Below are 144,179 nucleotides of genomic sequence, written 5' to 3'. Positions count from 1 at the left end.
CCTCATTCCTCCATGTTGTCTGAAAATCTCGAATTATTGATAATAATTTCTTGAACTTCAGTTTAATTTTCAAATTCCTGCTTCAAATTGCTTTTTAAATAAACGTTAAAGTTTCTAACTCAGCCACAGTTTCCCTGGACTGGCCCTTAGAAATTAGGACTTATAATTGTTTGCTGCTGCTTCTGTTGAGTCTGTCATCCTGATGGCTGTGTCTTGGGTTTCCAACAATGCATTCTCTGTCCATCAGTTTTCTCCAATTTTTAAAAAAAAATTTGTCTTGCTACCCTTGATCAACATAGCCTGGAGTTTCCATCTCTTTTCAAATAAGTTGTTACTTTAAAATTCTCCCCCATAGTATTTTACATCCAGTAATCCAAAACTCACCAGCGAGCAGCTTACTCTCCAAGGCCTATGCCATTTTAAAGCTTAGTTTAACCAACCCAAACAGATTAATAAAGCCTGCTTGCCCCCTTTGGTTACATCTGCGGACTTCTCAGATCTATCTTGTTTAACTAATTTTCTGAGAGACTCACAATAAAATGAGGGCAGAAAGGTCATATCAGGTATTACTAAATGTTGACTTTTATGCATAGTTCTTTCCAATATTAAATGCAGAATGTGGCAAAAAATAACATTTTTAGGCAACTGCAGTGGTGGCACAGAAGTTTATTCCTAACATGTGTTGTATACAGGAGGGTAGAAGGGGAGGGGAAAATGAAGGCACCATTGCATATTTCTACAAAAATTAACCTTGCATCCCTCAAGTTTCAACACAGACAGCAGCAGCAGCGGCGGCAGTGGAAGTCATTAGCTCTTTTCATCTTGATTCCGATATAAGCTTGGAAATTCACTGCTGCTGGATTAGCCATCATGAAGGTCTTGGCATTAAAATTTTATCATTTTCATCTATGGGTAGATAGTCTGAAAATAGTTGCAATGAAATAAAATACAGGACATCCATATCAAAAATTATCAGAATTGCCTGTCGTGTGTAGCTGTAACAGAATACTACAGGCTAAGTAACTTATACAGGAGGGACATTTATTTTTTACAGCTTGCTGGGAAGCCCAAGGTGGAGGGCCCCTGCCTGTTCAGAGCCTTCCTGCTGCATTGCTTGACAGCAGAGGGCGGAAGAGCAGGACAGCATGCCTGTGAGAGGGGACATCGATCCATTCGTGAGGGCAGATCCCACAAGACTCAATCACCTCCCATGAGGCCCCACTGTCTAACTCTTTGCTCTGTGGATTAACTTTCCAATACGTGAACTTTGGGAGACACATTCAAATCACAGCAATGGCTGAAAAGTGGACTCTCTTTCTGGATCTTATCCTATGGGTCTTCTCTTTCTATTGTAATAGTGATCATGGAGTATACTAGTTTGACTAAATCCTAAAAGGTAAAATAGGTATCCTGCTACTATCCACGGGGTCTAAATATTTCGGGAAATTGATCTTAAAGACTCCACTTAGGAGTCTGTTCTACCTTTGGCCAACTGATAAAATGGATAAAATTCTATTTGATATATTTTACATAATTTATGGTCCTAATAATAATTGATAGTTTCTAAAAGATAAAAATTAATTTTATACAAGCTTATACACTGTATGAGTTTTACGTAGCTATTTGTAATTTGCCTATATAAGAATGTCATTTTTTTGGTGATTACAGTCTAATAGTTTATTATTTACAGATTTCTTTGTTCACTTTTGAGCAAATTTTGATTTCAGATAGACAATACCTAGACAAAAACAATTGTTTTCAAAAGAGAGTTATAGGAAATTTTTCTCAATTTGCAAAATTTAAAGAGAGATTACATTTTCTATAAAAAAGGCTTTGCTTCATAGTCATGGCATTAAAATAGAAAATAAAACTTTAGAACATTTTAGGGTGTATTAGCTTTTCAGGTTGAGCTAGCTCCAATTCAAGAAGTTTTAAACAGTTTGAATCAGATGAATTTACTTTGTACAATATCAAAAATCAAGTGGGAATTGATAGTTGGTATTGCTAAACCCATTTCAAAGTGGTTCAAATGAATCCAATTTTCGTAAGAAAAGAAAATATAAAGTTCTTTCTCTTTGAAGGCAATGTCTTTATGACCATAGACTTGAGGTCATTTAAACACTAACTGCAGCTAAAAGAGAAAGATAAGAATGTTCAGTCTTTTAAGATAATAGGACAATCTGTGGTTTTACATTGGACTTTATATTAGAAATAGTTTAGTCAAAGTTCACTTTGAAGGCAATGGAGGATAAACTAATCTCCCATCAAGGATTGACCAAGTGAAATCATAACATATGAATTCAGCAATTTTAAATCTACTGAAGCATAATCAGAGAGTGTAATTTTAAATCTAAACCTTGGCAGAAATCAGAAGAGAGAGAGAGAGCAATATTAGAATAATAGAAAATTCTACAAATAGGAAGGGAGGTGAGTGAAATCTGCCTACTTGACATTGGATTGGTACTATTTTATATTGATTTTCAGCGCTATGATTTTAGACAATGTTCTCAAACTCTATTAAGAAGGAAGATCACAAGACAAGCGTAACTGTTGCTCTACCTCCGCGTAAATGTTCTTGTACTTTATTGGGTATTTTTATCACTAAAACAAGAGCTCTTCAATGGTGGTATAATTCTTTTTTATTTTTTAATTTGTTACCATTCCTATGAAAGTGTTTTACAAAACAAAAAAAGTCCTCGTAATTTGAATTTCTCACTTAGATTAAATTAATTAAATTTGATGTTTCAGATCAATGAAACATAACCATCTCTACATTTACTACTTAAGTTCTAAGAGGAAATTAAGAGGTTTTTTAAAATGGGTTTTTCTATTAATACTGAATAGTACTATTTAGCAGATTGGGAAAGTTACCACAAATCTATCACCAGCATAAGTGAAAAATGATATTCATATTCCCTTACTTACGTATTGAAGCAAGTGACAAACTCGACCTGTTTTGCAATTGTTTACTCCTCACTCACTCCCAAGCAAACACACCTATATATCCGAGATTTAAGAATACTTGTAAGTAGACAGGACTTCTGATGGCTCTGAGCCTTGCAGAGGCCCCTTGTAAAGAGTGATGTCTCCCAGGACAATGAAGAACAGATCTTTTCTTTTTTTGTAGAGACAGAGTCTCACTTTATTGCCCTCGGTAGAGTGCCGTGGCCTCACACAGCTCACAGCAACCTCCAACTCATGGGCTTAAGCGATTCTCTTGCCTCAGCCTCCCGAGTAGCTGGGACTACAGGCGCCTGCCATAACGCCCGGCTAAGAACAGATCTTTTTAACAGCCCGAAAGGCACCTTCATGCTCAAGGGCCCCCAACTCTTACCAGAGTTTCTTTCCTCTTTAAACTAATGGGTGGTGCCTGTGGCTCAAGAGGTGGGGCACCAGCCCTGTATACCATAGGTGGTGGGTTCAAACCTGGCCCTGGCCAAAAACTGAAAAAAAAAAAAAAAAAATATATATATATATATATATATATATATAATAAACTAATGGGCATATTTCTGAAATTATTTTTGACTTTTGCCAAGTGTTATTAGATAGACTTCTCTGTTGCATGGAGAAATTAACTAGTATATTTTGAGATACGCAAACTTCAAAAACCTCAGAGTTGTTATAATTTTATATCCTTCATCCTTGCAAAATAATTCAAACAAGATCATTATCAACACAAATAATATTATGGTATATATGAGAGTTATGTTTGACAGAGCTGTAAATCTAAATGAGTGTACAGATACCAACATGTGGAATGAAGAACTTGGTAGATGCTTACAGGTGATTTTACTTGCGCGGTAGAAGGGATGGCTTAAAATAATTCAGTGAGTTTGTTGTATATAAAATACCAAAGCAGATATCAGGTTGTTCCCTTTAGAAAACAGTCTAGTTTATTTAAGCAAAATACAAGTTCCCGTAGATAATGAGACCAATCACAAACTAAACAGCTGACACATTGGATTTGATGGTCATTATTAACTGAGATGCAAAGGCGGGTTTATGTCTGTCTAGCAACATTCCAGACACATTGGTCAGTGCCTGTTATTTTCTACTTGATAAACTTAGGATGAAATATAAAAGTATCTGATGATTAGGCTTAAAATTCTACTTCTAGTACTTAGTTGTTTCAAAATAGTGTTCAAAATTCAGGTCGGGGAGGGTGCTTCTCTGATAGCTTTGGCAGGAAAAATCCTCTTTCCTTCTTCAAATGTTGCTACAGAAAAATGTATTTTCTTCTCAAATTTACATAGTCTTCATACTACATAAAATCGGGATGAAAGCAGTGGAGAATCAATATAGGTAGGAAAAAACTTAAAAGGGCATCTACCACAGACTTAATTCTTCTGAGACTGTATATTAGGTCTCTTTTCTGGTAATAAAATTGTGGCTATTCATCTCTTATCTTATATAAATATGTGTAAGCTTATTTCTCTCCTATTTACATTATGGGCAGTGGGAGGGTGGGTATGGGTAAGAGAATGTGTCCCTTGCATCATGTTTTGGCCTAAGAGATGTTTATCTTTGTCAAATGGAAGAGAACCTCAATTTTATCAACCTCAATACACATATAAAATGGGTGTACATTAGCTATAGTCATCCATGCTAAACAAAAACTCGGGTGTTTCTTGATGAGTCTCCGAGCTAGCATCTTGCACCTGCCCACACTTTATCCCTGATGTGGGCAAGGTGGGAGAAGTTTGAACACAGCTAAAACCAATTTGGAAAGAGTTTCAAGACTAACGTGTTTTGATGCAAGATTTGTGGCTACAGGTGAGATCTACCTCATTATTTCTGAGCAATAAAACTACAGAAAAGAGATACCTCATTAGGACACAAGGTCATGGACATAGATTTTCTCTTTAGAGCAAGAGGTCAGGAAAAGGAAACCATCATAAAGTGACATTTGAACAGAATTCCTGAAGAAAGGGAGGAAGAAAACTATTGCACTAACTGATAGGTGAGGGGGAGTGAGAGTTAAATTAATAAAATAATTGTCAGTAATTGCAACACTTCCTGCTTTTACCATAACACATTCACTTAACAGACAATATTGTAATACATATTGAAACCTAGTAAGTGGAGGGTTTCACAAAAAAAGTCTGTCTTTATTTGAAATGAATAAAAAACTTGACAGTATTTGCAAATGGAATGTTGAGGAGGAATCACACTGAGTTGACTTATGTAACATTTTTAAAATGTATTTCAAAATACGATTGGAGGGACAAATGTTTTTAGCTACATGGATTGCTTTTCCTGAGTCAGGGCTATAAGTGCGTCCATCACCAAGATAATGTTGATTGTACCTGTTAGAAGGATTTGCACCCGTCTCCCCACCCTTTTGCTTGATTTCCACTTTGTTTTAACCTCCCTGTGTGCTCGAGTGCTCATCAGTTAGTTCCAATTTAATAGCAAGTACATTTTATGTTTGTTCTTTCATTCTTGAGATACTTCACTTTGGATAATAGTCTCCAGTTCTATCCAGGCTGTTATAAAGGCATTTTTATCCTCTCTATGGATGAGTAGTATTCCTCGGTACGCACTTGCACTATACCATATTTTGTTAATCCATTCGAGAATTGCTGATCACTTGGCTTGATTCCACATCTCTGCAATTGTGAATTGTGCTATAACAAATATTTGAATATAGGTGTCATTTTGATAAAAGGACTTCCTTTCCTTTGGGTAAATACCCAGGAGTGAGACTGCTGGATTGTCTACTTTTAGCTTCTTGAGGAATCTCCATACTCTTTTCATAAAGGGTGTGATAAGTTGCAGTCTCAGCAAAAGGGTAGCAACATTCCTGTTCTCTTTATTCATGACAAGATCTAATATTTTTGGATTTTAAATAAAAGCCATTCTAACTGGGGTGAGGTGGTATCTCACTGGGTTTTAATTCGCATTTCTCTGATGATAAGTAATGTGGAGAATTTTTTTCATATGTTTATTATTTATTTGTGTATCTTCTTGTGAAAAGCTTCTGTTAAGGACTCTGGTCCACTTTTTAATAAGGTTGTTTCTTTTTATCCTGTAGATACTTTGCGTTTCTTGTAGATTGCGGTTATTAACTCCTTATCAGACATTTAGCTTGTGAATATTTTCTTCCATTCTGAAGGTTCTCTATTTGCTCTGCTATTTATTTCTTTAGTTGTTCAGAAGCTCTTTGATTCAATCAAGTCCCATTTATTCATTTTTGTTGTTGCTATAATTGCTATTGGGGTATTCTTCATAAATTCTTTGCCTACGCCAATATCCAGAATATTTTTTCTAACATTGTCTTCTATAATTCTTACGGTTTGGTGCCTTACATTTAAGTTTTTATACGTCTTGAATTAATTTTTTTGAATGATGAATGATATGGATCCTTTTCAAGTCTTCTGCATGTGGCTTTTATTGAATAATGTGTACACTTTTCTTTGCCAAAAATCAGTTGACCAGATGTGGATAGTTTTATATCTGGGTTCTTTGTTCTATTCCATAGGTTAATTTTCTATTTTTGTGCCAATACCATGCGGTTTTGGTTACTATAGCCTTGTAGTATAGTTTAAATTCTGGTTATCTGATGCCTCCAAATTCATTCTTTTTCTCTGAGATTGTTTTGGCAACCAAAGCTCTTTTCTGGTTCCAAATGAAGCATAGAATTATTTTGTATAGATCTGAGAAATAGATGTTGGTATCTTATGGGATTATTTTGACTCTGTAAATCAGTGTGGGTTGTATGCACATTTTAACAGTGCTGATTCCACTGATCAATGACTATAATTTTTTTCATTTGTTTGAGTAATGTGCTATTTCTTTTCTCAGAACTTTGTGGTTCTTTTTGTATAAAATTTTCACCTCCTTGGTTAAGTATATTCCTAAGTGTTTCATTTTCTTTGTAGCTATTGTGAATGGTATTTAATCTTTGATTTGACTCTCAACTTGACTGTTAATGGTGTATAAGCACAATGGTAATTTTGTAACCTGAGACTTTGCTGAATTCCAGGAGTCTCTTGGTGGAGTTTTGGTAGTTTTCTAGATGTATGATCACATTATTAGCAAAAAGCAATAGTTTGACCTCCTCTATCCTGACTTGGATACCTTTTATTTCTTTCTCTTGACTAATTGCTCCTTTAAGTTCTGCTCAAGTAGGTTTTCTTGCCTTCTGAGATTAATGCCACCCTTACCTCCCCTGAGCAACATGTTCAAGTGCTGGGGATATGGGATCTGGCCTGTGGGATCAATTCTTGCCTGTGACAGGGAGAAGTGTGCTGGTTCCTAGTTGCCTATGGAGTACTCAAGCTAGTGCAATGTCCCTCTACCTCTACTTGTGGGTGTTTCCTGCTCTGATACAGCAGCCAGGCAAACAGCTCCAGGAAGGGCCAGTGAGCAGAGAGCTCATAGTCCAAGCACCCCTTAGTCTGCTGCAGGTCTTTTAGGGGAATTGTTAGTGCTTCCACTCTCTGTGGAAGCTTTGGCATGTTGGATGCACTTTCAGAAGGCCGACAGCCCCTTCTGTGAGCCTCAGCTCCATCAGCAGGTGTGGGCTGGGGGGAGGGGAAGGGAAGAAAAATAGCTTGAATGGAAAAAAGCTAGCACTTTTGTTATCTCTGTTCCTCTCTCTGGAAGGTAGCTCACTCTAAATGTTCAAGCTCTGGCCTCATGCAGATGCCCCAGGACACACCTGTTCCCTATGGCTCCCACAATATGGGCCAGAGTTGGCAAATGTTTGTGTGAGAATGAGCAAGTTGAAGTGTAGGAGTTGAAGCCTCCTGGGGAGGTCAAAGGCTGACAGTGAATGTAGAAGCTTGGGTCTGTGGTGACGGGAAGTGGCTCCAAGTCCTCAAAGTGATCCTAGTTCTTGCAGACATTAGTTTTTGAGCTTGTGAGGGTAGAAAGGCTCTCCAGCAGCTTGGGAGCCTTCTGACTGCCAGAGATCTGAAGGAGGGAGAAATGAACCACCCCTCTTACCCTTTTGCTTGATCTCTGCTGATAGCTTGCTCTTTCTTGTTCCTGTGGAATCTCTGGTAGATTCTGGCACTTTCCCCTTGGAATTGCACCCAATCTAAGTTTGTTTGTTTGTTTATATTTCTCATCGAAATTTTTCCCTTCTTTCTGCAATAATCTGGCAGCTAGTTTCTCTGGTCAGCCATCTTCAGTTTGCCTGTATCTCTTTAAGGCAACAAATATGCCACTCCTTCGGTGGAGAATTAGCAGATACCTTTCTTTTTAAAAGCAACTAAATCACAATTGAAATGAGTAATCAATTTGAAGGAACCTTTTACAGAGTCATCATTGATCATTTTCTTAAATTTTTCCTTGTGTACCTGCATTTGCTTGATAAGTTGCCCACTTAAGACATTAAACAATAGTCCACTGAACTCAAAATAAAGTATTTAAGAATCAGAATGAGTACACATGTAAAAACAAACATCAGAGGTTTAGAAAGGTAGTGTTCACAAAGATTCAAGAAAGAATAAGTATATAAAACAACATTCAAAATTATTTTATAATAAAGCCTTTTTATAATAAATCCTGCTCCCTTTTTATTGCAGAAAATATTTTGAAATTTTCACTTAATGTTTTATTCCTTTATGGGAGTCTGATGTAGTTTTTAAATTTGTCCTCTAGAATCTCTTTGAAGGTGACAAATTTTCTTAATTTGTTTATATTACATCATTATTTTATTTTCAGAGAATATATCTATTAAGGTCCTCTGAGTTTATATGCATACTTATCTTTCCTCCTTGAAATATCAATCATTTGTTGTATATTGAATTCAATAAAGCCTTTATGCATGCCCTGGAGAAAGATCCTTATATAAACTAATTCCTTTAGTAGTGTGCAGATTGTTCTGTAAGCCATTTAGATCACATCCTTGGAGAAATGCTTCAGGACCTTGGACTGGGCTATGACTTCTGGAGCAATACCCCCAAAGCACAGGCAATCAAAGCAACAAATGAGATCACATCAAGCTAAAAACCTTCTGCACAACAAACAATTAACAAAGGGAAGAAACACTCCACAAAATGGGAGAAAATATTTGCAAACTGCTTATCTGACAAGGGACCTATAACTAGAATGTACAAAGAGCTCCAACAACTCAATAGGAAAAAATCATGTAATGAGGAATGGGCAAAGGATTTAAAAGGCAATTTTCAAAAGAATATATGTAAATCGTCACTGCAAACCATTGAAATGCAAATCAAAACAACAATGAGATATCATCTCACCTCAGTTAAAATGTCTTTTATCAAAAGCACAGGTAATAGCAAATGCTGGCAAGGCCATGGAGAAAGGGGAACACTTGTACAGTGTTGGTGGGAATGTAAGTTAGTGAAACCAATGTAGAGAACAATATGGAGGTTCCTCACACAACTAAAAATAGAACTACCATATGACCCAGCAATCCCACTGTTAGGAATATATTGAAAGGAAGGACATTCAGGATATTCAAAAATATCCAGAATATTGCACTTCCATATTTATTGAAGCATTATTTACAATAGCTGAGATTTGAAATCAACCTAAGTGTCCATCAGAGAATAAGTATATAAAGAAACTGTGGTATAGATACACAATGGAATATTATCTAGCTACAAAAAATAATGAAATCCTGCCATTTGCAACAATACGGATGGACCTGGAGAACATTATGTTAGATAAATTAAACCAAATACAGAAAGATGTGTCTTGCCTGTTCTCACTCACATGTCAGAGCTGAATATCAAAACAATTGATCTCATGGAGACAGACAGTATAATGGGAATTATCAGAGACGGGGAATGGCAGTGGGGTGGGTGGATAAAGTGGGGATGGTTAATAGATGCAAAACTATAACTAAATAGAGTAATATTTGATAGTACAACAAAGTGACTATAATCAACAATAAGCTAGAGTATACTCTAACTAAAAGATTGGAATGGTAATGTTCCTAACACAAAGAAATGATAGATACTTGAGGTATTGTTACCCCAATTCAGTGATTTGATTAATTCACATTGTATGCCTGTATCAAAACATGACTGTATAGTATAAAATGCTCCTTTACAACTGTAATAATTAATAATGGTTTCTTCTAGTGGTGAGTTACTCAGCTGCCTTTTTAATTCTTCTTTCCAGCTTATATATTTCTAGGAAAATGTCTGCTTTGAAAATTCCATATTCACTTTAGGCAGAAAAAAAGGCCTGTAAATTGTTTGAATTGGCTCCTTGCAATTCCAGAATGTTCTTAGATCTCAGGATGTGGTGTTTCCAAAGGAGATGTCCTCATCACCCAGTATCGCCATGTGTCTGCAGCGGGAAGACCTCAGCAAAGCCATTGTTTACTTTGCTCCATGACTCTGTGTTCTCAAGTTTGATTTCCTTTCAGACATTTTCTCTACACTTACAGTGTATGTCTGAGAATTCAAGTCTGTCATTACTTGATAAATACAGTAAAAATAGTCTTTTATTGCCCTCTCCACATTTAAATCTTTTTCTGCCACTATATAGGTCCAGCTGCTACTTGGCCCTCCCTAGACATATTTTGCATGAATAATGCATTTGCATTTTAAGATTCGTCTGTTATTTTGATTCTCCCTTCCATAGCAGTTTGTTTGATTTCTTGTCTAGTAAAATCATTCTTGTCAGAGTTCCTTTTATTCTACTTTCTGCATTATTTTATTAGCAAGAAAAGTTTGCTATGGAGACATCTTGTCACCCTCAGGACAAAAAAGGCTGTAGATTTTGAGGCAGCAGCAAATCAATCATTCTTCCATTTACCAGCATGGAAACCGATTTGGCAGGGATACGATGTGAGAATATGCCTTGGCTTTTTGAGTTATTACCACGTAATGCCATGTGTAACGGATGCTATTTTCTATATAAAAAATATTTTTACACATATTTACAATTCATGTAAGTTAAGAAATCATGAAAATAACCTAGACAAAGTAAATTTAAATATTTCATCAATTAAAAAAATAGAGGAAAGAGAAATTACAAGAATGAAATAAAGGGAGAGAGTAAATGAAAATAGAAAAAATATATATATATATATAAAGGAAGAATCAACTTGTTGCTGCCCTAAATTTGTACTTGGCATTTCCCTCATTCTTTGAGGTAAGATGGTATGTTGATGAGCTCATTTATGCAACCAGTTATTGCATGTAGATATATGCATAAATTTGTAAATTCGATTTATATAAAATATATTAGAGTTTAAAGGTTCATGAAGAACTTAACACATATTTAAATTTTAGAGTTTCCCTGTTGAAGCCAGAATGTGCTATCCACTTTAGATTGTGTTATATATAGCTTTAATACTTGGTACTTTGACAAAACATATTTAAATAGGCTATTTTCAATAATTTCCTATTCATAAATGTGTATACATGTATTAAGAAATCTGAAAACATTAGTTTTCCTAACTAACCATTTTTGCTGTAGCTTAATAAAATAATCTGAAAAATAAAGAGCTGGTTTCTGTCACCTCTGCTTTAGTGATGACATATCTAGATGATATTTAGCCACTATTTTTCTCAGTATGAGACTCAGCTTCCACCTGGTAATAAGTAAATTATTAGCATAAATGCAAATTAAGATATTGTACTCAGAACACTTACAGTTATGGAGTATTACTGTCCTGAGTGTACACAGCAAAATTTATAAAAGTATATATAGTGGTAAATAAATCCTTACCATAGGAATAAACTTACGCACTTTACATAAACTGTCTCACTTAATTCATCTTTAAATCCCATTAGTTTGATGTAGTTATTTTTTAATTCTACCTGTGAAAATACTGAAACATAAATTTTAAATAAAATGATTGCAAGAGGGACTTTACCTAACAATTGCAATCAGAGTAACCTGGTTTATTGTACCTTCAATGAATCCCCAACAATAAAAAAATAAATAAATAAAAACAAATTCTTAAATAATTATTGAAAGTATTAATATTCAATTGATTGCAAAAAATTTAAACTGTTCAATTATGAGACAGATTATGAGACTGGGTATGAAAATGTGAGATCAAGTTCATTGTTGCCTAAGAGAAACATCTTTTTAATGTAAAGGGACTTAAAGATTAAAATAAAAGTTGGTAAATGATGTCGTCTACGCAAGTAAGTATGAAAAAAAGGATGTGGGTTATAAATATATAAGAAAAATATAATTTATGGCGGCATAACTAGCAAAAAAGAGCAATAATGACAGTTTATTTAAAGATAGGCCATAAAACACTAGGTGTGGATGTGACTCAGAATGGAGCTTCAAAATACAGGAAATAAAAACATTCAGAAGTACATGGAGAAACAAAAGATTCCATAAAGGGTTGGTGAGTCTATTGTCCCACTCTTAGTAGTTGATAGAAAAAGGGAGAGAGAGAGAAAAAAAAAGAAAGGATGTAGAATATTAGCAAACCACTATCAAAAAAACCTGGCATAATTGGCATTACTATACTCAGCTATAGAATGCATATTCCTTTCATGTAAATATGGAGCATTCACTATCATAGACTATATGGTTGCCTATATATTAACATGTCTTAATAAATTTTAATTCATTCAAATAACACATATGTTCTCTGGTAAAAATGTAATTAAATTATAAATCAATAGTAATGACAAAAATAATAATATTTCAGCTAAATTTCTAAATTATTAAAAATAACAAAGAGAATTCTAAATAGCCAGTGGATTACTAAAAGATCATAGAAGAAATGAAATGGAAGAAAAAGCGGTTTTTTGAAATAAAACAAAAGCAGTGAAGGGAAATCCTTAGCTTTACAGGTAGTATTAGAATTTTCCAGAGAAACAGAATGAATAGGCTATATAGAGACAGATACCTAAGAGGAAATTTATTATAGAAATCGGATCACACAAGTATAGAGGCCACTCACAGCCAAGAGAAATGTAAACACATAACAGTGCCTTATGAAGTGAAAACTTCGTAGTATTAACTGCAGTACATACAACTGTAATTATTCTGTAGCTGCCTCCTGTTGTTATTGCAATGAACTCAAGTATTGCAAATATGCCCTTAAAATACCCTGTGATGCTAATCATCTCCCCATGAACAACAGTTTGTCTTTCCAGTAAATTGGCTATTCTAGTAAAAACTGATCACTTGTGGTTCTCACGTATTTTTCATCAAGTTTAGTGCCGTGCTATACACCTTGAATAACACCATGGCACTCAGAAAAAGTGCCTCTTGTAATGCTGGGAGTGCTCGTAGGAGCAGAGAAAAGTCATGACAATACAAGAAAAAGTCAAATTGCTTGATAGGTACCCGAGATGGAGGAGTACAGCTATGACCGCTATTGTTTTAAGATAAAGGAATCTAGAGTAAGCTTCACTGTGAAAAAGCAAAGGAAACGTGTAAAGGGGTCACTGGAGCTATGGCAGGAGGCTCAAAATCTTGCATGTTTTGAAAAATACCCTTGGATTTTTTTTTTTTTTTTTTACAAAATGTAACTTTTATGTGGATGGAAAATTGCTGTAAGAAAAGCATATCTGCATATTCTAATACAATTTGAGGAGAAGCAATGTTGATTTATAGCAAAGGTCAGTGAATGCTTAAAGCTGGAGAATTTAATGCCAGCTAAGGATGGTTTGATAATTTGGAAAGAAGTTCGGCTTAAAAGTGTTACAAAATTTCAGAACAAGCAGTGGCTGCCTACAAAGAGCCAGCAGATGAGTTCCCAGACACGATGAAGGAAGAAAGGATATTTATCTAAAGAGGTTTTTAATCCAGACAAGGTCCCCGTACTAGAAAAAAAAAATGTCACAAGGGACAATTTTTTAGTAAGTAAGAGAAGCCAGAGTCGGGATTTACAGCAGAAGGGATGGGTTAACTCTACTGTTTTGTGGAAATGCAGTTGGGTATATGCTCAAGACTGTCCTTATCCATAAAACTCCTGAGCCTCGAAGGGAAAAGATTTGTAAAATGAAGGCCTAGGCAACAAGGATCCTTTTCCTGGATTTGTTTCACTGATGCTTTGTCCTACGTACTTCCTTATTACTGGAAGTACCTTGCCAATAAGGGACTATATTTTAATTTTTTTTAATATTGGGCAATGCCCCTGGCTACCCCAAACCCTTAAGTTTAATTCTGAAGGTGTAAAAGTGGTCTATTTGACCCCAAACACAATTTCTCTAGTTGGGCCTCTAGGTCAGGGGCTCATAAAGTAAAGGTAATTCCACGTGGTTCTCTATGGAGAGAATTGTCAGCACCACGGAATAGAACCCCACAGGGAGACATCATGACATTCAGGAGACACGGAGGGTCCAACCCTTTTCCTTTTCTGCTATACGTTGGATGCATTAGAGACATCTCGTGCCACATATTAAATACACAAATACTGAAAAATGCCGATTAGAAAAAAGAAAAGGTCTGTGCATACTTTTTACTGTATCCTGCACCACAGATATGCAAAACAGTCCTCAGGATGGACGCCCCTGTGTGAGCCATCGTGGTTACAGGAAATGTATAAGCCATCAGTCTGAAACAATAGATTCCTGCTGCAGAAAACTGTGTGCAGATGTTGTACTTGACTTCACAAGATTTACTGCAGAGCCAGTGAAGGCAGCCATAAAAGGAACTGTGGACATGGCGAGAAAGTTGAGGGTGAAGGGTTTCAAGGCGCAGATCTTGAAAAAAATATCTCCTTGATTTTAATTGTCATTCTACTATAATTATATTCTCTAAGTGCCAGAAATATGGTGACAGTACCTTTTACCATAGAAAAGATGCTTGAATGCATTGCACAAATAAAATATATTTTTATTAACCATATTGTATTCTTGAAAAATGATGAGAATGGATCTTAAGTGTTTTTGCTACAAAAAATGTTAGCCATGTGATGTAATGCATGTAGAAATTAGCTATATTAAACCATTCCACAATGTAATACTTCAAAGCCTCATGATAGAGCTTTATCTGCCAATCCAACAAATTAAATGATAAATAAAATTTCAGGTCTTTTATATGGTTTGTTAAAAGAATTAAGCTATTGTTCAATTATGCATAATAAATATATTGGGTACACATGTCTTTACAAAAGAAAATATATTTCAGTTGTCTAAATCTTGTATTCTGCACTCTATTGATTTTTTTCCTCATATTTGTACAATGATTTATCTTCTTTTGAAGAATGCAGAGTACGTGTGGCCAGCAGGCTGGCTGTGTACCTGGCGCCACACATCTAGGCCATTTAGGTGCTCAGGAGCAGGTGGTGAGCTTTAGTGTTCTGGGACTGGCGCTTAGCCAGCTAATTTGAGGTGGACATACCCACAATGATTAAAAAGAAATAAAAAAATTAAAAAAAGTGATGTCACAACCAAATTTAAATATATTTATGGATAAAATCGATGCTAACGTATTTATGAACCAAAGGAGATGTTAACTTTTAATGCATCAAATAATGGTTATTTTTACAGGGCAGCCATTTTATGTGAGCAAGATTACTTAGCACATAAACCACAGACTAGAAAGGTGCTCGGAATCCAAAATTAGGAACAGAACGTAGTTCTGATGTATTAAGAAAAATTTCTCCAGTCTAAAGATGTTCTTTTGTTGAAAGACTATGGCTCACGAGAATCAGGATTGCAAAGAGTTAGAATACAGATTCAATACCAACTTGCCTTCTGCAATTTATGCAACACCTCTGTTATCTTGCAACATTACTATTGTGATTAAAATATATTTATAATTTTATCATGTATCACCAAATTAATATATTTATGTTAATCTAATATGTAAAAATTGTGAATAACAAATTTGAAAGCTGTCGTAGAAAGTAATATAAAACTGTATATTTATATGAAAGGTATACCTAAGTATGCAGAAGCAAAACCTGGTTGTTGATAAAAATCAACCCTTTTATCTTATATTTTCTTCTAAGTGCTCCCTTGAGTACTTTTTTCTCCTTTTATTTAAGCCAAATAGTACAAATTCTAATTTTTAAACAAATTTTTTAAAGAAGCTGCTCTGGGTAAACATTGCTCTTATTTGTGATCTAAAACTAAATAAGCCTCTAATTTCCAAGTAACTGTGGTCATTTTAGCCAGAGCTAGTATAATTACACGTTACTGTGGAGATTCCATTTAGAAATTTCTAATGACTAGCTTAAAAATATTCACCATGGGATTTGATTTTTATTAATGGGCTGTTTTAAGTTTGATTATATGAAGGGATTTAAAAATATATATATTTGGTACAAGATACTAAAAACTATGTTAGCTGGGATTCTGTGTCTAATTTGCGAACAATCTTAGGGCTAACATGAAAATGGAAAGGAAATTAATCCCTCCCACCTGAATTAGGAAACTGCATTTGTGTAAATATTGCTATGAAAGTGTGGTGCAAATCAAAAGCAAAAGAATGTCTTTCTTCTTTTTTTCCATTAAAAATCTCCTTTAATGCCAGTTTACTATTAAGTTATATTACTTTATCCTCTTGTTCTAGCGGGCAAGATTGTTCATTTGTGAAAAGAGTATTTCAGCTATTGCTTACTTTCTAATCTTGATATATTAAAATGGAACAAAATGTTTCTTCCAGAGCATCCTAAATGCTCTCTCCATTTTCCCTTTCTTGTCCCTAATGGCACTTAATGTGAGAGTCCTTTTTATTCCTACTGAATTTAATAAATTAGATACTGCATTTTAGAATTCCGGGTATTATTATTACTATTAACCACACTAGAAACATTTCCTACATGGTTAATGGTGTTTTAGCTTATGGAGACTGATGTCATAAGAGAAAAACACACAACAGCAGCAGCAGAGATGATGTAGAGGTGGGAGTGTCCAACCTGGGGGCAGGGGTCTGCCTGAGAGTTTTCTGAGGTCTGCTTTGCTTCTTTGTGATGCTGGATAGTGCAGAAAATATACATGGCCCTTCCTCCCTCCCTCTCTCCCTTCCCTCCCTCACTCCCTTCCTCTCATAAGCTTTCATGAGTGTTTTTGTATTTAACTTGTGGCCCAAGACAACTCTTATTCTTTTGATATGTAGCAGAAAAGAGAAAAAGGTTGGACACCTCTGGGAGGAAATTTAACATTATACAGCGTAGGACCTGCGTAGAGAGCTCAGATAATTTAAAACTGAATAATATAAACATATGGAAAGAAATAAAGTGAAATCATCCAAAATAAATACTGACTTCTAACATTTCATTGGTTTTCGTGATCCAGAGGGGAAAACAGCTTAGGTGCCCAGTCTTCTTTGAGAATTGAAGAGATCCCTCCACTGGCTTAAGGAGAGGTGAAATATGCACACTGGCAAGATTGTAGGAGCGGCTTCACACATCGTCCCATTTCTAGGGAGGCACAGGCAATGCTGGCCACTGTTTAAAAGTGGGAGCTTTGAAGCCCAGCACACCAGGACCTGTATCGTACTTGTACCACCTATCAGCTATCTTGACAAAATTACCCAACTCTCATAAAATAAATTTTCTTTATATAAAAAAGTATTCTATTAATCTCTACCTCATAGGGTTGTTAAAATGTTTAAACAGGACATTTATTATCTATTAATTTTGTTATTCTCATACAATAAGTATATAGTAAATGTTGACTATAATTATTATTCTGACATTTGGTATTGACATTATGTAGGAACTACCTTGCTTCAAACAAATCTCACTTCTCATTTTATTAGAATGATCATACATATCTGTGACCTAAACGGAAAGCAATGGTTCTATTTTGTTATTATCACACATGTCTTTCTGATTGATTGGAACTGGCTACTTTCACTCTTTCCATGTATTAGCTTTCTATTTATTTAATTATTTTTGAGACAGTCTTGCTGCACATGTCACTTTTGAGGCCTCAGGGTAGAGGTGTGGGCTCTGGGAAGGACAATGTGTACATTTGTACTTGTGCATACTGTGTGTGTGCACCTGTGCATGCGTACCTGTACATACTGTGTGTGTGCACCTGTGCATAATGGGTGTGTGCACCTGTGCATGTGCACCTGTGCATACTGGGTGTGTGCACCTGTGCATGTGTACCTGTGCATACTGGGTGTGTGAACCTGTGCATACTGGGTGTGTGCACCTGTGCATGTGTACCTGTGCATACTGGGTGTGTGCACCTGTGCATGTGTACCTGTGCATACTGTGTGTGTGCACCTGTGCATACTGGGTGTGTGCCCCTGTGCATGTGTACCTGTGTGTGCACCCGTGCATGCATACTTGTGCATACTGTGTGTCTGCACCCATGCACGTGTACCTGTGTATACTGTGTGTGTGCACCCGTGCACATGTTCTTGTGCATACTGTGTGTGCACCTGTGCATGGGTGCCTGCATGTGCCTATGTATATTTTAGGCTCCGATATAGTTAGAGATGTTCAATTCTTAGAGGATAATTGTTTGGAGCCTCAGATCCCTTGATCCCTGTCCAGACAACCATCGCCATACATGTACCACATTCATCCACACTTACTGATCTCATCCTAGCTTCTTCCCTGGTCACTTCTTCTTAGTTTTTTTTTTGTTGTTGTTATTAAATATTCTGCCATGTTTTCACTAGTGAATATTGGGTAGAAAAGAAGTAGACCTTTTACTTCTCAATTAATATTGCCTCCTTCATTGATAGATGCCGTCTTTGAGGTTTCGATTGCTACTGACATTTAAAGTACTGTGTGTCTCTACTACAACTCTCTGTAAATATCTTCCAATATACATATTTACATATTCATTTGACAGTTATACTTCTCTGACTCATAAGCATATCAAAAGGCCAAATTACACCCATAATTTTTCTCCTAAGCATGTTCCTGGCACAGTGCTTATATAAGTATCATATATTTGACATAATTCCATAGTTTTACATAGCTTATTGGACTCAGCCTATGGCTTTTCAATAAATGTATTAGTTTTAAATATAAATCACATAAAAATCTTTGATTTTAATAATTGATCTATGGTAACATAAGAATAAATTATTTTAATAATAATTACCTATGACTTCTTGAAATTTGCATAATTAATTTTCATATTTTGAATTCACTTAGTGAAGCATATTGTTCATTGCATATCATTCAGGCAAAGAAGAGATATATCACAATAGCAAATGTGTTAATTGGTGTCTATCTAATTCATTACCCACTAAGACAATGTCTGTATATGCAGATCAGATGAAGTGGAAAGCTAGTTTGGTTTTCTAAATTATCAGAGAAAAAGCATATGTTTGAATTGCATGGATAGCATGTCATTGTCCACTGTAATCTCTTTAAAAAGTGGTGTTGACCCAAAAAGTACTTTATGATACATTGAGTGTCTACTTTGCAAGCACATTATACTGAGATTCATATGTTACAGACCACAGCACCCATACTGTGCCTAACTTCATGGTACAATGAGTTCATACTCTGAGATTATAAGCATTCAGACTTTGGGTGGGAATGTAAATGTATCATGCAGTACGATAATTTAATTATGAAGTCAGTTTTTAAATAAGGCACCCCTTTTGCGTGGCCCTAATGAATTTTGGCATTAACTTGTGTTCTGATTGGCAATCCTTAACCCATAATATATATAAACCTGGGTTTGAGAATATTCATTGAGTAGCCTCCCAGATCAACTCTCCTTAAGTAGATTCTTCTCTTTCAGTTTCTGTGCTGACGAGTCCTTAAACTGGAAAGGGCACGTGTTGGAGACCCTGTTACAAAGATTGGATTCTTTACCCCAGGTTCCTAAATACATTTAGTGTAATGTGAAGATTATGGCTCCCAGCACTGCGCAGAAATATATCTGCAGCCTCTTTTTCTCATTCTGCAAGTTTCCCTTCTCAACTTTAACATTTTCTTCCAAAGCATTTGTGCTAACAGATGTGCATTCCCAAAATGTATTTCTTCAGGGTCTTCAAATGGTTGTGACAGATACTACCATGGTAAAAATTATTTATCCCCTTTTTGCATCATTTTTACCTTCTGTTAAATGGGATAATAGTCACACCCATACCATAGTGTTGTTTTGGATAAAGATGAACTGGTTTAAGAATATAGTATATAGAACATTAGATGTCATGTAGTAGGTACTAAATAATTAGTTCAATATTGCATTATTTTTTCATCATTATATTCATCAGCAGTAATAATAACACTAGTGTTAGGATTAATGACCTTAAATTTAATCTGAGAACATTTACTTTACATAACTTGGAATTTGCTTCTATGTAAAGTTTAGGTGTATGCTGTTATTCTAAATTGCATATAAAATATCTATGCGACGTGGTCCAAATATCATTACCAAAATGAAGGTAGGAACAGCTTTAAATACTCTTGGGGGAGAAACATGACCCCTTGAAGCATTAGAAACTTTTTTACCCAAGTTCCTAAATAAATTTAGTGTAATGTGAAGATACCAGCTTTCCAAGAGCAAACAGGTATCTTGGTTACAGTTTAGATACTGGTGATGCTGAGATCCTTTCCCAACTGTCATGAGCAGAAGTTCCTAGTGGAATTTCTTTAGGGTCCACACCACCAGGAACATTAAAGTTACCTGTAATAGGTTTTTATTATTAATAGGTTGTTGAAAAGGTCAGTTAATATGTGAGATGTTAATTTTTCTTTCATAATTGAGCCTCAGATAAATTGAGGATAACAGATTGAAATTATCAAATATGGAATGGGAATCTGATAATCTGACAGCTAGTTATTATCAAAAAAAAGGGGTGGGTGATGCAAGGAGCTATACCTTATTGGAAGGACAGTTGTAAAAGTTCTCGCCCAAAGAGAAAGAGATCTTAATGGCAAAGCACCTACTGTGCACTGTTTCTTTTCTGAGTGGAGATGTTGTGTGAGACAATGCCTTTCTGTTTAATATTACTATACCTTTTTATCATTTTTACAGTAACATGCATCAATTTCATAATAAATATATTACCAGTATTAACTTTTAAATGAATACATTTGATGAAGTAAAATATTTCAAGTTTTTAAAATGTTGAAAACTAATATGAAATTCACTCTCCTACTTTGATTTGCTTTTACACATCACTGTTCAAAACCATGTTCTCAGTTTGCAATTATAAATCCCTGGCTTTCTCTCTTTCTCTGTCTTTAGATAGATAGATAGATAGATAGATAGATAGATAGATAGATAGACAGACAGACAGACAGATAGAGAGACAGACACAGAGAGGATTCTTAATTGCATTAACATCATACCAATAGCCTGCACTGTTTGCAGAAAATATATCCTGCATCCCAGTTTTTAATCTTATATACTAAGTCTTTTAGTTCAACGTTGCCTTTACATAAACATTTCTCAATAATAAATAAAATAATCTATCTTCCACACTTTCCATCATATTTGATTACGGAAACCATAACATGGTTTGGGTTGCTTAGTTCAAGCACATCCTATGTTGATTTCCAGTCAATTCACTTGCATTCAGAGTGGTGCGTTTACCACTCTGATGGTACAAATCAGAGCGTGTTAATTAGGATGAGGCTGAACTGATGTAACAAACAAGCTTCAATGAGCTTCACTTCAAAAATAATCTAGGGCAATTTCTTTATAGGGCAATAATCTAGAGTGGTTGAGTGTCTATTCCAGGAAGTATTCCAGGAAATTGGGCCAGTGGGCATCTCTGCCCTCTTCAACACGTAGCTTCTGAGATGAGTGCAGTGATTGCTGTTCACTACCATTGGAGACAATAGAGACATCACCAAAGGAGGCTGAGAAGTGTGGCATCTTCTGGGACATCCAGGTGTTTGAAAGGGAGGCAAGAATGCGTTGGGGCAGCTGGCAGTCTCCCAAACACATCCTGACCTAACCTTTTGAATGTGTTGGTCTATAAGTAATGCAAATATACCTGTGTTTATTGCAGGTACCCAGAGCATCATGGACTCCTTCAGGACAATGGGTTAGAGAGAAACTGGAGAGTGTACAAAATAAAAGTGGCATAGTATCGGAGATGCCACTGTAAAAACAAAACAAAAACAACAAAAAAATAGGGAGATAAAACCTATTCTTGTATTTTCTCAATAAGGTTATTACTTTTATGGTATTTGCAATAAAAATATGGAACTCAAAACAGAAGATGGAAACAAAAGCAAAAGTCAGAGTCCCCCTGTGACCTGACTCTGGTGTTAAGGAGTAAATGACCTGCCATTCCATCCTACAATTCCTCTACTAGGAATTTTTGGTCTACCAAAAATCACTTTATAACAAAGATATTTGCACCAGATTGTTCATTGCAGCTCAATTCATAATAGACAAGTCACGGAAGAAGCCCAAATGCCCATCAACCCATAAATGGATTAATAAATTGTGGTATATGTATACCATGGAATATTATGCAGCCTTAAAAAACGATGGACACTTTACCTCTTTTATGTTTTTATGGATGGACCTGGAACATATCCTACTTTGTAAAGTATCTCAAGAATAGAGGAAAAAGTATCTGATGTACTCAAAATTATTATGAAACCAATTTACAATCACTCACACTTTAATATGAAGAATAGATCACAACTATGGCCCAGGATGGAGGAGGGAGGAGGGGGGGATGGGAGGGGAGACGGGAGACCAGATGGAGGGAGGGTGAATGGTGGGATCACACCTGTGGTGCATATTGCAAGCGTACATGTCGGATCTATTAAGTATAGAGTATAAATGTCTTAACACAATAATTAAGTAAACGAGGTAAGGGATATGTTAACCAGTATGATGTAAGCATTCCAAATTGTATGTGAAATCTGCACATTGTACCCCATAAATGCATTAATGTATACATGATTTACCTCTTTATGATTTAATTAAAAAATTAAAAATTAAAAAAGGAGTAAAAGTGTCATGTTAAGGGTGCTCTGAAGATACTCGTTCACCTACTCAGGGATTCAAAAGACAGGGACCGAATGTTTTTCTAAAGCTACCAGTGTTTCTTAGACATCATCTGCATTCTTGTGGCCTTGGAGGAGAGAGGTAAGATGTCATGTACCCATAAATGTCTAAGTATTGGGATGAAGGAAATAGCATGCAAGATCACTCTGGAAAATGATTGAAATTCTAGGAAAGATCACTCTGGAAAATGATTGCAATTCTAGGCATTAGATTCTTTCAAAAGTAAGATAAACTCTGGAGAACTTTTTTATCACAGATAGAAAACTCCACTTTAATCTGATGAACTAAACACTCCCTGTAAAAGGATAGATATGAGGGACTCCGAGAACAAACTCGATTTTTAATACAACATTCTCAGATCCCTCTGGATTGTGTACTAGTGGACAGAAGCACCAGATGAGAAAGTTACAATTAATCAGCACAGGTTGATTGGTGCTGTGGGAATGAACTATATTTACCAATGGTGGATCAGAAGAGCATCTCCACACTTAATGGGCAACATGCTCTTTCTTTGTTTTCTGAACCCAGTGCTTTCCTTATTGGTTTAGCTAATTTTTACTTTTTCCAGTTCTATAGCTCTTGGCGTTTACCTCTGGTATTGAGAAGTTGACAGATACTTTGCAATTTACCTTTGCTAATGGTATTAACATTGAAATATTACCCCAGTTCTTTTTCTGGAAAGACAAAAACATCCTGTGAAATGTAGGTCCACTGACATCTTCCCCCGTGTAGTCAGTCATAGAAAAAGTGCTTGATGCTAAATATATTTAGCCTCAACTGAAAAAAACAAGAGCCATAAGCACTTTCACCTCTAGGCAGCTGCTGTTCCAGCCTTTGGGCTTTGTTTTCCTTGGTGGCTGGGAGCCCAAAGATGTGCAATCTTTCTAAAATATCTTAAACATAAACTACTGATGACAAGATTTTTTTTTTAATGTATCAAAGGCACAGCTGCATCAGATTTTTTTAAAAAGCATTCTGGGACATTTCAGTTTTCAGTCTTGAATTTCAAGCAACAGAGACATGACCAAACTCCTCAAGGACTAAGCAATGTGACCTCTTCATTCCAGCATATTAACACATGGAAATGATTTGAAAATTAAAATGATATTTGAGCAAAAACACTGAAATACAAAAAAAACACGGGATTTTGTGTGATTATGTTGAATGACAGATTTATTAAAAAGCCCTGGATTCTCCCCTTTGAGCCTAGAATTCTTTTTTTTTTTTTTGTAGAGACAGAGTCTCACTTTATGGCCCTCGGTAGAGTGCCGTGGCCTCACACAGCTCACAGCAACCTTCAACTCCTGGGCATAAGCAATTCTCTTGCCTCAGCCTCCGGAGTAGCTGGGACTACAGGCGCCCGCCACAACGCCTGGCTATTTTTTGGTTGCAGTTTGGCCGGGGCCAGGTTTGAACTCATCACCCTCGGTATATGGGGCCAGCGCCTTACCGACTGAGCCACAGGTGCCACCCTGAGCCTAGAATTCTATTTGTGTATCACTTTTGGAATTAAAGGGGAAAATCTTTGTGTTTTGATATTATCCACATTAACTAGTACTTACTAAGTAATAATAGTAATGATGATAATAATAACTAAAAGTCCATGTCCCGCTCTACTAGAAGTTGGACTTTACTTCAGTTCCCTTCAATGCCAAGAAGAGTTCGTGGCTCACACTTGTAGCACAATCCTTCCTTGTTCAATGGATACTAGAACAGAGGGACTCAAGGAACAGTTATAGGTATTATACGGAGGTGCATGAAAATGAAGAACAACCCTGCTCTCAAAGGTCTCCTATTCTATATGAGAAAGGTATTTGGGTGATAATTTGAACAATGACAAAAGCAACAATCAAATATGAATTGCTAAAGGGAGTGTGGGAGCAAACATCTGGTGGGGTGAGGAGACGGGCTGCAGTTTCACAGAGGAAGTAACATCGGAGTTAGACCCAAAGGATGGAGATTTCTACAAAGAAGATGGAAAAGGTGCAGAAAAAGTTGAAGAAGGAAGAGCCGTAGCAGCATATTAAAAAATCCATTTGGAGGATACTGCTGTTGAGGTTGTAGAGGTCTTTGTCCAACAGTTCATGACTTTCTGTCTGTTTTGTAAAAATTGGGGGCCCAGTAAGGAACAAAACCACAAGGCCTTGTGGAATCTTGCAACATTGCTCATTCACGACAATGCAACTTCTTTCTTCTGGGTTAAACACCCACTCGTCTGTGGGACAGGCAAGGTGGAGATGTCTGAGCAGCAGTCTTGTTGAACTAGAGGTGGCTGGTAGATCCTGCCGGTCTGGTGAGGTGTAAGGTTCCCGCTTGCATGCCAGTGAAGATTCGCGAGTCTACCTTAAGACCAAATACTCGGGTGCCATCACAGAGTCATGCGTAAGGGAGGTTTCCTACAGTTCTAAGCAGTAAGGGGGTTGAAGTCTAAGGTAGTGCTGTACTTGCCGCCTGGTAAATCCCTGGAGAATCATTTCATTGCGTTGTTCTCGCTGACGTTATGTATTAAATATGTACACACCGTGTGTTTTACCTGCTTAGACAGGTAATTTGTTTTATCTCTCAGTTATTTAAAAATACATGATATTTTATTAAGGTTATTTAATCTCTATTGCTTTCATCAAATCTCAAATCTTTATTGTCTTTAATCACTCAAAGTTTACGAATAGGGAGCACTGAGTGCGTTACTATGGAATTTTTAATTGACAGGTTGAAAGAATTCAAGCAAAGCCTGGAGTCAGATTCTAGAATGACTTTGATTTGTGCATCAGATCAAGGTCAGCATTTAGCTAGACATGAGGTCAATTAGGACTTAAGTGGTCAAAAGGAATGCAAGAGAAAGTTGTGGGGTATTCCCTGATTATGTCCTTTTGAGATGCTTTAATGTACACTTTTTGTATATTGAAAACTGGTGTGCAATATTTGATGATTATTGAAGCAATGCCAATAAGTTATTCGTATTAATTAAAGATCATTTTACTCATAATCCAGCTGCTAATAGTTTAAATTATGCAATAAGAACTTCCTAGTATCAATGTCAATATAAAATTAATTCACGTGACACTTCTGATACACTATGTTTTTAACTTAGCTGATCTTAAACATGTAACTCAAGAGAATTATTCTTCATTCCACTTTAACTAGATTTCACAAATAATCAATATGAATTGAGATTGTGATTAACCACTGAAAAAAATAACCAAAATAGAAAATAGGATAATATAACACATAAGCATTACCAAAATTGTTTGATTGACTTATGTTCTGTTTTTATTTTTTTAATTACTTAATTTTTTTACATCTCAGAATTTTATGAGGGTTCAAAAGTTTTGGTTATTTACTTTGCTTTTGTACCATTTGGGTGAAAGTTCTAAAGTGTTCCCTTCAAAAATCTACCAGATAGTGTGCGTTGTACCCGATAGGTGTGTGTTCACCCACTCTCTCCTCCCGCCACTTTTTGATGAGTCTTATTTCTATATGTGCACATAAGTGTTGATTGATCAGTTCCAGTTTCATAGTGAATACATGTGGTATTTATTGTTTTTTGATTCTTGTGATATTTCTCTTAGAACAATGGTCTCCGGTTCCACGCAATTAATACAAGAAATAATATCAGTTCCCCATTATTTTTATGGCTGAGTAGTACTCCATGGTAGACATATACCACATTTTCTAATCCACTCATATATAGATTGACTAATATCTTAACATTTGTGTTTTATTTTATCTTGTAACTTTATTGAATATATGGCAACAAACATCTCACTTTAATGTATTCTTCATATGTCTGAATAAAGTATACATTATTCCTTTCAAAAAGATACATTTTTATTTAGGAATATCTATTATCAATGAGAAGAGTTTAATTTATGTGTTTTTTTTGATAGTTTTAACTTTCGTGAATTTAATTAAATATTAATGTTGGTAAAGAAGTAAATATCAATATTCTTTTACATTGAAGAGTCAGTTGATACTTGCCTATTACTATAACAACTCACGTAATAAAAAGTAGCTGTTTTAATTAAAATTATGACAAGAGTAAGTCTGCACATGCCACATTTTTCTTTTTTTATTAAATCATAACTGTATACATTGATATGATCATGGGGCATCATATCAATGTATACAGTTATGATTTAATAAAAAATAAAAAAATAATAAAAAAATAAAAAAATAAAAAATAATAATTTATGTGTTCTTGAGCGCAGAGTCCAGGACGGCTTACTTCCTGGGACTGGATGGAATCTAACATTGAACCTGTACTTAGTGTGGATTGTGCAGTCATTACCATGTTTTAATTATAACAAAATTTACGTAACATATATGCAACCATTGTAAGGTATAAATTCAGTGGCATTTAAAACATAAGAATGTTGTATAATGATCACCTCTATCTAGTTGCAAGGCATTTTTATCACCTAAAAGAAAATCCTTTACCCATCGAGCAGTCCCTCTCATTTCCCTCTCCTCTACCCCGGGCAACCACTGGTCAATTTTTTTGTGTCTATGGATGTACCAATTCTGGATGAATGGACTCACACAATACATAACGTTTTGTGGGTCATCCGCCTTGCAGCATGTAGCACAAGGTCATTTCTTTATGGCTAGACGGTATTCCATCATATGGGTCTACGTATCCCACTCTGTATCATTTAACAGTCATCTGCTGATGGACATTTGCGTTGCTTTCATTTTGACTAATGGGAATAAGTTTGTTATGTACATTCAAACGTTTGTTTGAATACCTATTGTAATTATTTTGGGTATATTCCTGAAGTGGGATTATTGGGTTATGTGGTGAGTCCATGCTTAGCTCCTCTAGGAAACTGCAAAGCTGCTTTCCACGGTGGCTGCAGCATTTCACATTTTCAAGAACAGTGTGTGAGGGCTCTTAGTTTGCCACAGCCTTACCAATCCTTGGGGCTTTGGGATTTTGTTTGTTTGCTTTTATTATGATCATCTTAGTGGATTTGAGCACCTTCATTTGGTCTCTGATTTGCATTTTCCTGTTGACTGGTGATGTTTGTCACCGTCCCATGTTGGTTGGCCACTTGTACCTCTTCAGAGTAACATCTATAGAAGGCCTTTGAGCATTCCTGATTTGTGTTGTTTGATTTTTGTTATTGATATGGAAGAGTTTTTTATATATTCAAGATACTGGACTCTTATCAGATATATGGTTTATAGTTGTTGTTTTGTTTTTTCACTATTTTGAGTTTCCTTTCTAGCAAAAAAAGTTTTCATTTTTTAAATTTTGCTGAGTCCGATTAGTTAAGATTTTATTATTTTTTTTATTTCCAAGGATTCATTACCAATTCCAAGATTATAAATATCTCCCCTTTGATTTCTTTTAAGTTGTTATATATTTTCAGCTCTTACATGTAGGTCTTTGATCTATTTGGAATTAATTTCTGTATGTTGAGTCCAGTAGGGTTCCAACTCTATTTTCCAGTGTGTGGACATCCAATTGTTCCAGCACTAGATGCTGAAGATATTATTCTTTCCCACTGAATGTTCCAAGTATCTTTATCCAGTATTGATTGGCCATAGATATATGGGTTTCCTTATGAACTTTCTGACATTTGATTTTCAGAAACACTTAAGAAATTTCATGCAAAGCCTGAAAATATTAAGGAATATAATTTTGGAAATACAAATTTTTGTAACTTACAGTAATTATACAGAGCCTTCTCCAAGTTAATTCATTGCCTATAATAACATTCTTGATCCAGTCATAGAGCTTCACCATGAATACATCTGATAAATGGCAGCCCTTCCATTAGAAGACATCTAATTACACTAATTAGCATCACTCATATTTAGAAAGATATATGTATATCTTTCAGATATTTAATATGTATTATAACAAATAATATAATATATTCATACACATACATATATCCCTTTCTCCTAAAATAAGGAACTTGAAGTGTCTGTAATTCTCCATCATTTGCTGTCAGTTCTCGTTCAAAGAATAAAACAGATGTCAAGTAGGATAAATTAAAGAAAAAAGAAAAGAATGAAGAGGGATAAGAGAACATAAAAAAAGAGAAGGAAATAGAAATGGAAAGAAAGTGGCTTATGCTATCAAGATCCCAGCAGAAAACAGGTGGTATACACAAATTGAGAAATGTGAGGCTATTTTGATAAAGTAGTTGTTCAATTAAGTATGGCCAGGACTTGGGGAAACTTAAAGGGTTGAGCAGCATCTTGGCATTGCTGCAGTAAATCCCCTCAACACAGTGAGACTGAAGGGGCAAGGAGGAGGCACCTCGCACAGATTGAATAAAATTCACATAAATGACAGCGTCTGAAGTGACTATTGATTGAATGATGCAGCCAGCATGTGGGGATACCTTTGATGTCCTTGGGGTATTCATTAGCCAAAGAAACCAGAAACAGAGGTTCAGATCTCAATGGATTGGTCCATATTGGTCAGGCTCTTAGGCATAGGCCAAGATGCTGAAGAGAAGCAGTTTCCCCTTCCCCAGATTGTTTAATATTTGGTGGCTATGAGTTGCTTTCAAATTTATCATTTCCCCTGACCCTTCAAAACTTGCCTAGAATCTAGGCAGAAAAAGCAGACCAAATGAGTGAGCTACAGAAATTAGTAAGTAAGTAGCTGTGAGGGGCTGGGTAGAGAAGAGGCCAGAGTAACCTTGGGTCAGATGGGAACTGGCAATCCAGAATCAGGGGCTGTTAGTAGTTCTGAATGCAGCCCCTTTGGTGAATAAAGAACAGACAAAATAGCCATCCCAGTGACAAACTGAAAACTCACGTTTATGGATAGTGGTCATAAAAGCCTTAGAAAGAGGAGATGATCTATTTAGAGATATAATTACAGACATCATTAGAAGGGCAGTAACTGAAAAACATGTTTTCTTCTTTAATAGTGTACAGGCATGCCTCAGAGACATTTGGGCTCAATTTCAGACCCCGTAACAATAAAACAAATATAGTAGTAAAGCAAGTAAGCAAGTCATGCAAATTTCTGAGTTTCCTAGTGTACAAAAGTTATTTTTAAGCTGTACTATTGTCTATAAAGTGTGAAGCAGCATTGGTCTAAAAAAATGTATATATCCTAATTTAAAAATACTTTATGGGGCTGGGTGCAATAACTTACACTTGTTATCCTAGCACTCAAGGGCAGGAGGTTTCAGGAGTTTGAAACCAGTCTGAGTAAAAACAAGACCCTATCTCTACTAAAAATAGAAAAACTAGCCAGGCATGGTCACACTGATAATCTCAGCTACTTGAGAGGCTGGGGCAGGAGGATCAGTCGAGCCCAAGAGTTTCATGTTGCTGTAAACTATGATGATGCCATGGCACTCTACCCCAAGGTGACTAGTGAGATCTGTCTCAAAAAAGAAAAAAAAGTACTGTATGGGTAAAAAAGGCTAGCAATCATCTGAGTTATCAATGGTTATCAATGAGTTATCCATTAATCGCTTGGCCTCAATATTGATGGTGGATGACTGATCAGGGTGTTGGCTGCTGATGATTAGGGTGGCTATGGTAATTCCTTAAAATAAAACAACAAATTTGCCTTATCAATTAATGCTTTCTTTCATGTCAGATTTCTCTGTACCATGCAGTGCTGTTTGGCGACATTTTTACCCACAGTAGAATTTCTTTAAAAATTCAAGTTCGTCTTCTCAAACTCTACCACTGTTTTATCAAATATATTTAATATTCTGAATCTTTAACAGTCATTTCAAAAATGTTCACAGTGTCCTCACCAGGAACCCACAAATCACACATCTCAAGAAACCCCCTTTTTGTTCTTCCATAAGAAGCAATATCCCATTCATTAAAATATTATCATGAAACAGCAGCAACTAAGCCATATCTTCAGCTCCACTTCTGATTATAATCCTCTTGCTATTTTCACCATGTCTGCATTTACTTACTGTAACAAACTCTTGAACTTCTCAAAGTCAACTACCAGAGTTGGAATCAACTTCTTCACTTCTGTTAATGTGAGTTTGACTAATGTCTAGAATTATGAACTTTAAGGTTTCTGATTGACCTTGCCAAGAACTATCAGAAGAATCATTCCCTATGGCAGCTATAGCCTTAAAAAATAATAATTCTTAAATAATAAAACTTAAGAGTAAAAATTATACTTTGGTCCACAGGCTGTTGAAATAAGGGGACACACGCTAATCTCCTGTGTATCTACATCAGAGCTCTGGGGTGACCAGATATATTATTATGAGCTATACTATTTAAAAATAAATACTTCTTTTCCTCAGCAGTAGGTCTTAACAGTGGGCTTCAAATATTCATCATCCAATTTCTGCTAGCTTCAGCCTTTTCTTCTGCAGAATCTTCACCTCCCTCAGCCTTCATTGAATTGAAGAGACTTAGAGCCTTATTATGGATTATACTTTGGCTTAAGAGGATGGAATGGTTGCTTTGATTTTCTATTCACACCATTAAAATGTTCTTTGTATTAGCAATAAGGTGTTTTTACTTTTTTTATAATTCATGTTTTTGCTAGAGTAATACTTTAATTTCTCTTCAATAACTTTTTCTTTTTTTTGCATTCACAATTTGGCTAATTCTTAGCCAAAGAATCGATCTATCCTGGCTTTCCACCTGCCTTCATAACTGAGAGATTTATTATTTATTTAAAGTGAGAGACTTGTAATTCTTCCTGTCATTAAACACTTGGAAGACATTGTAGGGTTATTCATTAGACTAATTTAAATATTATTGAATCTCAGGGAATAGAATACCCCCAAAAGAAGGAAAGAGCAGGGTAATGGCTGGTCAGTGAAGCAGTTGGAATGGACACAGGATTTATCGATTAAGTTTACTGTTTTATATGAGCATGGTGCATGGCACCCCAAACAATTGTAGTAGTAACATCAAAGACGACTGATCATGAGCACATGCTGTTGGAAAAACTGGTGAAAATAGACCTTCTCAGTGCAGTGCTCCTACTCAGACAGACCTTCAGGTACACCTGCTCAGTGCAGTGCTCCTACTGATACAGACCTTCAGATACACCTGCTCAGTGCAGTGCTCCTACTCAGACAGACCTTCAGATAGACCTGCTCAGTGCAGTGCTCCTACTCAGACAGACCTTCAGATACACCTGCTCAGTGCAGTGCTCCTACTCAGACAGACCTTCAGATACACCTGCTGAGACACACCTATCTGAAGGTCTACCTGGCTGTAGTTCCAGCTATGCAGGAGGCAGAGGCAGGAGGATTGATTGCTGGAACCCAGGAGTTTTAGAATATAGTGAGTTATGATGACACGACTGTATCAGCATCCTGAGAAACAGAACAAGACCCTGTCTCAAAACAGAACAACCAATGGAAGTATCGTTGTTGAATATTTCTTAGGTTAAACTTAATCAATGTTGAAACAAAACTGTTCTCTATAGCTCTAACATTATTTAAAATGTATTGTGGTTATTTTATACAAATTATTCAGTCTTTACTAAGATGATATAGATGACAACATTTAGCAGGTGCTGGTATTAAGTCCTAGTAAATACTTTTCCCTCATATATGTGTTTTCTCCTGTTAACATTGTTCTCTGATAGAAATGAGTGTGTATTGTATATGAACAAGAAAAATCATTTTAAATGTAAGAACCAAGCTAAGAGTTTGGCACAAAAGATACTGAATTCGTTAACTATGCAGTATTTTTAAAAGTATACAGTTCTCCCCCAAGCTGTGCACTTTATTCCCAACTTAAAGCCAAATTTATCTTTTCTTCAAATCTATTTCAACTCATGTGGTCTCCATTTAAGTTAGTTGAATCCTCACCAACATACTCATTTAAGATACTATCCTTTGTTATGTTGTGTGCTGTTATCGACACCTATTCCCTCTTCCAAATAATCACACCATCAAACTCAATCACCACACTTCACTGGGTCATTTCTCCTGTGTATTTTATGGTCACTTCATCATCTCTATGTCTATTATTTATTGCCTCAGTTCAGTTCTCACCTGTGCCTACCACTGATGGCTTAGTTCAGGTCTGTATTAACTTAGTTCTTAAAAAATTTGAAATAACTCCAAATATGCATGTAATAAAATTGCATGTAAGGATGGTAGTGCAGATGAATAAATAAGAAGAACGTTTGTAAACACAAGATGCAAACGTGATATAAAATCTGTCCTCCAGAAAGTAGTTCTAACCATATATACTTCACATTTGTAGAACAAATGTGGGTTTGTTCTTCAATCAATTAATTTAAAACTCATGAACATTACATTTGGTTAAGCAACAAGGTCATGGAAGATTTACCTAGGTCGAATTAAAGCAATATCATTTTGTTATTCTTTATCCTAAGCCCAGGAGACCATATAAAATCAACAATATATTGATGTAACTAAATGTTTTTCAGTAAGATTTATGGGACTCTGATATGGGAAAAGAGGTTGACTCAGCAGTAACGAGGGACATGCACTCTTCATTTAGGTTTTCAGAGAAGCATCATTTTTTTTTTTTTTTTTGTAGAGACAGTCTTACTTTATGGCCCTGGGTAGAGTGCCGTGGCCTCACACAGCTCACAGCAACCTCCAACTCCCAGGCTTAAGCGATTCTTTTGCCTCAGCCTCCCGAGTAGCTGGGACTACAGGCGCCCGCCACAACGCCTGGCTATTTTTTGGTTGCAGTTTGGCCGGGGCCGGGTTTGAACCTGCCACCCTTGGTATATGGGGCCGGTGCCTTACCGACTGAGCCACAGGCACCGCCCACAGAGAAGCATCATTTTTATGTGTTTTCTTTATCAAAAACTCTCTTGTACCCGATTGTATAAAATCATTTAATGTTATATGGTAAGGCATAAATCTTTACATAAAATAAATTGTTTAGTAATTGTATATATTACATATTTGATGCTTTAAGTAAAGTTGTGTCCTTCAAGCATAAATGTAAGCCAAAGTTAATCTTATAGAAAATTAATGTACATAAGATGACTGAGCAGACATCAAGCAAATATGTGGAATTGCATTGATAAAGAATCAATGGAAAAAATAACTGACAAGGCCAGACACTTAGTTGATGAGTGGTATTAAAGTTTTTCTATTCTAATTTATTTGGGGTCTATAAGACAATACTTATTTGAACCACTAGTTACACATTAAATATGCATTTTAATAGTTTTATATATAATGCTACATAGATTTGTTTACAGAGTTATATATTATTTTGTTAGATAAATTATTTACTTCAGTTTATCATTTCATGGACTTTGGGAGTTGCAGAATATAAACAGACATATGATTAGTCTTAGGGATATTTGAAGCCACTTTTAGTATTATCCCTTGTTCATCAAAGCACATTGCTTGTTCTAAGACCTTACTATCTGCCTGCAATAAGCAGGAACTGGCTCTATTTTTTGATGTTTGTTTACTTGGGTATTTATTTATTTTGAACAAGATTAGGAAGTTGGATAATTGCTACCCTATCAATCACGAGTTGAATATCCTTTGGAAAGTCTTGTGGTAAACATTAGGCGGAGCCTCAAATTTGATGCAGGTGAGTAATTGTACTATAATTATCCCTAAAAGCACTGCAGGCAAAAGGCTAAGTGACAGAGAAAGACATAATTGTTGCTCAGGATTACATGTTTTGGGAGGTTTTATTAAATGGATATTTAGAGATTAGCACATGTTTCCCTTCTAGTACTCATGTCCTTTAGTAAAATTCATTTTTTTCTTTAACCTAAAAGCACTTTAATATGGGCTATAAGTCTATTGTATTGGTTATAAGAAGAGTGTCCATATAGTTTAACCTCAAGCAAGGGCATTTGTGAATGTGAAAAGAGTTGATTGATAAAAGTGTATATGTAGGCATTTATTACTATAAACCGGGACTGTCCTGGAATACCCAGGATATGTGGTCATTCTACTTATAAGATAAATATCAGAAAAGAAGCAAAATTGTTCGTAGCTGAGCAAGTATCTTTCAGAGTTCTATTGTTTGTTGTTCTATTTTTTTTTTATTAAATCATAGCTGTGTACATTAATGCAATCATGGGGCACCATACACTGGTTTATATACCATTTGACATATTTTCATCACACTGGTTAACATAGCCTTCCTGGAATTTTCACAGTCGTTGTGTTAAGACATTTATATTCTACATTTAGTACGTTTCACATGTACCCTTGTAAGATGCACCATAGGTGGGTTGTTGTTCTATTTTTTAACCTAACTTTTTCTCTATGTAAGATGTGTCACTTTTTTTTTCCTACATCTGCTCTCCCAATCAGTCCAAACTGGTTCAATTCTGCCAAATAGAAAAGAAATCAAATTCCTGGCCCCTTTTTCACAAACAGCTCCAACATGTTGTGGAATGATTCAAATATTTTTGAAATCTTGTAGGGCATTGTCATACATTTGTCTGGTTGCAGAAGGTATAGTTAGCTTTTTTCTTTAAAGAAGATAATAATAAATAATAATACATTACCTCTAGGTGGAAATCAAACATAGAACCTCAAGCTACTTTCGTACATAAAAGGCATACTTCAACTAATGTTTAAACTAAATCAACCACATGTAGTTATATTGTATTTTATATTTATTATGAATATCCATATCTAACAATCAAGACAGAAATTTGAATATGACACAATAGAGGCTTTATAAAAAGTACACAATTTTTTTATGTTCAAATTGATATATGATGTACAAAGAATACAAAAATAGGAAAACTAAACCTTTAACAAATAGGAAGATTCATTACTGGAAACAGGACTTGTAATCATTACATTTATTGAAGAACACATATTTTTAATATTTAAGTAATAAATCCACTGTTGACAAAGATCTAAAATATGTTATGACAGTGAATCCCAGTTACCTTATTAAGAAAAAAATGGATGAATACATAGATAAATGTATAAATATATTCTTATCAAGAGACACAGTACATTCATACTTTTATACACAGCCATTTGTTATCCCCAACTTTCATACTCAAGAAATTCATTGCAGCAATTCTAATTGCAGCATTCTTAGGTAATGCTTATAAACATAAATATAAAACATTAGATAATGGTTAAAATACATTATTATAGCTAATAACATATTTGAATACATGTATATTTGTATCATTCAAAATCGAGATATTATATAATATCTATCAATAATACCACAGGATATGGTGTTATTTACATAGTTATAATAAGTTTTTCTAAGCCTGGAGCAAATATTCTTTGATAGTGAAATATCATAATCTATGGCAATTCCCCCAGGTAAACTATTTCATTAACAGAGTAGGAATACATCAACGTAGATGTGAGGGTAGAAAATGTTTCAGCCTTACGTGTTTATCTCAATTCTGCTTTTTTTTATTATTAAATCATAGCTTATACATTAATGCAATCATGGGGCACCATACACTGGTTTTATACACAGTTTGATACATTTTCATCACACTGGTTGACAAAGCCTTCCTGGCATTTTCTTATTTATTGTGTTAAGACAATTATATTCTACATTTACTAAGTTTCACACGTATCCTTGTAAGCTGCACCACAGGTGTAACCCACCAATCACCCTCCCTCCGCCCACCTCCCCCCTCCCTCTCCTCTCTCTCCTCCTTCCCCCTATTCTTAGGTTATAACTGGGTTGTAGCCTTCATACGAAAGCCATAAATGAGTTTCATAGCAGGGCTGAGTACACTGGATACTTTTTCTTCCATTCTTGAGATACTTCACTAAGAAGAATATGTTCCAGCTCCGTCCATGTCAATATGAAAGAGATAAAGTCTCCATCTTCCTTTAAGGCTGCAATTCTGCTTATTTGAGACGCACCTGCAGTGAGGCTGGATGGATCCGGGGAAAGCCCTCCAGGGTAGGTGGTTACAGACGGCTCCTCACCTGCCCTGCTCCCCTTCCCGCTCCCTCCGCGGGCGGTTTCACTGATCCTCCTGGCTTTAAATGCCGTGATAGGCCACTGACTTCTAAATTTATAATTCCAGCATGGACTCACGTTTGAACTGCGTCCTCGCACAGGTAATTGTATCACAATATCTTTTGGGTGTCTAAATAAGATCTCACATTCAACATGCTTAAAATGAATTTGTTTCCCTTGCCCCACTATCATCCTCATCAGTAATATCGTACATTCAGCCAAAGGCTTATATTCCACTTTTTAAGACACCTAGCCTTAGACTGGCTAGATGATTTGTGGTTCCAGTGTAAAATGAAAAGTATGAACAGATTATTTTTCGCAAACTATTAGACGCTCTGCGCACAGGGCCTGGTGTGAGGAAATAGGAGTTCTTGGCTTCTTCGTCTCTTGAATACCTCATATACCCAGTCAGTAACAAAGAAAAAGGAAAAGAGAAACAAAACAATCTGATGGATTTATGTGAATATCTATCCAGAATTCACCACTTATTACAACTGTCAGAGAAAACAGCTCTCGCAAACCGTGATCAGCGTTCATCTGGGTTAACACGGCGGCTTCTTAAGTGGCTTTGGTTCTCAACCTGTGGGTCGCGACCCCTTTGTAACAATGAAAATACATCCTGCATATCAGATTCATAACAGTAGCAAAATTACAGTTAGGAAGTAGCAACGAAAATAATTTTATGGTTGGGGGTCCGCACAACATGAGGAACTGTATTAAAGGGTCGCGGCATTAGGAGGCATTAGGAAGGCTGAGAATCACGGTTAGAGTAACTCTTCTGAAATGGATCGCACTGCCTCCCTCTGCTGAAGGCCTTCGCTGGCTTCCCCAGTTCTCCGAGTAGCAGCTGGAGCCCCCCAGGCTCGCCTGTCAGGTCTTCCCTCTCTGCAGCCCTGCCCCCCAACTCATCACTTCACCTGCCTCCCTGCCCCTCCACCACGCCCACTGTAAACCTTCCCCTCAGCCTGTCAGGCACGCCCACCTGGCCCCGCCCACCTCGGAGCCCCGCCCACATGGCCCCGCCCACCCGAGGGCCCCGCCCAACTGCACCCACTTCCTGCCTTTCTCTGCAGGAGCCTCCCCACAGTCTCCCCTCTCCCCTGCAGCCAAAACAGTGTTGGGTCTCTAAAGATCTCTCCTGCAGGGCCTGCTTGACATTTGGATCAGCCTCCACTCTCTAGGATGCCTCATCCCCTGGGGACTTACTTTTTCCCAGAAAACTTCCAGGCATTTGTGGATCCCTCCTGCTGTGCAAGGACACACAGCTGCCAGCTCTGCTGAGCTCAGACCCTCCAGGGAACCCTCCGCGTAGCGGTGCTCCAACGGGAGCTCTTCCACGGACGCTTTGAAGTAAGTCATACCCTTCATTAGGCCAGTCTGAGTTTTACCGTGGAATACGATCCGTGTTCTACTTGGTGGTGCCTGTCTGAGGCGCAGGGAAACCTCACTTCCCAGTAGCCTGTGCTCACCTCAGTTTGAGTCCCGCAGGAGACGGCAGGCATGAGAAATCTAAACGGCCTGCATCTCCGAGTCTCTACACAAAGGTTTGGGGATGTCTTGGGGACCTTCCAAATCTAAAAGTTTTGCATGATCAAGAATTTTGAATTTATTATGTGCAATCAGTGGTGTTTGGGATAATGTGTTACCTCACCCTGGCGTGGCTTTCCCAGCCTAGCATAGTAATGTATACAGTGATAGATAGTAAACATCTAACATCATATGCTTGTAAATCATTAGCTCGAATATTATATAATTTGATTATGTATAGTGAAAGGTTCTGGAAATAAAAATTATTCCGCGCCACAAGACAAAAGGAAGGCGGAGATCCAATTCACACAATCAAAGTGGCCTTTACTGCACCTGGAACACAGGTGGGGCGAGATTCCCGACTAGGGAGAAACCCCCAGGTGGGCTTGGTGGACGGGGATTTAAAGGGTTAGGGCAGACAGGATTGGTCTGTCTGTAGCTTTACCTGGGCAAGTAGATGGGACAAGGCTGGGGAGGCCTGAAATGGTCAGTTCAGTATTTCCTGGGAAGGACACGTTTCCCAGGAAAGGGATCATTCCTGGATAGGTTATATATAACATAAATAAAATGTGTTAAGATCTATCTATTTTAGCATGCCTATGTCCCTGTAGCACTTTTAATTTTTTTAGAAAAATAGAAAACAGGTATAAAGGTAAAAGTTTTTAAATAAAAATACAGTTACTATTATTTCAGTGAAGAATGTGAGACTTTTAAGTCACAGACATTTTTCAAGTAATTTTTTAAACGCAATCCTGATACTTGTTTGTTTAATTTATCATTTCAGTGGACTTAGAGGGTACAAGTGGTTTTCTTATATGCAGAGGAATTGTGGAGTGCTGCAAGCAGGGCATTTAGTGTGCCATCACCTAAGTAGCATACTTTGTCCCCAACAGATAACTTTAGATACCTCAGACCCCTTTGCACCTTTCCCTTTACTGAGTTTGCAAAATCCATGTCTGTATGACTAAGCACACCCGTTGTGTAGCTCCCATTTGGTTTTCCATTACTGAGATACTTACCTTAAGATTATGGCTTTCGGTTCCATCCAAGTTGCTGCAAAAAAGTGTTTTTTCATTCTTTTTTTATGGCTAGGTAGTATTCCATTATAGATGTTTATTTACTGCCTTGTCTTTATTTACTCAGCAGATGATGGGCATTTAGGCTGTTCCACACAGTTGCAGTTGTGAATTGTACTGTGATAAAACTTTGGGTACAGGTGTTATTTTGATATAATGACTTCTTTTCCTTTGGGTAGATACCCAGTAGTGGGATTGCTGGATCAAATGGTAGGGCTACTTTGAGTACTTACAGGAGTCTCCATAATGTTTTCCGCAGTGGTTATACTAATTTAAATTCCTTCCAATAGTATTTAAGTGTTCCCTTCTTAACACAGCTGCACCAGTACCTATCGTCTTTAACTTTTTATTAATGGCCGTTCTGATAGGGGTGTGGTTTTAATTTGCATTTCTCTGATAATTAGTTATGTTGAGCCACTGGTGGTCTCAATCATGAATCAACACTAGTTCAACACCTGAGAAGTCACCAGGAAGCAGAGAGCTGTCGTTCCTTTGCTGCAGGAGATAACCAGTGCTCTACAAATAGAATATTTTTTACTTTTTAGTAGCTAAAACACATAGCAAAGCAGCACTGTTCTATTATTGGAAAAGTCTCATGCATTGGTGAGCATGGTGACGTCTGAGGTGTAGATTTGATGTTGATTTTTAATTTCTTCAATATCTTGAAATTTTGTTTATTAGTGTCAAATTTTAGCCACAGATCTCCCAAGGCTCTATTCTGTATTTTTTCTTTAATGTACAGCTCTGGTATCATTATGCATGACAAATGGATAAGCATTTTGTGGTTCCTCTATAAATTATCGTTAAGACACAGTATCTCAGTGAGGAATCCAAATATGTTTATCAGTATCATTATGTGCATCAATAAATTTAGACATGGAGTGTCTAAATGATCTCCCCAAAGTCACCCAGCAGCTCTCAATGTCAGTCTGGAGTGATGTCTGGGTTGTTGGAGTCCCTGCTGGGTGACCTGTCCATCTCTTTAATCTTTGCTAATTTGAAAAATGCTTTTGATCAGTCTATATATTGCGCCTGGCAAGAAGCATCATGACATATCAAACTGACCCTATTTCCTTTTGAAGGTATCTATTTCTCTATTATCATCTTTTCTCTTATTCAAACTATTGGAAAACAACTTGTCTTATATCTGTCATTTTCAATAAGCTGCTGATTTTTCGCTTGAGTATATTTAATGCTGCTTTCCAGCTTATGACTTGAGTTTTGATTAGACTTGAGTAAGGTTATCTTTTGCATGAACTCAATAAGTTTTGAGTAAATGCAATGTTTCAGTAAATAAGAAAAAAAAGTAACATTCCATACCCTGTAAAATTTATAATAATGTTGATTCAGAGATCTACTCAATAGGAATCTGAATTAGTTTATATAATCTGCCAGAGATTAGAGAAAATCTCCAGTTTAAATATTTTGTGCAAAGTCTACAGTGGTCCATAGAGTGGCCCGACGTGGGGTTGCCACAGTTCACCTTACATGTTTGTGAGTAGCACTTATCTTGGAGATTGGAATATTCAGCATTTAGAGTCAAATTCAGAATGGAAAAATCTAGAAATTCAATTTTATGGAATATGAGATGGATAAATGAAATATCATGTTACACATTTCAAATTAATTTATAATAGAATATGACATTGACACTTACAAATTGTATATAAGATTATGTATTTATTCAAGATAAAGCTTTCTTTCAGCCTTTATCAGTGACTTATAGTACAAATTCCAAGAAGACATAAATATAAAGTTTGGAAAATATAAATAGGTTATATTTTATATTAAACATTTCATGAATGAATATTTATTAATCTTACCATTTTTATGTTTACAACTATATCTCCTTTTGGTGCCATTAAGCTCAGTCTTTATTAGAACTTCATTACAATGTGTAAAGCCTTTTCACATTTTTATAATAGAGCTAAATACTTTAAAATATTAATTTTAAATAAATAGATTAATATTTAATGCATCACATTAAATTTTACATAACTGTGAATTGAAGTTTAATTGCAGGTTATCTGAGTTAACCATGATAGAAAGACAGGATTTTCATTAGAGAAACAAAATATCAACAAATAGATGAACTTTGCATTTTTATTGAGGAAAATGAAATATGTTATTTTTCAAGTACACAAACTTTTAATGTAAGTGGTGTAATTTGGATTTTTTTGAGCCACAGAGATGCCAAGAATCTGTGCAATTCTGCATAGGTGCTTTTCGGCATTGTCATTATTTCATACGTTCTATTTGCAAAATGATTATTTCTACTAAGAGAAGGAAGAAGTTTTAGTATTTCCCAGTATTCTGCAGTTTCCACTTCCTCCACCTAAAAGGTGAAAATAAAACAGCAGTTAGCAATTACTTTATTTTTTACTTACACCTGTCCTTTCACTCAAAAGCAGCAAGACAAACAGCATTTCTTACTGCTGTGTTGCTGAGGGCAGCCTGCCTCCTTATCTTTCACAAAGTGACCTGGAACCGAGAGGGTTCCTAAAGCACAGTGGCCGGGGACAGATGCTGTGGCTTAATCCAGGGCACCCACCGACACCAGAAGCAGAACACACACAGGAGGAGTGGCGTGTGTGCCAGAGGTGGTCACTTGGTTTGAATGACAACAGTATCACTATTATATTACAGAGCATGGCTTGCCAGTCTCATCACAGCTAAGTTGGTTGCTGCAGGAAACTTTCCCAGTAGTCTCTGAAAGATAAAACCATTCATAGAGTGGGAGATACTTTACAGCAGAGGAAAGGCCATGGCAGGAAGGAAACGAGGGAAAAGTTATGTCTGTACGAAGTGGATGGGATCTACTTCAAACATACTCTTCTTAGTGTAGGAGCGACTCTTCCAACTCTATTGAGATTATGGCGTTGTGGGTCATAAAATGAGAGAGAAAAAAAAATGTGGCCCAAATTAACTACAATGGGTATAGCTACAGTGAGTGAGTGAGTAGGCTTAGAATTGAGAACTTGGAAAAGTCACTTTGAATGCAGCTCTATACACCTTTCCCTTATTGACAAGACATGAATGCTGTGGAGCAGACCTGCTCTGAGAAGTACTCATCCCTGCCCTGCGCGGGCACCCTGCTCTAGCCCCTCAGGGCTGCTCACTCACTCACACTGGGGTCTCATCCCCTGGTGGGGGCGGAGGGAAGGACACATTTCAGAAGCATTTAGTAAAGGTATGAACAGATGTAACCTAAATAATTATAAATAATTATTTGTATCTACGAAATAGAAAAATGGCAGAAGAGTATTTAGTTTCTTTTCCTGTGCCTTGCTTTTTTATTACGTTTGATTTTATTTCAGAATATTATGGGGGCTCAAATGTTTTGGTTATAAGCATTGCTTTTATACTGCTTGAGTCAAAGTTATAAGTGCACCCATCACACAGATGGTGTATCTACCTGTTAGGTACGATTTCACCCATCCCCTCCTCGCGCCTCCCACTTGCCTGATCTGTTGAGTTTTATTTCCATATGTGCACATGAGTGCCGATCTGTAAGACATTTGCACTCAAATGTTTATTGCAGCAAAATTCACAGTCATGGATGTGGAGGCCAGCCAAGTGCCCATCAATTCATGAGTGAATTAACAAAACGTGGTAGGTGTGTCTAATTACTACTAACACTCGTTGGCAATAGCCTACGGGCTATTTCTGCATGGCAGTGGACTGAGTCCAGCAGGGATAGAAACCTGGACTAGCAGTAGTTTACAAGACACGGAATTATCTTTCTCTTCTGGTGAGCAGGTTAAGAACGTCTTCCTGGAGCCAGAGTGTGGCTCTGCCCAATCCCTGCCCAATCCCCAGGGATGGTCCCTAGGCTCCTGACAGATGCCATGTGGATGGCCAGCAGTCCTTCCCTCAGCTGAACTTTCTATCTGGAAGAAGATATTCCTCCTAGAAAACTTCCATTTACAAATTCTTGGGAAGAATTTAATCAAATGGCCAGCCCTGCCTAGAGGATGGCTAGAAATCATGTGTATTTAGATTTCTAGCTTTAAGTAAGGGAAGGTCCAGAAGAATACATTTGAGAACAGATAATTGTAAGGGAGCCTGCAGTATTTGTCACTATTTGAATAAGCTTTTAAAAGCTAAGCAAAATTAATAGCTTTTAAAAAATAATTTTTGATAGTATACACATGCATAAATGTATTCATGATCTATGTGTATATGACTTACTAAAAGGAAAAACAATAAAATATAGGTCAAAGAGTCACAAACTAGTTATGAATTCTGGATACCTCATGCACAACATAGCAATTATAGTTAATAATATTTTATATATTAGAAATTTGCTAGGGGAGTAGATCATAGGTGTTCTGAGTACGTACAAAATATGGAAACTTTTGGAAGTGAGGATACATTAATTAGTTTGATTATGATAATTTCATAACATATACACATATCAAAATATGTTCTATTGCTTAAATTATGCAATTATGTATATATATATATATTTATTTCAGGATACACATGGCAAAAGGATACCAATGTGAGCTTAAAACCTTGGTTTCAATGTTCACCATTTTAAAGGTAATACTTTCCTCACAACTGTCCTATGTACCCTCTTTCCCAATGGCCTATTTATATAGTTGGTTAATGTAAAGTAGAAACAAATAATGGTGGAATTTGAAATAACAAATGGAAAAAAGTGGTAGTGGATTTGAATTTGGAAAGCAAAATTCACAGTAAAGTTTGGCACAGAAATCTAAAGAATTATGGACAACAATATATAATCCTAAATATGATTACTTATAAAATGCAGCTGTTCCAAAAAGTGATACAATGTCCTTAAGTTTTAGAACAGCTATGTAATTACATAGTGTATGGGGTCTAGTTAATACATAAATGTAATCAATATGTAAAGCATATAAGGAGATAAAATCTAACATGTATCCATATGTATTTGTTATCTATCTATTTTAATGCGGTCAGTGCTCTTGTTTTCTTTTAATTTTTATAGGTTCACATAGAGATTCGAGACAAATGTGATCTACAGAGAGTTTGTCAGTTGATTTTGTGATCTTTATGGACACAGGCTCAAGGAAGAGCAGACATACATTGGCAGTGTGCTGCCCTATTCTCAGGGCACCAACTAGCCTTAGCCAAACAATCTATGCCCAATGCACCAATGTCCATCCAGTGTATAAAATGGAATATGTAAAAAGAGGGTTTAGACTAAGAAATTCATCAGATGCTTTGAAAGTGTGTCATGACTGGGATGCCCACATCAGCTTAAAGGTACAAAATGAGGTTCTGTTTACTGAACATTCAACTTGATACTACTTTGCTCCATTATTTCCTGGGCTTCTTCATGGGTCTCTTCTTTCAGACATGTCCAAGGTCATCTGGTCCTGTTGACAGATGCAAAGGTTTGTATAGATTATTGATATCAGATAGCTTCCTTAGTCTGAAACAGAGTTGCTTTTTCCAGGAGAAAGCTAAGCCCCAAGTAGCCCAGACAATTCCTGCTTACTTTTGATATTGCTAAAGAGAGCGGGACCTTTCACCATGATGTGAAGGAACTTGCTACCTTTGTCCATTCATTCATTGTTCCCTAAATCTTCCAGTTCTACCGTGGTCTCCAGGCTGAACACAGGCTTTTCTACTCTCCACGCCAAAGGTTGGCTGATAAATTTCATTACCAATAAAAGGCTGTCAAGGTGCTTCAGACTCTTCATGTACTTTCATCAGTCTAAAAGCCCCAGTAGAAAACATCTCGAGTGTGCTAGTACAACACAGATGGACACACACACGCACATTTGCACATTACTGCCAAAAAACTACAAATGACCATTAACTGTTAAATAAACAAGGTTCTGTACGCATCCTCTGACGGTTCTGGCTCCAGCACTGCAAGCTCATCTGTGAGAACAGTCCCGTTCTCAAGCTCCATGCCAGTTCCCTGCTGTGCGGAAACAGAGAGTCCTCCTCAGGTGCCCCTGTGGGCTCAGCCTCTGCCCAGGACGCGCCCCTGAGATCTATGTGTGGCTCCATCTCCCATCTCCGGGCTTTGCTTATTGTCTCTCTCTCCGTGAGGAATACCCCTTCACCTGCTTAATACTGCTGCCTGTGTCCTCCCACTGTCCCACCCACCGTGACCTGCTTTAATTTCCATGCATTCACCACCTTCTAAGTGAATATCATTTATTTATTATGCTTATTGTTTCTCGTTTGCCTTTTCTCCCACCATAATGAAAGCTAGTCTTTGCTTTGCCGGCTTTGATCCCGAGCACCCAGAACGGTGACTGGTATCTCTGTAGGTCTGTACGATTATAAATACTTGTTGAATACAGAAAGAACCTGTAAAGTCTTCCTTCAGACAAGAAGCCCAGCACTTGCTGCTGGGTTTTAAGCTGTTTATTCTGCTCCTGATGGTGATAAGTAAGGTACATGTGATAGGAATGATTCAGTGTGGTTCAGATCCTACTACAATTTTCCTGACATTGCAGCCATCCAAGGAAACTTACCTGGCCTCACCAGCTCTCAAACTATCCAGGAATGAAGGTGGAAATCCAACCTATTCACATTCCAAGCACATGTTCAGAGCAGGGGTAGGTACCAGGGGCCAGTGCAAGACCAGTAAAGAAGTACATGGATTTCTCTGGAGAAATGGCATTTAACATGGGGTAGGTCCACTCCTGCTCAGCCCCTCCTGACTCTGATTCACACTCACCAGCTATCAGATCTTCAGACAGAGAATTAAACCTCTCTGAGCTTCAACTCTCTTTACTATAGAATGTATTGTTATATTTTGTAAGTAGTTTGGACATGGTACCAGCTGGCACAAGTGAAATACCTAGTCAGTGTAAGTGCAAATAAATGTTGTTAATGTTTATGGAACAGAAAATTGAAGCAAGATTGTCTCCTTTCAGAAATCAGTTTTATGTAGGAGTTGGAAAATGACTACTTTCAGTTCCTTAATAACTTACTATTGATGGAAAAGGCCGCTGTCAAAATTAATTTTCACAATGTACTCCAGCATTTAAAATAAAACTCTTAAGTTTAAGTGGAGGCTTCGTTATCTCAGCATTTGGAATTATGCCTTTACTGGGCTGTACAGAGTGTTATTTTGTTTTAAAAATCCGAAGTAATTTAGGAAATAATTATGTCATTGTCAAATCATTTATTTTTCTTTTGTCATCATCAGACTAGGTTGAGTTGCTCTTTTTGAAGAAGACTAAATTATCTTCATTAAATCCATCCAGTTGCTCAAATGTCACAGGTCACGTGGGCAGAGTGGGATACAGGAGAGTCCTTTGTACAAGGTGTGCCTTCAAGCTCCGAGGGCAAGCGTCGCAGTGCCTCGTGAGATGCTGGCTTGGCAGGGTTGGAAGTCCTGTAATAGTGCACACCTGCACCTCTCGCAGTGCTCACACAGAAAGCAGGCGGAGACGCACAGGTGGCCTTTCGATTAAATTTACAGCATGCGTGAAAATGGCTGCTTATTTTATTGCACTGTGTGTAAATGGCTTCTTCTCATACCGAGCTAGTCTGTATCATGCTCTTGTCAGATGTGGTGTAAAATGATCATAGAAATCATTAAAGGAAGGTAAATAGAATTTTAAAAATCAATATTAATTTTAGCTATAAAGTTTTCAAGTTCTATTATATGAATTTATTTTTTATTGCAAATGATTTCAAACACATAGAAAAGCAGACAGAATATTATAACAAATGCCCATATATTATTAAATTAGATAAAAAAAATCAGATAAAAAACAAGCAAACAAAAACCTGGGTACAAGTGTGAGGAACTTACCTCAGCTTTTTTTATGCAATTAGATTTTGGCAGGCTCCCGTTTTTCTAATTCCCTTCCTTTTTCAGAGGTAGCTTCTATCCTTAATTTGATTATTACCTTTGCCTTTATGTTTTGTGTTAACATCTGTAAAAGTTTATAGTCTTTTAGAAGTTTTATGTAAATACTACCACAATCTAAGTATTTCTTGCAGTTTGATTCTGCAACCAATATTATTTTCAAAATTTAGAGATTTGGCTACATAAAGATCATTTACTCCATTTTAACAGCTTTTTTTTTTTTTTTTTTTTTTGTAGAGACAGAGTCTCACTTTATGGCCCTCAGTAGAGTGCCATGGCATCACACAGCTCACAGCAACCTCCAACTCCTGGGCTTAGGCGATTCTCCTGCCTCAGCCTCCCGAGTAGCTGGGACTACAGGCGCCCGCCACAATGCCCGGCTATTTTTTGGTTGCAGTTCAGCCAGGGCCGGGGCTGGGTTTGAAACCGCCACCCTCGGCATACGGGGCCGGTGCCCTGCTCACTGAGCCACAGGCGCCGCCCCATTTTAACAGCTTTTTAAAATCTGGAAAATTATTTTAAATTCTGAATCTCTGGAAAATCATTTTATTTTCCCTGCAATAGAACATGATATAGAATTTCCAAGTTGTTATTAAAACACATAATACTCTGAGGAAAACACTTAGATACTTCTCTCTGGGCGTGGATAAGATTACTATTAAAGCATGTATTTCTGAAAGTGCAACAGTTGATGATTAATTTGAGTTCTCTATAGATCCTAGTTATCAAGCCTCTGTCAGGTTTGCGATATGCAAATATCTTTTCCCATTCCAAAGGCTGTCTGTTTGCTTTAATTGTTGTGTCCTTAGTTGCGCAGAAACTTTTCAGTTTAATTAAGCTAACAATCTCATCCGTCACTGGGCAGGAGATATGAACAGAGGAAGGAAGGAAGACAGATGATGGCTGACAAATATTTGAAAAATGCTCATCGTCTCTAATCATCAGAGCAATGCAAATCAAAACCATCCTGAGATATCACTTAACCCCAGTAAGATTAGCCCACATCACAGAATCCCAACGTTGCAGATTCTGGTGCAGATGTGGTGAGAGGAGAACACTTCTACACTGTTGGTGGAACTACACACGACTACAGCATTTTTGAAAAGAAATATGGAGAATCCTCAAAGAGCCCAAATCAGATCACCCATAATTGACCCCATAATCCCACTACTAGACATCTGCCCCAAAGGAAAAAAGAAACGTCATTTTATCATAAGGACATTTGCCCTAGATTGTTTATCATAATTTACAAATCTGAACATGTGGAAACAACCCAAATGCTCATTAACTCAGGAATGGATTGGGCGGCGCCTGTGGCTCAATGAGTAGGGCGCCGGCCCCATATGCCGAGGGTGGCGGGTTCAAACCCAGCCCCGGCCAAACTGCAACAAAAAAATAGCCAGGTGTTGTGGCGGGCGCCTGTAGTCCCAGCTGCTCGGGAGGCTGAGGCAAGAGAATCGTGTAAGCCCAAGAGTTAGAGGTTGCTGTGAGCTGTGTGAGGCCACAACACTCTACCTGAGGGCCATAAAGTGAGACTCTGTCTCTACAAAAAAAAAAAAAAAAAAATCAGGAATGGATTAACAAACTGTGGTGTATGCATACCATAGAACACTAGTCAGCAGTAAAAAGCTGGTGACTTCACATCTTTTCTAATAACCTGGAAGGTGTTGAAACACATTCTTTTCAGAAAATATCATGAGAATGGAAAAGCAAGTACCCAGTGTACTCAATCCTAATATGAAGCCAGTTGATGATCTAATCCACACCCACATAGGAGAAAAACTCATTTCAAGTTGGATAAGGGGAGCAAGGGAGAGGGGTGAGGGGCGGAGGTTTGGGTGCTGCCACCGAATGGGCACAAGAGGGATTCTACCTAATGATTTCAAATATTATGATTTGATTTGTACACAAATCACATTAACCTGAAATAAAAATAAATAAATTTTAAAAGTGGAATAGTTGAAGCTTCAAATTTCCCAAGTATTGCCAGCTTTCTCTCCACAAGGGTCTTGGCAAATTACACTTGCTCTAACAGTATAGGACTTCTGTACCCCTGCGTCTCCGGTTATAAGGGAGCTGACAGCATATTTTAGATCTAAATCTACTAGTTCTATATTTGGTTGAAAACAGAGTTGTGTGTGTGTCTTGTATAGGGAAGTATTGGGGGCTTACAAATGGATACGTCTATTATTATGATAAGGAAGTCATCTTACCTGTGGATAACGATCTGTATATTTTGCAATTCACCTGGAAATAAGATAGTCCTAAAATTGCTAAGCAGGTTAAATCGATCATTATTTTACTACACAAAAGATTTCTTTAACCAAGTTGATCTATTTTTATACTGCTATGCGTTATTATGCTGAGACTATACTCTTTTTATTTTTCATACAATCATCATTTTAATTTTCATACTTATCATAGGAAGTTTAAATCGATATTTAAGCCCTGTGTTTAATGGCCACGTGAGATTCCATCAGGACGATGTAATGTACTCTCGACCTCACATCTATTGTTGAATAGCGGTGAATACAGGTTGGTGTTAAAGGTTTTTCTTGATACTTGAAGTTATGGTTATTTTTACCTTAGATGTTTTTAAGGGAGGAGACAAAAAACAAAATGTAAGTACAAAGGACAATTCACAGCTTGAAGAGATGTTCCTGCTCCTTCTTTTACCGTAAGAATTTGTGTGGGGGTGGGGGTAGGAGTCTCTGTGGTGCGTTTAGTTTTTATTTTCTATTGTGTCTAAAAAATTAAAATGAGCAGCAATATTTGTATTTCTTCCACACCTTTATTACCAATAATAAAATATCTAGCTTAATGTGGTAATTTTTTTATAGAAATTAAAGCATTAAATTGGTGCCTTTATTTGCATCCTTGAGGCCAAGGTAGAAAAATAGAGAATAGTAACATGTGGTCCTTTTTCACCCCCACAAATTACTCTGTTTTATATTTGAGCAACTGTGAACTCCCAGATACCTTATCGCTTAGACTGAGGTCCCAATGTAAGCAAAATTGTGAAGAAAGAATAAATGGCTAAAGGAAAGAAGGAGGTTAGATAACAGTTTAATAAATGATAGCTCTCATTTTTCTCTCCTAGGGTGGACAGGAGACCTCTCAGAGCGAGTCCATTCTGCTCACGAGGAGCTGTGTTAAGTAACCAGTCTCACGGCGGCACCACTGCGAATCTCAACTACTGACAACATCATTTCTGGCTCAAGATCCTTTTGTCATTCCAGGCATCACCGCAGTCAGTATATTGGTTGAAAACGGGCTTTTTCCCAGAACAGAATAAACAGTAGGCTTTTGAATCCCTCTTCCTTTTTTCTCGTGTGTTTTGATGGCATGTGAGTGACATATTACTCCTGCACATGAGAATATCTGGCTTATAGCTTTATTTATAAAATAGGCTTTTCATTTTAAACAGAGAGAGAGACATCATGAAGCAGATTGCATCCTTCAAAGATGCTTCCATTTTTGCATATGATTGAGATACTAAGGACATCTCCTGTTTTTTCGGTGAGATTTGCAATTGGAAAAAAATCTGATTATGATTAAGATTAGAATTTTAAACTCTTATTTAGATTTCATTGCTTAGTCACATATTCTTAATTATTGGTAGTTTTTATTTTTTAAAAATGCAGAAATGACACAGAAGAACTGATAGATGATTTTACATGCACATGAAGAAAGATGCAGTGTTCAGAATTTAAGACCTCGCCCACTAAGGAGGAGATCCTGCAGGCTGAGAGCACTACAGACACATTCTAGACTTTTGACCTCATCAGAGCGAAGAGAATGGGTTAATCTGTAAAATGTCCAAAGACAGGAACTTCAGTGGCACCTTTTACTTGTAGGAAGATGCCTTTTTGGATAACTAGCCATGTTCAGCTTAGTCCTGATTTTGTCAGGACTAAGATAAAATTATGATCAGTGACTCAGCCCACAAGCCGAAACGCTCTTCAGCAGAGCTGTCCTCCAAGAGGAAAGCTCGTATCTTTGAAACAAATCTACTCGCAATTCTGCCCTGCAATCACTTTAAATGCTATTGTGAAATCTCAATACCATACTGGCAAGCTGGTCCCCATAAGGACTTTCCTAAAATGAGGACTATCAGCTGCTTCCCACCTACTCGCCATCTACATTCCCTCGCACCTTGATTTTAGACAGCATTCATTCGAACGCTAATGTTTATAAATGGGATATTACCAGATTATCTTCATATTGAATAGCCCCGAGTAAGAAGTGCTTAGCTAACAAAGCATGGCTTCTTCTGAGGACGACAGTCACACTGCACGGCGTTTACTCCTTTTTCTGCTTTCTACCCCACCCTTCCTGCTCCAGGAAGCAGCGAGCCAAGTTACCGTACAGACTCCTGCATATGTTCATCATGAGTTCGCCTCCTCTTCAAGCTGGTTGATCCTCCCTTATTATGATGTTTAAATGCTTAAAATTTTGTTTGGAAATGTACTTTTTGTATGTTGTCCTTTGCTTCTGAAATACTATTTTTCAACCCGTAGGCCCTGTCTTTGAGGGGGTGGTAATATCAGCGTGGTAGGTTATGATTAGCTTTTATTTAAAAATGTAAGCAGAGTACAAACTAGAGTGTATCCCACCTGGGGAAATAAATTTTAATTCAGGAAACTCTAACACATGCCTATGGATTTGCACATTGGCATTCTCGGTCTTGTTTGTGATGTGTATTTATTATGAATTACAAGAAGAAAAAGTCTGTAATCCCCCGCTCCAGGGCATTTTATCTTCTATATTTAAATAAAGACATTTTATTCACATAAAATGCACTCCTTCTTGGTTGAACTCTAATAACATGGTACATTTTATTTGACAGCTTGATATTTCTTTGTGTATCCCCATGGATATCTTCCACAATTCAAAAAATTTCAACAGCAATTATTCAACATCCAAATGTCATTATCGCTGCTCATCCTTCTAATTTCCTTTGAAGAGTCCTCTCTTTCATAGTACTTACATTCCACTGGCTCTTTCTTCCAGTTCCCTGCGTTTCCCTTTCTAAGTGTCATTTTTGCCTACCGTTCAAGAATGGGTCAAGTTTAGAATGAAGGGAGTTTATTTAGGATTCATTCTAATTGACAATAAGTAGCCTGGGGATTTAGCTGCCACAGCTGTCCCTTATTAGATCATAGTTCAGGTCATCAAATTAAAATAAGCTGTCCTAAATTCTGCACTGTACAGAGAAGAAAGGAAAAGCATTAGGCTCTCTCCAAAAGCCCTTTAGAGTGAATTATGTTGATGGTTTGTGTAAAGAATGGACCAGCTGACAGCTCAGTTAGAGCAGCCTGTCACTGCAGCTAACACTCATGTGTCATGTGGTAGGCTGGGGCACCACTGAGGCTCCCATTCAGCTCACTGTCAGCTTTGGTTCAGAAGGTCAAGGAGCACAGGGTGAGGGTCTTTCCATGCTTTCAGCGTGTGCTGTGAGCCTTCCGTTCCCAAAGTCTGGGATTTTTAGAATTATGAGATGTTAGGGGTCTAGGTGTGGAGTGTTAAATCACTGTCTGAATTGGAAGCTGTTTTACTTTTACCCAATTTTGTAGATGACTTACTTGAGAGATACAGCTAAAAATAATTGATATCAAAAAATGCCATTAGGCAATGACATGGAAAGTTGCATGCTGGGAGTGAACACACATTTCTTTATTGTCACTTTCCCTGATATATTTACGTTTATTTAAAAAAGATATACAAATGCTGTAGACTGATACTCCTGTGTATGCATTTAAAATTACTTAAATGTACTTCTTTTCTCTTGTTTCTGATCCCAGTCACCAATCTTAATGATAAAAGGTTGTGGTGGGATTCAAGACCTGGGGCAAGCTTAAAAACATGCTCAGTTATTTCTTTTTCTTTAGTTTGACCAAAAATAAATCATTGATGTTATCCAAACAACTCTCAAAGTTTCCAAAAACAGTTCTTTCCAGCACAGTTTCCACTGCCTCTGATGTGCTGAATGCAGTTGAGGATATATAGACTATTTGCAATGGACTGGCGTTATGCAGGGAGCTGGACTAAGTGTTCTCCTGACCACTCTCCAACTTTCTAATTAAATTCACTACATTAGGAAAAGTTCTTTGGAAGTTCTGACAACAATGTAATATAGAACAACTTAATTTCATAGCCTGAAAATGACTTGTAGTCCAAAACCTTATTGTGCAAAATTAATCTTACTTTACTCAACTTGAGACCAGATGCTATAAATGAAGAACCATAGAAGCCATGGGAACATATCTATATTTCTATTTCTGTGAAGCTTCCATTTCCATTTTCCATTTTATCCCAAGGATATAAAAGTGTCAATTTTATGTGTATGGAAAGAGAAAAGAAACTCTTCTTTGTAGAATACATACTATGTATGATAATTTTGATTAAGTATATATGTACTATTTCACTTAAGACTCTGAGATCAATAATAGTATTCAGTAAATCTCAACTGTTTCAGTACACTGCTCAAAGTGATGCTATTGAAAATTGTGGACTTGAACATAAGTATCTATTTTTTTCTCTTCTTTTTCAATACAACACTGTCATCTGATACATGTATATCAACTGAACCCAATGGGCTCTTCCAAGTTTTAAATCTAGTTCCCAAAATATTATTATAGCTAATCGTTTTCCACATTTTAATTATATGTCCATGTCAAATCCACCTAACATAAGAAAGCAACAAGAGATAATATTTTTAGCTTGGCAAACAATGCTAATAGGATATCAAAATATATCTTTAGTTTCTCACCTTGTAACTTGAGCACATTAATACTTTTTAATCTTTCTCGATTGTTGCTTTAGGTAGATAAATTGATTAGAGATCTCAAAAAATAATGATATAGCACCCATACGGAATACAAATAGTAACAGTAAACACTTTCCAAGTGTCCTAATTACTAATATATTTTCCTTCAATGTTGAACAAAAGTAATTTCTATTGGAATAAATGATGTCTATTTATGGACGCTCAATTTATGGAAACATGTCAAAAATAACATTTTATATTGAATCGTCTGTAATCATTTTCTAAGATCACCGAACTAGATGCAAACTCAAGAACTATTACTTATTAATCAGCCCTGATTAAGGTGATTTATGCATATTAAATTATAGTTTAGGAATGTATCTTGAGTACTACCCTGCTATATATTTTGTAGATTCTTAAGAGGATTTCTATTTTTATAGTTGAGACAAAGCATAGATTGACGTAATACAAACAGTAAAGGCATGAATGCGGACTGGAGTTCAGGATTCCATGACGTATAATTGACAGAATTAAATATAAAACAACTTCACCATTTATTAATAGCCTGCTTATTCCCTGAAATGTTACACTCAATCTTTCAAATAATTGTTAAATGCATAATATTTCTAGTTTCAATTTCACAAATACTGATCTTCCCCCCCAAATATGAAAGACCTTCACTTTTACCCTTGCTTTTCATCCAGTTGCTGGGATGGCTGGCCTACAATTGAACTCTAAATAATCCCTTTCCTTCACATTTCCACGAGGTGCTATTAACATGTAGGCATGGGCTTTATCTCCACTTGTGAAAATAATTTGTGATCTGCAGCAAAATACAGCTAAAATCACAATGCAAAGATTTTAAGTTGGGAATGTAAAAAGCTCTGTCTCAGTAAGTGACGATTGCCTTTTTATCTGATAAACCATGTCATAGTAGGAGCACTTGATAGTAGGAGAAAAAGCGATTGTTAAGAATTGTAAAGACTGAGAATACATCAGTTTCCACATAAGTGAAAAGTCTGCGTTTCTTAAATTGACAAAACTCAGATGACCCAAGTAGACCCCATATGATTTAAAGTTACATACTTCTCACTTTCCTTGTGATGTATTTTCATATAATCAAAACCCATTTATCATAATTCTGGTGGATTTTAAATTACTGAGGTGTTTGCCATAGCAGCAACTAGTTTTAATTGCAATGATTATAAAGATCTTTCCTTCCTATTTCCCCTTCATCATAAGAGGTAGTGGAGAACTTAGTCACACCAGATTTAGACACTTGGGCATCAAATGTATGTACACAGAGCAGTACTTTTTCCTCAGACATTTTATTTTTTGAAACATCAGTGGTGGAATTATTTTCTTCTGAAAAATTTGGCTGTGAGAACGACAATATCGTTTTGATAAAAACGTAAAGCCAAGCAGCAGTTATGACATCCTCCTGATTTGATGCTGAGGGTTTAATCAAGTGTTTTATAATAATTAATTAAATTTATATATGCCCAGAAAAGAACTGGCATTGTATTTCACATTTAAAAATAAAAGACTAGGAACCACCAATGTTTGTAGTTTTGTTTAAAGAAAAATAATAGTGCTTAATAATAGGTTTTATTGACTGAGCGCTTCAGAAGTGGTAGGCATTTTAAACAGTTTATTTCATTTAATTTGTGCAAAGACCCTGAGAAATGAATAGCCTTACACTGATTTTAATATAGTGGTAACTGATGCTTAAAATGTTTTAAGATTAATTAAATTAATTGCTCAATTCCAAGAGCTAATAAATGTCAGAGAGGGATCTAGAATGCAGATTGGGCTAAATAAAAAGCTCATATTCATATGATGCAATGAATTACTGCTTAGAATAGTTTCTCTATTTTAGTTTGAAACACAGATAGTATCGAAGTGCTTAATAGTTAATGAAGGACTTAGACAATAAAGAAATCACACATAATTGAACTACTGTATTAGAAAATTACTGATTTTTTAATCATTTAGTTGATGCTAATTTTCACGGTTAAACATATTTCCAAATACTTTACATTTAATAATAAATATTACTTCTAAGCTTAGGAAATATTTCTTACTGTGTTGTCATATATTTTCTATAATAAAATATTTTGAAATGCGTATGCAACTAAAACTTTCTGAAAGTATGATTAAATTTATTTAACTTATTACTGAGGCTTAAGTAGACAAACATTTCAAGAAAAAGAATAGCAAATTACTTCTGAAATATAAGAAACTATAAATCCTCAACTATTAGGATTCTGAATGAGGAGTTTGTCTCACGGTTTCAACAGAATCTTTAAATTTTTAATATTTTATTTTCAACAGAATATTTAAATTCATTATGTTTTTGTGTTTATAGTAATGAGAAGTGTCAGGACTAAGTAACTCTAATATACTGCAATAGCTCTATTAGGCAAAAATAAAAAATAATAAAATAAATGAAAATTAAAATAATTAGAACAAAACAAAAATTAAAATAAAATTAGAAAAATGAGAAATAATGAAAATCCCAAGAAAATGTTCAAGAGTACAAATGTTTAATTCAGATATCAAGAAAATATTTTTATATCCTTGGTATTTGTATTTTAATTTTTCCAACCTTCCTTGGAAATATTTATTATAAACCCAAATACATATTATGAAAACAATTTCAATAATGCAAACGCTTTTCTACAAATAATCCAGCATTCACGTAGCAGGATCAGATGAAGGTAAGATTTTAGTATATTGGGATTATATCAAAAAATTCTTTGGTTGCACTTAGGAACTTTCTTCTGGTCCTGAAGGGTAGTTAGTGATTGTTAAGGAGGGCAGAAAATTCCACTTTATGGCAGACAGTGAAGGGCAGGTACAAAGCAATTTTGCCTTTTTAGTAGCGAATGCAACAGAGAAACCATCATTCTAATAAATATGAAAGGAAGAACAAAGCACGTATCTGGTTAAAAACCAAAAACTATTTATTATAACTAACACATTATCTATAGAAATAATCTAAATCTACCATTCTCTTAGATCATTATGTCTAATGACATTTTTTAAATTCTCGGACTTCAAGGAATACAATTTTTTAAATTCTCAGACTTCAAGAAATGAATGAGTCATAAACTCAAATATTTCTGGAAATATGAAGACTGTAATATAATGGTGCCAGAATATTTCAAAGTATTTTTTCTTATTAGTGACTTTTTCTTGCTTAAAAAGGTCTTAAAGCCTTGAGATTCTGATTTTGAGACAATTGTATGTGATTTCTTTTTTGGAGTAATACCAAAAATTTAGATCTTTTTCCATAGTCTCTGAATTCATTTTAGCCGTTTGAGTTTAAGAAATTATATTTTCAGCCATGTATCTGGCTCCCTAGCTACCTCTTCTGTAGGGCATAATGAGCTTTGGCTCTTTGCTCACTCACGTTACACAGAAGAACGTTGGTAAACGTTTTTTGGTTCGTTTGTTTGTTTTGCAGGTGTTTTCTTACCCAATTGCCGTGATAGCTCAGGTTGCTATTTCTCCAGACTTCAGAGTTTAGAGTTCACTTAACTGTCTTTATCCATCCTAATTTTTTACCTTAGTGTACGGAAGAGATTATATACAAATTAAACGTGTTAACAAAACCAGCACCTGCTGTAATGAACAAATACCTCTAAAGTAGGGGGAGATGGACTGAAAACGCTAATCTCATTATAACCCAGAGTTTTTAGAAAATTCCAAATACCAGCAGAGTTTTACCACGGTGGTCTTCTAGGTAGTACAATGGATCTGAGTGGATTTCACAGAAATTGAGCATAAAGCCCCTAGTAAAGAGGCTGCCAATAATAATTGCTGCATCTTAATGTGTACAGGAATCACCCTCTGCCTCATCACCAACTGCTCACAGCACAGACAAGCAGCCCGGCCCCGCGCTGACTCCTCTCCAAGGTTGTGCTTGGGCCTCGGGTACAGCCACCTCCCACTCTTCAGGGTAACTGCATCCCCCTTTCCAAGCTACATATCCATATTTTGGACCCGAGCAAAAGGGTCACTTCAAGAGTAAACCTCATCGACGTTTGCTGCAAGTAATAATTTTCAAAATGATGAATACATTTTGGCAGAAATATAATAGCCACTAACCCAGGGAAAGGTGCAAATGTGTGTCATATACAGTATTCGAGAACGTGAAGACTGGAGAGGAAGGGAACATTCTAGAAACCCATGGGACATCGCTGACAAAAAAAATAAAACTGTTCAGTGAATATACATAATTTTTTCAAATCCTTAGAGTACACTGTGATATGGGGAAGTTGTTTAACGGGTCAATGAGGAGAAAGCCTCCCCCGCCTGGCTTTGGTTATTTACCAGAAGCACCAGAATGTCTCAGGATTGGATTCTCCACAACCCCACCCTCCTTGGGGAACGGAACGTAATATAAATACGATGCTGGAGCCAGTTACAATGAACAGCACACAAAACTGACAGTTATTAAATTATAAAGCTATGGTTACTTGAAGCATTTGAAATTGGATAATATAATATTGGAAAATCTACAGAGAAAATTACAGAGTTGACAATTAACTCAAATGAATATGCTAATTTATCTCATAAGAAAATGGAAGTACAGATGGGTGGAGAAATATCTGGAGGCAAATTACTTACATCAATTTATTCAAAAATAAATTTAGGGCAGATAATATTTAAAGATTAATTAAAAATTAGAAAATATGAATAACATGTTTATAACTTACATTGGGAAAGCTTTTCCAAACAAGTAAAAAAGTGGAGAAACTAGTAAGAAAGGATGTTGGCAAAGGTTACTTATAAAAATTTTTAAAAAATTAATGTCAGAAAAATAAGAAGACCAATAAGAGATCTTTCTCCCGCCGTTGCTATATACTAGCATGATGGAATCAGATAGCGTAGTGAATACACCAACAATTCCAGCAGAAAAAGAAAAAGAAACCAACTAATACCTGGCAAGAATATAAGACACAAAGGACAAAATAACATGCAAATGGAAAATGTAATAGCAATTTGAGAAATAATTTTTCAAAATTAAATGTTCTTTAAAAACTCATTTCAGTATCTATTTTCATTAAAAATGCCCATACCTTGGTCATGTACTACATCTACTACCCAAGGGTTTCATCTGTCTAAAACTCTATCTTACATAAATAAAAGTATAAATTTATTGATGTATTCTGTAAAAATTAAAATAAGCTGAAGTAGGAAGCTAAAGAAAGTGGGGGGAAGAGAAAATAATTAAAAACAACTTAAATGTTCATCTGTAGTGGGTGAGGAAATAGAAAAATAAATATATTACATTTGGTACAATCATGAAACTGTGATGAGCACTAGAGAATCCTGTACCGTATAAAGGTGAAACGTAATGGTCATATCTCTTTGTGTGCTATCTGCAGCTGAACAGTAATGTTCATAAAATACATCGAAAAGCAACACCCGTGTTAATTACAGAGCAACAAGCACTGAAAGCTTTGTGAAAGTACGGAGACGTCAGACTTGTGCCGCCGGTTATCCCAAGACACGACAGAAGGAAGGCAATACAGAGAAAAAATAGCAATAATTTTACCACAACAATAATGTGGAAAAAATATCGTAGAAAAGGTTAAAAAAAATATTAAACCCTGAAAATTCTTTGCAACCCAAATAAAGACTAGAGCTTGTATCTGCATTTTATGAAGTGCTCTTACAAATCAAAAGGAAAAAAGAAAAGCTATCATAGACCTCCATAAAAGTAACGAACTTACAGCGCATAAAAAAGCAGGCAGTTTAGACTTCACGACACACATCTGAAGAATACAAAAATTTATCTGAGAATTTATAAGTAGCTAAATTAAAGAGAAGTTTTTGTGAAACTACCAAGTTTTTAAAGAAAGAACTAGAATAGATTACTTCATAATTTTTATTAAAAATATGTTGTGACCTTAAGAGCAGGTAATGAATGAATTCAATTATATTTTGTTGATATCATACCATTATGAAAAATCATCATTTTAATAGAGTTTGATAAAATTCCCAAAATACTCTGTAAGGAAAGGCAGTGGGACACATGATAGGTAAGGTAAGAATAAACACAACACGGGACCTGCCATCACGTTTGTGTCACTGTGATAGGAAGTTCATTTCAGTGAATGCTGTGATGGAAGTGGCTGGGATAAAGCAGCCTAATTGGATTAGGGGATTTGGAAAATGCATTGAGAGGGTAAACATCCCCCACAAGCATGGGCAGGACCTTGCTGATGTTCAGAGTAAAATCCAATTTGTTAAAGAGCACCAACAGTCATTTACTGAAAACTTTTCCAATTATTTTATTAAGATTCTGCGTCAGTCAGATTCAATCAGGAATATAAACTCTGTTTCCTTCAAGTGAAACTACCCTTAATCCTGAAAAGTGGGTGTTTACAAGACTGATGGATGCAGCAAGCTTCAGGGGAAACCCTGATACACACTCATTTTTACCACTGTCTCTACGAGAATTTGGAAACAGCTCTGTTATCACTAATGTTTGCTGTGTGCAGGTGGGTGATTCACAGGGACATCCCCAGGTGCTCCTGCAAAACCTTAGGTCAGTTGGAGAGTGGGAGAGAAACATCAGAGAGACACTGGAAAGAATTAAGGAGCCCGACATTCATTCGTTCCTGAGGCTTGTGCCCCTTCCAGGATTTTATGAGTCAAGAAATTCACCTGTGAACTAAGGACGCTTTTGTTTAATGTCTCTTGGATAAAATAAAAAGAACCCTAATAAATAACAACCCCTATGGCTTTCTAGACTTTTCCGCAAGGTTGTCCATGGCTCCCCAATGTTTGCTGTTTTCTACTCAGTAGAGGATGACAGGCTGGGCTCTCCATCAGGTACAGATAGGGTAGGATTTTCTACTCAGTTTTATTCATAACTGTTGTATTTCTTGTAGTTCCCTTAATTAGGTACCAGAGCAGCATTCAGGACAGAAATCCTGGCAGTGGACTTGTAGGGAGTACCTCACACCCTTTGGGAGTCTGTGGGGTAGGTTAGTTGAGCACCGTAAGTCCGACTCCTTATTTCAAATGGAAGTGATCATGACTGTAATTTCTAGGCCTTTGGGAACACATCTCACGTGCTAAGGTGGTGCTGCAAATGTGCTGAGTCAGTGCTCCACGTGGCAGCCACGTTGTTTTTTTTTTTTTTTTTGCAGTTTTTGGCAGGAGCTGGGTTTGAACCCGCCACCTCCGGCACCTCTTTTGAGCCACAGGTGCCGCCCGACAGCCACGTTGTTAACATTTCCTTTTTGTCCTTATTCAAAGGTGAGACATCGTGTGTAAAATGGTGTGAATAAGATCCAGGGTTAAGTAAGGAAAACTTAGAAAGCATCTATTATCTAAAGTATTTGTCATTTCTGTACTTTCCTGAGCAATATTCTTCCACTCCTGTTGCTTGAATTAAAAGCTACCGGCTGATGGAGCCTGGGCAGTGGAACCCAGAACATTAAGGTCTTCTTGCAACCCTTAGATTGAATGTGCGACCTTAGGAAAGTGGTTAATTCCCATCCATATTTCAATTTATTTATATGCAAATAAGGGATGATAATAGTTTCTACTTTGTAGTTTCTCAGGAAGATTAAGTGAAATCATGCAGGAAACGTATTTAACATGGTGACTGGCATCAAAGTCAATGCTCAGTGAATAGTAGCTGCCTCTTCACCCTCCTTCATTATTAATTTGCCTGGATGGAATCTACTAAGAAGAGAGTCTAAATTCTGAATGAAAAAGAGACAGAGAACCAAAGACATTTGAATTCTTGTTCTTATCTTTAATAGAGATACTAGGCTTAATGTTAAAAAAAAAAAATACACAAAGGGAGATGCTAGCTCAGACTATTGGTACCTGGTCCTTCATAAAAACTCAGCCAGGGAAATTTTGAAAACGTTTGTCCAACTCATCCCACATCTCAGCCAGTAGCAGAAAGGTCTCTAGAGATAAGTTTTGGCTACTGATGCTTTTTAAACTATATTTCAGATTTTCAAATGAAACCAGGCTTGAAAACCACTGATCTCACTCTCATTTATAAATTCATCATACCCATCTCCCCAAAATTTCAAACACAAGGATGAACATAAACTGGAATTTTGTAGGACAAGTAGGCGCTCTGGGCTTCACTGCCTTTAATTATTTTATCCTAGATTAACCCTCTCCATTTCTCAGTGTGAAAAAAATATACAACAAATTACTAAGAACATTACAAGCCCAAAGAAAAAGTCATGCCAACGTTGGGGTGATTTTCGGGCATGTAATTGCCTGACTATGGAAATGGCTGTGGAACTCAGAACAGCTGTCCAGATCGCTGGAGCCCGGTTGAAAAGTGCTGAGAATGCTGAAGCCTTAACTACGTGGGAAGTGAGGGTAGGTAACTGTGTTTAGCCTTTATTCACCTTAAACTATTCAAATGTTCCCTATTCTTTTAGTTTTACTTGACACGTCAAGTCTAAGCTGGGTCTCTATTAAACACAGCGTTTGCTCTTTGAAGATAATAACAAGTGGAAGTCAATTCACTGAGTAGATCTGGATCAAGGCTTTCCCGCTTTTATGGCCTCATCCTGCCTTATTAAAGCGCCCTGTAAAGAACTTTCAAGTAAATTGCTAATAAAGGTAATTGCATTTTAATCTAACTGAGGAATAAAATGTTGGTTTCCAGTTAAAATAAACTGTTATTTTCAGACCCTAATGAGAAGCACATTCTCAGGCTGTGTACCCTGAAATCATAATACTTGGGCAGTATCTTATTCTTACCATATGATTAACCCTTTGCCTTGCAGATACATTTCTCAAAATTAATAAACCCAGCCTTTGGTTCTCTTACATAATTTTATTAGTACCATTAGTCAGGAATAACTCATACCATTATGTTTAATACATCTATTAAACATATGAAAACATTATTAGAAATAATGCTTCAGGTCAGAAGAATGCGTAACCATATATTATAAAATACAAGCATATAATGCATCTAGATTTCTTTCCTTTATTGTGGTCAATATGTTTTCAGACTTAAAATACATTCATACCATATGAAATAATGTGATACAAATAAAAATAAAACTCATGAACTCGCGTGTGAACACATTTATAATTTAATTATCCCTCTCTCGCTCTTTTTCCACTTTCAGACATTAAACATCAAGAATGATGAATGTAGATAACTTTCTTCAGTCCCTGCTACGGATCTTTATTTTAAAAGTTTAAGTCAGTGTGAGAATCAAGGTGGGAAATGGGCAGAGTGACAAGGTGGCGTCCAGGACAGAGCCCATCTTCCCGCTCTGCGGTGGGTTGACTTTAGAAGTTGTGGCTGTTACTGCTGTTCCTTTGATTTCTTTCATGGTACCTCGGGGTTTCCCACCTCTCTTCCCATGAAAGCCTGTGATGTCAATGTGGAGATGTGAAAAATCACTAGAGTGAACAAAGCTTCCTCTGATGATCTCTGCATCCCTAAACTTTCTCAAGAAAAGTTAGGAGCCTTTACTGATTGCGTCTGTGTCCAGAGGAAAACCCCTTATTACTCACACCTTACATTCCATGATGTCCACTAGACACTGATTTTCTATGATTTACAAAAAAAAAAAAAATAATAAATGAACTATAAACTTGAAACACAGTCACAGAATAAGCCATTGAGCACAATTGAGTAATTTTTATTTTTTTGTCCAGTTACACAGGAAGCATTTTCCCCTCATTCTCATAAATCAGAGAATATGAATTCTGATATCGTTAAACCTCAATTAGCAAAATGGAAAGAAGGTCAAAGACTTAATTTGGATAATGAGGGTTTCAGATAAGGATGGAAAGTTCTTAATGGAAATGATACATGTAGAGAGACATGGCCTAATACAGATAACAGAGCTTTTCAGATAAGAGGTTCATATAATCAACTTTTCTGGGAGTTGAATAAAAATGTAGACAAAAATGCATTAAAAAAAGACACTTAAAGACAGATTAGTAAAATATGTAGATAAGATACAGAGAGAGGCCCAGCTAGACAAATATATTGCAGCCTATTTCTTTTAATGAACCAGCCTTGCATTTCTTTTACCTACTTATATTTTATTTGAAAAAAGAAGGGCCGTGTGCTATTATAATAGCAGAATGTGGGATTTTCTCACGGCCAAGGCCAATAAGAAGTATAAGCAACTTCATATCAAAATGTGCTATTACAATAAATACTAAGACACTGCCTTCCTTTCTGGTCCTAATGGAGCTTGGTTAAGTTATTCTTGGTTTTCTTCCAAACCTTTACAATATCCTCCATTCCATTCGACACTGTGTTGGTGTCCATTTGTTGCCAAAATTAGTTGTTAAGTTCAGTAGATTCATTAAAAAAAAAAAAATTCTAGAAAATTTTAAAAATGAGTAATTGAGTCAATCTTTTCTTTATTAATTATTGACATGTAATTATTTGTTTAAAATAAAACACTTTTCATGGTTTTATAGTATACTTTGTTTATTGAAGAAAAAACATCGAATGGGAAAGAAAATAAACACATACTATAAATGCTCTAAAGTGAACTTAAAACATTCTTTTATTCGTATTGGCAAATTAAGTCAGACCTACCAGGTTGGACAATTAAGTTTGCAAACACATCTTAGGAAAAGACATTTCAAGAATGCACTAGACACTGGTGCTGGTACATAGCTGCCCAAGAGAAGCACCTCGGAGGCAACTCAGTGATAGTCAGCAGTGAGACAGTTTTTTTTTTTTTTTTCTTTTGGCCGGGGCTGGGTTTGAACCCATCACCTCCGGCATATGGGACCGGCGCCCTACTCCTTGAGCCACAGGCGCCACCCGAGACAGTTTTTCTAAAAGGAGTTTATGAACTTCATAGTCCAACCTCATAGGCTCTATCGAGAATATATTTATATTACAATAAAATTAATCATTAAATTAAATTTGTTAAATTGAATAATTTCATAATAACTATGACATGTAAAATATCTAGCACAATCCCAGGAAGGTAGAATATTTTATATGACTATTAGCTTTATTATCATATATGTATGCATGTATATGTTTCTGGGTTTTTTACTTTAAATTACTTCAGTTGTAATCCTTGCTATCTAAGTATATCCATAATATAGGGTGGCCTTAAAGTGCACATGTAATTTAAAATAGACAACGATTTTAATGCAAACTTTATGTTTACCCTGTATTAGATTGTGTCTCTTCCGTTTCGGCTTGAAATTTTGCTGGCATGTATTTTTTTAGGGGTCAATATAAAATTTGGTTCTGAGACAATCTCAAGCGGGTTAGCTTATGTTTATCTGTCTCTGGCCAGAAAATTATCCAGCAAAACCAAAATAAAAAGTCTTAACTTTATGTTTCAAAATACAGGCCAGGGAGGGGTGCCTGTGATTCAAGAAGTAGGGCACTGGCCCCATATACCAAGGGTGGTGGGTTCAAACACAGGCCCATCCAAAAAAATACTACCAAAAAAAAATATATAGACCAGAAGAATTTTTTAAAATTCTCCAAGTAAAATTAAGTTAAGAAAAATAGAAAGCCTTCTCCAGAGTTTTCATTCTTATTGTCTTGTCAGAATGTATATTCCGTACAGTGGAGAACATTGGGACAGGGATCCTGTGTAAGTGATTTGTTGGGAATGTGGAGGAGAAAGCACCAGTAGGGAAGTTCAGGGCCCTGGAAACATTGAAGCGAGAATGTGAGCTCAGGTGCAGTCTAGATTTAATCTAGACTAAATTATTTAGACTAATTAATAGTTAATTAATTATGAACTATGCAGCATAAATTGCATTTTCAGGTTGCCCTCCCATGGAGTAAGCAGCTAGTAGCTAGTTAGGTGCACCCACAAGTTGGTCAGTCCTCGGCTGAGGGCTAAGAGTGAGGTGGGGATAGACTGTCAGGAGCTACTGCAGAAGCCTGACTCCTCGTAACTTTGGTTGCATGAGGACAATTTTTGCAGTCAACACTCTCAGCAGCTGGAGAATAAGGACAGTAAAGAAGAAGTGAACATAGACAGCAGTGCAGTGTTTGTACACATTCTTTCCGGCTTTCTAATAAACTATATTTAGAGATTTTGTTTGTTCATTTGATTGTTTAGGGGTTTCTCCCAATGTACTACTTATATTCCAAAACAAGGATCAGAAACCTTTTTCCAGAGAGAGTAGACAGGAATTGATTTGGCTGTAGGACCCCCATGTGGTCTCTGTCAAAGATTGTTCTTTATTCTAAAATCTCTTAGACTTATGGAACACTAAAAAATGTGATGCTGTTTGTTAATAGCACAAACTGAAATTGTAACTAAAAGAAATAGGAATGTTTAAGTCTTAAATTACGATGCCAGTTAGACTTGAAAAGTTAATCTGTGATCCCTCAGAAGCTGGGATGAAAAAAGTTAATGGAATCCGATGCAAATAATTGTCTGAATACAGGCAATCAGAATTAAAACCTTGGAGATTATTCCAGAGGAATCCAGAAGCTTCTTGTTGCTCTCTATAGAGATTTCATTGGGGAACAGGTGGTCTGGAAGGAGCAGACTTCTTTACTCAATTACAAAAATCTAGATTGTAGCCAGTTAGGCCTACAGTCTCCATCTAATCCAGGAGAATATATTGGCCTTTCTTGCTCCAACCACCACCACAAGGCCCAAAGAGAAGAATTTCTGGCTTCCGGAAGAGGTTGAGACAAGCTAAGCTGGACTCAGCAGTCAATGCCGAGCAGATAATACAATATGTCATCCTCGAGAAGTAGACGTTGTTCCTGTAAGCCACTGAGTTGTCAGAAAAAGCTGAGTTATGCATTAAAGCCGGCAAACTGTCTAACTCAAGCACTTCGGAATGAAGTAAAGAAAAGCTATTTATTTTAGCTATTTAGCTGTTTATTTCATTCTGTCAAAGGGATTAACATTTATCTATGCAATTACTGCTTTAGATTTGTAATTTCGGTTAACTTGTTTAATTCTCATTAACTCAATGCCAAGCCATAGAAAGATTGAATAATTTGATGAAGTTTACTCAGCTGACAAAGGACGCTGCGGAGGTTTGGATACAGGCTTTCCGCCTCTAAGGAGGACGCACATGTAAGATTCATGCCATCCGGATGCCACAGCGAAATGTGTGGCTACCATATTTTGCCATAGCGAAATGTGTGGCTACCATATTTTGTGGTAATTTTAGACAAAGCAGACCATTAGACAAATAGAGACTTCAAGGAAGATTGACAAGATGAACAGAACAGAAACGCAGAGAGGGGCATGGCCCGGGAGCACCGCGCTACGAGAAAGAGAATTCCAACTCCTCTGACAGAAGCCTTGGTAGTTTCATTTTACTGGAAAGCATTGAATATCTATATTGTTCATGTTCAACCTTGCCTGAGTAAGGTTGAATTTGTTTCTGTTCCTAGCAACCAAACAATACCTGATTAAACCAAATGGCTCAATAGTGTTGTAATACATTTTAGATGGCATCAGATGTCAAAATGGTTCACAATGGCTACAAATTAAATGGTTAAAGAGTAATTTTTTGGCACAATCAGAGAAGTGAAGAATCAAGGATAACTACAACTAATCAAGGGCAGCAGGGTTACTTAATAATGATCAGATTTTATCTGAAGCTTAAAATAAGGTAATTATTTTGGTCAGGTGAACAGTTGGAGAAAACCTCAGGGGGAGTGAAACAAAAACAGAGTCAGACAAAATTAATGATGAAAAATCAAAGGCAACTTTCAGTATCTTCAAAGCATTTTTAGGAAATGTCAAAACAGCTGAGAAATGAGTTGTAGTACTTAAAACAATCAATAGCCATTATTTGCAAAGAGCTTCTAGAAAAATAATGACAAGAAGAAATGCATTGGGGGAATCTAAATAGGAAATTCATAAATAAAAGAAAGAGATTATGAATTAAAAAGGGAAAATATACTCAAGTTCATTACTAATAAGGAGAAAGCAAATTTTAACATTAAGATACTATTTCTTCCCTATTTAAAGAGTTGGCAAAATGTAGTATTGATACAATTATGAACCAAGCAATACGCTCACATAATTCCAATTGAGATGCAACATGATAAAATTTTTTAAGATAAATTAAACAATATTAACTTTTAAATGCACATAGCTGTAATCCATAAATGTAAGTTCTAAGCATTTCTCCTGAAGAATAATAGTCTGGAGAAATACTTTAAAATTATACATATAGGCCAGGAGTGGTGGCTCACACCTGTAATCCTCCTGTGGGAGGCTGAGGTGGGTGGAATGCCTTAGGTCATGAATTCAAGACAAGCTTGAGTTAAGAGTGAGCCCTCCTGTCTCTAAAAGTATCTGGGCATTGTGGCAGGCGCCCGTATTCCCAGCTACTTACAGTGAGGCAAGAGGATCACTTGAACCCAAGAGTTTGAGGTTGATGTGAAAAAATAAAATAAATAAATACATAAATAAATAAACAAAATTACATATATAAAAAAATCATGTATATATGCTATTGATTAATATACATATTATAATAAACTGATAATATATGATAATTATTATGGAATTTGTAATATAATATTGAATAAGACGGCTTCTCTCATCCCTTCTGCTTTCCAAATCTCCAGTGTTTTCATTTCCAGAATTTTACTGTAATGTAAGGGGACAGGGATGTGGGAAATGTACTTTCCCAGAATGTGATGCAACAGAGGCTGTGGAAAGTGGTACCACTGAGAACATGACTCAGCATAGCGAGCGTCTTTGTCAATAGATGTGCGCGCGCACATACACACACACACACACCCACTCGGTTGCAGTTATTCTAAGAGCATCTTGGGATTCTGTGGGTTTGCTGGATGTCTCTTGGCTCCACCTGGGATATGCTGATGCAGCTATAACCATGTGGAAGGGGCTCGTGGCTTCACTTACGTATCTGGCTGTTAGTAATAGCAGGTAACTGAAGTCAGAGTCCTTCTCCACGTGAGTTCATACACACAGAAGGCTCAGTCCAGCTTCCTTTCACAGCAGCAGTGCATAGAATAAGTGTGGCGGCTACTTGTCCTCTTACAGCCTCATCTTAGAAATCGTGAGGCCTCAGTTAGCTGTGTCAAGTCAAGGAGCTAGCAGAGATCCGACGGTCCACCTACCGATAGGAGGAGAGGCAATCTTGTGCCACACAAGGTAGCAAACTGGGATGCTAGAGATGTGTGACGCTCACTCCTAGGCACAGTTGCACATATGAGACACCTCACTATCAGAGTGATCCCTCTCTGCTTCATAAAGCGAAGATATTCTCACCACACCCCCCAGATGGAGAAGTGCCCAATGAGAATGCTCATGCCCTATAGTTCTTCCAGTCCTTTTCTGAGTGATTACCTGGTTGGGGGCCTGCAGAGGGGACATTAGATCGTGTGTGCATGAAAGAATACTCGCACAGCTCCAGTGCCTCCACTTCTGTAGCTGGTCGTGAGGCCCAGTCAGGCCTGTGGCTTCCTGCTTCCCCTCTTCACGGCAGCTCACTCTGCAGCTGGTCAGCAGGGTTTCATGCAGTCTTGCAGGTACTGAGTGAACAAATCGTACTTAGAGCTCTATTTCTTGATGTGTCCTTATCTCAGTGTGCTAGTTTGGGTCCAGAAATGACTCACCCACTTGGCAATTTAAACGGGAGCAATTTAATAAAAATAATTACTACACTACAAGAAGAAGTAAGTATAAGAAGTTACCTTAGGGCTGAGGGAGTATGGACAATGTTCTGTGGATGGACAATCAATCCTGGAATGACTGTACCCACCCAGCCTGGGGCTCTCCCTGCATTGGAGAAGTGGCATTTGAAGGCCAGTGAATAACAGAGAACTTTACTGGTTTGTCCAGCACAGAGCTGATAGGCAGCTGCCCGGAAAGCTGGAAGCAACCTTTGGGGCACCGATGAGTCAGGGTCCAGGTGCACCATTGTGCAGAAGAGCAGGGAGGCCGTGAACGTGGGACGTGTGGGGGCACAGCCTTCTCCTCAGAGTGGGCTGCAGAAGATCAGCTTGTGGGGAGAGGTGGGCAAGTAGAGGGAATGGGGCATCACAGGACTGGAGCACAAGGTACAGGTCTGGACACATGGCATCTGTATCAGCTGGAAAGACAGCTGCCATGCGGGTCTGGAGCTGCAAGACTATTGTACACACCACAGGAACACGTCCCGGGCAGAGAACCATCCCATGACCTCCTACTCACAGCTGCTGGAGGTGCAGCGATGACAACCAGCAGGGAGCAACTCCTCCTCTGCAGTTACCCCAGGACCCCGCACTGAGAGAGCTTCTTACCACACACACTGTGAAGGGCAGTGCTTAAGGGAACTCCATCTAGTAATGCAAAGCAGATACTGAAAAGGTGAATTTGGGGCAGAGAGCCAATAACGGGATAACTGAGTATGATATAAGGTAATAAATTCCTTTCTAATTAAATGATTAATAGTTAAGATTTTGCTTATTGCAAGATCATTCACAATAGTCAAGAAATGGATTCCACCTAAGTGCCTATTAACAGATGGAGAGAGAAAATGAGTTGTATGTGTGCAGAGGAAGAGTATTCAGCCTTGAAAACTAAGGAAATCCCATCATTGGTGACAGTATGGGCGGATCTGGAGGACATGTGCCAGTTGAAATTAGTCAAGTTCAGAAAGACAAACAGGGCATGATTTCACTTACATGAGAAACCTAAAAATGTTTAACCCTTAGAAGTAGAGGGTAGAGTGGTGGTGATCAGGGGCTGAGGAGGGGGTTGGGGAGATATTGGTCCAAGGATATAAACATTTGGTAAGGTAGGAGGGATATGTTCAAGAGATCTACTGTCTAACAGAGTAACTAGTGATTATAATTAATGACACGATATTGCATTCTTAAAAATCCATTGGAGAGATTTTAACTGTTTTCACCATGAAAATGGTAAGTATATAAAGCAAAAATATGATTTTCTTGATTTAGCCATTGCACAATGTATACTTATCTCAAAATGTCACGTTGTACATGTTAAGTATATAGAATGATCAAGTGCAGTGTATGATTTTAGAAAGCCAGTTCCTTCTATATTACCTAAAAGTACATACTTTAATGTAGAAATGTTCTATGTTATATATTCAACATTTTATTATTTATTGGGTCACTAAAATACGACACATACATTATCAAAGTAATTTTCAGATAAATGCTTAGTTAAAAAGAGGAAGAAATAATGAAGTGCTTTATTTTTATATTTTTTTGTTTTATTTTTATTTTTGGCTAAACATATAAATGATAATTCCATAGATATTTAAAAACAGTCATTCAAAACTCGAGGTAGAAATATAGAGACCTAAAGTGATTATTAGAAAATTATTATTCAGGCACAATGAATGTCTTTTGACATCTTGAAAAATCTCAGTATTTTGGATACACTTGTCATTACAACATGACGATGTAAATTATGTTATCCTCATTGTCTATGTATAATTCCATTCTTGCAGAATGTTTGCTTTTTTGTGTACTATTTCTGTTACTTTTTCTATTTTATGATTTTTCCAAAAGCCAAAATAGTAGGTACAAAAATAGTATCTTGGACTATAATATCTCAAAAGCAAAGCTTTTTGGTAAAGACTCTTGTTTTCAAAGATACTAAGACCTTAGACCTACTGATTAAATTATTGAAACTTCTCTGTGTTGAATGGTTTTGAGTTTCAAAACCATCGAATTTTTGTCATTTTCCATGACAAAATTATGTTGGCTTTCTCATGCACTACATTATCTAAGACATCCAAGACAGATCCCCAAATTTTACAAGAGTAAGAACTGAAAATAAGAACTCACAAATCTCATAGTATCGCAAACAGGAACAATGAAATTTCCTCAGAGAAAAAAATGGTTAAAATGTTTCACTGAGAAATATCATGATGGAAATACGTGCAATAATATTTCAAGGAATGAGGCATTGGAGAATTCAAGTCTCCCTTTAAAATATCAAATTTCTGAAACTGCTACTCAGAGTCGGTGAAGAAAATGTGATATCAGCATCAATGGTGAACTTAGGAATAATATATCTCCAATGTGATTCTGTGCTTTTAGGAAACATAATGGTGTTATTTCATGCTTCATCACTTCGTGTTTTAAGAACATTCTCTATTTGAAGTCTGGCATGAGTCTCAAATATAATGTGATTTTTGTCAGTTTAGCATAAATGAATACATGGTTTAAAGGAAACATGAAATTGTATTTCCAGTTACGGTTGTATAGAAAGATTCTAATGACAAAAGAATAAGGAACATGAAATTTGCAAAATTATATAGCTCATCCTTAAGATCAGTGCATACAATACTCTTAGGGTTTGTATTTTTACTGTGAAATAAATTCATGATTATATATTTTTATGGAGCTATATCCAGTATTTTCAGGCAATGTTAATTTTCAGCACTGCAGCTAACAGTCATGATGGAATATGTAAATATGATATTTAAACCCGCTTTTCAATGTGCTGTTCACTTTTCACTCTGTTACTTCTGTGCCTTGTTTTGTATCGTAGGCATCACAGTGTAGCTCTTCTTCCAAATTCCTCGACAGGCACAAGCCCCCAATTTACTCCTAGGTGAACATCTATGATGAAGTTGATGAAAGGAACAAAGTATTAATTATAAAGACCTTCTCTGAAACATTATCTTCTTAAGAACACATGTATAACGGGCAGGTTTTTTATTCAGTGAGTGAATATTTGAACGATCATGTTCAATGGTATGTATGTTATAGTATGTTTGGATGGTGTTTGGGTTTTCACTTGGTCTTGTAACTACCTCCCTTGAGCGATAAAATGTATTTTTCAACTAACTCCCATTGCTATGCTTCTTACATCCCCGGTTCGTGGCTGTTGCGATGTATAACGAATTGTCAGCAAACTCCATGTTGTGACTCGCTTGATTTCTGCTCCCGCTTGCCTGCTTGACACTTTTGACAGTTAATGAAGATTTTGTTTAATTAACCGTAAGAAAATTCTCTGGCTTACCTGGAAGGATTGGGTCTGCAAAGAAAGCACAATAGAAAGTCATTCTACAGTGGTAAGTGGAGGAATGACGTAAACGCTATGCCAAGTCTCGGATGCTGTGAGATGGAGGACTTCAAGAAACAGATCCCATACCGGTCAGCCATGGCTTCAAACATTGATCGTGAGTGGAATTAACAGACAGAGGGCAAAGTTGCTGTCATACATCAATAGCAGACTCAAATTTTGAGTGCAAGACTTCGAGTCTAGGTTGTAGCTTCTTTATCTCTACAAGTTTGAGTTTGTGCACTTGTCTGTGTTTAGGAGGACTTTTGTATATTTGTATGTGGTAGTGTTCGTGTGTGAAAATGTGCTCCTGACGGGTAGTCTAGCAGGGTCTGTCAACCTTGAGGATCCGTGATGACTCCTTTGCATATGAATAAACTAAAATTTCTCTACAAGGATTCATGGGGCCAGAATTACTTATGTAGACTTTGAATCGATTACATGTTATTAGCCAATAGACAGAGATAAGAATAGAGGTTGCTTTGGAGAAGCAGGTAAGAACTTTGGGGAGGTTGAGGGGGAAGTTAGAACCCAAACTAAACTAAATTGAAGGAGCAAGCAAATAGATAAATACACTGTGTGAGACCTTGTAGATGTACAAAGTAACCCTAATCTTTATTAGATTCAGTAATAACAGGCACTTGTAAATACTTAGTTTAAATGTTCACGAAAATAAAACTCAGTGAAATATTATGTTGCGTTCACATGATTCTTGTTGAAATGTTCATAGTAAATGGTCTACATTTCCTTTTGTATATGATTCAGAATATCTCAGAGAGGTCTCCAAAGTGTGGAAATACAAATCAGAAAATATTAAAAATATAGCAATTGTGCTGGAGCTTAGCACACTGTACAGAGACAATAGGAGTTAACACACCCATAGAAATAATGTTCAGCGGGAAGGCCCATTTTAAATACTGAGTCCACCCCATGGAAAGTGCTGAAAATGCATCAGAGCTGGTGGAGAGAAGAGCGCACTGTTGTCAACTTCCTCGGCTGTGAAATGGCTAATGTAAAATTCCATTACGGAATCCAGCTAGCCGGGGAGTCATAAACAAGATGGAGAAAAGTGGAATAAATTCAATATTTCTACCTAGGGAAATATTGTCTCTGTACAGTGTGCTAAGCTCCAGCACAATTGCTATATTTTTAATATTTTCTGATTTGTATTTCCACATTTGTATTTTCTGATTTGTATTTAACATGTGTGCTGCAGTATTTTGAATTAAAATGATAAAATCTTGAGTGGTTGTAGGAGAAGAGTGTACAACACAAGTATTGTTCTAAGTTTATTAGTTTCTTTTTAAGAAAAGACAAATTATGAAGCAGCCATCTTTACAGAGCCTATGGCTGCAAAACAAATACAATATTTTTAAACAAATATACACACGGAGCAGAGATTAAAAAGAAGTTAATTTCCAAATTATCTTGCTATAGTGACACATTGTTTAAGTTACTTAAGATGGATTTCTTGTCCCAGTGACTCTCCAACTAAAATTAAAAGAAAACAACTTTAGCTTTGAATAACTAATGTAGAATTTGTGGAAATTTTATAACTCAAAAGAAACCCATTTTCTGATTTTTTTCTCATCAATATTATTCAAAATAAATGACTTAGGCATCTTTATCATAATCATCCTCTCCATTTGCAAACGGATGGGGAAATAAGTGAGGAATTGAAGATGTCCTTGAGCTTACTATACACTTGACCTGGCTAAAAGGCCAAGAAGCTATGTTGAGCTTACTAAAAATGGGTATGTTATGAACACAGAAAGGAGATAAGAAAGTCAGAAAGAAGGGGCAGCGCCTGTGGTGCTCAAGGAGTTAGGGAACCAGCCCCATATACTGGGGGTTGAGGGTTCGAACCCGGCCCTGGCCAAAAATTGCAAAAAAATAAAAAAGAAGACTATGAGTGGGTTATTTTTTTTCTATTAACGATCATTATATTATTTCTAATTTTAATTTGACTACTGTAAATGAGAACAAAAGTATACTTTTTACTTTCAGAATTTGGAGTTTACCTCTAAATTGGTAAAGATGCTTACTTCCCAATTAAAAATAAATCCTAGAAATGAGGTACTTCTTACTTATACTCAAATTACTACAATTAAAATCATATTGGAGATGGAAAGCATATTGAAGTAGTTACCTGTTCTTTGAGTAAAATAATCTATGAAAATAACAACGGATAATAATATTAGTAACGATATGTATATTTTCCATAATCATCTCTAATATATAAGACCAATATATATTTAAATCTAAGATTTAAAAAAAATTATAATTCATTTCTACTTCTTTTAAAAAGAGGAATACATTACCTTTGTAAACAATTCTTAATTCCACAATCAAGTATTCATTAATTATATGATCATAAAGGAAATTTTATTATTCTAAACTTTATATTTATCAATTTTCATATTTTTATCATATTGCCATACCTTGCTATTTGTGATTATGCTTTTTAACTGCCAAATTTCTTTCATGGTTCCATCAAAAACCATTGATTTAAAAGTAGACAAATAATATGAGGCCGAACGGTAAAGACAAAAGTCCACAAAACGGGGCGGCGCCTGTGGCTCAGTGAGTAGGGCGCCGGCCCCACGTATTAAGGGTGGCGGGTTCAAACCTGGCCCTGGCCAAACTGCAACAAAAAAATAGCCAGGCATTGTGGTGGGTGCCTGTAGTCCCAGCTACTCAAGAGGCTGAGGCAAGAGAATTGCCTAAGCCCAAGAGCTGGAGTTTGCTGTGAGCTGTGATGCCACAGCACTCTACTGAAGATGATAAAACTCTGTCTCTAAAAAAAAAAAAAGTCTACAAAACGTCCCTTTGCAGCTATAGAGTAAAACACAGATAGCTTCAAACTTGATGAGACACTAAACATCTAATGAACACCTTTAAATTTATTTCTCTGCAAGATGATATAATAAAAAAATCATTTAGAAAGCTGTTAGAATTAAATGAGATCGTATGTTCACTAAGGGTGTGGGAATCTTGCTGAAATGTGACTCCCTGTCTATCAACTTGAGTAATCTTCTGGCTAATGGAGTTATTTCCATAACTCAGGTAACTCAGTGAACTCACCACTCAAACAGTAAATCAGATATCTCTTTTGCTTTTGGTAAATTGTTTCCAAGTATTAATAGTTCTTACATTTCTTCGACTGTAATCCGAGTCTTTCACTGCTTTACATGGGGCAGGCACGGTTATTCCACTAAGGACAACACCATTTCTCTTGAGTCAATTTTTTCTTTTTGTTAGAGAAAAGACAGCAGAGGAGTCTGCCTCGTACACTTTTCCCTCGCCACACTGGAAAAGTTGTTAGTGTTTACTGATCCCTAAGGTGAATATTGTTTAAATTTGCCTTGGACAATCCTTTTAAAAAACAACTAAATGCTGGTGATTACAATGTCTGCATTATATTAAAACCATTAATTTGTCTCAGTAAGACTTTAATTATAAGCCTGAAAAGCAGATTTAGAAATGGAGTTGGCATGACTAATGTTAATTGCTCCTTTAACGTTTATTGAAAGCAATATATCCAATATAATTACAGTACATGTCACATAACCTACTATTTTATTTTTTAAATATATGATTCCTTAATTTTCCTGATTAAGATGATGTACCATCTGTTGAAATTTTTATTGTGTCAGTTTTTGTGGGTGTTACATTACTTATCAACAATAGGAGATTATGTAGAGCATTTTTATTGATTTAATCATTTTCCTGATGTTTATCCATTAAAATTCTGACTGGTTTTTCATTATCATTTTCTCTATGCTTATTACCTTAGAGGTCATGTAATGCTCACTTAACTAAACCCTGCTAGTCTCGCTGGAATCATCTGTGTTCTATCATAACAGCCATGAAATCAGTGCCAAGCAAGCAGTCCGTGGGTTCTTTTCAGTTAAAACAAGCACAACTTTTTCAATTCTAGATTTTTCAATTCTACAATAATAAGACCATTCCCAGATACATTTTTCTGTATTAATTTCTTCTTTCAATTCTTTCATTACTGATTCATAATGTCCTGAAGCATTGTTAGTGCAATGTGTATTCAGCTTTATGAGATTATATTCTTAATATCCTTTGCTGGAGATGCAATTGAATCCACGGAAATAATTTATTGTTTGTGGATGTAATTGAACATAAAGTTTCATTAAATCTTAAATATCTTTCATGTCTCTTATGTGGTCCCTTTCATTCTGATTTCTACTTATTCATTTTATTATAACTGACAAGAATATAAATATCAGTTCCCCTTTATTTCACCAAAATACGAACACATTGTAACAAATTTAATGCACTAAGCCTGAAAGAGTATTAGATGCTTTCATTAAATAAATATATGTTTTCCAATTTTGTTTTCACTCACTAGGATTGTTTTTAATTTTATTAATTTTTATTAATTTTATTAATAATTTTACTCTTCAGTGTCCAATATTAATTTACATTGTCATTTCTCCTCTCATTAACACAATAGTTTTGACAGCTTCATCGTATTAATATTTTTATTCTGGCTGGATCAATTTAGGTTATATATGAGTGTTTTGTATTACCTCCAGTGAACTTTTATAAGATTTTATCATTCACCAAGATCACACAAAATTTGATAGTCTATAAGGAAATTATTTAAAACTAATGGCTATATTTGGGGCTGTTTCAATCAATTCGTGTTTGGAGAAAATAAGTTTACAGAAAAAGTTTTGATAATTAAATCATGAAAATTTTATTTTATTTTTATTTTATTTATTTACTTTCTTCTTCTTAAGTCATTTGTACATAGATCATAAATACATTTATGTGATTATGGGATTCAACGTGTTGATTATTTATACAAATTGGAGTGCTTACATCCTACTAAGCAACATAGCCTTCACCTCATTTACCCAATTACAATGTGAAGACATTTGTGTTCTACACCTGATAGATCCAATTTGTACTTGCAATATGCTCCATCGATGTGGTCCCCCTACTAACCCTTCCTCTGTCGATGCACCCTTTCCTTCCCCACTCCCTCCCCTTCCCTCTTTCATCGTAGGCTATAGTTGTGATTCACTTTCATATGAAAGTGTGAGTGATTCTAGGTAAATTAAACCTTTTTAAAAATAATTAATTAAACTGTTTTATAAAAGATATTCCTGTCTCAGTATGATATTAATTCTCACTTGACCTGACAATCAAATAGGCCTTTAAGAAAAGTGCCCTAGACAATTTTAATTTAGATCAGATCCCAGAACTATTGAAGTTCTATTATTTACTACAAAGAAGGTATCTGTTATTTGCTATAAATCAGTTGTGTGAGTAGTTATACAAGGCACTAAGAGCCGCTGTACAAGGCAGGACAATAGTGATATAGGTCTTTTTATGGTTGCAGTTTTTGGCCAGGGCGGGGTTTGAACCCACCACCTCCAATATATGGGGCTGGTGCTCTACTCCTTGAATCACAGGCACTACCTGTGATATAGGTCTTAAAACAGTGGTATTATATCTTTCACTTATTTATATCTAAAAATAATTTCTTTATTTAGACCCATGTATAAATGAGAAGAGAATATTCAGAAGATATTTTAAGATTTTAAGTGCTGTTACTAACCTTCTGTAAGGAGATAGGCTGGAGTTTGTCTATTTTAATCTAGCACTGTAATTTTTTTTCTGAGAACTCATCCAGATTTATTTCATGCAGTAAGACTTTCCATTCATGCATTATTTGTTTGACTACACAAACGCACAAACACACATGCATATATGTGCACGCAAATATTTTCATCATTTGTATTATTTAGCATTAATATAAAAATAATGATAGTAGCAATCATTTGCCGTATATGTAATATTGTAAGTCCTATAGAAGTGGCTTGGTGTTAAATGATTTAAGGATGTTGTTTTCACTGATCGTCACACTCTTTCAAGGTCATTATCATTAACCCCATTTTATAAATCAAGAAAGGGGATTGTAAGGTTTACCTGTATCAAAGTACTAGAGATCATGTCTGTTTAATTTCAAATTCCACATGTTCTCTACTTCCATAGATTTTAGAAAACTATAATAAATATATTTATAGTATTAAATTTTAACTAGTTCTTCTGACCATGTTCCTGAGCTTAACTAGGATTGATTTCAAGCACTCACATGAATACGCAAAATAAAAAATCTTTAATAAGTGCAAAATATATTTTACCACTATTTTTAACATAAATTTCAGTTGGAAATCTATCTGCATTTTTCAATGCTATTGAAAAAAATAAAGAAAATAACCAAAGAAAAAATCTCTAAGACTAAAACATCAGGACGCTTAGTCATTCTTCTCCTGAAACAAAAATATGCAAATATAAAGTGCCTATTTAGTTAAATTTGGTGCTCCTGACTGTAAAATGAAATAATATTCACTCCAATCGAATAATTCTCTCTCTCTCCCTCTCTCTCTCTCACACACACACACACACACACACATACACACAAAATATGCAGAGTTTGGTCTTATACACAAAATATGCGGAGTTTGGTCTTATAACCCCAAACCAAAAATTCATATTGACTAATCTAAGTTCATTAAAGTATATTAGAATTCATCAGCTAATATTATTATAACACATTAGCTCTTGTCTGTATATAGATTCCATTATAAGAATGTGAGAGAGATAATTAAGACATGACGCATGACTGTTGGAAGATACATTGTATTTTCTGATGCAAATAACATTCAAAGTTCAATGTTAAATAGAGACATTTTCCAGACACAGACCAGCTTCAACTTTGTGTAAATTATCTTAGAAGACAATTTAAAGGCAATAAGGGAAAAAATATGTTTGGCACAGGAAATTGCATTTAACTAAAAGCATTTTTGAAATGAGCATTAACAAATTAGCTGGGAATGCATCACTCCCATCTTACACTTTCAAGCACTTAATGTGGACGGACCTACAAATCACATTATTATCACTCTCCCTGCCTTCCTCAGATGTCAGAGCAACAGCTGCCCTCGGAGCTCTGACTATGCCTTCGGCTAAAGGGGACATCTGTTTGCTGACAACCTCAGATCAAATGACAAATGGGAGACAGAGAAGGCAGGGCCTGTGTAGGGTCAGAGGGCTTACCTATCTGTTAGTTTCAGTTGTAGACATAGCGTTTTTCTTCTTTTGATGGACAGACAGGAAAATGACTAACATAAAAGCGGTAAATGATGATACTAATTCTTCTTCAATTAAAATTAAGTACAGTTTGAAAAGGAAAATTAATGCTCTTCTGCGATGGATAGGGGTCTGCTGGCATATCTCTGGCTTTGTGTTGACTCTGGCTATACTTCAAAAAATGATCACAGATGTTGCTTTAAGTCTGACCAAAATAGATTTTATTTGTTTTGAGCTCCAAAGTAAGTGGTATTTTAATGTTAATTTTAAGAAGGCTTACTGATTTAAAGTTTATTTCTTTTAAACTAAGAAAAAGATAATTTTTACAGATTATAATCACACAGAAGGCGAACACTGATGTTTGAATGAAGATAATAAACATAACTATTAAGCATTTTCATATCTTAGTCATGATAAATAAATTTTAAGGTTAGTTGAGAGTTTGATTTCTCTATGAAATCATCTTGAAGAATATTGTGCTATTCCTCATATTATCGTTTTTTCCCGAAATAGCAGCGGCAGATAACAAGCAAAAGAAAAGTTTTCTGTGCTGAAAAAAATGATCAAAAGCCTTTCTACGTGGAGTTTTGAGTATGTTAGGTTTTATCAAGCCACCTTAAGATGCCAGCCTTTAATGAGAGAACCTTGATGATAAAGAAAAATTGCATGTATTCTTTGTAGAGATGTGTCTTACCTTTGGCAATCTCTGCATTATCTCTGTAATATTTCTTGGTTACTTTATCCCTTATTTTCATGTGCTTCTCTGTTGATTCTTCTGTTATGATTTTTGCCTGAGTCTAAATGTAATCAATATCATGTAATGATTTATTGGAACTATGAAGTGATTACATTTGAAACCTACTGATTCCAAATTGTTCATTATGTACAGATGAACTTGTCAATTAGATGCACATGTAAATTTAGCATTAGACTTTTTTTTTCCAAATCTCAGTATTTACTTTTTTCCTTTCTTTTTTTTTTTGCACTTTTTGGCAGAGGCTGGATTGAAACCACCACCTCCAGCATATGGGGCCAGTGCCCTACTCTTTTGAGCCACAGGTCTCCACCTATTTACTTATTTTTCTAATCCAAAAAGAAGGAGCTAACGTACGGGGAAAATTATTTTATTTGTAAATAAAAGGAAGAATAAGTTACCTGTATTTCTTCATTGTCAGCTCTTCTCTTATGAACAATCCTTTTTTAGCTTGTTTTTCACTTTTTCCTTGCTTTACTCTTTTCAAAATTGTTTCCTTTGTGTTTTATTCAATACATAAAAGCTATCAGATCATGCAAACTTATCTTCTTAGCAATAAGGTACCATTAAATTTGGTATTTAGTTCAAAATCAACCTGGTGCAAAATCTTTTGTAAATTAATATCGATTCACAAAGATCCACTGTTGTTTCAGTAGCACACACTTATTTAGTTTCCAAAGACTCCATCTACCCCTGAGAGTCTAAAACTATAATTGAAGACTATTCATACAGTTTGTTAGTGGAAAAGGACAGAGTAAACATAAAAATGTTATCAAACCAAATTAACTTTGGATGGTTTTAAGAAGGATTTATTTGTACGCAATCATCCAAAAGAATTTTTTAACTGTTTGATATACAAATTATCTTTCATTTTATATATTATGTTTAAACATTTCTTTAAAAATATTTAAAGTGCTATTGTCTTCACCTTTTTTTTAGTTGGATGTCTGAAATTTCCTTCATGGTTTTCCCCAACACAGCAACAAATTATATTAAAGTGGGTGTCTAATTTATAAAATCTGAAGCACGGAATGAAATTATAAAGGTCACAGTTTTAGTGAATAACTAAAAATATAGTAAATTTTTTAATTCTCTGTTTTGAACATGAGACTCCATTACTGCTGCCCATAGTGAACCACCATCTTGGAAATTATTAACCCATTTTCAATTTCTTAACTTGTAATACACTATGGCATTGTCTTTTTCACATTAAGTGCTTATGCTCTCCGTTAAATGCTTATGCTCCTGTGGTTAATTTTTTAATCAAATTTCAGAATTTAACATCAAACATATTTCAACTTTATTAATTTAAATGCATTATTAAATAAATTAATGAGTATGAAGACATGAAATTTCTGATGATCACTTTATGAACTTCACAAGACATATCTGAAGAAAATGCTGAAATGCATTATTTTAAGATACAGGAGCTAGTAGTAGTGGATATGATCTGCATTTCCTGTAAGAAGATAACACTCTGTCCAAATTATGCATTTAGTGATTCCCATTTAAAACTCTAACACAAATTTCTAATGAAACTTTCAAGTGCTTTGGAAGAGAAAGGTTGAAAACATAGTTCTAATAAAGATCATTTTTCCTCTTAGACACGGGCACTGCCATACATTTATAGCTATTCAAACAATAGGGTCATTTTGGCATATACAAATTTAAGATTGAAATACTTATATTTCAGAAGAAACTTATTTTTGAATGCTAAGGCTACATTTTAAAGCAATGCGATAATATTTTGTTTGATGAGTGATAGTGGCATGATTGTTCTTTTGAAAGGAATGAAAAACAGAATCCATTAGTGCAGAATGTAAGAAGAGAAGCAAGGGGGCCCAACTTCCTAAGCTTGGGCCCAACTTTTTAAGCTTTCTAATTATTACTGGAAAAACTGAGACTTTAATCTGTGCGAGGAAATACAGAAAAACATTAATTCATTCTCATTCATTAGGCCATAGTCAAGTGCAGCCATGAGGCTTCACCACCTCTCATTCCTGGGTTGCTTATGCGTGATCTATGAGCCCTGGGCACAACGCAAGAAGAATGAAGCACATATTTGAATCAAGGTTCACGTTACACCTGAATGAAGCAGATCTGCTTGATTCAGCTGTGGAAATGAGTGAGATTCTGGGCCACAGAGATTGAAATGGCACATGTGAAGGGTATGACACAATATTCAGTGTCTACTCCAACCAAAAATGGCGGGGAGAAAGAAACACAGAACAGCATTTCCAATAAAATAATAAGTGGCAGTCTATAATTACATGGAAGATATAAGCCAAAATGTATTAGTAATTACTTTTACATGCTAGTAGGCTAATCATCCTGATGAATGACATCCGTTGTCAGACCAGAGTAAAAGAAGACAATCACAAAAGACCATTCTACTTGCAAGATACAGATGCTCACAATAAGAATGAAGAATTTTTTGAATAAGGACCAAAAAGTTTAACAAGCCTATATAAAAATAAAATGGTATACCTCTACTAAAATGTCATCAGTTATAATTTAAGTGAAAAAATGTTGTTAGAGATATAGGGAATATTTCAACAGGAATACATCAAATACTTTTAACATATACGTGTGAATATAGAGGTAACTCATGAAATGAAAGAAAGTGAGGAAAAGTAGACAAATCCATCTTCATAGCGAGGCATTTTATCACATCTCTATCAGTAAATGTTCACTTAACAGACTAACGATCATAAAATCACAGTTATTTGAATAACACTACTAGACCTAAATAACAAACATATTTCCATGTTCTACTCAGAGATGTGCACTTTTCAACATCATCTGGATCATTTGAGAAATTTGACTGCATGCTGGTCCTTCAAGAAAATCTTATCCTAGAGGTAATGATGAGGAGCAGAGATCTCCTTCTCTGCAGTATTAAATTTTATCTTTTTTGAGTAGTATTAAAATTTATCATTTTTTTTCTGTTTTCAGATCAAGTTGTGGCAGCCCTAATCTTGTATTGACCCTGGTTTTGGTTGTTGTTGCTTATAAGAAATTTCGATCCTTTATTTAAGAAAACTAAATTATTATATGCATAGGAAGTACAATGAAAATAACATTGTAATATTGAAATAAGTTTCAGTTGAAATTTTCTCTTCAATAAAATTTTCAAAGTAGAAATTGCATGAGTCAAAATGGGGTATGGCACATTTTCACTTTTATGGTTTGCAATGATACTGATTTGCCATAGGTAAATTCTTTGATATAAGAAAATAAATATATAATGATAAATACTTACGACAAAACAAAGAAATAATCTTTAGCCCTTTGTATTTTTTCATATAGTTTAATTTTCTGTTAAAGGAAAACAAATACTTCCTTCTTTTTTCTTCCTGTTTTGAGGCATACACCATTAGTAATTGAGAAGATAGACGTTTGCCTTTATGTTGGAGCAAGTACTTAAATAGGAAAAAAAAATTGGAGTGAAATATCATTACTTTTTTGTCATAAATATATATTTTTAAATTCTACTCAAAGTATTTGCACATATAATTAACTTATTTCTGTTAATATCTTCCTACCTTAGCTTTAATCAAATGCAAAAAGTCTTCCTGAAATCCAGTTTAAAATAACACCTGGTCTTTGCCAACTACAAAAATATCTATAGTGGCATCAACATTAAATCACTGGCCCTACTCAAAATAGTGAATAAAGAAAATTGAGAATCAGGTTTCTATATTAATTTCTAATCAATGTCTAAATATAGTGCTTATAATTCTGAATTAAAACAAAAGGGGAAGGAACAGTAGCCTACCTATATATTACAACATACTACTGTGCCATAATGCAAAATGAGGAGATGCTCGCCCAACTCCCACCCTAACTTTCAGCTCAGCAAAGTAAAGTTATTTGGGATCTGGAGGAAAACGAAATGATTTGAAAAATGTATAATTCTTCCACTGAGGCTAACGTATACTAAATACAATTCCTAAAACCAACCTAATATTTTTCCAGATGCACACACAAATATAAGCAAAGTCATTCACATAACTTGGAAAGAACCATAAAAGGATGGGACAATATCCTCAGCTAGGTAAGTAAAACAGGAATGTCTTTAATAAGGTTACAAGAGAGCATTTTGAGAATAAACAATGTTGAAAACCAAAATATTTTCTCTTTAGTAAAGTATCTCAAGAATGGAAAACCAAGCATCCTATGTTTCAATACTTATTTGAAACTAGCAGGTGAACAAATGTGGGCCCACAAGAGAGGAAGTTAAATTCAAGAAGGGGCAGGGGACAAAAAAAGGAAGTGGTTTGGTGAGCTCCCACCTAAGGACCACAGTGTGGGCTACTTGGCACACCCAGGTGAAGGACTCAGATGCACTCAGACTTTGAGTCACTAATGCAAACAATGTGAGGTCATCCTATTTTCCCTTATATATCTAAAATTTTAAAGAAGAAACAAAATATTAGAAAATTTAAGTATAAAAACAAAAAGGAATGAAAAATAATAAGGTTGGAAGGACAATAAAGAAACAAGAGATAAAATAATAGAGAAATGACTAGATTGTTAAAAATCGGTGCACTACATCCAAATTTCTGATTGGAGTTACTCATAAAAAATAGAGACAACCGAGGTGAAGAACTTATGAAAGCAATGGGTCCAAGAAACATCTACAAACTGAAATACAAGAAATTTCCTGAGTATTAGGGTCACCTAGTTGCCAGTCAAAGAATAAAAACAGAAGTACAATAAGCACATCTCACCAAATTTCAATTTACTGGGAGCAAAGATGATCCTAAATAGACTTACAGGTAAAGCAATAACAAAACTAAGTTTAAATGTCTCAAACTCAGTACTGGAAACTGGAGAAGAGTGAAGAAATGCCCTCAAAGAAAAGATATTACCGGAAAGTGCCTGTGGCTGAAAGGGGTAGTGCGCCGGCCCCATATGCTGGAGGTGGGGGGTTCAAACCCAGCTCTGGCCAAAAACTGCAAAAAAAAAAAAAAAAGAAAGAAAGAAAGAAAGAAAAGATATTACCGAAGAAAAGAAATTCACAACATTAACTCTATACTCATCAAATTCAGTAGGGTAGGTAGGAGTCTAATATGAAGGTAGTTTTACACATTCTCAGAATCATTACTTGAGATTGTCTCCATTAAAAAACAAATGAATACGTTTTCTTCCATTCTTGAGATAGTACTCAGCCCTACTATGAAACTAATTTATGGCTTTCACATGAAAGCTATAACCCAGTTACAACCTAAGAATAGGGGGAAGGGGGACAGGGAGGGGAGGGAGGGGGAAGGTTGGCAGAGGGAGGAGGATTGGTGGGTTACACCTGCGGTGCATCTTAGAAGGGCATATGTGAAATTTAGTAAATGTGGAATGTAAATGTCTTAGCACAATAAGTAAGAAAATGCCAGGAAGCCTATGCTAACCAGTGTGATGAAAATGTGTCAAACAGTCTATGAAACCAATGTATGGTGCCCCATGACCACATTAATGTGCACAGCTATGATTTAATAAAAAAAAATAAATAAAAATAAAAAACAAATGAAGCTAACCAAAAAACCAAGAGAGATCCATCCTGTGAAGCATTTACCACAGGAGATGATAGAAAATATTCATGTGTCTGAAAGTATGAAAAGGGAGATGATGCTTCTGGAAACGTCAAGTACTAAGGGAAGACATTAATATTAAAAGATATGAAATTAGATGCTGAGTAAAAGATTAGACAATAACTAAAAGAGATTGCACCTGGGTACTGCTCTACGATGGGAGAAGACAGAAGCTTCTCCTGTCCATAGTCGTGTAAACAATTTGACTCTTTATTTTACGTGTTTCTATACCTGCTTCAAGAACCACTAATAATTTTATAAGAAAATAAAGGGAAACTAATAGCAAATTTTTAAAAGTTTTAATAAAATACTGAACTGCATAAATATAGATAAAATTTGATTTTCTACATTATAGCAAAGAGCAATTAAGAGACATTAAGATAAAAAATCTCAATAACATTAAGAGACAATCAGATGCAGAGAAATATTGTCATAGAAATATATCAATTTGTATTAATATTTTAAAAATCTCCCTCTAAAGCAATTGTAAAGAATACTATAAGATTAATTTAAAATGTGAAAAGAATAAAATGTCAAGTGCTGTGCTTTAATTCAAATGTAATGATCGAATAATATTTTGATAGAAATTGAGATCTTACAGCTTTCACTGCCCCAGAAACCTCATAAATATACCACACGAAGACAAAAAACAAAAAATAATGTCCATAATCAAAACAGTAACCACTTGTAAAATTGAAAAATAGAAGGTACATTTTCTTCTATTAACATTACTCTGCATTTTATCAATTCTGTACTTTTTTATTTGTGATAACACAAGTAATGGGAAAATGAAAACAATTTCTATTGGAGTAATTTATTTAGACCTGTGTCATCTATCCATCATATTGACACCAACTATACAATTAAAGATAAACACAGGACAGTTATTTTCTTCCATAAGTTTCAAAAGATAATAATATAAAGGGACCATCTTGATTTAATGAATAGGATGAAACAAGAATACATCTTTAATGAATGCTGATAGGAAGAAATGCTGTAAGTTTTATCTAAAAAATAATTTAAATGTAGTTGTAGTCAGGATGTCATTACATAAGCTTGATTCACTGCTTCTTATTAATTTGGAAAATCTGGGTTTTTTTTTTGTTTGTTTGTTTGGTTCCCTAGCCGGGATTATATGTGAATATTCATCTTTTTTACAGTCAATGGCCGTAAAAATGATGACATCCCTTTGTGTGAGGTGGAGGACATGGAAGCTATTTACTGGTTTGTTGCCTCTTACCTCTGCCTTCATCTTTGAGTACATGGATTGCTTGATCCATTTGAAATTGCTCTCTCTAGATGATGTGATTTCTATTACCCAGCATAATGCAGCCATCACACAATGTCATTTCAGATGATAAAGTCATAAGTAAGTTACTGAAATAAATATACACGCACTTATAAAGAACATAAATAATGGATTTTCCAATGCAAATGTGAATGCTGGCGGTAGAATCCTAAGACATTTTTTATTTGTAGCCACTTTTTTATTGTATTCTACAAGGCAAATACATCAGAAAAATCTTTAGCATCACTATAGATATCAGTCTTAAAATATCATCGAAATCTAGGTATTATACCATCAAAAAAAATCACATGGACTGAAATCTGATGATTTGTCAAATATGCGTTACTGCTTTCTCCTTGCTGGCAATTTGATTTGATTTCTTTGACAGTTATAGATGACCCACCCCACATGGGCATTGCACTGAATAGGGTGTCCACAGATCAAGTGGGGCCAGCTCACAGTGAGCTAGGTGACACCAAGGAACATAAAAAAAGCTGTCATGACAAAAGTCTAGGTTAAATGTGGTAAAGTACTACAGATACAATGAGAAAGCAGTGGATAATCTGGGTAACTTTGTGGGGTTGTGATTGGAGCAAAGGTCATTCAAAGTTTATAAGATTTTGTAAAAATTTGGATTTGATGATTCGAGATGCTCAGATGATGCATAACCAAGTACCCTTGAAGACGGGTCTTTTCGGGAGAGTGATTTAAAAAAAATAGTGTGTCAAGTTCAGTGTCACTAGTCAGTCATGCATTGCTATCGATTACTTGAAACAGGATGGGTACCACCGGCAGAAATGATGGGCATGATAAACTAAATGTATTATGAAATATTTAAAAGTATATATATTTAAATTCTGACTCTGCTGCTTAAGAGCACTATGGACTTGATAAATAATTTAGCCTCATGAACTTGATTTATTTCTTCCACTGAATGGCAAAAATTGTCCAAACTTTGAATGGTTGGCAAAAGAATGAGAAATACCTTTATTTTATTCTACGTGTAAAATACACTGAATACAGAAGGTCAAACATGGTGATGGACCACAGAGAATATTCGATAAGTGGAAGTTAGTGCTGGAACCACTTTAAAGGGAGTACATTTTGAAGTTTCTCATGAGGGAAGTGACTTGCCCCAGGTGAAAGCTAGTGAGGGGCAAGTAAGACCCCCCTAGGAACAGTCAACATTGGACTTCACATGTGTTCTTTTGGGCAAATTCCTTCCTGAATCCTGTCAGTATATCCAATAGCTTCTGACACGATGAATTGTTAACCTTACTCATTCCCATACTTTAATGTGTTTTCCAGATTCCTTCCATGCACCACCTGGGTGCTGGATCTCATAATGGCAAAGCCTCAGTATTAACAACGGATAATAATTTGGATGGAAGTGAAGGATGAGAAGAGGGCAGCCCTTCACATGTTCCCTCCGATACAGGCCCTCGGGGGCTTCCTATTCTGCACTTGCTCTACCATAAAGGAAGAAGCATTGGTCCTAGGGATGATATAGGATAATTGTAGTTTTTTGAGCAAAGGAAGTAAAAAATACTGCCTGTAGCTCTCATGAACTATGTTTATAAACCAATGGAAGTTTCTCATCCAAAAAGTTCATGAAAATTCACTTCGAAACTCCAGTTTGGAAAAACATATTTTACAAACTATCCCTTCCATTTATATCCCACATTAAATGAGCCTCAGAAAAGTAAATCAAGATCTGTGTATGCTCATCAATACATATAAACAATAAAAATGTGTTTTATTTCTACTCAAATTATTTTAAAAACACATCGTAACTGTAGAGTTGACAGAGGGAAATTATGTAGACCTATAAAATAGTAGATCCTTTTTGTCCAATTTTCATTTTCAATAATTTATTTTGTTCACACTAAAGTTTTTAGTAGCTATGCGTATATTATTTGGAATATAATATGTTACCAATGCTAAAGATCTTTAACTAATTTCCAGATGAAATTAAACCTCATTTCCCAAAATCAAATGTGGATATTTTTGAAGGTTTTCTACTCAAGAAACAATATATTCTTTTCTTTCTTGAGTGATATATTCCCTTAAAATTAAAAGTACTCATAACACCCAGGGACATGTTGAGCTGCAAAGATCTACAGATAATTAATCAAAGTGATAATAGGCTCTTAATAATCCCATTAATTGAGGCAAAGTATACTAAGTCCAAACGGATTTCATCTAAACTTCTCACAGGCTGAGGCTGCCGGGTTTCCTCCTCCCTGGCAGATGTGTTCTCTTTCTGCTAGTGGAGCAGGTAAATTGAGTTGCACAGGGTAAACCACGAGACGCAGGGCCTGCCGCTTCCATCTCACCCCAGAAGTCTCTGTGCATCATTTCGGAAATCTGCCCCTGGGTGTCAGGACTGAAGGAGGGCTGCTGTGTGCTGTTGGCTGGAGGTTTGAACTCCAGCTAATAAACTCTTCCTGGTTGACAACACTGCTCTCATTTGCCCTGTAGAGAGCTGCTGGGAAATTCTAAAGTGCCTCAAGCAAGCAGGTAGCAAGTGGATGCTCAAGATTAATTTCCACCAGCAAGTGGTGTGCTGCAGTATTATGGAATACCAATAACCAGGATGAAAGAACAAAAAACCGTCCAAAGCAAATCTCACCCCAGAGGTGAAAGAAAGGTGAATTGTGAAAATGTGGGCATTGAAGATATACGAATACACACATTTTTCCAGCGGGAGACTGTAAACTACTCTTGGAAGCATCAACGAAGCTGTTGGCTTGTCAGATTTCTCACCTTTATTCTTCTCTAAACGAGATTGACCAGGATTTACAGTAAATATATTGGAAAATGGTATAAGTTCAGAATGTCTTCAAAATGGCTGCCTCAGTGATAAATGATCAATGCAATTACAATTTTCCATATTGCAAACCCTAAAATGTAAATCTCCAAGAGCAATAGCACCAACCAGGGCTGGGGATGGATCTGAGTGCAGATGTATATGTCAGTGTGGGGAGACCTCAGAGGGATACAGAAGAGGCAGGTATCCCGACTGCAGGGACCAGAGGACTCAGGGAGGACAGAAAGAGCAGAAGTCAAACTCACAGCTCACGAGTAGTGGAACAGAGCAGAAATGATCCCATTGTGAGCTTCATTCTGCTGCTTCAACAAACTCAGTCCCTGTTACTTCTCCAACAACCTCCAGGCACAACAAGCTTTCTGAAAATGTCAAGCTCCCTCAAGATTTTGTATCTCTGCAAAGAATGCTCTGTTTTCCTTTCATTTCCTTCTTCCTCACCGTATGTGACATGACTAACTACAGTCATGGGTTATGAATGAGGTAGGTTCTGTAGGTTTGTACTTAAGTTGAATTTGTAGACGTACATTTACCTGTCACATGTACTAGCCTCCATTCATAAGTGCACGTTGTACACATCAGATGTGCCATAATGCTGGGACTATCGTCAGCTGAGATGTCATCCTGGCTTTATCTATCTGCACTGCCCTATCAGCACACCACAGACTGGGTGATCAATGAAGAATGGGAATGCTTCTCTCACAGTTGGAGCAGCTCAGAAGTCCGAGATCAAAGCAATGGCAGGTCTGCTGTCGCTGAGGGATGCTCTCTCCCGAGATGATGCCTTGATGATGCGAGGACTCTGTGTCCTCACGGGGCAGCACAGTGGAAGATAACCAGCCCACTTCCGCAAGTCCTTTCACATTTGTGACAGTCTGTCCATGAACACAGTGCTTTCAACACTCTCCTTTTGACCCCAAAATGTTGCATTGAGGATTACTTTCCCAACACAACAACTTTAGGGACCACATTCAGACAACTGGTGCAGGAACACTTCCTCGAGCTGCACCACCACCCACTCCAGACTCGGTTTGGTGTCTGTCTTTGCTTCTCCTGCCTCAGGTTCATCTCGCTATTCTGGAATTAACCACCATACCTGATGAGACTCCCCTCGCATGTCTGCTCCCAGAGGGAAAACACAGCCATGCAGTGTCTTATCTCCTGCTCCTGCTACAGAACCCGTGTGTGTCACATTCTCAGTAAAAGTTTACTGAAAGGAAGGATTTGAAAATAGTGCTACAAATGGTCTTCCTGGCAAACTCTGACCATGCATTTGAATCAAATCAAACAGAATATAAATATTTGTTGAAGAATTAGCACTTTTAAATAAATGATATTAGTTGCTAAGCATTGTTTTTAACAAAAATGATTTCATTCATTTTCAGAGAAGAATAGGCTACAGGTGAAATGGCTGGTATCAGAATGACATGTTTATATAGAGCAAAAATAACAACTGTACCCAAACAGCACAACAATCACAAAATCGCTCTGTGTGTGGGAATACATGAATCACACCACTGTGTGTGGAAATACACTAATCACACCACTGTGTGGGAATACACGAATCACACCACTGTGTGGAATAAATGAATCACACCACTGTGTGTGGAAATACACTAATCACACCACTGTGTGGGAATACATGAATCCCAACACTGTGTGGGAATACATGAATCATACCACTGTGTGTGGGAATACACGAATCACACCACTATGTGGGAATACACAAATCACACCACTGCGTGTGAGAATACACAAATCACACCACTGTGTGGAATACATGAATCACACCACTATGTGGGAATACACGAATCACACCATTGTGTGGAATACACAAATCACACCACTGTGTGGAATAAATGAATGACACCACTGTGTGTGGAAATACACTAATAACACCACTGTGTGGGAATACACGAATCATACCACTGTGTGTGGGAATACACGAATCACACCACTGTGTGGAATACACGAATCACACCACTGTGTGTGGAAATACACTAATCGCACCACTGTGTGGAATACACGAATCACACCACCTGTGGGAATACAAGAATCACACCACTATGTGGGAATACACGGATCACACCACTGTGTGGAATACATGAATCACACCACGTCACCCTTATGTGGCACTGCTTTGGCAGGAAAATGTCATGTCACACACACCCTGGGTAACAAATGAGAAAAAGCTCGGAAATCGAGTTTAGGTCTCTTATTTTAATTCTTCACAAATCTACTCAATGTTTGTTTCTAATTTACTTTAGCTTGTTCCTTTATTCAGTTTCCATTTGAGCTGCCCTCCTCCCAATACAGACCCATATGGTGCTGCCTCTAAGACGCCTCAGTAGCTCAGAGCAGCCAAGTGGCTTCTCTCCCAGACACCACCATCCACTCACTGCTATGTGCACTTACCAGATGCTGACTCTTAGTTTTAAGAGGGTTGCTGAGAGGCATATCCATCAACTGCTGTCTTATGCAACAACTGGCCATCTGTACTGCCATGCCTCGAAAAGACCAGAGATTCAGTTTCCAGACATTTCACATTTACAACATGCACATTCAATAAAAGTTTCAAAGATGTTTAGATGAACCACATTCTGCCAAATGATGTTTTCTAAAGATGTTATGAGCTTTAATGACCACATCACAAAATAAAGCCAAAAAAATGGTGCTGACACTTATTCATGCATGCAGCCAAATGTGTATCTATGAGATCCTGATATCTACAGAGCACAACATGTGTTTACAAATATTGACACAGAATCATCACACATGTGACTGCTATTGCAGGTCTGTCTTGATGTAGAAGGCTTTTGTGTAAAAATGTTATTTTTCCACTCATATAAAAGGATTTTTAGAAACATTTTGAAAAAAGCAGTGTGCATTAAGCAAAGCAGTTTGGAAAAAATAGAAACTAACTCTAAAAACGGATATTACATTTAATGGAAGCACTGTAATTCTTGTAGCCATAAGTTTGAGATAGAGAGAATAATGGTTTGAAATGACCAAGATATTGAAACTGGGCATATTTTGCACCTGTGTTAGTGTGTCTTTTAGAATGACTAAGTTTTAAAAATTGAACTTTATGAGTTAAATATTGTTTTCCTCATTTTATTGATAACACTGAAGTGCAGAATTATCAAATCATCTAACTAAAGACATAAACTCTATTAAGAAGGTAATAGACTCTTAATGAGAATGCTGATTTTATACACAAATCTCCAAAACTTTTTAAAAAGGGGTTTATTGAAGGTAATTGACATACAATAAACAGGTAATAATTGAGGTATAAAATCTGATGTTTTGACATAAGTGATCATTTCTAAAATTATCAAATTATGACCATATTGATCACACACAAACTTGGACATGACCCTTTTAGTAGATTATCCCACCCTCTGTCCCCATCCACTACATCTGCTTTCTCTCCCTATACACTAATTTGCATTTCCTAGAATTTTATGTAATTGAAATCATACAGCAATTACTCTTTCTTGTCTAACTTCTTTTGCTGGCACATTTGTTTTCAGAATTATCCACATTGTAGAATGTATCAAGTGTTTATTCTTTTATTATTGCTGAATAGTATTCTATTGTATGGAAACACCACAATTCATTCACTTGTTCATACCCCCACCCCACCCCCGGACAATGAATTGCAATGAATTGGTTGGTACTCTTGTTCCCAAACCAATCTCAAATTGGTTGGTAATCTTATTCTGAGTCTTTGGCTATTACAAATGCAGCTTTTACGACTGTTCATCTGTATCGTGTTGTACGGATGTATACTTATTTTGTCTTCCTGAATGGCCTAGGGGTGGAGTCAACATAACAATAAATTAATGTTTACTTTTTAATAAATTTCCAAACAGATTGTAACATTTACATTCCCATCAACTAATTTTGCTGCTCCTCCAAATGCTCATCAACACTCAAAATGGTCAATTTTTAAAGTTTCGTCACTCTAAAAGTGCTTAGTTGCCATCTTTTTTGTATGTGAAATATCTATCAAACTAGCTCACTTGTTTCACATTATTGAGTTTTTAAAATTTTTATATAGCCCAGATGCAAGGCAATTATCAGATAACGTGATTTGCAATTTGTTAGCGTGGCTTCCCAAAGATTTTGGTCTGTGTTATCGTTTCCTTTCGATTCCATATCCTTTTAAATTTACCTTTTTCTTCTTTATTGTCACATGGAATATCTAGAGGTATGTTATTTACTTAGTAAATACTGGAAATTTTCCAGGGATCTTTCTGTTATTGACTGATACTCTAATTTCACTGTGGTTGGAAACATGCTTTGTATGACTTGAGTCCCATTAAATGTTTGGTCTATCCTGGTAAATGTTTCATGTATAATAAAATGTCCATATATTTTCTTTGTTATTCAATGGATTGATCTAAAACATCACTTTGGTCAAATTGGTTGGTAATCTTATTCAAATCTTCTCATCTGCACTGATTTTCAATAATTTTTGAATGATTTAGAGCAGGATATTGAAATCTTCAGCTATAATTGCAGACTTGTCCCTGCTTCTTGGCAATTCTATCCATTTGCATTTTATCTATATTGAAATTCTGTTATTAGATAGAAAAAAATTTTGAATTTTTTGTCCTTTGACTAATTCTGACCTCTGTCACTATGAAATGACTTGCTTTATCATGATATATTTTTTCTCAGATCTATTTTGTGAGATATTATATCCACCCAATTTTTTTTCTTTTTTCAGCATTATAAACATTTATCTGTTTACTTCTGGTTAATTTTAAGCTATTTTTGCCTTTATATTAAAAGTGACTTTCTCATAGGGAGCTTATAATTGAGTCATTATCTGATTCCAATTCTGTCTCACTTCTTTCCTTTTTTGGCCTTCTTTTTTGGTTTATTAAATATTTCTTATGAAGCCATTTTATTCTTTATGTTGCATTTTAGCTATACTTTTTTGTATTATTATTTAGCAGGCTACTTTATGGTACAGGCATGTATGTTTATCATAGATGACTTCCAAGTAATATTAGCCCACTTCATGTGTGGCATTTCTTACACATTCCATGTGCTTCCTCCTGAGATTCGTGTTATTACATCATAATTTATTTCTATCTCTGTCACAAACTCCACATTACATTGGTATTTTTTTTTTGTTAAAGCAGTAATTTATCTAATCAGAAATTTAAATAATTTAAAATACATTAAGTATTTACCCTACCAGTTATTTTTCAATCTCAGATGAGAGTGAGATGACTAAATCATTTGCCCCCAAAACAAGACTTAAGATGAAACAGAAAACTCATGGACTATTATGCAGCCTGCAAGAAAAATGGAGACTTTACCTCTTTCATGTATACATGGATGGAGCCGGAACATATTCTTCTTATAAAAGTATCTCAAGAATGGAAGAAAAAGTATCCAATGTACTCAGCCCTTCTATGAAACTGATTTATGGCTTTCACATGAAAGCTATAACCCAGTTATAACCTAAGAGTATGGGGAAGGGGAGAGGGAGGGGAGGGAGGGAGAAGGATGAGCGGAGGGAGGGTGATTGGTGGGATTACACCTGTGGTGCATCTTACAAGGATACATGTGAAACTCAGTAAACGTAGAATATAATTGTCTTAACACAGTAACTAGGAAAATGGCAGGAAGCATTTGTCAACCAGTGTTATGAAAATGTGTCAAACTGTGTATAAAACCAGTGTATGGTGCCCATGATCACATTAATGTACACAGCTATGATTTAATAAAAAATAAAAATTAAAAAAAAGAAAGAGAAAACTCAGTAAGGTGCAAAATATTTAATGTTGTTTTCAATATTAAAACAAATCCCAAAATATCCATGATGGAAACAACATTAACACTGTAGATAAAGTCAGTGACTGACCATGTACCTCCATGACCGGTGGGAAGGTGGAACAAACCACATCACTCTCACTCCGAATTTCCTCAGACAATCCCTGCTTTGTCATTTGGAAAACTGACAAATTGTTTCTGTAATTTATGGAGGAGGAAATCTGCAGCACCAGCTAGAAAAAGAAAAGGTTTATTTTTTCCAAATATATACGCATGTGATCAAAGATATAATTAAGAGAATCTCCTTGAGTAATATGAATTTTATAGGTTTTAAAAAAAAATTAAATAAATCTAAATAGATAATGAATTTGTCTGAAAAACTATTTTTAGTCAGGAAAACAATCTTATTAGAAACACAAATGGTCATAGACTTTGAACGTTGATGAATACTTCACTGTAATTCACTTTTTTATATGAAAAAATATTTTAAACTTTTTTCACCAGCATGCCTAGAAGCATACTGCATAATTTTCTGCTGTTTTTAATTACACTTTTTATAGTTCTATGCAAATTTTATTCACAACTACTTGTTATATGTTATAATTTATATGAAATAAGTTAATTGATAAGTTATTAATAAATTCAAAAAATTATTAATAAAAAATATTTATTTATTATATATAGTATGCTAACTCTTATTAACTATGCATTATTAAAGTAGATATAATTTAAATTTCTACTAAAAATTTTAAACAAGTATAGCATATAAATATCCTTGTTACATGTTTGATGGATGTAAAATATTAACAAGAGCCACAAATTTGTAAACTGAATGAACAAGTCAAATAAAGGTATCAAATGTTTTGAGAAATATATAATTTATATAAAATATAAATTAAAATGATAATTGATATTCAAATTTTACATTTGAAATGGATAAATGAAAAATAAAATAAAATATCTTCAAATTTTGAATTGAATTTCTAGATGGCGAAAATTTATTTTCTACGAACATTTCCAACAATAATCAGCCTCTGCCTTGATTAAGTATTATTTTTAAGTCCAATTAAAATCTCATCTGAAATAGTTCATTATAAACATTCTGAGTATCCATAATCCCCTTTTAAGAAACCACATCATGTCCAGATTGTCTAAAACTATTCATAAATGTTGCTTAATGCAGTATTATCCAAATTTTTCAGTACCTTGGATTTTTTCTTAATAGTTACACTCACATTAGTATCCTGATGTGAATTTTACTAAGGTTAAGGTGATTAAAAGTTATTTAATACCATCACTTGGCTAAAAGAATTTCCACAAATGTAATTTTTAATTTGAAAATAATATGAAAAAAACAGTCGATTTTTCCCAGCAGCTTCATTCAGTAATAATTGATATATAAAAGCTACATATATTTAACATATACAACATAAGTTTGGAAATATGTTAATACAAACATACCCATGAAACCCATCATTGCAAATAATAAAGAAAATATTATGGATGAGTTTGCTTCAATTACATCCACAAAGGTAAAGTCAAAATCAATTCTGTTTTACAATTAAATTAAATAATGTTTTTATAATTTAATTTTCAATTTGTAAATATGTTTAATAACTTCATTGTTCTGAAAAACAATATCATTGAAACATACGTAAAAACCCGCATATTATAGGGCTTATATTTTCATTTTGCCTCAGGCTCCAATATTAGGACAATACTCTTATTTTTGTATCTATATTTTATTTGGTATATTTTCCCTGTTACTATACACTGTCCTTTATTTACAATTTCTAAATTGCTTCAGACTTAAATTGTCTTTAAAAGTCTTTATTTCATCTTGGTTTTGCAAGAATGCTATTTTGGTAGTGTATAGAATTCTAAGTCATTAGTTCTTTCTTTCAGTGTTGTATAAATAGCGTCCAAATCACTTCTAAAGAGAAATATATCATCAACCTAATTTTTTTTCTTTTGCAAAAGTATTTTTTTCCCTTCTCTGGTTGCATTTAAGATTTTATCTTTTATCGCCAGTTTCAGGTAGTTTTTTATGATATGCAGGGGTATAATTGGCTTTATGTTTCTTGTGTGGGATTTTCATAAACTTTTTATTACAATGTGTTACTCTATACCGCATAAATATGTACAATTATTTGTGTTAATTAAAATTTTTAAAAAATAAGTGATAAAAAGGATAAAAATTACATGTGATGATTGATGATGTATTATGTTAAAACATTTAAAAGGAAACTTTTTTTCGTAGAGACAGAGTCTCACTTTATCGCCCTCAGTAGAGTGCATGGCATCACACAGCTCACAGCAACCTCCAACTCCTGAGCTTAGGCCTCCCCAGTAAAAAGACAGCTTTTTAATCTTTCTAATTATCTTTTTTTATTATTATTTTTTTATTTTTTATGTTCATTTTTTTATTAAATCATAACTGTATACATTGATATGATCATGGGGCATCATACACTCGCTTCATAGACCATTTGACACATTTTTATCACAATGGTTAACATAGCCTTCCTGGTGTTATCTCAGTTACTGTGCCAAAACATTTACATTCTGTATTTACCAAGTTTCGCAAATACCCCTGTAAGATGCACCACAGGTGTGATCCCACCGATCCCCCTCCCTCTACACCCCCTTTCCCACTTCCCCCTATTGTTAGGTTGTAACTGGGTTATAGCTTTCATGTGAGAGCCCCAAATTAGTTTCATAGTAGGGCTGAGTACATTGGGTACTTTTTCTTCCATTCTTGAGATACTTTACTAAGAAGAATATGTTCCTTGCTTCACATAATCAGATGACAATGTAGAGGAGAGCAGACATTCACAGTGCATTGTCAGTTACCCTGAATCTGTGATTCTTTCTGAAGTTATTTTTATTGGTCCATGAGGTACATGTAGCCATGTGGCAAACAAAGCATGTTTGGAGAGTTTTGGGATAAACTTACTAGATTTGTTGCCTCCCTGCCTGTCTTCCTCAGTTTTCTGCTATTCTCCAATAGAGTTGACATTTAATAGCCCATATCAATAATTTGTTTAAGGCGGGTTTTGTTACCTTTTTTCACTTTCTTGTTTTCCTTCCTTTCCCTCTTAATGATTGTTCCTTAGAATCAGCTATCAAATAAACTCCTACTGGAGTAATTGTCTAAAGATGTAAGTCTAGAAATGCCAAATTTATTTATGCATGTATGTGATTAAAGGTTATCATAATACATATATGTTTCTGATTATAAAAATATAAGAAAAATGCACCTTTGTAAAGCTTGTGTATAATTTCTATTAAATATTCTAAATTCTTAAAAATGCATTTTATATAGACATGCAGAATGAATTCAGAATAGACATTATGAGTAATAGATAATACAGATTTTTTTTCTGCTTTTATTCCTCATAGCCTATGAATAAACAATAAATCAAATTCTTTTCAACAGGTTAACGCAGAGGAAACATAATTCTTAATAGGTTATATTAGAAAAAGTAGACTTTGAAAACTGTCTTTTAAAATAACTTGTTCACCATTGGAGATGTGCCAGAGGTTACTGGGCTCCATGGACTCAGACATTGGAAGCTATTCTGGATTCAGGCTGATGGAACACCTGTCATCTGCAACACACAGATTCCACTTTCACTCTGGATTTTGACGCCGATTCCAGATGGGAAACTAGAGAAATCCCACTGGCTTCTAAAGTACTCCAACCTAGAAGAGACGCACACTAGCTCAGCTCCCATTCTATAGGTGGGAACTGTTCATATGGCCTCAAGACAAATAAGTGGGATTGTCAAAGAAGCTCCAGGTTGGAGAGCCATTTTCCAGCAAGAACTTTGTATCATGAAGCAAAAACATGAATATTGTTAGTCAGATCACTATTTTTGCTTGACAGCCTGGCAGGTAAAATTTTCAATTTTATAGTAAAATTCAAGTTGACATTAAAAAAATATTTTCCATCTTTATGATTTTTTTTTTCAGAAATTGTTTCCTTTACTTTATTGCAATGATTTGAGGTTATCTTCCAGATACTATCTGAGCCAGTTAAGCCAAATTTCTGTCATTGCCTAAGGGCTGCAATAGGAAAAGATTCTACAGAGAGGAATATCAACCAAGGGAGATAAATACACAGTTACATTTTCTAGATGCCGTTGCTTGGTAAATGTCTCAACTTTCACTGAGTGCAGAAAATACATTTCTTACAGATTATCTAGGCAGATAAAAGTAAATGTTTAACTTTTAAACTATTAAGATGATTTTAAGGCACTTTTTGAATTCAATAAACATTTATTTTATTTTATTTATTTATTTATTTTGAGACAGAGCCTCAAGCTGTTGCCCTTGGTAGAGTGCTGTAGTATCACAGCTCACAGCAACCTCCCACTCCTGGGATCAAGCGATTCTCCTGCCTTCGCCTCTCAAATAGCTGGGACTGCAGGCGCCCACCACAACGCCCATCTATTTTTTGGTTGCAGCCGTTATTGTTGTTTGGTAGGACAGGGTTGGATTTGAACCTGCCAGCTCAGGTGTATGTGGCTGGCACCTTAGCTTCTTGAGCCACAGTCGCCGAGCCAATAACCATGTTACTTTAAAGGCAGTTAACCTATTTTAATGGACATTTGCCTTTGTACATTGAAAATGTTGTGTATTTTTATGATGGAAAGTTGAGAATTTCACTTTTTGTTTACAAACGTGTATCCTTATGGATCGAAGAGTTAATTTTACCTTTATAGTCTAAGGGTGATGAATAATCTCTTGGTAGGAGCCACATAAAATTAGCATTTTCTTACATTTAACATATTTAAAGGCTGCTTTCATTCATATCAATTTAATTCACTGATGTTACATCTGAATTATGGGAAAAATAATTGACATTTTATAAGTTGCATGTTCACATACATATTTTCCTATAACATTCAACTATTCATGTGGAGAAATTAAGAAATATACTTTAATGGCATCATGTTGAAATTTGGTTTCATAGAAAAATAAGCTTAATATATAAATACTTATTAATATTTATATTTCTTTTAAATGTTAATTTGTAGTTTGCATGTTTCTGGTTTTAGAATTCACTTGCAAGGGAATCTTTAAACTCCCGTCCCTCTACAATTTCATTACTAATATTTCTAAGGTGAATTAGCATGAATAATTAACTGGAATTGTTTTATTAATCACTGAAATGTCCTCAGTTCTCCTAGTGGTTGTCAAAAGTGATTTTATATTTCTGAAATTTTACACCTGTTCTTCCTCAAAGTTATTTTTCTCATATAAGCTAAACTTACTGTAGTTTCTATTGCTTTCCTGAACTATTTGCACAAGTTTTCTGTCAATACCAAAAGAAAATATAGATAACTTAGAAAATACCAACTATAACACAAATTTAAATTTGCTATCATGTAAAGCAAAAACACTCTCAATAAACTTTTAATTCTATATTTTATTTACTTAAATCTATAATGTACATAAGTATAAACGAGCAGGACTTAATTCAGAGGAGGATGTCTGCCAGATTTTCAGTGAAAATCTCATTTATCCTAACAAAAGGTACATTTTATAAAACTTTGAATATATTTTTCTTATTGCAATTGAAAAACATTTTTTTACCTTCGTTACATTACATTAACTACTTTCATATAGTTTGAGTCAGAGTTATAAGTGTGCTGATCACCCAGATAGTGTTCTTTGTACCCCCCTTTGGTGTGAATTTACTGCTCCCCCCAATCACTCCAATCTGCTTGCTTTCTGTTGAGTTTTACTACCAAATGTGCACATAGGTATTATTTGCTTAGTTCTAATTAAATAGTGAACGCATGTGATGTTTTTCCATTTTTAGGATACTTCACTTACAAGATCAGGGGTTTGTAGTTTTTGTCATTGTTTTGTTTTGTTTTGTTTTGTTTGTTTGTCTCAAACATTCACTAATTAAGAAGATGCGAGTGTTTTTGTTACCCGGCTGTCTTGTACAATGCTCAAGTCAGGGCTTCTGGTTGCCATCACCATGAAAGTGTTCACTGTATCCAACAACTAAGTTTTGATCCCATCCTCCCCGTTCTTGGTCTCTTACGTCCTTTATATCAACTCATCTATTAGCTCCCACTTCCTAGTGAGAACATGTAGGGTTTGTTTCTGCATTCCTGAGATGCTTCACTTAGGGTAATGGTCTTCCGTTCCCTCCACATTGCTGAAAATGACAACATTTCATTTTTTTTGTGGCTGAGTAATGCTCCACAGTATATATTAATATGTGCGTACACACACAACACACACATGTACACATCTATTTTACATTTTCTTTATCCAGTCATGAAGTAAAAGGTAATTAGAAAGATTCCTCATCTTTGCAATTGTGAATTGTACAGTGGCAAACATCTGAGTGCAGATGTCGTTTCGATAAAATGACTTAATTTTCGTTGGGTAAATGGCCAACAGTGGCATTGCTGGATCAAAAGGTGACGCTACATTTATATCTTTGAGGACCCTCCACACTGTTTTCCATAGACGTGGTATTGATGTGCAGTCCCATCAACGGTGTTTAAACATTCGTCGCTGTCTGCATCTACACCAGCATTTTTAATGATGGGTGTTCTGATAAAGGCAAGGTGGTATTTCATTGCATTAACAGTTTTAATTTTCATTTTTCCGATAATTACTGATGATGAGTATTTTTAAGTGTTTTTTAGCCATTTGTTTAACTTCTTTCGAAAAACTACAGTTCGTATAATTTATTTCCTTTTTTAATGAGTTTTTTGGTTCTGTTTTCTTGCTGATTCATTTGAGTTCTTTGTAGAATTTGATAATCTTAATAGGGATATAGTGGTGTCTGATTATTATTTTTGTTTATGTCACCCTAATGAATAATTATCATGAAGATATTTTCATGTTTTAATTGCCATCTGTATGTTCTTTTTGGTGAAGAATCTGTTCAAGTATTTGCTTTTATAAATTGTGTTTTCACTTTTTAGTTGATGAATATTAATAGATTTAAAACAATTATGGAGTAGCATTCTTTGTCAGATACACAATTTGCAAATATTCTCTCCCAGTCTGCAGTTGTCAACAAATTTAATCACTTTGTCATTTGACAAAGATGATTTCAGATTTGTTTTGGTCCCATAGTGATGGTTCATCCACTTTTGGTTCAATAAGTTGAAGAGTTTCAGAAAAAGAGAGAACTAGAAAAATAATGAAAATAAATCTTTACAAAGTTGTCAAAGTAAGGTCTGATTTCAATATTGACCAGTTTACTATAAGCACTCAGGGCCATGCACTGTTTTAGTATGAACGTGAATTTCTGTAATTTCAACACAAGCCCCCTGGAAAGCAGAATAAATAGAATTAACCTATTCCCACTCAAAAGAGGAAACTTGGTTTTTGTTTGTTTGTTTGTTTGTTTGTTTTTTTCTTGTTCTAACACTCTTCAGACCAGTTCATTGATCATACTTAAGAGAATCATATTGAACTTGATGGGACAGACTTAATGTCTGGTAAAGTGTTCACGTTTGAATACTAATAAATAAATTTTGAATCAGACAAGATTTAATTCATATTAAACTAACACACTTCAGCTATAAATATAAATCCTGACTACTGTGCTGGTGCTTAGTAAATGCCCTCAAGAAGGAAAAGCTGAGCTTATAATTTAATGTATTTGTTTTCTTCAATTGAAAACCACTGGGATTCAACAAATTTTTATATCATGGGCAGAAGTATATTATTCAAAAAGACTCCTTTGAAGCCTCCTGGGTGAAAATTATAATTTAAAAGTCTTTCTCTTGCTTGTAGTAAATATGTTGTCACTGGAAATATAGCAAAGGTAGCAGTAAACTCACTATGTAAAGAATTTCTACTGCATGACTATGAGATACAAGTTGAATTAACCAGGATCTTTTTTTTTTTTTAAACAATGCCAGATGCATTTTAGTTTAAAACACCGAATACCGTCTCCTCAAGACAGCACAATTTATAGGTTTTGATCATGAAAGATGCCATAGCTATGAACACAATCATCTTTGAGCAAAACACATTTTTGGAGGGTTTCTGTTAAAAGGTTTTACCATCTATTTTTATGGAAATTCATTAAACTTATCACCTTGTAAAGTATACTGCATTATGGTTTTCATAAGATTATCACTTGCCTTTGTGGAGCAGAAGAACAGCAGTGTTAATCATGAGACTAATATCATTTATCATGGAAGGCTTCCTCCTTCGGAGAAATAAAGGTGATTTCATGTGTAGTATTTCATTTATTTTTGCACATCAGCCATGTCCCTGTGAAGAAAATTTCCATTCCAAATTTACTGAAAATATTAGCAAAGGCATAAAGAATATAAGTGCCCCAAAATAAATTAGAATTTGAGTAGAAAGACAGAATTGTTCTTAAATGTTTGTATTTAAATAATTGAAGATTCATAGACAGTTGAAAAAATGTCCAGATGGAGGTCTGACACACCCTTTCTCCAGTTTGGTCCTCTGGTAACTTTGTACATAGCTATAATAGAATATGAAAATCAATAAGTTGACACTGGTATAATGTACAGGGTTTATTTAGATTTTTTCAGTTTTATATGTGATCATTTGTGTGTGTACATGTGTGCGAATTTCTATGCAACTATGGCAAGGGTGTAGATGCTTGTAACACCAGCACAATCAAGATTTAGAATTTCACCTCATCGTAAGACTCTCCCCCTGCAAGCCCCACTACTACCTCCCAACCTGTGGGTAACCATTAATGTGGTCTCCATCTCTGCAATTTAACATTCAGATACTTTTATGTAAAGGGTAATACGGTATGACTCATACATTCCTATTGAAATTAGAGTGCTACACTCAGTGTCACACCCTTGAGAGATCTATCCAAGTTGTTGTTTCAATAGTTCTTTCAGTTCTATTGATATAATCTAGGGCCATAATTTTCAACTGGTGTGCTATGAAAGGATCTTAGGTGCACTACAAAACTTTTAAAAGATCATTAATTAAATTATTTTTGAAAGAAGTTAAAAGCACAATAAGTATTTTTTTAATCTCTTTAAATTTTTTTAGCAACATAATTTAAGTGTGCCACAGAAGTGTAACTATAGGTTCAAGTGTGCTGTGAGATTAAAAAAGGCTGAAGAATACTTATTTAGATTATGATAAATGATAACTTCTTTTTTTTTTTTTTTTTTTGCAGTTTTCGGCCAGGGCTGGGTTTGAACCCACCACCTCCGGCATATGGGGCTGGCGCCCTACCCCTTTCAGCCACAGGCACCACCCAATAAATGATAGCTTCTTTAACAATTCACCTGTTGATACAAATTTTGCTTGTCTTCAGTTTTTGACTTTTAGAAATAAAGCTGATCTGTGCATGGTTTTAGACAACATTAATTTCTATTTCTCTGAGACAAAAGCCCCAAAGTACATATGCCAGTTTCTGTGGTAAGCAGAGGTAGTTATGCAGAAAGATGAAAGTAGATGGAAGACAAGAGTGGCAAGACGGTGTGGCAGGAAAGGTTGTGTTCTCTGAGACAAAATTGTAGTGGTTGTATGCAGAAGCTTCACAACTTACTATCTGTGAGGTCCTCATCGACAAAATGGAAATTAGAATGATAATGATGCCATTTCAATCAGGTCATCATGATGCGTGATAGTGAATTCATGACTAAATCTTAGACGTACATATCACCAGAAAAAACTCTCAATAAATATTATCTTTTTTAACTAATAAGGTTTTTTTGTTGTCATTGTTTGTTTGTTTCCCAGTCTCAAATCCCAACAAGCACAACTCTGTTGCCCCGGTAGGTAGAGTGCATGGCCTAGCTCACAGCAACCTCAATCTCTTTGCCTGATGGGAGCGTCTTGCCTCAGCCCCCTGAGTAGCTGGGAGTACAGGTGCCTTGCAGGTAGTTTTTCTATTTTTAGTAGAGACTTGTACTTGTATTTGCCTTTGCTAATATTTTCAGTAAATTTGGAATGAAAAGCTTCTTCACAGGGACATGGCTGATGTGAAAAAAAATAAATGAAATACTACACATGAAATCACCTTTATTTCTCTGAAGGAGGAAGCCATCCATGATAAACGATATTAGTCTCATGATTAACACTGCTGTTCTTCTGCTCCACAAAGGCAAGTGACAATCTTATGAAAACCATAGTGCAGTATACTTTACAAGGTGATAAGTTTAAGGAACTTATATAAAACTAGATGGTAAAACCTTTTAGCAAAAATGTTCCAAAAATCGGTATTGCTCTATCCTCAAAGATGATTGTGTTCAGAGCTATGGCATCTTTAATGATCAAAACCTATAAATTGTGCTCTTGTGAGGAGACAGTATTCAGTGTTTTAAAGTAAAATGCATCTGCCATTGCTTCAAAAAAATCCTGGTTAATTCAACTTGTACCTCATAGTCATGCAGTAGTAATACTTTTCTCGCTCTTGCTCAGGCTGATCTCAAACTTCTGAGCTCAAGCAATCCACCTGCTTCAGCCTCCCAGAGTGCTGGGATTACAGACGTGAACCACTGTGTCCAGTCTCAATATGTATTATCTAATATTATAATGTATATAACTTTGGCCACAAATAATATGAAATATTTGCCCCCATATTTGTTAAATGTCTTCTAATGTGAATTAAATGTTCCTATCTGAAAATGCTGATGTTGTCTAAGAATTTCTATTTTTGATTTGTTCTATTTTTATAGAGTTTTGGAAACAAATGCATTTACCTATGTCAATTTTAAATAAATTATTATTTATAATATTGAATAATAAAACATACAATTTTTTGAGAATACAAATTTTAAATAAAATTTACTGCTTTGATGTTTAAAAAATCTCTAGTCGACATATCAAGGGAGAACTTTAATGAGCCAGCCAACACAGGGAAGAACGGTGTCTTGCCCAAATTTCCTCTGTCTGCACAATTTCATGGCAATCTGTCACAATTAGCCAAACTTGTTTCCATTTAATACACTGGTGGTATTCAAATAATTTAAGTTCTGGTTCCAAACAGAATATAAAACCGTGTTAAATATGAGGGAAAAGGAAACCTCAAAACCACCTTCAAAACATATTGAAGCTTTAAAATATTTCTGAACTTTTAAAGAGTCCCTAGAGTAGAGAAGAAAGTCTGGAGATAGTGTCTTGAAATGAATAGACAAGAGCCCTCCCTGGTCGTAATCCCCGAGGCCAAATATACCCTGTGATTTGGCCTATGGCACCATTTCCACTTTCTATTTTATTTAACTCCAGCATGTTTAATAAAATGCAGCAAAGAGTAAATATTTGCTTCAATGAGATTATTTTTAATGGCTTCCCAGTGTGTCTAGTTTATGTACCCAGAGTAAAATCTTTGTTATTATTGTTATAAAGTTATTATAAACTTGGGATTTCCTATCCATTCATTCATTTAACACATAGAGTGAAAGCTTATTACCACATGCCTACGTGGCACTAATCTGGCCACTAAAATCATATGGTTGAGCAAAAGAAAGAAACACTCTTTTTTAATGAAAACATATTCTTCTGGGGATATTGACACTCATGGGTACGGCAGCAGGGTCAGGGCTGGAAAAGATGCAAATATGCTGATGCCAGGATGGAGGGGGCTCTCCGACTAGGTCATGGGAAAGAGAAGCCCAGATATGAGGAGTGAAAAATAATAAAATCATTTCAAACAAAGAGCAGAAATTTCTAAGGTAAATGAGTGATTAATCTCAATGATAATATTGTACATGGTTTATTATATAGGGCCTTAAGAACATTTTAAAAAACAGCTGTGTCAAAAAGAGTTTTAAAGGTAGACAGCCTTCAGGACTAAAGGGCCAATCACTGGGTTCTTCTAAGAACATCACTGTGGGTGTGTTTATCTTTCCTGCAAGAGCATGCATATGTTAAGGTAAGAAAGTAGGGTCTTACTCAGTCCAAAAGGTCCTAGGTCTGTGTGGGGTAGGTCAGGTATCAAGTCAATATCTGTTGAACAAATACTTTAAAACACTTGAGATTAAGTAGATAATTTTGTTCCATGGAGCAAAATGAATTTTTTTCAGCTTATTGCTCCATATTGAACACCTGGACACTCTAAGGAATAAAAAGACTGTTAAATTTATTTCAACATTCTTTCCCTCTAATTTTTTTCTTTTTGACTATGCTAACTGCCACCAACCACATGAAACAATGTTCTGACTTTGTTTACTTTGAACTTGGAAGAAAGAAGATATTTTAGACGTCGGTGCTGGTCATTGACCAAGCAATGCCAGGCCTAGAGAATATGCAGTGATGATGATGTACACAACTGGAACTTACAGAAAATGAAATAAATGATGAATAAACATGTTTAATGTAACATCATACAGTCTCAGGAAAGAAATTGTGCAAAAAAAAGAGAAAGGAGAGAGGATATTGGTTGGTGTCTTTAGATTAAGGTTGTTTTTTATTAATAAGGATATAATAAAATAAAGAACGCTTATAGACAATTTTAGGTGAACATTAAAAGAATAAAGAATATATTCTTTGAAAATAGTAACTGGTAATAAGATAAAATATTTTTGTAGGAAAATTTTAAAAAATCTGTCAAAAAGCATTAATAGTAAACTAAAAAAAGTTTAGTTTACTATTAAATTTACCATTTAGTTTACTTTTTAGTTTGGTTTACTATTTAGTTTACCATTACTATGTAGCTTATCATTAATATTAAGCTATAGCATTAGTTAAAAACTATTCCAAAGAACGTGAGAGATGTACATATGATAGAATAAAAATGAGGAACTAGAGACCACAGAATGTTGTGATCAATTATATGTGGGGTGAAGAATAATAAGGGGTTCAAAGGTAAATTGATTATTAGACTTGCAATTTAGGATATTGCCTAATCACTCAGGCTATGCTAAGTTATTGTCATCAGCTTCAAAAGTTTCCAGTGGGAGAGATGTGAGTGACCCCGACACCCATAAACTAAAACTAGAGGTTATGTTCTGAGTGCGCACTCTCAGCAGGCATTAGAGCAGCAGCACAGCGTAAAACCCTGCCCTTCCCCTCCAACACCATATTCCCTGGTCAATCAAGTGGAAGAGGAGGCAAATAATTACAAAGGGAGCAGCTGCCCATGTACCGCTTTTCCTCTGTGGGCTGCCACACACACCTCTGTGCCCTGCTAGAGACACCACTGGGCACAGGAATAGAAGGACTGACACCATAGATTGATGTACAGGGAGAGTAGAGGGCAGAAGAGAGTGGCTTCACCCTGTCTAATCCAATAGAAGGTTAACGTCCAAATGATGAAATGATTTCAGTACATATTTGGATATTGAATTGTGTCAACACATTTTGTTTTATGAACTTCTCTGGTATTTCTCACAGGAAAACAGTGAAACCCCAGCAGTTCTAGTGAATTATCTTACTTTCCAGTTTTTCCATTTTAAAAAGAAGTATATATTTTTCTTGATCAGGGATATTAATAGTTTAGCCAGGACTCTGCTCAAACCATTTATTTATTAAACAATATTTTGAGTGACTTCTAGATTTTATCAGAGGCAGTGGGGAAAATACATATCCTTTTCTTCCTCAATGTTTTTATGGTATAGTGAATTGATTCACCAATGTTCATGAACACTTACCTCTGAATGCCACTTAACCACTGAATAAAGAGCCTGAAATTCAATTTTTATAGTTTTCTCTTTTTATCTAGGGAGTATTTCTGCTCATTTTTAATACTGCTAATGTATTTACTCCTATAAGAAAAATATAAGAAATAAGACTGAATTGCTGATTCCATTATGAGTCTCATAAACACAATATAAATGAGTCAGAGTGGGAAATTATTAGGAATGCTAATGCAGAAAGTCTTTAATCTCAGTTGCATGCTCAATAAACTTAAGCCAATAAGTTCTGCACTTAATTGTGAATAAAAAGACCCCATTTACAGAACAGAAATAAATGTCAAAAGGATTTTGTCTGTATACGCGTCATGAGAAATTTGACTTTTGGCTTCATTTAGATACAATCAGTTTCATAACTGGAATGTATTTGTCATGGTCTGAATTCCCTCCAAGTTAACATGCTGAAGCCCTAACCTATAATGTCATTGCCTCTGGAGATGGAGCCTTTAGGAAAACATTAAGCTTAAAGGAGGCTCTGCCCCTAGGGACTTCATGGTGGGAATAGTGCATTTATAAGAAGAAACAGCAGGGAGTTGGCCCTCTCATTCTCTGTGTGAGGTGCACACCTATATGGCAAAGGCCTTCAGGCCAGCTGAAGGCACCCTCGGAGAGTTAGAAAGGCAAAACTCACCATGACTAAGCCTTTCCAAAGACTAACCCTCAGCAAAAACTAACCAACACCAAGGATGAACCCTCACCAGAGACTAACCCTCTCGAGGGACTATCCCTCACCAGAGATGATCCATCACCAGGGATTAACTGTCTCCAGAGATTAACCTTCACCAAACACTAACCCTCCCCAGAGACCAACCCACACTAGAGACTAACCCTCACCAGAGATTAACTCTCACTAGGGACTTACCCTCCCTAGAGACTAAGCCTCCCCAGAGACCAACCCACACTAGAGACTAACCCTCACCAGAGATTAACTCTCACCAGGGACTGACTCTCCCTAGAGACTAACCCTCCCCAGAGACCAACCCTCCCCAGAGACCAACCCACACTAGAGACTAACCCTCACCAGAGACTAACACTTAGCAGACACTAACCCTCATCAGAGACGAATTCTCACCAGAGACCAACCCTCACCAGAAACTAACCCTCACCACAGGCTCTGATTTAAACTTCCAACCCCCATAATTATACAAAAAATAAATTTCTGTTGGTTTAAGCCTCCCATCCTATGATATTTTTATGGTAGTCCAAGCAAAGACAATAGTGTGTCTATTTTACATGCTCTTTATTTTTTTTCAGGAACATATGGGATCAGAATCAAACTGACTTAAGCAAACCAAAATGTCTATTTCCACCTACCTGAAATTCAGTGCTAGAGTCATTATAAAGGATTCCTGAAGTTTTCTCAGCTCTGCTTTCTTTCAGATGCCTGTCCATCTGTCAGTCTGGGTCTACAGTAGCACCTGGTCACAGATGTGTAAATGGACCACCTGCTGGGAGCGATGCAGTGCTGTTTATAGACGGTGTTAAAGGAGCAAACTCAGACTTTCATAGAAGTCCACAGGCATAATCTCCTTGGTCTCTTTGGTAATGTGTATCTTGAATTACTCACTCTTTTTTGTTTGTTCTTTAAACTAATTTTTTAATTTCAAAATTTGATGAGGGTACAGATATTTTTGATTGCATGTATCAATATAGTTATGCTTGATCAGGGCTGTAAGTGCGCCCATCGCCCAGACAGTGCTTATTGTACCGGCTTAGGTAGATTTTCTTCCACCCCACTCCACTCCCACATAATTTCCACGAGTTTGACTTCCCTTTCATACATGCTCATCTGTTAGTTCCAGTTTTTCCCTCATATAGAAAGGATACAAAATTAGTTTGGCAGGTTACAAAATTCTGTGCTGGCAGTTGTTCTCCTAAAGAAGAAGAAAGATGAAATTCCAATTCTTTCTGGCATGCAAAGTCTTCATTGGGAAGTCTGCAGTTAGTTAGCTGGGTTTTCCTTTGTGTTCCCTCCTATTTTTTGCCTCGGCTAGAAGGAGTTCCTCCATCTTGTTCACTCCGCCAGTGTGATGACCAAGTGTCTTGGCAATTGCCTCCTGACAATGTGTCGCACACATGTCCATTGAGCTTCTTCTACCTGGATGTCTAAATCTCTAGCATGACCAGGGAAGTTTATTTCTATTCCCTAAAATAGGTTTTCCAGCCCTTTTATGTTTTCTGGTTTCTTGGGGTTGGTTTTCCATTTTATCTTGGATTTCATTGAACCTCCTTATAACTCATATTGGCCAGAGTGGTTAGGGGGACTGCCCTGAGGCTCCACAAAAGCCAGGGAGGCAGCTCCTTCAGCAGGAAGCAATGGTCAGCTCCTAGCCCTTGGGAGGAAGCTGTCAGGGAGGGGCCAAGGCAGCCTCACCCAGCCAGAGAGTCTGCTTGCCCAGGCAGAGGCCATCTGGGATTGACAATCTGTCAGGAGTGGGTTTTGCTCTACTCTGTTTCCCCAGATTTGCAGTTTCCCTCCAGTGTCTACCAGCAAGTAGGAGCTCAAACCAGATGAGCTCCCCAGGATTGGGGCAGCTTCCCAGTCCGGGATCCTGCCCAGGCCTGAGAGTGTGGCTTTCTAATGCAGGAGGGGTGCTCCACAAGGGCGCTGTGGCTGGCACCCTCACTCTGCTCTCTTTAGTTCTGCTTCACAGGCTCCTTCTCCTCTCAAGATTAGTCTGTAAATGTCACCTCCCTGCCTCTGTGCAACATGACCAAGTCCCTGGAACACGGGATCTGGCCTAGGGGACTGTCCTCAGGTCCCTGAAGATCTATCTGCCTATGTCAGGGAGAAGCGTGCTATTCCCAAGTTGCCTGTGGAATGCTCGGGCTGGTTTGATATCCCTCTACTTTGGGTTATGTCCAGGCTGGACTTGAACCCACCACCTCTGGTATATGGGGCCCGCACCCTACTCCTTTGAGCCACAGGTGCCACCCTATAATTTGCTATTTAAAGTGGTGTAATGATCCTTACATCCCCTGCTCTTTGGTGGCCTCCAGTCTTCAAGCAAGGGGTTAGATCTAGGTCCAAACGGTACATATCTTGAAATCAGAGATTTTAAGAAAATCAAGAAAAAGGAAGAAATAGACACCAAGCACCCACAAATAATGTCCACTATAGTAGGAAAATAGAAAACTGTGGTCATTTCATTCATACATATGTATGACTTGCCATTGGTATAAATAATTGTTTGTAAAAAGATGTGCAATGATTTGTCAAATCTGTGAATGTTTAAGAATAGTGCTGAAGGAATTTACACTTAAAATGAAAGTTATGCTATGGTCTTTCAATCTTGAGATTTTGTAATTATGTGATCCTTGTGGTCATTTTTGTCTGTAAAAATTTCACACCCTGAGTGCTCTTTGGATACACTTTTTGTGCTGCTTTAATGTGACTTTATGCTGCCTCTGTGTGAAATTGTACACCTTCTGTTTCCTTTCAATGTAGACTTTTATTTATTTGTGGAGTTTTTTGGCACTTTTTTTTTTGAGACAAAGTCTCACTGTGCCATTCTGGGTAGACTGTTATGGCGTCACAGCTCACAGCAACCTCAAACTATTGGGCTTAAGGTATTCTCTTGCCTCAGTCTCCCAAGTAGCTGGAACTACAGGCGCCTACCATAATGCATGGCCATTTTTGTTGTTGTTGTTGCAGTTGTCATTGTTGTTTTAGCTGGCCCAGGCTGTATTTGAACACACCATCCTCAGTGTATGTAGCTGGCACCGTAACCACTGTGCTGCAGGAGCTGAACCTGAATGTAAACTTTTAAAATGGAATAAAAGTAATGATCATTTGGGAAATATTGTCTTGTATGATATACTTGATAATAGAGATCAAGACAGGGTAGGGTGAAGACAGCTCCTCTGAACATAGATCATCTGGAAATCATGCAGGTTAGCTCCGGGCATTCTGCTCATTGGGCTAGAGCTGGACAGTAGGCTGCTCCTCACCTGTCTTGGAGTTATATGTACTGTCTCTAAATTATACAACATTTTCATCACAAATAACATGCTTTCATCACAAATAACATCTTTAGCTTCTACTTGTAGATTCATGTAAAACTTAAAATTTATGTACATCTAGAATAAAGTGGGTAGAAATAAAGGTGCGTATAAACTTTTTTCGTAATTTACCTAACACTATTAACATTGAAAAATACTAATTTCTTGAGATAAATTGTATAGCATAATAATCATAAACATGAATATTAAATGTCTGTAAAGTAACAATGATAAAATAAATATATCAGAAAGGCAAAGTTATTTCAAGATTAAAAACGGGAAAGAATTGTGTTCTTTTTTTACCTTCTCCTTCCGGCTGATGTAAATGCCACATTTCTTTAGAGGTTTGCTCAATAAGTATTTCCAAGTGGAGGAGTCTCCATGTCAGACTGCATCATATAGTCAAATTTTATCTTATTTTTGGTTACTAATTAATAGTTTATTAGTTTCCACAATGCACTCTTCTCTTCCTTTCTTTCTTTCTTTCTTTCTTTCTTTCTTTCTTTCTTTCTTTCTTTCTTTCTTTCTTTCTTTCTTTCTTTCTTTCCTTTCTTTCTTTCTTTTCTTTCTTTCTTTCTCTCTCTTTCTTTCTTTGTTATTTTTATTATTATTTTTGAGACAGAGTCTCACTTTGTTGCCCTCTGTAGAGTGCTGTGGCATCATAGCTCACAGTAATCTTAAATTCTTGGGCTCAAGCCATTCTTTTGCCTCAGCCTCTGGAGTAGCTGGGACTACAGGCACCCGCAACAATGCCCAGCTATTTTTTGCTTTTTAGAGATGAAGTCTCACTTTGACCCAGACAGGTCTTAAACCTGTGAGCTCAGGCAATCCACCTACCTTGGCCTCCCAGAGTGCTAGGATTACAGGCATGAACCACCACACCCAGCCAAGTATGTTTTATATTTAATTAATAATTTTGTAGTTCATGCACTTTATAAATTCAACAAATATTATTTTAGCTGACAATTATGCAGAAATTGCCATTCTAATCACGACATATTTGGAGGAACTTTATTAACTTGAATATAACTGTCTCCTGAAGTTTTCTTACCTGCCAAATAAGAATATTTCCTACAAGATTTTATGATTAAGAATTAAATTAGGTAATACAATAACAAAACGTCTCCCAATGATATATGTACCATTTTCATTGTTATTACTAAGTAGCTGACAGAACTTATTAACTTAGAAAGGTATATTATGACCTGTGCAATGGCAGTTTGGATTCTCCTGGATTCCAGGAAATTGTGATGGTTAGAAAGATCCTCCATTTGTCATTTTTACTTTATTATGACCCTATTCACAATAGGGACATAGATTCAATCTAGGTGTTCGTCAACATATGAATAAAGAAAATGCATTATGTATTATACATTATGGGATATTACTTAGCTAACAAAAAGAATGAAATTGTATCATTTGTTGTAACAGGAAAAAGTATGAAGGTTATGTTTTAAGTAAAATAAGTCAGGCACAGGAATACAAGTATTGAGTGTTCTCACTCATACATGGGAGCAAAAGAAAATGATTGCATGGAAGTTAAGTGCAGAATGATAGCTGTCAGAGGCTGGGAAGGGTGCATGTGTGGTTAGGATACAGAGAGTTTTGTTAATGGGTGCAAACATGCAATTAGATAGAAGGGATAGATTCCAATGTTCCGTAGCAAAATAGGGCACTAGAGTTATCAATAATTTATTGTATATTTTAAAACAGCTACAAGAAAAGATTTAGAGTGTTCTCAATGCAAAGAAATGGAAAATGTTTGAGATGGTGGATATTGTGATTACTCTGATTTGATCATTGCATGTTATGTGCGTGCAACAAAGTATCACATGCACTCCATAAATATGTGTAATAGTTATGTATCAATTAAACTAATAATTTCTAGGGAAAATTTTTAAAAGTAAAATAAAACAGAAAAATTATAAAACAAGTAACAAAAGCTGGATTAAAAATCATAACATCATATTGTTAAGATGTAAGAAATTCAATAAAAGCAGGATTTCAGAGGAAAATATTTCTATAAAGTACAGTAGAGTGTAGGGTAGCTTAGAAAAGGTTTTATCAAATCAGAGTCCCTAATTTCAATTCTAGGTTCCACTGACTTCCCAAAGTATGTCCTTAAGAAATTTACCATATTCCCTGGGTCAATGTTATCCTATATAAAATGGAATTATTATGGCAGTATTTACCTCAAATAGGTAATTTTGAGAATTAAAATGTCCAAAGGGTTTAAAATAGTGACCCATTAAAATTTAAATGTTATCTTTTTTAACATATAAAACAGATGATAACATTTTTACTTTAATATGTGAAGTGTATATAATACTTTAATTTTAACATACAAAGCATATTTCACCTTAGTATCCATCCATTAATTTTGCTTTTATACTGAACATTTTTCACACTTATATTGTCCTTTATTTGAAGCTATAAGTCAAATGTTTGAGGATAATCAAAAGATATAATAATAAATATTCCCTACCCTATACTCATATATACCTAACATACCATATTCATGGATCAATATATATTCATATTCTGATAGCCACTCAAGTTAAACATCAAGCCCTAGCAAGATGCTGGGTTACTTTTGTTAGTGCCCTCCCTGAATAAGCAGCATTAATTAAAAATAAGCTTGTTACAAACACAAATCACGAAGACTGCTTTGACTATTCTGCATCAGACATTCTGGGGCCACGGCCACCAAATCTGTGTTTCTAGAAGCTCTCCAAGCGGTATTGATGGCTGCTCAGGTTACACAATCGTGACAGAAACATCTGGGGAGAATGGCTGTCAATAACGTATCACTAAAGGTTTAAATGGAAATGTGAGACATTCCTGCTCTTTTCCATGACAGTTTGTTTCTCAGATTTTAGGAGCAGCACTATACCCACTGCTGAGCATATGCTCCATTGTTCTGCCAGCCTCAATCCATTCACGTCACGCTTCTGAATTCCCAATGAAATTTCAGACTTCTTATTTTTTTCTGTATTACACACTAAATCTCTTTTTCAGATGTATTTTTCATTAAACCTAATCAACCTGAAAAGTATAGCATTTAATGAAAGACAGTCTTTTCTAAAAGAAATTCTGCCACATGTTCTAAATACATTTTTGTTTGTTTATCATTGTGAATATATATGCCTGTCTTCTCTTCAAGGGTGTTCTACTGTATGAAGAAAATGTTCTTGGTCATTTTGCTAAATGTTTGATGTCTCATAATGGCTTCTGTTGAGTAAGTAACATTCACATTTAAGATGTATATTTGTCCCACCAATCACCATCCCTCTGCCCATCCTCCCCCCTCCCTCTATTCTTAGGTTATAACTGGGTTATAGCTTTCATGTGATAGCCATAAATTAGTTTCATAGTAGGTCTGAGTACATTGGATACTTTTTTTTCTTCCATTCTTGAGATACTTTACTAAGAAGAATATGCTCCAGCTCCATCCATGTAAACATGAAAGAGGTAGTCTCCATCTTTCTTTAAGATTGCATAATATTCCATGGTGTACATTTACCACAATTTATTAATCCATTTGTGGATCGATGGGCACTTGGGCTTTTTCCATGATTTAGCAATTATGAATTGGGCTGCAATAAACATTCTAGTACAAATATCTTTCTTATAATGTGATTTTTGGTCTTCTGGATATATGCCTAGTAGAGGAATTATAGGATTGAATGGCAGATCTATTTTTAGATCTCTAAATGTTCTCCAAACATCTTTCCAAAAGGAATGTATTAATCTGCATTCCCACCAGCAATGTAGAAGTGTTCCCTTTTCTCCACATCAACGCCAACATCTCTGGTCTTGGGATTTTGTGATTTGGGCTAATCTTACTGGAGTTAGATGGTATCTCAAAGTAGTTTTGATTTGCATTTCTCTGATGATTAAAGATGATGAGCATTTTTCATATGTCTGTAGGCCGTGCACCTGTCTTCTTCAGAGAAGTTTCTCTTCAAGTCCCTTGCCCAGCCTGCGATGGGATCACTTGTTCTTTTCTTGCTCATACATTTGAGTTCTCTGTGGATTCTGGTTATTAAACCTTTGTCAGAGACATAACCTGCAAATATCTTCTCCCATTCTGAGGGCTGTTTGCTCGCTTTACTTACTGTGTTCTTGGCTGTGCAGAAGCTTTTTAGTTTGACCAGGTCCCAGTAGTGTATTTTTGAAGCTGCTTCAATTACCTGGGGATTCTTCCTCATAAAATACTCGCCCAGACCGATTTCTTCAAGGGTTTTCCCTGAACTCTCTTCTAGTATTTTTAGAGTTTCATGTCTTAAGTTTAAATCTTTAATCCAGTGAGAGTCTATTTTAGTTAATGGTGAAAGCATCTTACAAGGGTACATGTGAAACTTAGTAAATGTGGAGTATAATTGTTTTAACACAATAACTAAGAAAATGCCAGGAAGGCTATGTCAACCAGTGTGATGAAAATGTCTCAAACGGTCTATAAAACCAGTGAATGGTGCCCCATGATTGCATTAATGTACACAGCTATGATTTAATAATAAATAAAATAAAAATTTAAAAAAGGTATACATTTGTTCTTTTTCACAAGTTTCAAATCACAAATATAATAAGTAAATACATTTCTCAATAAAATGAATGTATTTTATTTTTTAAATGAATATGTTTTAATAAAGCTGGAACTTAATACATGTTATCACTCACACGTGGTCCTCATACTCTATTACTTTAGTGTTATTTGCACCCATATTTCGTTTTATTTCAAATTATTGCAATTTATGTATATAATGAAAATTATGGTTTATATTGCGGGGCTGTTTCCAAAATGGCAGCATAGAAGCAAGCTGGCTTACTCCCCTCTAAAGAAAACCAAAAATAATATACAGTGCTGAGATTATCACCAGAAATATTTCAGATCTCAAATATGCAAATAAGACAGTGCCTAGAACCCCAAAAAAGAAAGAAAGTCTCTTAGCCTAACTCTGATAAAACGGTAAGAGAAGCAGACTTCAGATATATGATGCCCCTCCTTACCCCCACAATCTATGTGGCTCCAATAGTTCCAATTTGTAGTGTCTATGCTAGAAAAGTGAGATTGAGATAGACCACGAGTTTCCACAACATCTTGGCTTCCTTGGCAGAAGACCTGTCTGTGACTGAACCCATGGGAAATATAAAGAGTTCCTGAAGGGAAAATATCCCTGGAAACAGAGGGAAGCCAGGACTTCCATTCCCGGACATGAAAAGCTCTTCTCTGCACCTCAGCCAAAAGAGAAGCCAAATCAGACTGGTGATTGACCAACTATGCCAGCAATCCACAAGTCTATGCATGAACCCTTAGCCACCTTCCTACGAGTTCAGATGATGCTTTTCCGGTGACCCCTTTCAGGACAGATGGCACTATCATCATCTACTAGAGCTTAGCGGGGCAGCTGGAGTCCAGGGGCCATCTAGTGATGTAAGGAGGCAGCAATCTACTGGGGAGAAAAGAAAGAGATAAACAGGTAAATTGAGAAAGAAATCAAGAATGCAAAACCACTTACCATAGCTGCAAAGAATAAAAAAATAGGAATAAATTTAATAAAAGAGTGAAAAATCTATACAAAAAATACTATAAAACATTGATGCAAAATTGAATGACAAAAATATAGAAAAATATTTCATGCTCATGGATTATAATAATTAATGCTGTTAAAATGACAATGTTAGCCAAAACAATATAAATATTAAATCAAAATAACAACGACATTCTTCTCAGAAATAGGAAAACAAAAGGCTCCAAATAGCCAATGCAACGCTGAGCAAAGAGAACACAGCTGGGGGATTAAAGTGCCTGACTTCAAAATATACTACAAAGCTATAGTTAACTTTTCAGCACGGTGTTTGCATAAAAACAGACACAGAGACCAGGGGGAAAAGGTAAGGACCAGAAATGAGGAAGGTTTGGGGTCTGCATCATTCCTGTGTGAGCAGGTGCTCAGGTTCAGGACAGTCCTCATCCATCTTAATAACCAGGGAGGTTCTGGGGACCACTGTCTGGTTAAGCTGTCATCCCTGAAGATTTCATTTTTCCCAAACAAGACAAATTAGGCTGTCTCTGTGGGCGTTTTGCCTTCATCGTTAGCACATGCCTGGCCCATCTCCAGGTTTCTGTAAACATAACTGACAGTAAAAAGGGGAAAGGACAAAGGCATATGACAGCTGGAACTGATTTTCTTAAAATAAAATAGTTTATGAGTGACCCTAGCTTGTTAAATAGCATTTATATCCCATTGGCCCAGAACTGTTTTCCATAAATAACCCTCTCTTTTAGAAAGTCTGGAAGGGGGTAGGTTCTGTTGACTGGGCACATCTATTATCAACAATACCAGGGTTCTCTCAGAAAGGAAGAAAGAGGGAATAGATACAGAGGGAGAACCTTACATGGATAGATGTTAGTTGCGATGAGGTTTCCTTACGGAAGCCAATGAACGACACTCCTAGTTAAATTTTCGATGAAATCTTGTATTTCTCTTTTTAAAAATTCCTCCACTTAGATCTCATAACCTTGTTATTATGTTACCAATATTGGAGCATTCGTTCTGGACTGAATGTATTATAGGTATGTCTATTTCAGGGATAAAATGATGAGACCCCCCCCACAAATAAAAATAAAACGTAAGGAAAAAGGAAGTCTTGGGTAAGCCAAATTATTTTATTAGACTTTCATTGCAGCAGTTACCCCTTTGTGTCCCACAGAGAAATCACAAATTCTGAGTTTGTAAAGCCTATTTTTTGTTCCACTTTTAGAGTTTTCAGGCACTGTTAGGCACTTAGGTTGTTGGCACTGCTACGTAAATGGAGTTTAGATAATTGATACTTCTTTCCTGTATTTTAGTAACTATTTTCTGATCTTAGTCTCGTAGTTCAGTGTGCAGAAGAACACCATGTGGCAGTCACTTCATATTTCCAAGATAGCTTGTTTTTTTGTATTTAAAAGCGTGTAAGAAATTGTATAAATGAACACTCTCAAACGAAGGCATTGGGAGCTGAGTTAAAAAAGTCTTTTCTGTTCCCCAAATGCAATGAGTTTTAAAAGTTAAACTAGACTCTTCTCAAAAGCAAAATTCTTGAATGCTAGTTCTATTAACCTATTTAGGCCTATTTCTCAATATAAATATATTCTCTTTTTTGTGCTAATTATTTTTTATTTTTATGCAGAAAAAAGGTGATAAAATTAACTTAGTTATTATACTTGCCATTGTTTTTATTTTAGCAAGGCTACCAGTGTTTTATTCACTTATGGAAGAGTCTTTCCAATATGACAAATTAAGCAAAATCATACTGACTAGGAAATTAAGCATATTATTTTTTGCTCCTTTATTATTGTTCATTTTACTTGTTTTGTTTCAATTTTTTTTATGCAAGATGGCAAACCATAAACCTGAAAAGGAGAAGTTGTTGCATTTAAATAAGGTGCACTTGATACGGTAATGCCCCCCATAGCCTGAAAACTGTATAAGTCTATAGGCATAATATGATAATAATTTGTAAATTATATACACCCAAGCACTTTTTGCCTTGGGCAGTTTCCAAAGTCAAAAACCAAAAAAAAAAAAAAACTGTCAAACTTACCATACTCAAATCTATGTTTTAAGCCATCTTAATAGCCAATTAGGATCACTGCAGAAACTGTCTAATCCATTATGCATATTTAGCTATTAACAGAAAAATCCTTAAAGGATTTTACTCCAGAGATATAAACATGTTCTTTATATTTTAGTTCTAGTCTCCTACTCATTTGCTGTTTTGTGTGTGTATGTTTACCAAAGGTGGAGAGAATTTCTTCTCTTAATGAAGGCGGAAATGGATACTTGCTCTCATGAGCTTTGTGATAACAGAAGACTAGATATTGAAGAGGATAGGCAAGTTTCACTGTAAAGGAAAGTCAGGTGAACTGTCGCGGATGAGAAGAAAACAATACCAGTCAAAAATTCTAATGATTTCACCCATTTTGACTGACACACACACATACACACACACCTGTAAATTTTCACACAAAGAGAATCACCTCGCTACAAAGCCATAAATGTGTTTGATGAAAGACAGGGACCATTCCTTTTTCTCGACTGTGAATATTTTATAATGAAGGTTAGTATCTCTGTAAGTGACTGGTTTTAGCTATTGTAAGATTACTAACACCTATGACAATTTTTTTGGGGGGGGAGTTGCTTATCTTTGCCATATTAAGTGCACATGGTAAGACTGTCTAAGAAATGGAAATAAACATGGATTCACATAGAGCTAATTTTCAGTGGTAAAGAAATGATCACGGAAGTGAATAGAATCTCAGAAAAAATAATGATATTTGAACAACCCATTGGCCAAATCAATTAAATTTGAAACATTAATGAAGCTTACACCTGAATGCTCTCTGCAAATGACAGCTCATTACCTTAACAGGGAGCCTGTTTCATTGTTTCACAGCAGGCAAGGTGACGCAATTATTTGTTTGGTCTTTAATTCAATCATAATTGATGATTGTGTACTTGCTCTATGGTGAGTACCAGAATCTATATTATATTAGTGATTTTTAGGCCAGTTCTTTGTCTTAGAACAAAGGTATTCCTTTCTATTTCCAAAGGGGAGCCCTTAGATATTTGAAAGTAGTCATCAAGTTTTCTTCTTTGAAAATATTGTTTCTTCCAAGTTAACAATCTAATACTTTCCGTTGTTTTTCATATAAAAGGCTATCTTTACCCACCAGTCTCCTGTGTACCTCTCCAGCCCCGTATGTCAGATAATTACACTTAAAATTCCAAAAAAAAAGGCTTTACTCTTTACAGCTCTGTACACTCAACTTTTATTAAGTCAACATATGCTTTTCCTTTTAGCAGTTTCTTGGCACTGTTGGTGATTATTGAGTTATAGCCAAGTCAGATCTTATAACTGTAAACTCCTGTCTGTAGTATTTAGAGACTTTGCATTTCTTTTTTTTTCTCTTTCTTTAAAAATTGCAATGTGTGCCTTAGAATTCATCTTATCAAATTCCATATTCTTGGTATTTATCCAGGATTCCAGTCTTTCTAAATAACCTGAAAGCCAATTTTGTCATCACCCTTTATATTGCTTATTCCTCCCAGTTTTGTATCATCTCAGATTTGCAAAGTGACACATCCAGCCTTGTTCATAATTGGCATCCTGACTCTTCCTCACAGCTGGGCCCAACTGATCCATGTCAGTGGACATAGACTATCGCCTATTTCTAAGAGCTGTCTTTTCTGTACAGGACATATTTAGACATTTTCAGTCTCATTTTTGACAAAAATCTTCCATAATAACTTTCGATTATGATACAGAAATGCAGACCCAATTTTGGTGTTACTAGGTAGAATTTAATGTGATTTACCATCTACAGCTAAATTGCAATACATATTATTTAAAATATGGGATAAAAAAGGAAATCATATAATATCTTCAGATGGGATTATAGATCTTTAATGCAATGAAAAAAATAGTTTCATTACATTTCTTGAAGAAAATAGTAACCTAAAGACTAACACAAATTAAAAAAACAAAAAACTGATGTTGATGGAAAATAAACCTTCTTTTAACTCATAAATTAGGCCATTTAAATTCTCTTGGAATTTAATAAGGCCATCAGAGTCAAAGAAGCTCTCTGGAATGAGACTAATTTGTTTTAGTTTATTATGTTTGCCAGATATAAATCTTCTCTGGTTTTGGTGCAGAACTGAAATAGTTGCTGAAAATATTTGTGAAATTTTTTCACAGCAAAAAATATTCGTGAGATAACATCTCTAGCCAGATACTATCACAGATAATATTTCTGTGAGGAAGTGGTTTTCGGAAAACCCAGGTGATTTCAATTTCAGGTTTAAAAGATTATTTTCTGTTGAGTGGGGATGGGAGGTGCTGTTCTCTCACCCAGAGAGAGTTTAATCAGAGCGCCATCCTGGTTTCTTTCTGTAGTTCCTTATTTATTTCCTCTCGAGGAGCAGAAGAGACACATCTCATTGTCGAGTGTGGGAAAGGAGGAGGGCGTCTGGGTTTACTTCCTCTCCCTGCCCCTGCCTCAGTTTCTCCCAACGTGCAGATGCTGCACATGCGTGGTGCATGATGTGACTTCAGAGGAAAACACCTGATGCAGAGGCGGGTATTGGAAAACCCACCTTCTCCAACATTGCCTTTTTTTTTTTTCATTTCTGTATTATTTAATATAAACCTAAGCTCCAGAAATAGAACTTATTTATTTTTTTTAATCAATATGAGGGTAACATTTTTAGGTTACATTGTTCTCACCCGCAGGGCAAAGTTCTATTTGTAGAAGAGCCCCTCACTCAGGGGGCATGTTATACCCTCACACTGTGCACATTAGGTGAGATCCCGCTTCATGCCCTCCCTCCTTCTGCCAAACGTCCTCCTCTCCGCCCACTTCCCTCTACTCCTGAACTGGACTATGTTAGTGTTTTATTGTTCTTATGATCATCTAACTGTTTATATACTGATTTCATATTGATTCCATTCTTGCGATACTTTACTAGGAAGAATGTATTTCAACTCCATCCAGATAAATGTAAAATATGTAAAGTCCCCATCTTTTTAATGACTGAATAATATTCCACGGTATCCATATACAACAGTTTGTTGATCCATTCATAGGTTGATGGGCACTTAGGTTGCTTCCACAACATAGCAATTATGAATAAAGCCACAATAAACATTCTAGTACAAATGTCTTTGTGGTAAAATGATTTTTATCTAGTAATGGGATTGCAGGCTCAAATGGAAGGACTACTTTTAGATCTTTGAGAATTCTCCATACCTCTCTCCAAAAAGGCTGCATTAGGCTTTGGCCCATAGTTCAATGGTTACAGTGCCAGCCACATACACTGAGATGGCGGGTTCGAACCCGGACCAGGACAGCTAAATAACAATGACAACTGCAACAAAAAATAGCTGGGCATTGTGCTGGGCACCTGTGGTCCCAGCTACTTGGGAGGCTAAGGCAAAAGAATCACTTAAGCCCAAGAGTTTGAGAGTTTCGGGTTGCCGTGACTTGTGACACCACAGCACTCTGAGGGCAACATAGTGAGACTCTGCCAAAAAAAAAAAAAAAAAAGACAGCATTAATTTGTAATACCGCCAGCATTGTGGAAGTGTTCCCTTCTCTCCACATCCACCCCAGCATCTGGTGTTTTAGGACTTTGTGACAAGATGGCCAATTTTGAATATAAAGGAAATAGTTAAATACCTCTCTGTCTAACTCCTATGATTACCTGTAATTGAGCAACAAGGATGTCATTTATTTAGCACCACAAACTATAATATTTTATTTATTTACTTATTTAACCTTTAAAATTTTTTTGTGGTAAAAATAGTTAATATGAGATCTATTCTTTTAGCAAATTTTTAAATACACAGTCTATTAATTTTGGCTATAGGTACAATGTTGTATAGCAGATCTCTAGTGCTTATTTACCTTGATTGATTGAAAGTTATACCTGCTGATTAACAACTCCTCATTTGCCCCTATGGTAATAACCAATAGAAAATGAAAAATGAAGCTAGATATATATGATTTTTAAATAATTACACATTTAAGCAAAAAAAAAATCTCTTGCAAATATGATTTTTAAATATTGTCATCATCTATAATTAACCCTCTGAACCACTACATTTTGGAGGAAAGGTGGGAACAAGGGCCTCACAACTCAATGCAAGTAACATATTTTTTCTTCCTTTGGAATAGACATTTAACTCTTTAATTATAATATTTTATATGTGTCTCCTTTATTTTAAGTTTTAACCCACAGATCGTGGATTCCTGGAACGGAGAGCTACAATTTTAAAAAATCCGATTAAGTGCCTTGTTGTACTAAGAAATATTGTCTACCTAAGTTCTACATGCAAAAGTTACTTTACTTTGATGGATTCTAAAACAAGGTCACAATTTTACCAATCTCAAAATAATTACATTATGTTCATCTAAAGTATACTTACACAATTGTGTGATACAGGGTGTCCATAGAGTTCATGTGCAATTTAGTAGAGTGTGCAGTTTACATGTGTAGATAGATAGATAGACTATTTAAAAAGTAGTTATATGGTATTGCAAATCCCTTAATAGTGGATAATTTTTATAACTAAGTAGATAAATAATTTTGAAAATTAAGGATGGAAATTGTAGATACTATAGTAGTATCTCATTCTGGTATTTACCAAGCAAAACTTCTTAATTTTTGTTCCTTTGCCCTATTCAGTAAAATGCAAAAGATTCCATGAAGATTTATTTTTAACATGTCTTTTTTTGCAGAGTCCCAGCACAAAGTAGGATTAGTCACAGGAACCCAATAATATTTTTTTTATTTCTATTTTGTTCCCAAAATAATTTTCAGTACCTGATTTCCCAAAATATTAGACAGCTCTTGGTGCTATTTAGTATTCTTAGCTTTTTGGATAGCAGGAATTTTTATATAAGATCCCTAGAAGCCATTTATTTAACCTAAAATAAGCTGTTTTTATCCTCATTTTATAACAACAATATTTTTAATCTTCATGTGTAAGTAATTAAAATCACGTTTACTTTTATATTTCATAATTCAAGGTATAGAACATACCCCGGAAGAAACAGATTTGCCAAAAACTCTTCAGAACTAGTGATGTTGATTACACTGTGTTTTTAATAGATAACTGCGAAATCATTAAACTACTTAATAATTAACAAGTGGTGGTTTAAAATAATCCTACTCCCTTTTAGAGTATTGTTTTGAGTTTTACTTTGTTTTACAAATACCAATGTTAACAATCTAAAGTTAAAGTGTAAATTTTAGAAATTTTAAACTGAAACTCCATCAATTTACTCCACAAGCAAAATGTGTATATAAGTGTGAAAACCCAAATAATTACATTTATTTAAAAAGTAACATTGAAAAATATTTTAAACAAGTGAGGCAGACATTTTTCCTAAAGAAAAACAAAACAAAAATTTACTTCAAGGAATTATATTCTTCAGATATTCCAGCAAAATAAATCTTTCCATAATTGTACTTTGAATTACATAGCTACTAGTTATAAAATAAGAGCAGTGTTACATCACTTTTACCTCTTACTGGTTAAATTATTTTCAAGCATGCCTTTTTAAAAATTTTGGATATGGGTAAAATAAATTATTTACAAAAGGTTGCAATGTAAGAAAAGAAAAAAATACTGGTTTTATATAAAGATAAATTAAGGGAGCATTTTTTACTTCCCCAACATAGATACAATTTTAAGGACAGGAAAGAAAGAGAAGAAATTGTGATTTTAATTTTTTATGTCAAAAATGGAATAACTATTGTTTTCTACAAAGATGTCAGCCTCCTTCAAAATCAAAGGAGAGATTCTAGAAAGGAGATTTCTAGAAAGCATATTAAATTTCTGTTTCTATCTCTTGTGTTCACTAGACTGTAAAATCTGCAACATCACTAGTTAAAAGGGCACCACAGCAGGGTGGTTACAGAAAGTGTAAGTGGAGATGCTGATAGGTGGTCATCCACTTTCCTTCTGCCAGGTCAGCTGGAGCCATTAAATCGCTCCTAACACTAGGGAGCACACTTTCCCCAGGAATTACCCCAGCAAAGGCAGAGCAGGAGGCTCCCCTCTGCAAGTCAGCACCAGGCAGGGTGCCAGCCCATGCTCGCTGTGTAGAATGACAGGGCACACGGATAGGGCAGCACAGTGGTAAACAATGACATTTCTGTCAGGGGTCTGAGAGGCTTTTCATACTTCTGCATGTGCAGAAAAAGCAGCCCAGATACTTTATTTGTGGCACGTAAAAAGGCTGTCATGAACTCTTTATTCCCATTTCTTCTCCCTCTAAACAAGTCAAAATTAGAAGAGCGTTAGCAGCTTTCTGGTTGTGCCAATGGAAAATAGGAGGTTTTAGGAATTTGAAAATTACAAAAAAATGCCTTACCTACAATTACAAACCATGTATTAGTTATTATTTTGTATTTAAAGACCTTAGGTTTGTGATGCTCTTACCATAAATTTCTCCTACATTCTCAAAGGCATTTTACTGTCATCTGGCAGGTGTGTGGCTAACAGGCAGACACCAGTGGCTGTTTGAAGGGGAACGGTCTCTGCAATGATGCACATTCTGACAGGGCTTCAGTAGATGGTTGGGCGAATGCTCATAGGATCACAGACAATGTTACATACATCATATTTGTGACTGAGTCCGTCCAAAAGTGTACTACATATCCAAAGTGTGGAGAACATTGCCTAAACTCTTCTGAGAGATTAGGAAAAAGAAATGGACAAAATTTACTTTAAGAAGCTGTCCGTTTCTCAGAGAAAAAAATAAACTATGCCAAGTGTGGTATTCAAAACCCAAAGTACTGTATGGTCAATAATTACATGTGAAATACCTGATTTGTCCCAGGTATCACGATGGGCACTATGGGGAGAAGCAGACGGAGGACATATTAACCACACATCAAGAGACTTGCAGTATAATCAGAGGAAAAGGGAAGGCATTTAGAGATCTAAGATATATTTCTTAAAAGGCACAATATTATTAGTGAGACACAAAGTGGAAAAAAGGAATAGTGATACTGACAACAGTAAAAACAAAGTGATTAAACTCTGAAAGCAACCATGTTGTTTAAAGAAATTATCTTATATCTCCCAATTTCAGAGAAGGAAATCAAAGATTAGAGAGGTAATTGGTGAGTTGCAGGGTGAGCATTCAAGCACGTATATCTAAACAAAAAGATTTTCTTGTTGTTAGCAAATCACTCTTTGCTCCAGTGAATTCCCATTTTCTGGTGAAAGTCTTCCCTGATGGTGCTTCTGGTGAATGGTGATTATGGTTATACCTTGTCTTCCCGGATCTCAGGGTAGAAATGTGAACTAAGTTTTTAAGCCACTGTAGTTATACTAGAAATAACAAAGGGCAAAGCCAAGACAGGAAAATTCCTTCCTTGAAGCTTTTTACAGTGACTTTAGGATAAGGACCTTCTCCCCTCCTTGATTTTTGTTTGGGACAACATCAGCTAATACTCATTACCATGTAGCTCCTTGACTTACTGCATCAAAGAACCTCCTATGGTAAAAGGCAGAGGCTGGAGCTTGACGAGGTGTGGCCGACAGCTCAATCCATTCACACCTGGGTCTGGTTTCCTATGGGGAGAAGCAAGTTAATTTGACTTCAGCTTCTTTCATTTGAAACCTGAAAAAAAAAAAAAAGCCTAATTAAAGCATTAATGCTTTGAGGATGACAAAAAATACAAGGCAAGTGACATTTGTGTTAGGACTAGAAACATGGAAAGTATCAGGCTAACGATAATTTCAGGGCCGAGGAGTATCGATTGTGCAGCAATAGAAAGTTACGAGATAAGGCTGAGTGCATTGGGTACTTTTTCTTCCATTTTTGAGACACTTTACTAAGAAGAATATGTTCCAGCTCCATCCATGTAAACATGAAAGAGGTAAAGTCTCCATCTTTCCTTAAGGCTGCATAATATTCCATGGTGTACATATATCATTATGAAACTAATGTAGGACCTTCACATGAAAGCTATAACCCAGTTACAACCTAAGAATAGGGAGAAGGGGGAAAGGGAGGGGAGGGAGGGGGGAGGTAGGTGGAGGGAGGAGGATTAATGGGATTACACCTGCGGTGCATCTTACAAGGGTATATGTGAATCTTAGTAAATGTGGAATGTAAAGGTCTTAGCAAAATAACTAAGAAAATGCCAGGAAAGCTATGTTAACTAGTGTGATGAAAATGTGTCAAACGGTCTAAGAACCAAGTGTGTGGTGCCCCATGATCATACTAATGTACACAGCTATGATTTAATAAAAAATAAATAAACAAAAAAGAAAGTTACAAGATAAGGTAAAAGTTGACCATTTATTCCAGTTTTCCCAGGAAAATCTGATTTATGATTATTGTCCCTATGATCTACTTCTTGATTTTCTAAATAGCTTCCTAACCTTTATAATAAATTAAATGGCATAGTCATCCAACTTATGAATAAAAACTGAAGGAATAGATGCATACATAATACACATAACTTAAAATTTAGGTTGAGACAGATTAGCAAGTCCCCTGGGCATGATGTAAAAGCCTTAGCTATTATACTAAGGATCTAAGTAGCAGTGTGGATCGGGAAGGGGCAGAGTCATAACTTTCAAAAATATTGTCATTAATAGTGTTAAATTTGGGTTGGCAACATGTGAAATTATTTTGTGTCGTCTTTGAGAAATGATTAAACTCTGAAAAACAGTGCCATAAAAAGAAAAACCAGGGTGATGATCCTTTCTTGATTCAGTGAGTTGAACAGAGTATGCAATTTGTAATGGATTAGAATGGCAACAGCTAGTAACATAAAGAAAGGAAGCAAGCTGGCCCTTCCTTCACTATGGAGAGAGAGCTGAAGAGCTGGAATGAGCTGCAATTTGTATAAAACGGTATTTATGTTTAGCAAAGTAAAACATATAACATGAACTCTGTCAAAATGTGTGTACAGTCCCAAGGTTGTGAGGGAAGACCACAGTTTCCTGGTGACTAGATTATTTTTCAGGCATAGTGTTTTCTGAGCTGATGGGATCATGAGTACTTTAAAAAAGCACCAGCTCTTGTATCCAAATATTACTGGCTACTACATTCAAACTGACTCGTGGTCTTAATGAAGCTTCTGCCAATGTGTCAGTTGAGCAGGATTGGAAAAAACAGAAATTGGCATGTTAAGATATAGTTGGGAAGTAGAACTAATAGGATATACGCTATTGATGAAATACAGATCAAAAAGAAGCAGCAGCTGTAAGTAATTCTGGTGCTACATTCTACGTGAATCCATACACATTACCTTCTTCAAAACACATGGCAAGGTAGAATGTACAAGTTTGTAAGGAAAATGGTGGAGAAAATGATAAAGCCAGTATTAGACGTTTAACTTTGAGATGAATAGCCAAATATTCTACTGAGGCTTTTCACGGCTTTCACTAACTGTGAATATGAAAAGAGAATGCAGCTATGTATATAAAACAAAGGAAATATATTATTTTTACAAAGAAGGTGTGAAAATAAATCTGTCATTAAGTCTCTGAGAAAAGACCTACATTTCCACAGCGAGTGTCTGAAAAATGGATAAATTATAGGGAACCAGAGATCTGTTTTAATAGATGCCATGCGATTGAAACTAGAAATAATCTTAGCTACTGAAAGAGCTTGATAATTTCAACTAGTGTTACAAGGAAAGGAAGGTGAGACAATGTTTGAATAAAAACAATGTTAATGAAACTAGGAAATGGATAACACAAAATTTAGAAATACAAGCGAGTCAGGTTTGTGTAATGATGGAAAGAGTAAAACCACCTGCATTAGGAAGAAGTCTGATGGTGAGAAGGAAGTAGATAGCAGCACAGCAGCTCAGAGGAGGAAGTAGAAAGCAGCGCGGCAGCTCAGAGGAGGAAGTAGAAAGCGGCGCGGCAGCTCGGAGGAGGAAGTAGAAGGCGGCGCGGCAGCCCGGAGGAGGAAGTAGAAGGCGGCGCGGCAGCCCGGAGGAGGAAGTAGAAGGCGGCGCGGCAGCCCGGAGGAGGAAGTAGAAGGCGGCGCGGCAGCCCGGAGGAGGAAGTAGAAGGCAGCTCAGAGGAGGAAGTAGAAGGCAGCTCGGAGGAGGAAGTAGAAGGCAGCGCAGCAGCCCGGAGGAGGAAGTAGAAGGCAGCTCAGAGGAGGAAGTAGAAGGCAGCTCGGAGGAGGAAGTAGAAGGCAGCGCAGCAGCCCGGAGGAGGAAGTAGAAGGCAGCTCAGAGGAGGAAGTAGAAGGCAGCTCGGAGGAGGAAGTAGAAGGCAGCGCAGCAGCCCGGAGGAGGAAGTAGAAGGCAGCTCAGAGGAGGAAGTAGAAGGCAGCTCGGAGGAGGAAGTAGAAGGCAGCGCAGCAGCCCGGAGGAGGAAGTAGAAGGCGGCGCGGCAGCCCGGAGGAGGAAGTAGAAGGCGGCGCGGCAGCCCGGAGGAGGAAGTAGAAGGCAGCTCAGAGGAGGAAGTAGAAGGCAGCTCGGAGGAGGAAGTAGAAGGCAGCGCGGCAGCCCGGAGTAGGAAGTAGAAGGCGGCGCGGCAGCCTGGAGGAGGAAGTAGAAGGCGGCGCGGCAGCCCGGAGGAGGAAGTAGAAGGCGGCGCGGCAGCCCGGAGGAGGAAGTAGAAGGCAGCTCAGAGGAGGAAGTAGAAGGCAGCTCGGAGGAGGAAGTAGAAGGCAGCGCAGCAGCCCGGAGGAGGAAGTAGAAGGCAGCTCAGAGGAGGAAGTAGAAGGCAGCTCGGAGGAGGAAGTAGAAGGCAGCGCAGCAGCCCGGAGGAGGAAGTAGAAGGCAGCTCAGAGGAGGAAGTAGAAGGCAGCTCGGAGGAGGAAGTAGAAGGCAGCGCAGCAGCCCGGAGGAGGAAGTAGAAGGCGGCGCGGCAGCCCGGAGGAGGAAGTAGAAGGCGGCGCGGCAGCCCGGAGGAGGAAGTAGAAGGCAGCTCAGAGGAGGAAGTAGAAGGCAGCTCGGAGGAGGAAGTAGAAGGCAGCGCGGCAGCCCGGAGTAGGAAGTAGAAGGCGGCGCGGCAGCCTGGAGGAGGAAGTAGAAGGCGGCGCGGCAGCCCGGAGGAGGAAGTAGAAGGCGGCGCGGCAGCCCGGAGGAGGAAGTAGAAGGCAGCTCAGAGGAGGAAGTAGAAGGCAGCTCGGAGGAGGAAGTAGAAGGCAGCTCAGAGGAGGAAGTAGAAGGCAGCTCGGAGGAGGAAGTAGAAGGCAGCGCGGCAGCCCGGAGTAGGAAGTAGAAGGCGGCGCGGCAGCCTGGAGGAGGAAGTAGAAGGCGGCGCGGCAGCCCGGAGGAGGAAGTAGAAGGCGGCGCGGCAGCCCGGAGGAGGAAGTAGAAGGCAGCTCAGAGGAGGAAGTAGAAGGCAGCTCGGAGGAGGAAGTAGAAGGCAGCGCGGCAGCTCGGAGGAGGAAGTAGAAGGCGGCGCGGCAGCCCGGAGGAGGAAGTAGAAGGCGGCGCGGCAGCTCGGAGGAGGAAGTAGAAGGCGGCGCGGCAGCTCGGAGGAGGAAGTAGAAGGCGGCGCGGCAGCTCGGAGTAGGAAGTAGAAGGCGGTGCGGCAGCCTGGAGGAGGAAGTAGAAGGCGGCGCGGCAGCCCGGAGGAGGAAGTAGAAGGCGGCGCGGCAGCCCGGAGGAGGAAGTAGAAGGCAGCTCAGAGGAGGAAGTAGAAGGCAGCTCGGAGGAGGAAGTAGAAGGCAGCGCGGCAGCTCGGAGGAGGAAGTAGAAGGCGGCGCGGCAGCCCGGAGGAGGAAGTAGAAGGCGGCGCGGCAGCTCGGAGGAGGAAGTAGAAGGCGGCGCGGCAGCTCGGAGGAGGAAGTAGAAGGCGGCGCGGCAGCTCGGAGGAGGAAGTAGAAGGCGGCGCGGCAGCTCGGAGGAGGAAGTAGAGAGCGGCACGACAGCTCAGAGGAGCAGAAGGCTGGAGGAAGACGTTGCCTGGTGCATTCATCAGGATGGCGCAAGCTGTGCCGCAGTGTCAACTCAATCAACGAATCGGAGAATTTTAATATTTGTATTTCTGGGTCAGACACAATCTAAAGAAAGTTGGGTGAATTCCTAGGGCAGCCCTGCTCCAGGAGGGGAGGCAGCAGGGCAGACTTCTTCCACTTACCTCTACGCTACTAACCAGCCTTCCACCACCTTCATGGCAGGGCAGGAGGCTCACGGAGAACTCACCTGAGCTCTTCCTTGCTTGTGTTCAGAAATGATTCACAGCACTTCCATTTACCACTTATTTTTCAGATTAACCACTTTAATTTGTGTAACTACAAGCTGCTAGCAATGGAGGGACCGCAAAGCTGTTTGAGGGACAAGTGTCCACATGGGTATCTGGGAGAAAAGAATCAGAAAGAGTAGCATCATATATAAGGAAAAATAGAAGTTCAAGTACTGTCTTTTTAAGAAATCAGAAAACTTTCCATGATTTTTTTTTTTTTTTTTTTTTTTTTTTTTTTGTGGTTTTTGGCCGGGCTGGGTTTGAACCCGCCACCTCCGGCATATGGGACCGGCGCCCTACTCCTTGAGCCACAGGCGCCGCCCAACTTTCCATGATTTACTTGTTTAAAGTTACAGATTATTTTGATGACAAATGTCACCTACCTTGAAGAATGATCACTCACTTCATCTTTCTTGCCTCTTCTACAAAATGAATATTTCACGATAAATAATTTGTAAGATACATTTTATTGTAAGATTTTTTCATTCAAAGACATTTATGGCAAATAAATGTCACAAGTATCAAGCGCTGTTGTACCTTTAATAACCCATTTAGTATTCAAATAACTGTTAATACTTGTAATCACTCAAAAACTATTTTCAAACTCTGTAGGGTATAGAAATTAGAAGACAAAATTCATTATAAGAAAATATGCAGATACTGTTAGCTTTATTTTTTAATTAATGTATATACATGCCAAAAAGTATTTTTCTTTCCTTATATAAAATTCTCATTTGCTATTTATTTTGCCACACATACAAATTTTATAGTTGGCACTTGAGTTTTCTTAATTGTGTTTTATTTCAAAATTAATTATGACTTTTGTTTTTGAAGGAATTGGCAAGAATATAGGAAAAGAAGGGAAAGAATAATCTTTACTAGAGCAGAGAAATGAACATTTCAGCATTTATTTTTTATGACCTAGTTAACCTCCCCATTGGATTTATATAGCTGACAGAATTTGACCTGTTTTATTGCTGATATGAATTGAAATTTATTCCATAAACTGCATGATTGATCTCTTAAAAAATAAAAATAGAAAAATCAGCAAGACTAGATCTGATCCCTGTTTATAAGTTGTTTATGTCAAGTCTCATGTATATGTGTGTGTGTGTGTGTGTGTAATTCAAATAATCCCATTCTTGTAGGAAAGTGAATTTACCTTAACAAAATTATTACCTAGGAATGATATTCCAATGAAAAAATGTTTAGTTACCTTCTTTAAGATGAAATTTGGTTCAGAATAGAAAATACCATTAAATGGAAGAAATGATATCTTAATTTTAAGTTTCTTTTTTTTTTTCTTATTTGAAAGTCATAAACAATGGATGTGTTATGGCTCTATGGGAAAATAACATTGAGTTCATAGGCTCAGAGATGAATCTAAAGCTTATCAGCTTGTGTATTTTCTTTCTTTCTTTTTTTGTAGAGACAGAGTTTCACTTTATGGCCCTCGGCAGAGTGCCATGGCCTCACACAGCTCACAGCAACCTCCAACTCCTGGGCTTAAGCGATTCTCTTGCCTCAGCCTCCCAAGCAGCTGGGACTACAGGTGCCCGCCACAACGCCCGGCTATTTTTTGGTTGCAGTTTGGCCAGGGCTGGGTTTGAACCCGTCACCCTCGGTATATGGGGCTGGCACCTTACCGACTGAGCCACAGGCGCCGCCCCTGGCTTGTGTATTTTCGTAGACTTTATGAATCTGATAGCAAAGAAATAAAGGAAATAATTATCAAAGTGCAGTTAGATTATTTTGCTTTATAAAGTGTTGGTGGCCTCTGGATATTATTAAATATACAATCAGGATTTGATTAAAGACAGACCCTGATAAAAGACTTAAGATGGAAAATGACAGACATGTCCTATCAATGAGTTCTGGAAGGATAAACTATTTTGTTCAGAATGTTTATAACACTACCTGATACAACTAAATATAAGAAGTATTCTCTTATTTTAGTTTTTAGATATCATTTTTTCAGGGTCCAGGACCAGAGAATTGGATACGAGGATTTAATTTTTTGTTTGTCATAGTGAAAGCAGAAATGGTGGACAACTCTGAAAAGAAGCGAATGACGCACATCCTCGGCTATCTTTGTGTTTATTGGTGCCCTTTTGTTTCTTTCTTTCTTTTTTTTTTTTTTGTTAGTTTGGGAATTATCAACATAATGGGAAAACGTGGTGTCTGTTTGTACACCTTTTTATTAGTTTGTACAAACTTTTTGTTTTTCGAAAAAAACGCCATGTAAATATTTTAATTGGAAAAATTTTAAATAAAATAGCAATAATCGACATGAAAATTCTTTTTTCATGAGTTTATTGGGGATAACAATAAATAGTTTATATTCAAATAGCTCCAGCTCACTTAAATTATTAAATGCAAGTGGATAGACTTTTCTTAATGCACCTTAGAAAATGTCACTTTCAACTGCTTTCAACAAAATTTATTCTTTTTTACTATTACATGAAACACGTTTGTAGGAAGGCCCTTCATGAATTATTTTGCAGAGAATATGGTTTTGTGATCTATTTCCTGAATTATAATAATCCTTCCTACAGTAATTGCGAGTTAAAAAATAACAAACATCTAATGAATTCCAATGTGACACTATTTGTATTACATAATCCCATCAACATGGTGCTTATAGCCAGTGGAGACATTTGCACATTCTCCTTTGTTTTTATAAATCTTAATCTAAACAATATTCTTAGGTTAAACTCTATATCCACCATCTAAAGGATGATAAAATGTAAGAATGAATTTTATGGCAGATTAGCTCCTGAACTGCCTCAGGAGAGAATTATCCAGGTTGTCAGGATATCACATTACAGCAGCTGAGTTATAAGCATGTCAGGTTATAATTGTGCTCCTAATGGAGAAAGAATTTCTCCAGCAATAAGTACTTATTTAAGTTTTGGCCCCCATTTCACTTACTTCTGAGTTCCTAAAGACTCATTTTCCAATAAACAAATTAAGGGCAGTGATTGTTATTCATAGGCATCCTGTTAGTATTTAAGTTAATTATTTTCATGTAATAGTTTATTTTAGTTTTGTTACCATAATACAGAAGGTAATCATTGCATTTGCTTCTGCTGTGCTGGCATTTTTAATGGAAATTAAGCCTTTGTTTCCAGGGTAATTTATTGTATCACATAGCAGATGCTAAGGCTCACTGGTACATTATAAGCAATCTTAGTTTTCTCTTTTATACTCTTTTATGAGCATTGGTTTTATTCCATTTGGGGGAAAATATTAAGTTTGTATAGAAGGATTATTAAAATAGAGTGAAATAAACATTAGGTTTATTATTGGCTTAGATGATTAACCCAGATTGATATTCATTCTAGGTTGCTTAGTGATACTTCTTAAAATTCTTATGTACTACATGGAAACTGAGTTTCAGCCTTTCCAAAGATTCACGATTATTTCCCTAGATAAATAACTAAATTTGGTGTAAATTCCAAAGGTGAATTTATCTGTCTTTGAGCAGTTAACTCTTAGCCACATACAAAGAACTACTTTTTTCTTTCTGTATGATTATATCTTAAATTTGAGTCATTTTTCTTTATTTCTAAACTACAGACTGGTAATAAGGAGAAGAGGAATTGAGGCTTTCCCACTTCATCAACTTATCCTTGTGATCTTTTAAGTGTTGTAAACTTAAAAAGTCATTTGTTTAAACCTTTAACTCAGATTTTATACAAATTATAATGTAGTCCAGGTCAAAAATTTAATCACACAAATCTGATATTCAAGTTGTCTTTTTTTTTATTTTTCTAGAAGTCATTTAATCTTTCTTATAAATCTTCACTTCAATTAAGTAGAGGAGTTTAGATTTATCCTTTAATTTTATCTCGGCTTTATCTTGTTTAAAAAGCCTCTTGGTTAAATTCTCAGTTTATTCTAAGTCTAACTTCTAGATAAGAAGACTTTTCATTTTCTCATATTCAAGGAGAGATAGGAGAAATCTGATCATATTTCCTCTCAACAATGTAAAGGGGGATAGTCTCAGCCTTGTCTGTCTTGGCTGGTCCTATCCCCTACCTGTTGGCTTGACTGGTCACTGTACAGTCATCCGCTGAGGTTAATGCTCCTTCATTTGACTCTTGCTATACCTCAGAAACCACAGCTGCTGAGAGCTAACCACATCCAACCTGGTCCTAAGTCTCTGCCAAATAAGAGATTCCTTTTGCAGCCTCATGTGCTCTTACCATTCTTGATTTCAGGAATGCCAGGAACAATTCTCTCCTTTCCTACACTATTAATAGATCTAGCTGGACGTGACCACACATGGGACTCATTAGGGTTGGTAAATGAGAAACACTTCCTTGAATTATCTCATGCTTACTTGTTGTTCTGTATTCTACCCACTTAAATTTCAACTCCCTCCTTCCACATTCTTTTGTTTGTTTGTTTCCTCTACTCCAATAAACCCAGAAGGGGTATACTTTCTGCTTGTTTCTTTCTATCTAACTGGGACTATAACCTTTTGGGGGAATAATTTCATTATTCTTTGAGTCACTAAGTATTTGCACACAGCTTAACAATACTATGTATAGGAAAGGTCAATGATACTCCAGGAAAGATCATATTTTGTTGAGGATACAGGAAAATCAGAACGACTTTAATCAGTGGATTACTATGAAGTAAAGTGGATGTCATTCAAACTCATTCAAAAACTGAATGCAATATTCTGATGTCGGTGTTGCAGGGCCGCTGACCAGCAGGGACGAGGACACCAACGGAAGGATCAAGGGCACTTTATTGTAGAAATGGTACAGCTCGGAAAAAAGCAAGCTCTCCTCTTCCTTCCTCTTCATTCTCCTGAAATGGAATCTGTACTGCCAGGGTTTGAGGCAGGAAGGCTCACACGGGATTCGGACAGACCCGTGGGGCGCCCTGCAGGCAGCTTGCGGAGGACAGGTGAGCAAACGCCCCCGCGTCCCCCCGGGTGGAAAGCCTTAAGTAGTGGCCAGAACAACAGTGGCTCTGAATCACGCCTAATGACCATTACTTAAGAAAGCACGGACACCTGCCTGACTAATCATCCTTACTCAAAATAATCTGGCTCCTCGTGGCCCTCAGGCGAGAAAGCCTAATTGTCTCATCTTCCCTACAGAGTCTAAAGCCCTCCTGGAGGGATGCCTCTGCACTGAGTCTCACCGGCTGAGAAGGGGGCCCCCGGGGTTAGGGAAGGGGCTCCGTTATAGGTTGCCTAATGTAGTACAAGCAGTTAGCGCCTCATCTGTTTCTGGGGAGCAGCTATCTCTACGGGTTAGGTTTTTCCCATCCCTCCGCCATTTTAGGCCAGCGGCCGTCATCGTCTTACAGGTCTCTCCACATTCTGACTCTCTCCCATTCAGTATTTGGACTTAGATCTGATTGACACCATGTGAAACCTACAGTGTTGAACCATAGGAAACTGTCATTTTTTTGCATTTGCATTTCAAAAGCAGAGGAATATTGTCAATGTAGGTCCAGTTATCTCACATCTTCTCTTCTTTCCGTGACTCTTCATTCTAGAAATCTTTGACCACGTGTGTACACAGAGGGGCGGGTGTAGACACACACACACACACACACACACACACACAGATACACACCCCATTCTCTTTGAGAGTTCTTTACAAACTACACAAAAACTGTTCATTTACTGCTACATTTTAATTTTACACATGATAGATAAGAAATTATTTACTTAATTATATTTTATGTCTCCTTATGTGATGATTAAAGCCACATACATGATATATAAAAATTTATACATATATATTTGTATATTATATAAATTTATATATTTATTTAAATTTATTATATATTAATATATAAGTACATTTGTTACATTTATATATATATTTATATAATACCTTGTAAATTTTCTTCAGTACATACCTAAAGAGTATTTAGTCTTTATTTGATTTCTCACTGTACATTGTAGTTTCCTGAGAGGTTCTCAATATTTTTTAAACTTTTCCAGCATACTAGCGAATCTATTTTTTTCTAAGAGATGTCCATTTTGATGGTCTACATCTTTCTAAACTTTAGAGTGGTTGCTTTCTAAGCCTGTACACAGTGTCTTCCTCAGAATTCTCATAATTTGCTTTCTGAATATGGTATATTATTACAGTTTAATTCTTCATTTGTCTGAAGCACATCTTCAAGTAAATTGCTGGAGTTTAAGGGTATTCATAATAATCTAAAATATTCTCATTTTGTCTGATTTGTGTCATTGCAAAATTCAAGGTAAAAACTCATTTTGCTTAGGCTTGGGAGACATTTCCATTTTGCACTGCTCTGGCAAGCATTGCTGGGAGGCCCCTTCCAGATTCCAGATCTCACCTCATCTCACCTTGTGACAGCACGTGTGGTAGTTTCGTGGAGATCCCATAACAAAGTACCACAATCTGGGTGGCTCTCATTTGTTTTAATCCGCTTATTTTGAAGTTTTTGTTTGTTTGTGTTTATTTTTTGCTATCCAGTTACTTGATTTATTTGTGTGTTTTAGACATTAACACCTTATCAGTCATGTGCCTTGCAAATATCTTCTGCCAGTCCACAGTTTTCCTTTCTGTTGGCGGTTTCCCTTGTTGTACAGAAATACTTCTTATTAAAATGCACAAACACACAAACATGTGTATATGATTATTTGGTTATAGAAGAATAATTTCAATTTTTCCATTGATGTCATAATTTTCTGGATTTGGCACATAATGTGGAAATAGTAAATATTGGAGTGCTTATTCTGCCTTCTATATGCTAAATTTCGTACTTTCATCCACAGGAAACGTGTGTGAGGAAGGCATGGTTTAAATGTGTGTAATTTAGGCAAAAAGCAAGTTGTTAGAGCAATCTTTCAGGTGCCAAATATTCATGTAGGCACTTCATCGGTAAACTAACAGCTGAATATTTCAAAACCTTTTGGAGACATTTGTAGAGAAAAATCAGACTTTTAATGAAGCAGCATTAGCTTCCATAAAAGACTCACAGGTTTGACGTGATGGCAAAATATTCCCCTCCCAGCAATGGAAAACGAGCAGGCAGGCACTGTCTCTAACCCACAGACTGAGCTGGCAGCACCCAAGACTCCCAATAATCTCTGTTTTATTTGTCACTTGCAAGAATAATTTGCTCCTGCATCTGTGACTTTCAGAGTCCTTCTTTCGTAACTGTATCTGTTTTAGCTAAGCCTTGTCAGCGCTCAAGGCATGTGTATCCGTCACATTGATTAAAAAAGGTCTAGTTTTTGTTGTTATTATTGTTGTCATCATTATTTTCATTGCAAATAGCTTATTAGCTTCCCAGCATTATAAAACCAACGACCAGCCACAAAAGTAACCAAACTCTCGTGATGACCTTTAAAAATGCTTACATTGTTTGAGAAAAAATAACCAGAATGCTATGCACCCCAAGGGATACTAAAATTTGAAAATAAAACTAAAAAGTTAATATTTAGAATCATTTGGAAACATTTCGTAAATTCCTTGTATAACGTTTCTGATTGAGTCAATGTGAACTGTACTCTGTAGAGTTTTCTGAGAAATTTTAGTCATTATTATGTACCTATATTTTGTGTACCCTAGCACAGTAAGTTATTTACAAGAGTTTCTGCTCCACTGGTTAAAAAATGACATTTTAGAGGATTATTCAGAGTGTAAATTAGAACAAATAAAATAAAGGTAGACATGGAGTTATGTAGATGAAATATTTTCAAAATCGGATAATGGAAAAAATAAATGTAGCAAAGTTTTTTTTTTGTGTGTGTGTGTGGTTTTTGGCCAGGGCTGGGTTTGAACCTGCCACCTCTGGCATATGGGACCGGCGCCCTACTCCTTGAGCCACAGGCGTCACCCAGCAAAGGTTTTAAATCAATACGTTCTGGTGAAAAAATTACAGAAACAGAAATTTGTAACAGAGAAGAAACCACAAACAAAGTGAAAAGACAAAGAATATCAAAGAAACCATTTGAGAAAATATACAAAAGAGGATATATGTGATATTAATATTTCAAAAATATCAAGCTAAAAATTGAGCTGCTGAAAACCAGAAAGTAAGAAATCAATATTAAAAATCTGCAAAATCTATCGACAGGATAGTTTGAGAAATACACAAAGAAAATAAACATCCGAAACTACAGTACATGCAATTATATTTATTGTGAACAAAACTAAAATAACAATGGTGTCTCCTTTGTAAACTTCAGATTTGTAAAATTAAACAAATGTTTAAAATGTCATCAGTAATTCTGACCATAGTGTAGAGAGTGTAACAAGATCTTCAATTCTTAGTGAGATGTTCATTTTGTCCACTTTGACAAGAGGCATAACTATATACTTGATTTAGTAGTTTTTTGTAGATTCCACATGATTTTCAATTTAGAGAATTATATTGTCTGGCAAAAAATGTAAATTTTTTCTCCCCAACTTGGAGTTTGTCTTATTCTATTTAGGATACTATAACAACATATCATAAACTGGGTAGATTTTGAATAACACAAATTTATTTCTTACAGTTCTGGGGGCCTAGAAAGTCCAAAATCAAGGTAGCAGCAGATTCGGTGTCTGGTCAAAACATAGTTCTTGATCTGTAGGCGGTGTCTTCTTGCTCTGTCCTCACACGGTGGAAGGGATGAAGGTTCTCTGGGGAACTTTTACAAAAGTCCAGTTTATTCAAGAGGATCAAATCTAATCACCCCCAGACCTCCCATCCCCTAGTCCTCTATGTGATCTTAGAGGTTATACATACAAACTGTAGAGGGCACAAGGATTCAGACCACAGTGCATATTTTGTATTTATTTTTTCTTGCCTATTCCTCTGGCTAAAACTTCTGGAGAAACATTGACTACAACTGGTGAAAGCTGACAGCCTTGCCTTACTTCTTATCCTGTGAGAAAACATGGAACATTTTACTAAGTACGAGGTTAGCTATATATTTCACAGGTATTCTCCATCAGACTGACAAAGTGTACTTCCCAACTTTTAGTTGAGTATATTCTGATTTTATTAGTAGTAGATAGTGAATTTTATCTGTGATTACGGAGTGATCTTATATATATTTTTCAATTTGTTAATATGGTAAATTACGCTGATTGATTTTTGAATGTTAAAACAACCTTGCAATCCTTAGAAAAACCTCCATTTGGTAATGAACTGTGTATTTTAAATATTATGAAATATAAATTGCTAAAATGTATATATTTATAATACTTATGATCACTGATATCAGGTTATTAGGTGAATGCTGGACTCATAAGTTAGAAAGTATGATCTCCTGTACATTTTCCAGTATAATTTGTGTAGCATAATTCTTCCTTAAATGATAGAAAGAATATACCAGTAAAGTAATATACAAAGGAGTTTCCTTCATGAGAAGGGTTTTAATTAAAAATCTAATATTTTGGGCGGCGCCTGTGGCTCAGTGAGTAGGGTGCCAGCCCCATATGTCGAGGGTGGCGGGTTCAAACCCAGCCCCGGCCAAACTGCAACAAAAAAATAGCCGGGCGTTGTGGCAGGCGCCTGTAGTCCCAGCTGCTCGGGAGGCTGAGGCAAGAGAATCGCTTAAGCCCAGGAGTTGGAGGTTGCTGTGAGCCGTGTGACGCCACGGCACTCTACCGAGGGCGGTACAGTGAGACTCTGTCTCTAAAAAAAAAAAAAAAAAAAAAAAAAATCTAATATTTTAACAGATATATTGATATTCTGTTTATCTATTTCTTACATAAGCTTTGGAATTTTTTGGCACTGAAAACTGTGTCCCTTTTGTGGAAGTTATCAAATTTGTTTGTATAACTGTATTCATATTTTATTCCAGTTTAAAATACCTGTCGAAACACTGATAATGTCCCTACACTAAATTTGAAGATTGGGGATTTCTATCCCAATATTATTGTCTTTCTTTATTTCTTTTTTCTTCTTTTTTTCTTTCTGTGGCTAGAATCTTCAGTACGATGTTGAGCAGATGTGTTGAGAGCAGAAAATGCCATTTTATTTCTTTTCTAAGCAGAAAAGCTTTCAGATTTTTATCACTAAGTATTTTACCACTAAATTTCATGGATGCTCTTTATCAGATTGAAAAATTTCTCTTCTATATTTTTTTCTTGGGACGTAGAAGAACATAACATGACATTTTAGTTTTAGCCCTACAAAAACACGGGCATCCTGTAATAAAAACTGTCCACTTAAAGACATAAAAACATATACATTATAAAAATAGTCAAAAAAAATAAATCTAATTTCTGGAACTCATGAAAATAACTCTATTAAACAGTAGCAAAATTGATTTAATAAAATGAGGACATAAAGTTAAATGAAAATCCATTTGTGAAAATAAAGCAGTAAGATGATTCTAAAATTTATATTCAATCGTAAAGGGCCATAAATAACCATGGAATTTGTAAAGAGAAAAATTCTAGAGTATATTTTCTTCCAAATATTAAAAGCCATTTAAAATGTATAATAATTAATGTAGGATGGAATTGCAGCATGAATAGACAAAATGATCTATGACACGAAAAAGAGTCCAGAACCAA

The sequence above is a fragment of the Nycticebus coucang genome, chromosome 15 (genome assembly GCF_027406575.1).
Source record: "Nycticebus coucang isolate mNycCou1 chromosome 15, mNycCou1.pri, whole genome shotgun sequence".
In the NCBI taxonomy this organism is placed as follows: domain Eukaryota; kingdom Metazoa; phylum Chordata; class Mammalia; order Primates; family Lorisidae; genus Nycticebus; species Nycticebus coucang.
Note: the sequence above shows the minus strand (reverse complement) of the source record.